General features: G+C 44.2%; 3 protein-coding genes and 1 pseudogene across 3 annotated transcripts; 2 read left to right on the top strand and 2 right to left on the bottom strand.

Moving 5' to 3' along the window:
- Nucleotides 1-50,512: 50,512 nt before the first annotated feature.
- On the bottom strand, nt 50,513-51,487 carry LOC120041997 (keratin-associated protein 4-5-like). The gene has a single exon (XM_038986869.1). The coding sequence runs from the start codon at nt 51,485-51,487 to the stop codon at nt 50,513-50,515; it is 975 nt and encodes a 324-aa protein (XP_038842797.1).
- A 482-nt stretch (nt 51,488-51,969) lies between these two features.
- Nucleotides 51,970-107,090, top strand: LOC120041996 (FYVE, RhoGEF and PH domain-containing protein 4-like). The gene is made up of 6 exons (XM_038986867.1): nt 51,970-51,981; nt 66,582-66,665; nt 87,146-87,301; nt 92,961-93,150; nt 103,751-104,447; nt 106,944-107,090. The coding sequence occupies exons 4-6, from the start codon at nt 93,059-93,061 to the stop codon at nt 107,088-107,090; spliced, it is 936 nt and encodes a 311-aa protein (XP_038842795.1). The 5' UTR covers nt 51,970-51,981; nt 66,582-66,665; nt 87,146-87,301; nt 92,961-93,058.
- Nucleotides 106,949-114,674, top strand: LOC120041998 (FYVE, RhoGEF and PH domain-containing protein 4-like). The gene is made up of 14 exons (XM_038986870.1): nt 106,949-107,033; nt 107,287-107,432; nt 107,750-107,906; nt 108,305-108,443; nt 108,714-108,772; nt 109,014-109,160; nt 109,268-109,440; nt 110,603-110,633; nt 111,296-111,367; nt 111,477-111,602; nt 111,774-111,911; nt 111,985-112,125; nt 112,437-114,116; nt 114,430-114,674. The coding sequence occupies exons 2-13, from the start codon at nt 107,305-107,307 to the stop codon at nt 112,698-112,700; spliced, it is 1,575 nt and encodes a 524-aa protein (XP_038842798.1). The 5' UTR covers nt 106,949-107,033; nt 107,287-107,304; the 3' UTR covers nt 112,701-114,116; nt 114,430-114,674.
- Nucleotides 114,675-118,168: 3,494 nt separating this feature from the next.
- LOC120041995 lies at nt 118,169-127,683 on the bottom strand (annotated as a pseudogene).
- Between the last annotated feature and the right edge of the window lie 2,018 nt (nt 127,684-129,701).

Raw genomic sequence — 129,701 nt, 5'->3', positions numbered from 1 at the left:
GTAATTTGGTTTATTCTGATTGATTGGATGTTCTGGTCCTGAGGCTTCAGTGTGTTAGTAGAACAGGTTTGTGAACTCAGCCCCAGGACCAGCTGGATGAGGGGACTCTTTTCTTTGCTCAGCTCTTGGTATTGCAGGGCTTGGTAATGATATGAGAGGGGGTCACTGTATTTGAGATGTTTCCAAAACTTAATTGCTCTTTTTTGAGTTTTTATTATTAGTGGATATTGGCCTAATTCTGCCATGCATGCATTGTTTGTAGTTTCTCTGGGCATGTAGGAGAATCTTACAGAACTCTGCATGCAGGGTTTCAATGGGGTGTTTGTCCCATTTGATGAAATCTTGTTTTGCAAGTGGACCCCACACCTCGCTGCCATAAAGTGCAATTGGTTCAATGACATATTCAATTAGTTTTAGCCAAATTTTAATAGGTATTTCAATTTGAATTTGCTTTTTAATGGCGTAGAATGCCCTGCGTGCTTTCTCTCTCAGTTCATTCACTGCCTCATTAAGGTGTCCAGTTGAGCTTATTTTTAAACCTAAGTAATTGTAGTGTGTGCAGTACTCTATATATTTTGTACCAATTGAGAACTTTGGTCTGTCTGTCTCTCTCTCGCTCTGTCTCTCTCTCGCTCTGTCTCTCGCTCTCGCTGACTCTCTCTTTCTCTCCTAGGTGTGATGAGTACGTGACTCAGCTGGATGAGATGCAGAGACAGCTGGCAGCGGCAGAGGATGAGAAGAAAACCCTGAACTCCCTGCTCCGCATGGCCATCCAGCAGAAGCTGGCCTTGACCCAACGCCTGGAGGACCTGGAGTTTGACCACGATCAGGCCAGGGACCGTGGCCGCGGCACAAAGGTGCCCAAGATCAAGAGTAGCCCGCCCAAAGTAAGTCGACGAGCCGCTCTCACCGCTCCCCCCAGCCCTACCATGATACACAGCCCTTCCTCCACCAGCTCCCACCCCTTCAACACCTCCCTGACCCTCTGCAGCCCTCCCTCCCTGGAGCTGCCCCTGTCCTCCAACCCCTGGTCGGCCTCAGACAGAGGCTCATCCCAGTTCTCTTCCTTGCCTCCCCTGGGTGACCCCCAATGGTCCCTAGGCACTCAGACCTTCATTATTGACCCAGAGTCGCTGAGTTTAGAGTTCTGTCGACTCGTTAACAGTCGAGACTCTGGTCTGCACTCTCCTAGCTCTGCCCCTGCGTCTCCCTACCGCTCACCCATTCCCAAGACTTGGCAACACTTGTCGCAGAGGTCGGTGAGAACTCGTACCCAAAAAGACGCACCTCGGCCCTCTGCTCTGGCCACATCTCCCAGCAACCCTGTCCCTCGCTCCTACAGTTCCCAGATGCCCCAGCCCTGAGTCCGGGGGGGGTGGGTTGGAAACAGAGAGGAGGACAGACTGGTTTCCTGTTTCCTGTGTCTGGCTTGACCTATGCCTATGCAGTACTGTGACACTCTTCTCAGGGATTGGCTATGAGAAGGAGCCCAACAGAGCTTGTTCCATCTGCAGACAATACTCAACAGTCTGTTTGTAGTTTTGGGCTCATAAGGCACAACAGTTGCTATTGTCCATTTCTGTAAATAAAGGGATTTAGAGAATAAATTAAATATACTGTATGTGAGAAATATACTAGGAAATGTGAAGTTCTAATGAAAAATAATGTTGAATTTTAGTGTATGAGGATGTGGTGTGTTTAATGAGCTAAGATAGTGTGAGGGGATACTTGTACATTTTGGAGATATTTGATGCGCTATAACACAATGTTGTATTTCCCACCCTTGGCACATACTTCTCATATCACACAACCTAATTATTTTCCCAATGGCTATTAACATTCTTAGGCAATTGATTTTCCCTGTTGTATTCAATGCATATGATCAAAGTCTCTTTGTAATCAATACATGCGTTGCTTTTTCCAACCATCTATAGACTGTGCGCAGAGCTACCATGTGTACTGTGAGCCTCATTGACCCATGGTGCCACTCAGTGGCTGATTTACACAGTTACAGCTGAAACACATTGATAGCCATTGGAATTCCTCAGTCTGTCCCAGTAGAGGCTGGTGGGAGGAGCTACAGGAGGACGGGCTCATTGTAATGTCTGGAATGGAACTGAGTCAAACATGTGGTTTCTATATGTTTGATGTGTTTGATACTGCTCCATTGATTCCATTCCAGCCATTACAATGAGCCTGTTCTCCTATAGCTCCTCCCACCAGCCTCCTCTGATCTATCCCTATGAATGTTTGCCACAGAAAATATTAAACCTTGTTTAAATCTCTGGGAATCTTCTTTTGTTAAGCAGAGATGGCAGCGATGCAAATTATACAAAGGAACCGTATCTATTTCTTCACGGTACATTACTATGTAGGCCACTTTACAGTACTTCTCTGGCTTCGTTTACACAGGCAGCCCAACTCTGATCTTTTTTTCACTCATTGGTCTTTTGACCAATCAGATCAGCTCTGAAAAATATCTGACGTCAAAAGATTTGATGTAATTGGTCAAAAGACTAATTAGTGGTGTAAACGCAGCCTCTGACACACAGTCTATCAATTAAACAATTTTGATAACACTGCTAATCATATTATTATTCATGTCATGAGAAAGATTTCAAGGAATCATTCTAGTTTGTATTCCTCATGATTGATTAACATTTTCAAGCCATTGTATAATATTAATCTTCAATTTTCCACATCTCTAGAGCAAAAAGCATTTGACAGAAGTCCCTTCCACGTGTCTACAGAGATACACTGACTGACCAAGCTCTACCTGATTTCAGAGCCCTATTCAGTGCCACAATCCATTGTCCCTTCTCTACATTATACTAAGTACACTATAGCTTGCCTTCCTTGTTCCTTGTGACCTTAGTCTATAATGAATATAGAAAACATAGCAAACACAGTGTGTGTGTGTGCGAGACAGAAACTGAGAGAATGATCTATCATGGTTTTTCTGTCAGTGTTGATAGATGTTTGTTGTGGCATGCATGTGACTTTGCTCAGTCCAATCTAAGAGAAAGTATATAAATGGTTTAAATGCAGATAAACCATTCAGAGCAGCATGGAAACCAGTGTGACCTCCTCTCTATGATACCCTAACCACACACCCAGCCCTACTACGCTCATCACCCTGAAAAGAACACGCCTTGAAAAGCACCCCAAATCAACCCTATGCCCATGCCATGTAGTGCCAGCAGATGGCAGTGTCTACCAGTTACTTCTCACACTGACCTATCTGTGGTTATTGGCTTATGGCTCCTACAGTGGTCAAATGTTTTTATTGACACAAAAAGAGGTGAAGAATGCCCATGTACATTCAGCTCCAATCCCTGTGACATAACATTGGTTGGACTTTGACTCTATAAAAATTAAACCCAAGGCTGCAGGGTCATTCGTTCATTCATGTCATATTTGTGTATGATATTATAACTCATCTGATCTAAATATGCTGATTTGTTTTTAGCCCATAGCTGTACATGAGCAGAAGTTGATTACTAAGTCTGACAGCCATCATGATGGTGGTTTGCTTTTTGTTTGTTTGTCTCCTTTTGGTGCAGCACAGAAAAATACATGACTGGATTTGAAACTGCATAAATGTTCTATGTGTGTCTGTGTGTTTCCTTGTGTGTGTCCTGTACGTTAATAGTGCTGTCCATCCTCCTCGGGGGATGGATAGAGGAATGCCTTGTCAGTTGGGTCAGATGAGGCTGGTTTTAAATAACGAGCAGTCATTCAGTGATGCACAAGCCCATTATTGGCCTTGCAAAATGAACAGAGAGCTCTCTCTCTCTCTCTCTCTCTCTCCCCCTCTCTCTCTCTCTCTCTCTCATCATCTCTCTCCTCTCTCTCTCTTTCTCTCTTTCTCTCTTTCTTTATCTTTGTCACTCTTATATAAACATAAATAACAATTCTCACACAAAATGAACTTCTGTTGTATGTCTGACTGTAGAAAGCATTATTCATTTACTTTCTAGACAAATAAATCATTAAAAAAACATAAGAATGCGTAAATTGTATTAACTCAAATGGACTGTATTACAGTTAGATGTTAACTTCCAAAATGTGATATTCCAATAAAATTAAAGTGATTACAAGAAAGATTGCTAAAAGCATAAACATTATAATGCCATATGCTCTCATGTTATACTCCAAAAGAGAGCAGAATGTTTCCCAACTGACGTCCTCTCCTCAGACATGTTGAGTTATTACATGACAAGGCCACTGTGTCTCTGTCCCTGACAAGTCTTTCCTCCTGTCTTTTCCACCCGTGTGTCTGTCTGTCCCACTAACCCTGACTGTCACCTCTCTGTATATCTGTCTAATGTATCAGTTTCTCATAGATTGTCAGCAGCCTGCTGCCTCTGCCTCAGTATCGTCACTCTCCCCACAACTAAGAGCCTCCATAGCCTGCAGGTAACGTCCCAGAGGCCTGAGCTCTACATCTCTTTCCACTTCTCTTACTCACACTACTTGTGCCTTGGGCCTGCAGGATATACACAGCTTGCCCCACATGGCTGGTTCTTAAAGGCCCAGTGCAGTCAAAAACATTATTTCCTGTGTTTTATATACAGTGCCCTCCACACTTATTGGGACAGTGAAGCATTTTTTTCTTATTTTGGCTCTATACTCCAAAAGTTTAGATTTGAAATCCAACAATGACTATGAGGTTAAAGTGCAGACTGTCAGCTTTAATGTGAGGGTATTGTCATCCATATCGGGTGAACCGTTTAGGAATTACATCACTTTTTGTACATTGTCCCCCCATTTTAGGGAACCAAAAGTATTGGGACAAATTCACTAATATATGTATTATGTGTATTATGTGTATGTGTATTAAAGTAATGTAAAGTTAAGTATTTGGTCCCATATTCAAAGCACACAGTGACTACATCAAGCTTGTGACTCTGCACATTTGTTGGATGCATTTGCTGTTTGTTTTGGTTGTGTTTCAGAATATTTTGTGCCCAATAGAAATGAATGGTAAATAATGTATTGTGTCATTTTGGAATCACTTTTATTGTAAATAAGAATTGAATATGTTTCTAAACACTTCTACGTTGTGAATGCTACCATGATTATGGATAAACCTGAATGAATCGTGAATAATGATGAGTGAGAAAGTTACAGACCGACAAATATCATACCCCCTCAAAAAAGGTGAGAGGTTAGCATGTCTTGGGGTATGATATTTGTGCGTCAGTAACTTTCTCACTCCTCATTATTCATGAGTCATTCAGAATTATCCGTAATCATGGTACTATCCACATTAATGTCGAAGTATTTAGAAAAATATTCTATTCTTATTTACAAAAAAAGTGACTCTAAAATGACACAATAGATTATTTACCATTCATTTATACTGGGCACAAAATAATCTGAAACAACCAAAATAAATAGCAAATGCATCCAACAAGTTTGTAAAGATACAAGCTTGATGTAGTCATTGCGTGCTAGGAATATGAGACCAAATACCAAACTTTTGACTAATTCAATACACATATTAGTGAATTTGTTCCAATATTTTTGGTCTCCTAAAATGGGGGGACTATGTACAAAAAGTAAGGCTGACAGTCTGCACTTTAACCTCATAGTCATTGTATCATTTCAAATCCAAAGTGCTGGAGTACAGAGCCAAAACAACATGTGTCACTGTCCCAATACTGTTGTAGCTCAATGTATATTTCCACACTATGAGGTTGGAATAATACTGTGAAATTGTGAAAATCATGAAATTCCCTTTTAGTGTAAGAGCTGTTTGAAAATACCACCTGGAATTTCAGCCTGTTTTGGTGGGATGGAGTTGTGGCCTGCCTGGTGACATCACCAGGCGGCAAATAAGTTAATACGTCGATAAGAAAAAGAGTTCCAAACATCTGCCAATAAAGCTAGTTTTCAGTTTTCCCTCCCCACTCAGACTACTCCCAGAGAAATGGTTTTTTTCTTGGTTCTTCCTGACCATTTGAATTGAAAACAATCACAGTAAGGTTATCCAGAAATGATTTGATATTGAGATAATAACGGCTTCATTGGACCTTTAAGACACAGATATGAATGAATGAACTATAGTTGTTTCATCAAACACATTTCATCACGGGTATCTGTATAATAGTTCACGCACACACAAAATATTAACTAACTCATTAAGACGTGAAGACTTGTGTATTTATACTCACAGCACATGGAGTAAAAGGGTGAGGCGTTGGTTTTTATAACTTAACCACATTAAACTGTTTTGTACTATTGAGCAGGATAATGGCTATATTACTGTTGGCAAATGCATTGGTTTTGCATGACACTTTTGCCACCAGTAATACTCTGCTTATTCTACTAATGCAGTCCTAGATCCGAGTCATACAGAACTAACTAGTTCATCTCACTACAGTCCCCAACCTCAGCCCTCTATAACCCACCCATACAGTAGGTATCTCATTGCCTCTGAATCTTCACTACAGGCAAATACGTAACTGCTGACAAATCTAATGTCCTGTCTATTTCTTTTCTTATTCATAGTGTTGTTTGACCAAGTCGGTTCTCCCAAAATATTTTAAATGTGCTTCACCTTTCCTGAAATTTTAACAATTTCTATCGCTGTTGTTTCTGGGAACAGTTTTGGTCCCTCCCATTTTTTGGTTTGTTGATTTCTGAGCACTTTATAGCACCATTGGGATACATGTCCTTTTTACTATATTCCCTGCTATCATGTCCTCTTTCGCTCTACTCTCTTCTCCCTCCCGTCCTCCTCGCAGTCCGAGTCCGAACATTGTGACAGCGCTCCAGGAGGACCAGACACCACCCCTCTCCAGCAGCAGCAGAGGCCCCCTGGACCCCCTCAACAGCCTGGTCCAGCAGCATCACCCCCCAGGTCCCTGGGCATCTAGCCAGCGCGCCCCTACCCATGGGCCCAGGCCTCCTGGAGACACACAGCACCAGGGACTCCTGTCTCCCATCTCACTCAACCTGGCATCCCACTTCTGTGTTCCCTCAGCAAGCCCCGCCTCCACAGGCCACACTTTCTCCTGGTTGGTCGAGTTACAGAGAAGATGATGTATAACTTTAGTGTGGTGCTCCTCACTGGTTGGGCTGGAATGATGTCAGATCCTGTCCAGAAAAGATAGACTGGAGGACCGGACTGCAGTGCACACGCCAGACTAACAAATATTATTGACTTAAACGATGTATTGTATCTATATGATTATTTATTATCTATTTAACTGACTTGGTTATTTATTGATTTGTGTTTTGTTCATTTATTTATTACTTCTAATTTGCGTGTGATATCATTTGATTGTTGTTGGTCATTCTTTAAAATGGAATTCAAAATGAGTATTATTGCTGTGGTGTTTAGACTTAAGTCATGAGGATTGATTCACTAAACTATGGCTGTTATGTTCTCATTGATATCGTCAAAAAATAAAAACATTTGAACTCTTTTCCAATTGAATATGGGATGGTCTATATCCTACAAGTTTAGCATCACATTTTCTGTCAATAACAAGGTTTCCTTTTGGTGATGTGAGATGCTTACAAACTTGCCTAACAGACTAGACAGAATATTAGCCATGTAAAAGCATCAGTTTGTAAGGATCATCTCTACATGTGTAATAGCTTCTGTCTTTACATGGTAGTGTTGAAGTACACATTGAATTTGATATCATTGTGGAGAGACTAATTGAATGGAAGTGATATTGCATTACAATGGTAATGTTTGATGAGGTGGGTTGTCTTGATTTTAACTACCAATCTAACATCACTACACTTGAGATGCATTTTTATACAACTTTTTTGCAAGACAAAGATTATATTTTTGACATCCGTTTTTTTTTTTTTATCACAGCTACTACTGAGGTGATTGATTATGTTTGTCATGTAGGTGAAATCTTATTTGACATAGACACTCTGATACTAAAGGTAGGAGATGAGGAGGTGACGTATGGGTTAGTAAGCCTGGATGTGGCCTTTAGAATTGCACAAGTTGACTCGACCCTGATCTGTGTGACAAGACTCCCCTCCTCAGTTTAGTTTTAACACAATCCCCCAATGCTGTGGCCCCCTAGTATCATGTTTCTGTCTAAATAAGGCATTTGAATTCGCTCTTCTTAAACATGGCGTTGTTTGTGTCAGAGATTGCTTGTTTAATGTCTAACCCAAAGGTAATTACGGTAATCAAATATCATTCTGGGGCATGAATGAAATACTGTAGATTCAAACGAAAGGTATACTACCTTCTCCTCCAAACATTGTTCTTTACAAGCACAATAAGGACTTTGCAATGAAGAAATAACAGTGGACATGACTTAGATTAGTTGTCTGGATGCTCTGTGGAATCCAATGACTGTGATGGTATCTCGATCCAGGCATCTCTCTTCCGGTTATCAGAGCCATGTATAGATCTATATGGCTTTGTCGGATATGATATCATGACACTAACCAGCAGGCTGAGAACAGGGATGAATACCAAAGTCTTCCAGGATATTGGAAGGATTTTGTGAGTCACACGCTTACACCTTCAGATCAATTTGTATAAAGCTTTGATGATCTGGCTAACCTAGTTGAAACATTAATGCAAGAAGAGCCCAGAACAAACCGTGTGTTTGAGTTGATGAGGTAGCTAATGTTTGAGTTGCCTGATTCACGTCCACTGTATCTCTTTCTCTTTCCTTTGAGTCGATAGTAATGATTATGTCTTATGTTTGACTAGTCGGCTTAATTGAAGGGGAATCTGAACACCTAGTTCCTTATGGATTGGAGCCAGACGCATTGTGATAGATTTTTCTTACAGTTCTGTATTCATTCATTCACAAATGTGGGTGGATTTATTGAACTTAATTGGGTTTATTCTGGTGAGACATGTGTATACTGTGACCACAAAGGACAATCACCCTTAGAATCCACACAGTTAGTGCTGGTGAAAGCATGTTTGCATGCTGTATTATGAAACCTTGGGTGGAACAGAAGAAGATGAAGAAGAGGAGTGAGGTCCAAAGCTAGTCTAGTGACTGGTGTCTGGAGAACATTTTGTCAACTCCCTTGGTTGTTGCACAAGTTCCTTCATCATTGGAAGATGGCGATACAGTACAGTGCCCTGACGTCAGAGACACTAATCAATAAAGAAAAAAGGAATTAAAAGGCAGCAATATACTGTATTGGGTTTCTTGTTAATAATTTTTACTCCATTTAAAGTGTAACATCGGCTTCAATATCAAATAAAAACAACTGTCTTGGAGTAATATGGACTGTATTGGCTGAGTATTTTTTCTCAAGTATGATGGTCCTAATAACCTTATGTATGTCATCCATTTCATAACAGTTTCCATTTATTTGGAAATGTTACGTTATCATTATGGATGTTTATTACAATCAGTACCACAGGCACAGCACAACCTGTCATTATTTTACATTAGATTGTATGCAAAACACCTTTCAGCTATTCAAGGAAGTGGTACGTTCTCTCTGTAATCTATTGTTTTCCTACAACCAACACGATATTCATATCGTAATAATAGCCTATTGATCACTATCTTGTTCCATATCGAACGGGGATGGGGGGGTTCCTCCTCCAATCAGAGCAACGGATAAAGTCTGCAACAGTGAAACAGGGCGGGGTTTGGAATAGTCTGCTTCAAAGTGATTGTACAGAGATAAACGGATCATGATGATTTAGGGGAGCGCAGAGCGGACGCACCAGCGCATTGACTTTGGACTTAGTCATCAACGTTTATTGTGGCTATCTGGGAAAATATATGTGTACTTGCCAGTAACACCTTCAACACGTTTGTTTCGTTTTGCTGTCGATGATTAGTTGGAATATTGTTTGACATGGAATGAAATTAACTGTAGCCTAATATGTTGAATGCTAATTGTGCATTTTAGTGCTCGAGTATGCTCGACTACCCGATTGAGCTACTCACACTATAAATCGTTTTCGATGTTGGAACGGTCAGCAGAGGATAAGGACATGGACGACTTCAGACGGGTCGCCTTCCGGAGGAAACCCCGAACTTTTGTCGAATCCGACATGGAGCATGAGGAATATTCAGGTGAGTGACTGCCGGACCGATGGCGGTGCGTAGCTGGTAGTGACGTGTTTCGCTCAAACGGCCAAAAAACATAAAACTCAGATCCTCAACATTGGGTACAGTGAGTGTAATATTTTGTGTAACATGTCTAATAACGTGTGTAGTAGTGCCTTGATACTGTGAAATGGTAGGGTTTGCTTTTGGCTATTCCATCACAGTGATCATTTTTTACTTTTGTGCATGTGCACATAGAAACTAAAAGAGATTCTGTTGCCTGGCTTCACTGTCCACACTATTACTTTAACAATCTTATCGTGTTACTGTAGTTGTATGTACTGTTTCACATACCTTGCACATCATCAATCAATCAAATGTATTTATAAAGCCCTTTTTACATCAGTCGATGTCACAAAGTGCTGTACAGAAACCCAACCTAAAACCCCAAACAGCAAGCAATGCAGATGTAGAAGCTCAGTGGCTAGGAAAAACTCCCTAGAAAGGCAGGAACCTAGGAAGAAACCAGGCTCTGAGGGGTGGCCAGTCCTCTTCTGGCTGTGCCGGGTGGAGATTATAACAGTACATGGCCAAGATGTTCAAACGTTCATAGATGACCAGTGTAACAGTAAAAATTTTGTCCGTACCCTCGCCCCGACCCGGGCGCGAACCAGGGACCCTCTGCACACATCAACAACAGTCACCCACGAAGCATCGTTACCCATCGCTCCACAAAAGCCGCGGCCCTTGCAGAGCAAGGGGAACCACTACTTCAAGGTCTCAAAGCGAGTGACGTCACCGATTGAAACGCTATTAGCGCGTACCACCGCTAACTAGCTAGCCATTTCACATCGGTTACACCAGCAGGGTCAAATAATAATAATCACAGTGGTTGTAGAGGATGCAACAGGTCAGCACCTCAGGAGTAAATGTCAGTTGGCTTTTCATAGCCGATCATTCAGAGTTAGAGACAGCAGGTGCGGTAGAGAGAGAGAAAACAGCAGGTCCATGACAAGATAGCATGTCCGGTGAACAGGTCAGGGTTCCATAGCCGTAGGCAGAAATGTTGAAACTGGAGCAGGAGCACGGCCAGGTGGACTGGGGACAGCAAGGAGTCATCAGGCCAGGTAGTCCTGAGGCATGGTCCTAGGGCTCAGGTTCTCAGAGAGAGAGAGAGAATTAGAGGGAGCATACTTAACTTCACACAGGACACCGGATAACACAGGAGAAATACTCCAGATATAGCAGTCTGAACCTAGCCCCCCGACACATAAACTATTGCAGCATAATTACTGGAGGCTGAGACAGGAGCCTCCAGTCATTGGGTGAACATAACCTAGTCATTGGGTGAACATAAATTGTTGCCATAATCTTGGGCTAGGCTATTGAGCTATTGTGAAAGTATGGAATGGCCAACACACCTGTATTATGTGTTTGTACAGAGAGGGGATTGCATTGCACTAGACTGCTGACTGCTGAACAGTCAGATATGTACGAGGTGGAAGGTTGCAGACATGCCTTAACCTGTTATGTAATTTCCTTAATGCCTCAAATATTTTTCTATTTCAACCCCTTGACTAGTGTTCCTTCTTTCTGTTGTTACTGAGAGTCTGTCCAGCCTGTGCCTAGGCATGCTACAGAGAGAGAGGGGTGGAACACTTACATGGCCCAGTCTTGTCTCTCCCCGTCCTGGGGAGATTAAATGTGGTTGTGCAAACAACATGGAGCATTGCAAATATTTTATTGAAAGCAGAGCCAACTATAGCCTACGTACCTGCTGTTTGGTGAAAACTTTGCCTTTGGGCAATGTCACCTCCAGGATAGATTGGTGAGGTGACCCTTTAAGGCTGAGTTCGTACTAACGGAAATAGACATATTAGATGTCACTTAATTAAATCAAGTGGGGTGAGCCAGCAGCAGACTCTATAAGAGGTGAGGTAATACTGTAGAGTTCAGAGACACCATGTGATCAGTCATGAGTCATCCTCAAGCGTCTTCTCCTCTGACCTGCAGTCACCTGCTGCTCTATAGGTATAGGGCGATTCCACGCCAGAGCAAGCTGAACAAATATTTTGGGTATCTCAGATTATTATGGCAATTCTCACATAGACACTTCATTGAGAGGAAGGATGTTTTTTTTTATTAAAAAAAATAAATAAATTACCCCCTTTTCTCCCCAATTTTCGTGGTATCCAATCGCTAGTAATTACTATCTTGTCTCATCGCTACAACTCCCGTACGGGCTCGGGAGAGACGAAGGTCGAAAGTCATGCGTCCTCCGAAGCACAACCCAACCAAGCCGCACTGCTTCTTAACACAGCGCGCCTCCAACCCGGAAGCCAGCCGCACCAATGTGTCGGAGGAAACACTGTGCACCCGCCCCCCTTGGCTAGCGCGCACTGCGCCCAGCCCGCCACAGGAGTCGCTGGAGCGCGATTAGACAAGGATATCCCTACCGGCCAAACCCTCCCTAACCCGGACGACGCTAGGCCAATTGTGCGTCGCCCCACGGACCCCCCGGTCGCGGCCGGCTGCGACAGAGCCTGGGCGCGAACCCAGAGACTCTGGTGGCACAGCTAGCGCTGCGATGCAGTGCCCTAGACCACTGCGCCACCCGGGAGGCGGAAGGATGTTTGATATGATTTTTACATTTATATTAAAAAAAATTGTGTGAAAATCATGATGAAAGTGGCCCTTTTTAGAACTATACATGCCACCTGTCAGACCATATGATCCGTGAACCGTACAGACAACATCTTGGTGTCATTATAGTCTTTATAGTGTGCTCTAAAATAAGGACTATGTCTATATTCTGGAGATTTTTTTTCTTCATATGAATTTATAAAAAATTACAAATATTATTATTAATCCAGCACAGTACAAATACCTTATTACACTTATATGACTAATTTATTACACAATCACTGCCTAAAAGATTCTTCCAAAAATAAGAACAATTGGGCATATTTGTGGTGTTATAAGCAATTTGACATTACTTTTCACAATGCACATCGTTTATAATTATATGCTAAGCTACAGGACTGTTTTCCTAGCACAGACTGGAATATGTTCCGGCATTCTTCCGATGGCATTATGGAGTACACCACATCAGTCACTGGCTACATCAATAAGTGCATCGATGACGTCGTCCCCACAGTGACTGTACGTACATACCCCAACCAGAAGCCATGGATTACAGGCAACATTTGCACCGAGCTAAAAGGTAGAGCTGCCGCTTTCAAGGAGCGGGACTCTAACCCCGAAGCTTATAAGAAATCCCGCTATGCCAGCCGACAAACCATCAAACAGGCAAAGTGTTAATACAGGACTAAGATTGAATCGTACTACACCGGCTCCGATACTCGTTGGATGTGGTAGGGCTTGCAAACTATTACAGACTACAAAGGGAAGCACAGCCGCGAGCTGCCCAGTGACACAAGCCTATCAGACGAGCTAAATGACTTCTATGCTTGCTTCGAGGCAAGCAACACTGAAGCATGAATGAGAGCATCAGCTGTTCCGGACGACAGTGTGATCACGCGCTCTGTAGCTGGTTTGAGTAAGACCTTTAAACAGGTCAACATTCACAAGGCCACAGGGCCAGACGGATTACCAGGACGTGTACTCCGAGCATGTGCTGACCAACTGGCAAGTGTCTTCACTGACAATTTCAACCTGTCCCTGACTGAGTCTGTAATACTAACATGTTTCAAGCAGACCACCATAGATTTTGTGAAAATCACCATGCCCAGGAACACTAAGGTAACCTGCCTAAATTACTTCTGACCCGTAGCACTCACGTCTGTAGCCAGGAAGTGCTTTGAAAGACTGGTCATGGCTCACATCAACACAATTATCCCAGAAACTACAAACCCACTACCGCCCCCACAGATCCACAGATGATGCAATCTCTATTGCATATCACACTGCCCTTTCCCACCTGGACAAAAGGAACATCTATGTGAGAATGCTATTCACTGACTACAGCTCAGCGTTCAACACCATAGTGCCCTCAAAGCTCATCACTAATCTAAGGACCCTGGGACTAAACACCTCCCTCTGCAACTGGATCCTGGAATTCCTGACAGGCCACCCCCAGGTGGTAAGGGTAGGTAAACAACACATCTGCCACGCTGATCCTCAACACAGGGGCCCCTCAGGGGTACGTGCTCAGTCCCCTCCTGTATTCCCTGTTCACTCATGACTGCATGGCCAGGCACGACTCCAACACCATCATTAAATATGCCAACGACACAACAGTGGTAGGCCTAATCACCGACAACGATAAGACACCCTATAGGAAGGAGGTCAGAGACCTGGCCATGTGGTGCCAGGATAACAACCTCTCCCTCAAAATGATCAAGACAAAGGAGATGATTGTGGACTACAGGAAAAGAGTGACCGAGCACACCCCCATTCTCATTGACGGGGCTGTAGTGGAACAGGTTGAGAGCTTCAAGGTCCTTGGCGTCCACATCACCAACAAACCATCATGGTCCAAACACACCAAGACAGTCGTGAAGAGAGCACAACATTGCCTGTTCCCCCTCAGGAGACTGAAAAGATTTGGCATGGGTCCTCAGATCCTCAAAAAGTTTGACAGCTGCACCATCGAGAGCATCCTGACTGGTTGCATTACTCCCTGGTATGGCAACTGCTTGGCTGTCCGACCACAAGGCACTACAGAGGGTAGTGCATACGGCCCAGTACATCACTGGGGCCAAGCTTCCTGCCGTCCAGGACCTCTATACCAGGCGGTGTCAGATGAGGGCCCTAAAAATGGTCAAAGATTACAGCCATCCTAGTCATAGACTGTTCTCTCTGCTACCGCATGGCAAACGGTACTGGAGCGCCAAGTCTAAGTCCAAAAGGCTTCTTAACGGCTTCTACCCCCAAGCCATAAGACTCCTGCACATCTAATCAAATTGCTACCCAGACTATTTGCATTGTCGTCGTCCCCTTTACGCTGCTGCTACTGTCTGTTTATTATCTATGCATAGTCACTTTAACTCTACCTACATGTACATATTACCTCAATTACCTTGACTAACCTGTGCCCCCACACATTGACTCTGTACCGGTACTCCCTGTATTAGAGGTCGACCGATTATGATTTTTCAACGCCGATACCGATACCAATTATTGGAGGACCAAAACAAGCCAATACCGATTAATCAGCCGATTAAAAAAAAAAAATATATGTATTTGTAATAATGACAATTACAACAATACTGAATGAACACTTATTTTAACTTAATATAATACATCAATAAAATCAATTTAGCCTCAAATAAATAATGAAACATGTTCAATTTGGTTTAAATAATGCAAAAACAAAGTGTTGGAGAAGAAAGTAAACTCGCTACTGTTATTTTACTGCTGCTCTTTAATTGTTATTTTTTACTTATCTATTTTTTACTTAACACCTTTCTTAAAACTGCATTGTTGGTTAAAGGCTTGTAAGTAAGCATTCCACTGTAAGGTTTACACCTGTTGTATTTGGTGCATGTGACCAATAACATTTGATTTGATTCACCATATGACTCTGTGATGTGCTGGATCCCCCTGCAGTTTAACTCCTCTGAGATATGCATCCCCGTGGTTCCTGTAAACACACTCTTCCCCATACGGTCCAAAGACTGATTTTGTGTGTATGTCCAACATCTCCAGCCATCACGCTATAACGTGTCAGTTTAACACCTGCACCGCACTTTTGTTTGTTGGCATCTTAGGAATTGTTCTGCTTGCTGAGTGAAATTTCCCTCATTAACCACAGACAGCAAGTAGCTGGATCTAAAAGTGTTGTCTGGTCGCCTGGTCTTAGTATGAGGCCATCCTCTGGGGCCTTAACAAAGGTTCTGTTTGTGTTCCCTTTGCCCTGGGAAGGAGCAGGGCACCCTGGGATAGCATAGCTGGGCTGGATGCATCAATGGCTCTGTGGTGTATTGTTATTGTGGTGGTTGTTGCGCTGAGCTGAGCCCTCTGTCTCTCTCAACTAGCTTTAACTCACTCTCAACCCCTTGTGTTGCACAACTCACTCAGTTCATTATAAATATAAGAGCTTTATTATAGTCTGTTAAATTGGCATGCCATAAACATGGGTTATTACCACCTCATTCATTGTTAGCCATGAATTACAGTGACAGCCTTCCTGCAGCTGAATCTTTCTGCATAGACTAATGTATGCATTGGTTTGTCAGAATGAGGAACCAGAGGTTTTCAGGTTTCCCCACGGAGGCCCTATTGAACATGCTATAGTATTGGTTACTATGCTAATGCTCTCGGTGCTTTCTGTGCTTTTTGTTTTTGTGTTTTCTCTCTGCGCTCCTGCTTTGGTATGAGCATGTGACTGTGTATAAACCCCTGATAGCCCATATCATGAGGTTAGAGTCAAAGCCAGACTACATTGATCTTCATCACATGCTTTAAGTTCAAGATATTCACCCAAGGTCAAATGTTTTTTTTTTGTTGCCACAAAGTCAATGAATGTTTATTGGAGTGTTCTCTTAATAATAATTGAATGTTTATTGGAGTGTTCTCTTAATAATAATTGAATGTTTATTGGAGTGTTCTCTTAATAATAAATGAATGTTTATTGGAGTGTTCTCTTAATAATAATTGAATGTTTATTGGAGTGTTCTCTTAATAATAAATTAATGTTTATTGGAGTGTTCTCTTAATAATAATGAATGTTTATTGGAGTGTTCTCTTAATAATAATGAATGTTTATTGGAGTGTTCTCTTAATAATAATGAATGTTTATTGGAGTGTTCTCTTAATAATAATTGAATGTTTATTGGAGTGTTCTCTTAATAATAATGAATGTTTATTGAAGTGTTCTCTTAATAATAATTGAATGTTTATTGGAGTGTTCTCTTAATAATAAATTAATGTTTATTGGAGTGTTCTCTTAATAATAATGAATGTTTATTGGAGTGTTCTCTTAATAATAATGAATGTTTATTGGAGTGTTCTCTTAATAATAATGAATGTTTATTGGAGTGTTCGCTTAATAATAATTGAATGTTTATTGGAGTGTTCTCTTAATAATAAATTAATGTTTATTGGAGTGTTCTCTTAATAATAATGAATGTTTATTGGAGTGTTCTCTTAATAATAATGAATGTTTATTGGAGTGTTCTCTTAATAATAATGAATGTTTATTGGAGTGTTCTCTTAATAATAATTGAATGTTTATTGGAGTGTTCTCTTAATAATAATGAATGTTTATTGGAGTGTTCTCTTAATAATAATTGAATGTTTATTGGAGTGTTCTCTTAATAATAATGAATGTTTATTGGAGTGTTCTCTTAATAATAATTGAATGTTTATTGGAGTGTTCTCTTAATAATAATTGAATGTTTATTGGAGTGTTCGCTTAATAATAATTGAATGTTTATTGGAGTGTTCTCTTAATAATAATGAATGTTTATTGGAGTGTTCTCTTAATAATAATGAATGTTTATTGGAGTGTTCTCTTAATAATAATGAATGTTTATTGGAGTGTTCTCTTAATAATAATTGAATGTTTATTGGAGTGTTCTCTTAATAATAAATTAATGTTTATTGGAGTGTTCTCTTAATAATAATGAATGTTTATTGGAGTGTTCTCTTAATAATAATGAATGTTTATTGGAGTGTTCTCTTAATAATAATGAATGTTTATTGGAGTGTTCTCTTAATAATAATTGAATGTTTATTGGAGTGTTCTCTTAATAATAATGAATGTTTATTGGAGTGTTCTCTTAATAATAATTGAATGTTTATTGGAGTGTTCTCTTAATAATAATGAATGTTTATTGGAGTGTTCTCTTAATAATAATTGAATGTTTATTGGAGTGTTCTCTTAATAATAATTGAATGTTTATTGGAGTGTTCGCTTAATAATAATTGAATGTTTATTGGAGTGTTCTCTTAATAATAATGAATGTTTATTGGAGTGTTCTCTTAATAATAATGAATGTTTATTGGAGTGTTCTCTTAATAATAATGAATGTTTATTGGAGTGTTCTCTTAATAATAATGAATGTTTATTGGAGTGTTCTCTTAATAATAATGAATGTTTATTGGAGTGTTCTCTTAATAATAATTGAATGTTTATTGGAGTGTTCTCTTAATAATAATGAATGTTTATTGGAGTGTTTTCTTAATAATAATGAATGTTTATTGGAGTGTTCTCCTAATAATAATGAATGTTTATTGGAGTGTTCTCCTAATAATAATGAATGTTTATTGGAGTGTTCTCCTAATAATAATGAATGTTTATTGGAGTGTTCTCTTAATAATAATGAATGTTTATTGGAGTGTTCTCTTAATAATAATGAATGTTTAGTGGAGTGTTCTCTTAATAATAATGAATGTTTATTGGAGTGTTCTCTTAATAATAATGAATGTTTAGTGGAGTGTTTTCTTAATAATAATGAATGTTTATTGGAGTGTTCTCCTAATAATAATGAATGTTTATTGGAGTGTTCTCCTAATAATAATGAATGTTTATTGGAGTGTTCTCCTAATAATAATGAATGTTTATTGGAGTGTTCTCTTAATAATAATTAATGTTTATTGGAGTGTTCTCTTAATAATAATGAATGTTTAGTGGAGTGTTCTCTTAATAATAATGAATGTTTATTGGAGTGTTCTCTTAATAATAATGAATGTTTAGTGGAGTGTTCTCTTAATAATAATGAATGTTTATTGGAGTGTTCTCCTAATAATAATGAATGTTTATTGGAGTGTTCTCTTAATAATAATGAATGTTTATTGGAGTGTTCTCCTAATAATAATGAATGTTTATTGGAGTGTTCTCTTAATAATAATGAATGTTTATTGGAGTGTTCTCTTAATAATAATGAATGTTTAGTGGAGTGTTCTCTTAATAATAATGAATGTTTATTGGAGTGTTCTCTTAATAATAATGAATGTTTATTGGAGTGTTCTCTTAATAATAATTGAATGCATTAATTTCATCCATCCAAGTCTCAATGTGATTTCGATTTTATATGCGATTCAAGTTTTGGCATGAAGCTATGACTATCAATATTGTAACTCTTGGAATGTAACAGTGCATCTCTATGGAAGATACAGGTACAGTGGGTATCAGTATTCACCCCACTTGGATTTTTTTCACATTTTGTTACGCTACAAAGTGGGGTTGAAATGAATTTAATTGTGATTTTATTTTGTCATTGATCTACACAAAATACACAAAATGTCAAAGTGGAAGAAAAAACTCCTACCTCCTGAGTGGCGCAGTGGTCTAAGGCACTGCATCGCAGTTGCTAGCTGTGCCACTAGAGATCCTGGTTCGAGTCCAGGCTGTGTCGCAGCCGGCCATGACCGGGAGACCCATGGGGCAGCAAACAATTGGCCCAGCATCGTCCGGGTTAGGGAAGGGTTTGGCTGTAGGGACGTCCTTGTCCCATCGCGCTCTAGCGACTCCTGTGGCGGGCCGGGTGCAGTGCATGCTGATGCGGTTCCTCCGACACATTGGTGTGGCTGGCTTCCAGGTTAAGTGGGGATTGTGTCAAGAAGCAGTGTGGCTTGGTGGGTTGTTTATCGGAGGACGCATGGCTGTCGACCTTCGCCTCTCCCGAGACCGTACGGGAGTTGCAGCGTTGAGACACTACTGTAACTACTAATTGGATACCACGAAAAAGGGGTAAAAACATTTATTTTTTTTAAACAAATTAAAAAGTGGAAGAAAAAACCCTGTCTTTGCCCAATGTCAAGCATTCATTTTCCAGCATGGTGGTGGATGCATCATGGATGCATCATGGCATCCACTTTTTTATTTGTTTAAAAAAAAAAAATGTTTTTACCCCTTTTTCGTGGTATCCAATTAGTAGTTACAGTAGTGTCTCAACGCTGCAACTCCCGTACGGTCTCGGGAGAGGCGAAGGTCGACAGCCATGCGTCCTCCGACACCATGATGCATCCACCACCATGCTGGAAAATGAAGAGGCAGTTACTCAGTGAAGTGTTGTGTTCAGTGGAGGCTGCTGAGGGGAGGACGGCTCATAATAATAGCTGGAACGGAGCAAATGGAATGGCATAAAACACCTGGAAACCATGTATTTGATGTATTTGATACCAGTCCACTAATTCTGCTCCAGCCATTACCATGAGCCCATCATCCACAGTGAAGGTGCCACCAACCTCCTGTAGTTGTGTTGGATTTGCACCAAACATAAGGCTTTATTTAGGCCAAAAAGTGTTTTAATTTGCCGTGTCTTAGATTGCTCTGGTAATTCCCACTCAGCCTAGGAGAAAGGGTTAAATATCAGTGCTTGTGTGAAATGTTTTTTGTCTGAATTACAGCTGTATCGACCCTTTGGGAAGAATTCAACTTGGTTAAACTTCTCTAGTGTCCGTGAGTTATTTACATAAAATTAGAACCTAACAGATTGTACAGTACATTCAGCAAATCACCAACAGAGGGAGTTCCCTTTGAATCCATTTTCCCATTCACTGTGTTGGTGGTGCTCATGTATCATAGCTTAAAAAGTAGCAGAGAGCCCACTCTGGAAATGTGATGTACTGTAGTTGTAGAGTATATTGTTGGCAGAACAATCTGAGATAGCAAAAATATTTTTTTGTGTGGTTTAATACATCATCCACAGCATAATTATTAACTTGACAATGCTGATTTGTTATTGTTACCCATCTACCAATCACAGTCCTTCTTTGTGAGGCTTTCGAAAAGCTCCCTGGCCTTTGTAGTTGAATCTGTGCTTGAAACGCAATACTTGACTGAGGGACTTTACAGATTTTGTATGTATGGGGGACAGAGGATGTCATCGAAAAATCATGTCAACCCCGATTATTTCACATTATTGGTATGCCGAGAAGCCCTCCCTCCTTCCCTCTGGGAATATATAATCACAGTGAAGTAGGTGGGTGTGTTCCTCACATAGCAGGAACTGGGTAATATAGCTCGTTCAATATTCCTCAGAGGGTTTTAGTCTACACACCCGTACCCCTATTTTGAACTGTGGTGTAATTAATAATTCCAGTTCCCAACAACTCCACTAGATAGCAGTGAATGCTCACTAAAATGTCTCTGATAAAATGCTTTTGATTAATACCAGTGGTAGGGATTGGTGAGTCTGCAACCACTAGGTCAGGGGTAGGCAACTAGATTCAGCCGAGGGATGATTTTTGTCGGAGCGGATGGTCGGGGGGCCGGAACATAATTCTAATAATTTGTACACAGCAAATTGACCACAACTAAGCTCAAAAATAGATTGTATTTCAAAATAACAATAATTTAATACCTTGATTACATTGAGACACGATCACATATTTTAATTTTATTTTACCTTTATTTAACTAGGCAAGTCAGTTAAGAACACATTCTTATTTGTCTATTTTTTGTCTTTTTTTATTTGTGGGAATACTTGAACATATTTCTTAAATGAAACTAATTTGTAGCTGAATTCCTGGTGATTTTACAGTCTCTTGACCAAAAACAATTTTTATTTTATTTTTGTTTATGAAAAACTGTGGGGGGCCCAAAAAAATCCCTCTCCGGTTTTGATAACATACAATGATAACGTTGCCCCTGTTTGTTCTATTAGATGTTATGGAAAAAGATAGGTTCCCATGGTTTGGTTTACCTTATGTTCATATGAAATGATCCTCTGTTATTGCATTATACCCCTCCTATCTGGCCAATGACTGGTTTTCTACAGATAAAGAGAAGTTGACAGTGCAGCCTCAGCCGTGTGTTTCTTTACCCAGGATGTGAATGGTCAATTTGATAGGAGGACTCAACTATTATCAGACGTGTTTGCCTGGAAGTGTTTTTCTCCAGCATAGTGGGCAATAGGTTTAGTGGTGGGAAAAGTAGGAGTCAAGGCCACTCACCCTTTCCCCAGGTGTGAAGGAGTACCCCACCACACACACACACACACACACATACACACACACCCTACCGTTCTCATTCTGGGAAGACGGGGCATTCCTTCCCCAGGCCCATGGGGAAAACAATGAGGAGGTGAAGGGAAGGGGATTATTTGAGTGTGTTTGTACAGAAATGTGTGTATGAGTTTGTCTGGGCTGGAGGGAGGGGAAGGGTCTGGTGACACACTTCCTGCAGTTGTCCCCCCACCACCTGCCCAAGGGGTTCTCTGTTTGTTTCAGTCAGCACACCCACGTGTTCAACGCCACTGAGTTTTCCAACACCGGTCCTATTTAATGTTGTTGTTTCTTTCAACCGGAAAGCTTCCTGACCCCTCATACAATTAGCTGTCAAAGCCACTCCCCTGGTTTGAAGCAAGGGAAACCCCAAATCCATCAGTCAGTGAGCCCATAGACCCAACAGAAAGGAGAGGGTACGATACTAAAGAGACTGTACACTCCTAAAGCCCACTGAAGCAACACCAGCCCAAACCCATTCTTGCCAAAAGGTAACTGGTTAGCTGGCTCAGTCACAGTTCCTGTTTTTCTTTCCATGCAACTGCCGGTGCTTCCTGACTGGTGTGTTGTTTCCCGCCTGGCTGACAGCGTGCTGCTCTGAGGCTCCTCTGAGCTGACTCAGCTCTCTGGTCCAGTCCACAGTCCTAGAGCTCGGCAGAGGAGCGTAGGGAGAGACACAGACACATCTCACTCTGGACATAGAGGAACTTACAGGGAAACGGAGAGCACCCCATCCTTCATATAGGCCTACTACTGCTTCCCCTCAACTCTCTCTCCAGCTCACCCCAGCACAGGGAGCTCCATAGCCCCATCCATTGTTCAGCTGGTGGAGAAAGAGGGAGAGGGCGAGGTAGAGAGGAAGGTGTATTTTGGGCAACCATTCACATGCAGGAAGTGGGGCCTCAGTCCCAGTGTCAGATGCACTTTCCTTGCCTCTCTGGTTTTCTGGCTCTGTATTCCTCATTCTGTCCTTCTCTGCCTGACTGCGCCCAGCGACCTGCTCCAGTTGTAAGCCCTACCGACCGGACAGGGAGACAGGATGGACTGCCTGGCCAGTGGCTACCGCAGGTCCCGAACGCTGCGCCGCCGCATCTCCTCGGGTAGGTGACCTTTAGGAGGGGACCTGGGAGTTACAGGAGTAGGACACACCATGTTGGACACAGTGACACTCATCAAAGGATGCAGGGGACCCCCAAGGCCATGTGATGTCACCCTAGTATAGAGCCTACAGGGTATGAAAATGAAAGATTTTGAAAGGTGTTCTCTAAAGATAAGGCGTTGACTTTGGATACTGAAAATGAACCGACGCCAAAAATATTGGTTTTGGAGAAGAAAAGGTAAAGCTGTTTCTGTTGTTAAGATGTGGAGACTTACTGTGGTCCTGTTGGATTGAAGTCAATCGTTCCAGTTTTTGCACATTTCCACAGTGAGAGAGGGATGTACTCCCTGTGTACCTCTTTAAGCTGGCTCTAAACTGAAGTGTTGACTATATAAACTATATAGATTCAGACAGAGTACAGGTATGACGCAGGAGTAGACATAAGTCAAAGTGAGTGTCTGAGAGAACAAGGGATGGTGTGCAAATGGTGATTTGAATGTAACAACTTCATCCCACTTCATGTTCCAATCTAAACCTGGGATTTGTGTCCCTAGGCCCCTACACCATCCCTGCCACCCACACAGCCATCTTAGGAGCATGCTAACCCCTCTCCTCCAGCCCCGCTGGCCTCTATCCTGCCCCCCATTAACTGATATAACCTGCAACTAATCTGTATTCTCCACCAGTGAGGGCTCCATTTTATGAAGATTATCTTTGGCTGTGCTCCCAGACGTCAGCTGCCCATTCTAACATATTACAGCTCTATGACCATATGTTTTTAAAAGGGACATATTGTGTCACATAAACGGGAGCAAATCACACAAAGTTGTTGACACGAGAGACCGAGAGAATGATTAGGAAATTGATACTGCCCTGTCCCAGTGAACTAACTGCGTCTGTCTAATTTATTCTTATATCATTTGTTTATTATTATTTATGTAACTAACAAGTATTTCATCCAATATTACATAACATTTATTACACAGCAATAGGCAACAGCTATAAGACCCATGAGCTAAGCAGTATTCTGTTTGATACTCATTCAGTCTCATGGTTGAGTTACATGTTGTTGAGCATGAGCGCACTTATAGCTACCAGCCTGGGGGAAAATACTGTCTTGATCTCTGAGTCCTCGGAACCGTCCCCGCTCTCAAGTGAGTGTGTGTGTGTGTGTGTGTGTGTGTGAGAGAGCGGAGGGATAACTCTCCCTCCGTTCATTGTAGAGGAAAAGAAATGGAGGAAAGAGTGTGAAGTATGATTTCTTTCTGTGGGCCAGCACAGCCTGGTCTAATAGGCTAGACGTAACATAGTAAATGTAAATCGGGGACACTCAAATGCATGAGATATGTTACGTTTGGTATGGTTACATAAGACACAAGGTTACTTTAGGCAAAAACATCTAAAACCCAGAGGTTACGTGTTCGAATTACAAGGTTACGTGTTCAACTTTAACATTTTAGCTAATTAGCAACTTTGCAACTACTTACTACCTTTTACCTACTCTGCAACTACTTACCATGTTAGCTAACCCTAACCCAGGCGTTCCAAAACTTTTTTGGCCCACAACCCAATTTTGATATTTGAAAATTCTCGAAACCCCAATCATGTGAAAAAAATTATGTAATTAACAGCCAATGTTAACTTTTTAATATGGGGCTATGACAGTCGATTGCAAATTAGTCTGACATAACGTATCTTATCTCACCAACACTAATGAGATGGGAGTGCTTGATAAATGTCACGTCGGAGCTTCATCAAAGTCAGGGGGTATGGTCGACAGTGCGCACCTGATCTCTGCTGTCACATCCAGCCTGGATCGATATTTGGTTTTAATGCAGATGAGAGCACTGATAGTGCTTTCAAGACAACTGGGAACTCTGAAAAATACAAGGTAAAATCATAATGTCAGCGATCTTCAGGTCGCAAAGTCGGAGCTCTAGAAAGAGGCCCGAGTTCTCGAGTTGGAATTCGGAGTTGGATGGCCGTTCAAAACGAGTTTTCCCAGTCTGAGCTCGTTTTTTTTCAGAGTTCCCAGTTGTCTTGAACGTGCTGAAGTCAGAAGTCTGACATTTCCGATTTCAGAGTTCCCAGTTGTTTTGAACGCGGCATTAATGCTCAGAGGGAGACGGCAAGGTATTCCCTTTGAATCAGGAACCAGAAATCCTCCGTAGTGACCCGTGAATGCATTCGGTCATATGACAGCTCGATCAGCTGTCATGTGACCGAATGTCATGTGACGGCATGTCAACTGAGCCAGCATCACAGTCAAACGGATTGGGAAGTAGGTCCCAAAGTACTTTTCCAAGCGTTGGAGGTGAGCAGTCATCACTTGTGTGGGACACTTACTGATGATGTTGTCTGTTAGAAACATGCACAGCCGAGGCAATGGAGCATGCTTCGCTTTTGAAATATTGTCTCTCCAATAAGAATTCTTTCCTCTAAATCCACTGATTTGGTCACTCATCTGTGTAACTTTTTGTATTTCCCCTGCATGGTTGGCCAGCTGGAAGGAGAACGCTGGGAGCAGCAGGTATGCTCCTTTCAGCACACTCATTGTTACAATGTGGGGAGGGTCACATGAGAGAGGAAACACTAAACACAGCCTTATGGTTACTAGAGAAAATACTTAATTGACTGCTGCATCAGTTCAGTTGCATCATGTAGAATGAGTCGTCACAGTGGAATAAAATGTATATTTTTGATTGGGGGGGATGTTGTCAATTTAGAATTCCAGAATGGAGAGAATCTAAATAAACATTCATATTCTATTCATCTCTTTATGTATGTCCCTCTGGCCATCTGGTCATGGCCAGCTGTTCTCTGGCTGTGGTAGTGAGGATGGCTATGGGCCTGGGTTAATGAGCAGGGTTACTGAGTGGAAAGGGGGGAAGCTCCCACATGGAACAACCGACCATGTCTACAGCTTACTAGGAAAGGAATGGAATGAGAGGTGATTTGACCATTGGGATCTGTCAGCAGATATTTTTTGTTCAAGGTTATCAATTCGTTGTGTGCATAGATGTTGTTTTGAGGCACATGGAACATACATGTAACTGGAAAAATTAAGGAAACACTTGAGTAAATGAGGGATAGAAAGTATATTGAAAGCAGGTGCTTCCACACAGGTGTAGTTAATGAGTTAATTATTAAGCAATTAACATCCCATCATGCTTAGGGTCATGTATAAAAATCCCCACTTGCCCATTATTTTGGCTAGCATGGCTAGAAGAAGAGAGCTCAGTGACTTTGAAAGAGGGGTCTTAAAGGATCATAGGGAATTTAAAGGGTGTGTCACCAGATCTCAACCCAATTGAACAAATGCCTGAGAAAAAGTTTTCCACCACCATCAATAAAACACCAAATAATGGAATTTCTCATGGAAGATGGTGTCGCATCCCTCCAATAGAGTTCCAGACACTTGTAGAATCTATGCCAAGGTGCATTAAAGCTGTTCTGGCTCGTGGCCCAACGCCCTATTAAGACACTTTATGTTGGTGTTTCTTTTATTTTGGCAGTTACAGTACCTGTAGCTAATTAAAAAATTCAGCTTGTATGTACAGATGATTGATTCTATCACCAACAGGACTGATCTGTGTTGCGATGTTTTAGTGGAAGAACAATTCTGGTGAGATACCTTAGCGTTACCAATAAAGGGCTATGTTTAGCATTGTAACAGTCTCTGTGTGAGGTTATTATATCTCTGTACTTCCCGGTGTGAGTTCCTCTCTCTCTTTCTCTCTCTCTCTCAACATCCTCTGTTGATCACATCAATGAGCACACTGACAGGAGCTGCATGCTCTCACAAACAATCCATATCACACACTACATTATGGAAATACACACATTCCTTCAAACACACAAGGCTATAGAGGTGTCACTGCTGTGTGTAATGTGTGTGTGCATGTATTTGTGCGTGCGTGTGTGGAGTGGTGTCGGTCAGAAGATGTGACTGAGAAGGGGGGAGGGTCTCGTCTTCCTGCAGCAAAGTGTGATTTGACTGTGATGAGGTCTCATCTCCCTGCAGCAAGGTGTAATTTATTGACTGGATGTGATCTGTGATGTGGTCTCATGAAAGAGTTGAAAGACCAATAAGCTTATGTGTTTTCTGCTTAGAATAGCGTTACAACTGTCAATAACACAAACGCCAAAGCAAATCAGGGGGGGAAATAGGTTTATTCAAAGAGGACAAATCATACAGGGAAGTAGATGGTCATTCTCCCCTGTCCTCAGTGATGCTCTCCAGTGATTCTCTCCTGTGAATATCTCCACAGAACAAAGGGACATGATCTAGTTTTATCACCCAGCCCTAGCCTGTGGTTGACCAGTTAGAAGTCCTTGCAGTACAACTAGGCCAATGGCCAAATAACAAGTATCCTATGTCGTGTCTTTGGCATCATTAATTTGAACTTTAACGTCCTTGCTATGGGTGTTTATTCCTGCGGACCTGGTGTCCGGTAATTCCCTGTCTAGTCCTTTTACCCTTTTCTCAAATTGTTCTCGCTTTTGTTCATCATGGAACTTCTGGAGAACATTGGTCTACGTTTTGATCATCCTTTTACCCTTTGTAACCCTTGTGCTCTGACACTTTTTGTGGGTTGGGTGCAGGAACGTATCGAACAGGTCGATTGTAGCGGTAGTCGTTTTGATGGCGACGTACGTTACAGTTATTTTGACCGCGGAGGTTATTGGAATCATGGTTTCGTGGTAGAAACCGTTGTTGTGCATCATCTCTCAATGCTCCAATACCTGATAATGCACCCTCTAACTGGAGTGAGTGCTCCTGGTCAAACTTCAAAACCGAGTGATCAGGGCTCTTAGCGTTGTGAACTTTTGATGCCTGCACGGCCCAAGTAGGTAATGAAGGTGAGATACATGTTCGACAGAAACATTTGTTTGAATGGTAACAGCTCTTCCATTCCTGTTTCAGTGAGCAGGCCAAAGTAAGCTGAACGAAGCCTATGATAGTAAGCTTGTGGGTGTTCGTTCCAAGCTTGTTTGACGGTGTTAGCCAGTGAGCTATCGTGTTTGCGAGTTTACTGAATTCTAATTTCAAAGCTGTGGCAAGTTTAACGTAGTCATTTAGCACGTGTTGCTGTTGTAGACGAATGAACCTCGTCACGTGTCTATTCGACATTCGCTTCAACAGGTAAACCCTGTCAGAACCTGTAGCGTTCAGGTAGCCATCCAACGCATCCTCTATGTCAGCTAGAAACGTCTCAGTATTGTTTGGCTGACCTGGAATGGGGTCAAAGGTGGGGAAATTCTTGACGAGTTTGTCAAGGTATTCCGCGCCAAGCGGGCGGAGAGGGTTGGCTTCATCCTGTGGGGAGATTGGGACCGAAAGGCCAAGAGGAGAAGCCAAGCCTTGTTGTTGTTGGCCAAGAGGCGCCATATTACTCAGTGCCGAATGGCCAAGAGGAGAAGACTGAGGGACACATGAGGGAGGCAAAGTCTGAAACCTATCGTCTTTACTCCTGTGAGTACAGGGCTCCGGTTGCTTGGATGGGTTGTCACGCTGTAGAGCGTGACCAATCTGGACTTCCTCCAGATGGTACCTAAAGATGGTATTCTGCTGCATTGCAGAGTCCACTTGAGCGCTTAGAGTACTGATTCTGGACACGTGAGTGTCGCACTTGCTCTTTTCGGTCTCAAACTTATCTGTCATGGTTTGCAGATAGAGGTCTTGAGTACGGAGCGAGAGATTCAGTGATGAGATTTCTTCCGCTTGCTTAGAAATCAATATTTCCATCTTCATCACCTGAGTTTTCTCATCATTCATTTGGTCAGCGACTTCAATGAGTTCTGCTGATTTGTCATCCAACTTTGTCATTGTGTTCATTAACTGATTGTCTTTGGTCTGCAGCGTTTTGAGTAGAGCCGTGTTACTTTGAGTAACGTTCAACAAAACTGCATGCATGTTATCAAGTTGAGCGCGCCTGTTTGTAGATAACTTTTCAGATTTATCTAGTTTGGTGTGGACATCATCGTATTTGGTTTCTAAATCGAGTTGTTCCTGTAGAAGACTATTTTGTTGAAGATTTTGTGCTTGTTCATCGTCATAAGTTTTTGCAATTACATTTAATTGTTCAGTTTTCAAGCGCAGTTCCATAGCTAGCAGAATTTTTCCCTTTTCTGCATCATTGGTTTCCCGGTTCTCTCCACCTGTCCCTTTATGTCTTCCATTACCTGCTTTTGCTTCCATTGTGCACTGTGGTTTTGGACCGATGCCAATCTCGGATGGCAAGACATCAGGGCTAGACTGGAAAGAACCTTTACGAGGCCTGCGCCCGATGGTTGATTTAGGAAAGCGTTGTTGTCTGCTGTTTTTCCGCTAATGGCATAATTAGGGTTGGTATCGCTGCTGAGATCAATCCATTTATGGGTGAAGGTTCACTAATTAGCGGGCGAGTGGGGACTACCCCCTCTGATATCTTGCACATTATTAGAACATTTAAAAGGAAAAATATTTTTCCTGGTCTGGTTTTGGAATATGTTGGGAGCTGCAAAGGCGATTTTAATATATTTATAGACGTTAATGAACCATCAGTACTGTACCAGTACTGTGGGAGTTGGACGTGAATGAATTTGCAAAAGCAAATTGAATTAATCAATGATAATGATTAATCATACCTGGATAGGCTATCTGGGAATTCAACTTTAAATTAACCTGGGAAGTTGGTTCATCTAGGTTACTATTGCAAAGTTTAAGATGTCTCATTTAATTGGAAGAACCTATGTTCGACCATTTAAATAATTAAATTGAATGAGTCTCCTCCAGGAATTTACAACCTGAGAGCAGCCTGGGTGCAGGCGAGAGAGAGAGGGGGAAGGCACGCTATACCCAAAGAGGGCCACGTCATGACACCTATTTCAGACTCACTGTATAGACAAATTCCTCCCATGTCTCTGACCCATTGATCAATAATTCCCTATTACAGAAAGACCGCTATTTCCATTGATCGTTAATTCTATTGACTTCTCGTCCTCTTGACCTCTCGTACTCTGTCTCTGCGTTGTATTTAGACTGAAAAGATTTGGCATGGGCCCCCAGATCCTCAAAAGGTTATACAGCTGCACAATCAAGAGCATCCTGACCGGTTACATCACCGCCTGGTATGGCAACTGCTCTGCATCTGATCGTAAGGCGCTACAGAGGGTAGTACGAAGGGCCCAGTACATCACTGGGGCCAAGCTTCCTGCCATCCAGGACCTATATAATAGGCAGTGTCAGAGGAAAGCACATAAAATTGTCAGAGACTCCAGTCACCCAGGTTATAGACTGTTTTCTCTGCTACTACATGGCAAGCGGTACCGGAGCACCAAGTCTAGGACCAAAAGTCTCCTCAACAGCTTCTACCCCCAAGCCATTAGTGTCACGTTCTGACCTTAGTTCCTTTTTTATGTCTTTATTTTAGTTTGGTCAGGGCGTGAGTTGGGGTGGGCATTCTATGTTGTTATTCTATGTTTTGTTCTGTGTGTTATATTTCTATGTGTTTGGCCTAGTATGGTTCTCAATCAGAGGCAGGGGTCGATCGTTGTCTCTGATTGAGAATCATACTTAGGTAGCCCGTTTTCCCACTATGGGTTGTGGGTAGGTAATTTCTGTGTCTCATCATACAGAACTGTTTCGGTTGTTTGTTCGTGGTTTTTGTTATTTTGTTCTGTGTTCATTTGATTTATTAAAAATCGAATTATGGACACTTACAACGCTGCACATTGGTCCGATATTTCCTACTCCTCCTCAGATGAAGAGGAGTACCGTTACATCCAGAGCGCTCAGGACCTCGATGGCGCGTGCCCGGTCTAGTCAGCATGTAAGTATGTCTTGTCTGTTTAATGAACAAAATAACTTGATTTAATTTGCATGGCACAGCCATGTAGCCTATAGGCTGCACAGACCAGTAACATAATTAAACAAAAAATATGCCATTGTATTCTTATGAAAAGTGTATTGCCCAAAACAAATTAATAATGGATTTCTTTGTGATGGTATATATTCATCGCCCACGTTTACTCTCACTCCTAAACTTGCCGGCATGTGCACGGGAGATATAAAAGCCTTATCCCGGCAAGAATGTGGTACAGGCAACATACTATAAAGTCTGTCTGAATGGTATAAGTGACCCAACTGGCTGGGTCAGAATAACCCAATATGTGTTGTGGCCACTATTTACCCAGCACTGGGTTGTTTTTTAACCCAGCATTTGTAAGAGTGCACACCCAAAAACCAACTCACGTTTGAATTCAGTCATGCCCGCTAGCATTTCTTAATGAACCAAATCTAAAACAAGGCCATATCAGGAAGTGCAGTGCCCCTTTAATGAGAGATATGTCTCTCTCTGCCAGGCAGAGACACACTATGTATCACACATTCCCTTTGACACACACACACATAGGGGGATAATTAAAGCATCCAAGCGTCTACAGTGATTTCAAATGCACTCAGTTACTTAACTTGTTTAATCAATTGTGTTTTGTAGATGAGTGCTGTTGCCTGGCAGATTATTATCTTGCAGTTCTACGGGGGCCTGCCGTTCTCTGTTCAGTGTGACTGTATTCAGTTTGATTGGCCCAGATCTGCCCTCAGAGCAGAAACCCATTTTTTTTCACAGCAGGTCATGCCAGCCTGACTATGTAAGATTAGAACAGCCAATTAATGTGGCCGGGTGTTGTGACGTGTGGCAGATTCCATCCATGCAATGCCCCAGTCCAGTGACAGATGTGCCCTTATGTGTCCATTATGGGGACAGCAACCCATCAGCCATGCAGGCCACCCTCTGGGGGTGTGGGTGTATGCATGTGCATGTTCGACTGTGCGCATATGTGTGTGTGCATGTGTCTGCATTCTGCAACGTTCTAGTTCTTTCCCACTGTGACCTTCATTATGTGGGAGGCAGAGGGAGAGCTAAAGATTAGGTGAGAGACGGCCAGGCTCAGATGAGAGAGTGGGAATATGCAGCCAGGGTGTGTGTTTAATGCAGTAAGTGATGTGTGTTTAATTATGATGTGTGTGTGTGTCTCTTAGAGACTGGGTAATGGCTTTGTGCCAGGCTAGGTTCTGAGAGGTGCTACACAGCTGCAGGAGAGCCCAGGGGCTGGGATGAGACTGAGGGAGGAAGGGAGATATTCTTACTGAAACAGCCTAACTACTAATTATAAGTAACCACTTGGAGACTATTCAGAGACTTTCTCATTAACTATACTAACGTAAGGGGATCTCCTCAGTACCTGTTAATGAATGAATTTGACACCGGGCAGAATAATTATCCTACGGTATAGGGTCCTCTTCTTGCATATTGCTTAGTCTGCTGCTCCATCGTTGTGGACATGACAGGTAAACTTGCATGCATGATATCATGCAGGCTATGATTTTTTTGACATACTGTAGCTAAATAAGCTATTTTTCTGACTGTTTAAGAATGATTGATAGCCAGAATAGTAGTGTTTCACTGTGAAGCTAATATTGTACTAGAGCTGCTGTTTTTTGCATTGTGATTAATTCATACAAATATCACACCTCTGCATATTTTTTAATGACACTGATGTTCTACATAGTTTTATATTCTTTGATAACTAATATTGAAAGGTGATATGATGCAGTCTAACTAGGCCTAGGCTACTTCATCCTATTGTAAGCTAAATGCATTGGATACAAAACAAATACTGGCATGTGATAAAGGATAACATGTCCAATGTAATTATATACTGTAAATGCATATCAAACAGGAATATATATTCAATTAAATGAATACAGCATTGTAATATTATTGATGCTTTTCTCTCTCCTTACACAGATGAGCTCTGCGTCACCTGATGCCCTAGCCTCAAAACCAGAAACATGTGTAGACATCAACACTACTACTTTTTTTTTTTTTTTAAATACACCTTTTGGTTTTCCTGTATCTGTGCATGAGTCCTTAAAACATAGTCCATTGTACAAAATAAGTTATTCCCAAGTGTGGAACATCTCAAGGAAATGAACCTCCAACGTTCGTAAGCTTGTTCAGTACATGATGGCAAATTTTCATGACAGCCCCAGTTTTTTTTTTACACATAACAGGAGTTTACAGGATTTTGTTCCAGCCCTTCTCTAACACCTAATTCAACTAATTGTGGTCTAAATTAAAGACTTGCACACAGTGCAATCCCCTAGGACAGAAATTACGTCTGTATTTTAGAATGAGCTTCATAAATTACAATGTGTTGTTCCAAGATGGCGTAGCAGTCAGACGTCTTTGTCCTCCTCCCGTGTATATATAGTTTTTCTTCGCAGATCTTTTTAATATTTTTCTAAACCTCAACTTCAAAATACTCTCCTGTTACCTGCCTCACCCAATGTGGTATGGATCTACTATTTTCTAAAGTATTTTTCTTTACTTTCGAACCGGAATCCCCCAACAGAAGCTAGCCAGCTAACTAGCTACTAGTTAGTAGTCAGCTAACCACTGCTAGCGGTCATCAGCTAACCTCTAGCTCGGAAATCTCTCACCAGTTTGCACAACACGACTCAAACCAGAGCATACGAGACTTATTTTCTCTCCATATCCCCGGATTCCTACCGCAAGTTCTGAACCTTTTCACCCGGATCATCGCAGCTAGCTAGCTGCAATCCGAGTGGCTACTCCTGGCTAACCTCTCTGTCCCGAAGCAAGCACCAATTAGCCTGGAGCTAGCCCATGCTAGGCCCATCTCCCGGCTAGCTGAAGAGGTCCATCAGCCACTCCTTGGGCTACAATATCTATTTTGCCAATTGGCCTGGACCCCTTTTACTACACAAAGCCCTGCTAATCCATCACGACTGGACTACCGACGTAATCTGCCCGAGGGTTCTTTTTCCAACGGGCCCCTCCGTCGCGACGTCCCCCTGAAAGCCCATCTACTAGCCTGCTATCCGCGGCCCGCTAGCTGTCTAGAGCATATCGGACTGTTAGCTGAATAGGTCCATCGGCCAATTTCTTGGGCCACTATACCTATTTTGCCAATTGGACTGGGCCCCTTTACTAATCCATCACGGCTGGTCTGCCAACGGAACCGCACGAGGAGGCTCTGCACGAGGAGGCTACAACAGACTTCTTCCGTCACGACGTCCTTCTAAGGCCCTTCTGCTAGCTTGCTAGCTCCGGCCCGCTAGCTGTCTGAATCGCCGTGTCTCCAGCCAGCTTAACTAATCACTGGACCCCTATGACCACTCGGCTACGCATGTCTCTCCCTAATGTCAATATGCCTTGTCCATTGCTGTTCTGGTTAGTGATTATTGTCTTATTTCACTGTAGAGCCTCTAGTCCTGCTCAATATGCCTTAGATAACCCTTCAGTTCCACCTCCCAGACATGCGGTGATATCACCTAGTTTAAATTGTTTCTAGAGACAATAGCTCTCTCATCGTCACTCTATGCCTAGGTTTAGCTCCACTGTATTCACATCCTACCATACCTTTGTCTGTACATTATGCCTTGAATATATTTTATCACGCCCAGAAACCTGCTCCTTTTACTCTCTGTTCTGAACGTAGTAGACGACCAGTTCTTATAGCCTTTAGCCGTACCCTTATCCTACTCCTCTGTTCCTCTGGTGATGTAGAGGTTAATCCAGGCCCTGCAGTTCCTAGCTCCACTCCCATTCCCCAGGTGCTCACATTTGTTGACTTCTGTAACCGTAAAAGCCTTGGTTTCATGCATGTTAACATTAGAAGCCTCCTCCCCAAGTTTGTTTTATTCACTGCTTTAGCACACACTGCCAACCCGGATGTCCTAGCCGTGCCTGAATCCTGGCCACCAAAAACCCTGACATTTCCATCCCTAACTATAACATTTTCCGACAAGATAGAACTGCCAAAGGGGGCAGAGTGGCAATCTACTGCAGAGAGAGCCTGCAGAGTTCTGTCTTACTATCCAGGTCTGTGCCCAAACAACAATTCGAGCTTCTACTTGTAAAAATCCACTTTTCCAGAAACAAGTCTCTCACCGTTGCCGCTCGCTAAAGACCACCCTCTGCCCCCAGCTGTGCACTGGACACCTTATGTGAATTGATTGCCCACCATCTATCTTCAGAGCTCGTGCTGCTAGGTGACCTAAACTGAGAAATGCTTAACACCCCGGCCATCCTACAATCTAAGCTTGATGCCCTCAATCTCACACCTCATAGATATCATCCTAACCAACTTGCCCTCCAAATACACCTCTGCTGTCTTCAACCAAGATCTCAGTGATCACTGCCTGCATCCGTAAAGGGTCTGCGGTCAAACGACCACCCCTCATCACTGTCAAACGCTCCCTAAAACACTTCAGCGAGCAGGCCTTTCTAATCGAACTGGCCCGGGTATCCTGGAAGGATATTGACCTCATCCCGTCAGTAGAGGATGCCTGGTTATTCTTTAAAAGTGCCTTCCTCACCATCTTAAATAAGCATGCCCCATTCAAAAAATGTATAACCAGGAACAGATATAGCCCTTGGTTCACTCCAGACCTGACTGTCCTGGACCAGCAATAGCCCCCGTGATATGCAACTTTTCAGGGAAGTTAGGAACCAATATACACAGGCAGTTAGGAAAGCTAAAGCTAGCTTTTTCAAACAGAAATTTGCATCCTGTAGCACAAACTCAAAAAAGTTCTGGGACACTGTAAAGTCCATGGAGGATAAGAGCAGGACCTCCCAGCTGCCCACTGCACTGAGGCTAGGAAACACTGTCACCACCGATAAATCCACTATAATTGAGAATTTCAATAAGCAATTTTCTACGGCTGGCCATGCTTTCCACCTGGCTACCCCTACCCCGGTCAACTGCCCTGCACCCCCCACAGCAACACGTCCAAGCCTCCCCCATTTCTCCTTCACCCAAATCCAGATAGCTGATGTTCTGAAAGAGCTGCAAAATCTGTACCCCTACAAATCAGCCGGGCTAGACAATCTGGACCCTCTTTCTAAAATTATCTGCCGACATTGTTGCAACCCCTCTTACTAGCCTGTTAAATCTCTCTTTCGTATCGTCTGAGATCCCCAAAGATTGGAAAGCTGCCGCGGTCATCCCCCTCTTCAAAGGGGGAGACACTCTAGACCCAAACTGCTAGAGACCAAAATCTATCCTACACTGCCTTTCTAAGTTCTTCAAAAGCAAAGTTAACAGATAGATCACCGACCATTTCGAATCCCACCGTACCTTCTCCGCTATGCAATCTGGTCATATGTGCACCTCAGCCACGCTCAAGATCCTAAACGATATCATAACTGCCATCGAAGAGAGACAATACTGTGCAGCCGTATTCATCGACCTGGCCAAGGCTTTCGACTCTGTCAATCACCACATTCTTATCGGCAGACACAACAGCCTTGGTTTCTCAAATGACTGCCTCGCCTGCTTCACCAACTACTTCTCTGATAGAGTTCAGTGTGTCAAATTGGAGGGCCTGTTGTCTGGACCTCTGGCAGTCTCTATGGGGGTGCCACAGGGTTCAATTCTCGGGCCTACTCTCTTCTCTGTATACATCAATGATGTCACTCTTGCTGCTGGTGATTCTCTGATCCACCTTTACGCAGACAACACCATTCTGTATACTTCTGGCCCTTTGGACACTGTGCTAACTAACCTCCAGATGAGCTTCAATGCCATACAAATCAAATTTTATTTGTCACATACACATGGTTAGCAGATGTTAATGCGAGTGTAGCGAAATGCTTGTGCTTCTAGTTCCGACAATGCAGTAATATCCAACGAGTAATCTAACCTAACAATTCCACAACGATTACCTTACACTTGTGTGTATAAAGGAATGAATAAGAATATGTACATTAAAAAATATATGAATGAGTGATGGTATAGAATGGCATAGGCAAGATGCAGTAGGTGGTATAGAGTAAAGTATATACATATGAGATGAGTAATGTATGTTAACATTATATGAAGTGGCATTGTTTAAAGTGGCTAGTGATACATTTATTACATCAATTTTTCCATTATTAAAGTGGCTGGAGTTGAGTCAGTATGTTTGCAGCAGCCACTCAATGTTAGTGATGGCTGTTTAACAGTCTGATGGCCTTGAGATAGAAGCTGTTTTTGTGGCTCAGGTGGTTGTTGTCCTTGATGATCTTTATGGCCTTCCTGTGACATCGGGTGGTGTAGGTGTCCTGGAGGGCAGGTAGTTTGCCCCCGGTGATGCGTTGTGCAGACCTCACTACCCTCTGGAGAGCCTTACGGTTATGGGCGGAGCAGTTGCCGTACCAGGTGGTGATACAGCCCGACAGGATGCTCTCGATTGTGCATCTGTAAAGGTTTGTGAGTGTTCAGGGTGACAAGCTGAATTTCTTCAGCCTCCTGAGGTTGAAGAGACGCTGCTGCGCCTTCTTCACCACGCTGTCTGTGTGGTTGGACCGTTTCAGTTTGTCCGTGATGTGTACGCCGAGGAACTTAACTTTCTATCCTCTCCACTACTTTCCCGTCGATGTGGATAGGGGGGTGCTCCCTCTGCTGTTTCCTGAAGTCCACGATCATCTCCTTTGTTTTGTTTACGTTGAGTGTGAGGTTGTTTTCCTGACACCACACTCCGAGGGCCCTCACCTCCTCCCTGTAGGCCGTCTCGTCGTTGTTGGTAATCAAGCCTACCACTGTAGTGTCGTCTGCAAACTTGATGATTGAGTTGGAGGCGTGCATGGCCACGCAGTCGTGGGTGAACAGGGAGTACAGGAGAGGGCTGAGAACGCACCCTTGTGGGGCCCCAGTGTTGAGGATCAGCGGGGTGGAGATGTTGTTTCCTACCCTCACCACCTGGGGGTGGCCCGTCAGGATGTCCAGGACCCAGTTGCACAGGGCGGGGTCGAGACCCAGGGTCTCGAGCTTGATGACGAGTTTGGAGGGTACTATGGTGTTAAATGCTGAGCTGTAGTCGATGAACAACATTCTCACATAGGTATTCCTCTTGTCCAGATGGGTTAGGGCAGTGCGATTGTGTCGTCTGTGGACCTATTGGGGCGGTAAGAAAATTGGAGTGGGTCTAGGGTGTCAGGTAGGGTGGAGGTGATATGGTCCTTGACTAGTCTCTCAAAGCACTTCATGATGACGGAAGTGAGTGCTACGGGGCGGTATTCATTTAGCTCAGTTACCTTAACTTTCTAAGGTAACTCTCCTGCCGAGGCCTCCAACTGCTCTTAAATGCAAGTAAAACTAAATGCATGCTCTTCAACCGATTGCTGCCAGCACATGCCCGCCAGTCCATTATCACTGCTCTGGATGGTTCTGACTTAGAATATGTGGACAACTACAAATACCTAGGTGTCTGGTTAGACTGTAAACTCTCCTTCCAGACCCACATTAAGCGTCTCCAATCCAAAATTAAATCTAGAATCGGCTTCCTATTAAGCAACAAAGCATCCTTCACTCATGCTGCCAAACATACCCTCGTAAAACTGACTATCCTACCGATCCTCGACTTCGGCGATGTCATTTACAAAATAGCCTCCAACACTCTACTCAACAAATTGGATGCAGTCTATCAGTGCCATCCGTTTTATCACCAGAGCCCCATATACTACCCAACACTGCGACCTGTACGCTCTCGTTGGCTGGCCCTCGCTTCATACTCGTCGCCAAACACACTGGCTCCAGGTCATCTACAAGTCTTTCCTAAGTAAAGCCCCACTTTATCTCAGTTCACTGGTCACCATAGCAGCACCCAGCCGCAGCATGCGCTCCAATAGGTATATTTCACTGGTCACCCCCAAAGCCAATTCCTCCTTTGGCCGCCTTTCCTTCCAGTTCTCTGCTGCCTATGACTGGAACGAACTGCAAAAATCACTGAAGCTGGAGACTCATATCTCCCTCACTAGCTTCAAGCGCCAGTTGTCAGAGCAGATCACAGATCATTGCACCTGTACGTAGCCCATCTGTAAATAGCCCATCCAACTACCTCATCCCCTTACTGTATTTATTTATTTTGCTCCTTTGCACCCCAGTATCTCTACTTGCACATTCATCTTATGCACATCTATCACTCCAGTATTTAATTGCTAAATTGTAATTACCTCGCCTTTATTGCCTTACCGCCCTTATCTTACCTCATTTGCACACACTTGTATATAGACTTTTTTTCTACTGTATTATTGACTGTATATATTTTTTTTCCATGTGTAACTCTGTATTGTTGTATGTGTCGAACTGCCATGCTTTATCTTGGCCAGGTCGCAGTTGTAAATGAGAACTTATTCTCAACTCGCCTTCCTGATAAATAAAGGTGAAATTAAATAACTAAAAATGTCCTGACAAATAAATCTGCATGATAAACAGTGACATGGGTGAGTCTATTTCTGTCTATCATTGTGATGTTGCATACTCCTGAATAATATCCTGGGAAGTTCTTCATATCTGCAGGGTGTCAGGGTGGGATGTCCTGCGACCCGGAACAAGCAGAGACAATGGGGGAGAAATTAACCTCACTGCTCAAATTTCAGTGCTGGTTCAAGTTACTAAAGCCACAACTCCCTTTATTAACCTCTCTAGGGTATGTGGGACGGTAGCGTCTCACCTCATCAACAACCAGTGAAACTGCAAGGCGCCAAATTCAAAACAACAGAAATCCCATAATTAAAATTCCTCAAACATACATGTATTTTACACCATTGTAAAGCTACACTTGTTGTAAATCCAGTTAGTGTCCAATTTCAAAAAGGCTTTACGACGAAAGCAAACCAAACGATTATGTTAGGTCAGAGCCAAGTCACAGAAACACAGCCATTTTTCCAGCCAGAGAGGAGTCACAAAAAGCAGAAATATAGATAAAATTAATCACTAACCTTTGATCTTCATCAGATGACACTCAAAGGACTTCATGTTACACAATACATGTATGTTTTGTTCGGTAAAGTTCATATTTATATCCAAAAATCGGAGTTTACATTGGCGCGTTATGTTCAGTAGTTCCAAAACATCTGGTGATTTTGCAGAGAGCCACATCAATTTACAGAAATAGTCATCATAAATGTTGATGAAAATACAAGTGTTATACATGGAATTTTAGATCCACTTCTCCTTAATGCAACCGCTGTGTCAGATTCTTTTTTTTAATTACGGAAAAAGCAAACCATGCAATAATCTGAGTACGGCACTCAGACGACAAATCAACCCAAAGAGATATCCGCCATGTTGGAGTCAACAGAAGTCAGAAATAGCATTATAAATATTCACTTACCTTTGATCTTCATCAGAATGCACTCCCAGGAATCCCAGTTCCACAATAAATGTTTGTTTTGTTCGATAATGTCCATCATTTATGTCCAAATTCCTCCTTGTTGTTCGTGCGTTCAGTACACAATCTAAACGTCCAGCGGAAAGTACGGACGAAAAGTCCAAAAGGTTATATTACAGTCCGTAGAAACATGTCAAACGAAGTATAGAATCAATCTTTAGGATGTTTTTAACATACATCTTCAATAATGGTCCAACCGGAAAATTCCTTTGTCTTCAGAAATGAAATGGAACTCACGCTAACTCTCACATGAATGCGCATGGTCAGCTCGTGGCACTCTGGGAGAGACCTTACTCAATCCCTTCTCATTCACCCCCACTTCACAGTAGAAGCATCAAACAAGGTTCTAAAGACTGTTGACATCTAGTGGAAGCCTTAGGAAGTGCAACATGACCCCATTTCCACTGTATCTTGGATAAGCAAAGAGTTGAAAACCTACAAACCTCAGATTTCCCACTTCCTGGTTGGATTTTTTCTCAGGTTTTTCCCTGTCATATGAGTTCTGTTATACTCACAGACATCATTCAAACAGTTTTAGAAACTTCAGAGTGTTTTCTATCCAAATCTACAAATAGTATGCATATCCTAGGATCTGGGCCTGAGTAGCAGGCAGTTTACTCTGGGCACGCTTTTCATCCGGACGTGAAAATACTGCCCCCTACCCAAGAGGTTAATGTGCAATCGTTTTGCATATTTTTTTTGCATATTTTTTTACTTGGTCAAGTTGTTTACAGTGAGAGAAGAATTGCGTAGCCTCTAATTTTAATTAGTTACACCAACCCCAATGGTGCAACACAATAAGGGAATGGAAAGTGGCAAGAGAATGTTAGCTAACGTTAGCTGCATGCAGCTAGTTAGCAAAACAAATTCATCAACATAATGCACAAATAACTTGGCTGGCTAAGAAGCCAAGATTGAACAGAACACAGCTCTCTGCATTTCCTACGTTTTTCATCAGATGTTAAAATGTCTAACCTCCAAACGAGTCGGGCAGGACTGTTTTCTCCTGCCAAGCCAGTACAATGGAGTGAAACGCCATCAGGTGCCCACTGTAGTCCCTGAAAATAAATGGGATAAGACTATTTGCCGTGTGTCTTTAGCTGGCTACAAGTTCACCAATTCATGATTTTAAAAACTGTCCGGGTCACATTGCTGAATCTACGATTAGGTTTAGTTGTTCATCTCTGAACAGCTGATAAATAGGATGAGATTGCCTGCTAGCTAGCTATAGCATCCGACGCGGGCTAATAAACAACAGTTACTCAACATTTGAATTCACAATTCATATGAAAGTAATGTATTGGAAATGTTAACAATTTGGTGAATAAATAAATGTTTTACTTACATTTCGCAAAGTTATTCCTTATTCTTCTGGAAAATGCTATCCCAAGCGGAGACTTCTGTCCGCCATTAATTAATTTTTTTGTTATGTCTCGTTAAATTATCAATACGCTCTAAATTTACCCGCACAGCTGATCTCAATTGCAATCATTATTGGGCACCTCATTACTGCTTCCTAAAAGATGCTTGCAACCAAAGGTTTTCAAGATTTGTTCGCCATCTGGTTGGTATTGTCATCATAACAACTTAGTCCTTTTTGAACAGACGATGTATGTATTTGACAAGCATTCCGTACAATAGAAATAAAGTATTTCCTCATTTACCACGGCAAATCTACTATATACCCAACACTTTATATGAATGGAAAGTAATGTTTTTGTAGCCAACTGTTATTATTTTATTTGTTTCATATTGATGTTATCCAAAAGTGTCTGGTTTGGTCATTTTTTATCAAGATTGGGTGTAAAACAACTCTGAACTGTCCATATTTGAAATGTGTGGCTACATCAAGTCAATCGGGAGATTTAGTTATTTGTGCCAGAAGGTAGGCCTATATGTGCACGCTGAAGGCCATGGCTCTAACCGCTAGACCAGGCCACACTTGAACTACATTTTTAGTTCATTCGTGACCTTAGGATACACTAGACACTTGTCTGTCGTAGCCTAGTGGAGACCAGTATCTATCTTGTGTTATTAAGCTATATAAAACGACAGTTGTTGATGTGTATGGCTACATTTCAGATGCATTTTGTACGTTTGAATGTTGCAGTAATATGACCTAGGCCTAGCATTTTAGCAAGCGAGAGCGAACATCATTTTGATAGCAAGCCTGATCGCAAGGACTCGACTGCCCCCGCATGGAGAGAAATAAATGCACATGTTCTGCTACTCACGAGGCTCATTTAAATTTCCTGATTCATCAAGTTAAGATCCGACATCTGTATCTACAAGCAAGCAGTGAGTGAGTGTGTGTGTGTGTGTGTTTGCGTGTCTGTGTGTGTGTGCCTGTGTGTGCGTCTGCGTGTGTTTTGTATTTCATTTCATGCCTATACAGTACAGTGTGTGTCTGTGTGTGTGTGCCTGTGCGTGCGTCTGCGTGTGTTTTGTATTTCATTTCATGCCTATACAGTACAGTGTGTGTCTGTGTGTGTGTGCCTGTGCGTGCGTCTGCGTGTGTTTTGTATTTCATTTCATGCCTATACAGTACAGTGTGTGTATGTGCACTGCAGGTCAAAACAGGTATGGAGATGGAATGGTTCTCTGAGTCTACATTTTCATTGATTATTGTCAAGGCGACCCTTAGTTGCCACGGTGACATTTAACAGCACTGTTAAGACAGTGAGTGATAGGCCTGCTTTAGTATTCCATTTTTTGACATAATATTCAAATGAGGAAGCCAGATCTCAGTCATTTTCATGTGAAATTATGAACTCTCTACAGGCACTTCCAGAGTCTGCTGCTCCATCCACTATCTGTCTTCATTGAAATGCCAGACTCAATGTTTTATTACTGCGTATCTTCATCAAGACTCAATGTTTTATTACTGCGTATCTTCATCAAGACTCAATGTTTTATTACTGCGTATCTTCATCAAGACTCAATGTTTTATTACTGCGTATCTTCATCAAGACTCAATGTTTTATTACTGCGTATCTTCATCAAGACTCAATGTTTTATTACTGCGTATCTTCATCAAGACTCAATGTTTTATTACTGCGTATCTTCATCAAGACTCAATGTTTTATTACTGCGTATCTTCATCAAGACTCAATGTTTTATTACTGCGTATCTTCATCAAGACTCAATGTTTTATTACTGCGTATCTTCATCAAGACTCAATGTTTTATTACTGCGTATCTTCATCAAGACTCAATATTTATTACTGATAAACTTCATCAAGTTGATATTTCAGCCACACTGAAATTAAGGCTGGGAATTGCCAAGAATCTCACATTACAATATTATCACGATACTGTCGTGTCTTTGGCTATGCCAGATTAATTGCTATGACATACTATTCTATAAAATAATTTCTCCGTAATTAATATTACCTGATTGAACTAATCATGTAAATGTAATTAACTAGAGAGGGACACCACAAAATAATATTTATAGAGCTGTTATCTTCCGAATAAACTCTTAAAGATTTAGTAATATTTTACATCCATAGCAGTCACATTAATCGTCATTTTATTCAGTCTCATCTGAAAGTTGTAAATCCTTGGTTATCTGCAAGAATCCTGGCTAACAAGTTGAATCAGCAATACAAAATTGGGTTTAATTATTTATTTACTAAATACCTAACTAATCACACAGAATCACACATACACAATTAAATCATAACTTGATTACAAATTGCCGTCATAAAGTAAAACGTCCCTAGCGGGCGGAATAGATATGACAGCTTGTTACACAAAGGGAAGGGGCTGAGTTTTAGTGAAAGAGCGGGAGACTGGAACAGGGGCGAAGCTGTGCTATCGTAAATACAGTATCTTATGCATTCTAAATTACCGCCCATTTGGGAAAGGAAAATGCAATAAATATTTACTCTGAGCTGCGCTTCAGTAGGTTGGTGGTAGATGGAAGACCGTATCGCCAACCCGAGTCCTCTGTCCTTTGAAGAATGTCTCTGGTGGTCACTGGATATGTGGTAACGTCGTTGTGGAGTAGACGGGATACTCTGACTGTCCTTCCTAACCTGCGTTTGTAGCAGCTGTTGCTAACTCAACGGCTAGGAGGTATCACTTCTGTAGTGAATACGAGTTCAAAGTTCATACCATTTACAACCAAAGTCCATGCTGATGTTGGCTTAGTTCTGTAGTTATTATCTGAACCATTCTGACATCGGATCGTCATCCTAATGTACCCGGAACAGGAAGTTATATTTTTGTCAATGGCTTATATGGTGGAGGGAGAGGGGTGTGTCTGAAAAGTTTATAACCCATGCCTCTTCACAGGGGCGGGCCACTGTTTGAGCAGAGGCCCAAACTTATGAAAACCCAAATCTCTCATTTGGAAGCTAAAATTACATTTCATCTCTTCACAAATAATTTCATATTCAAACATTTGAATTAAACAACAATTCCATGTGAATCCGATACCTCTGAGGTTTAGACTTTCCACAGTAGAGTTTATGTCATTCTATCATTGATGAGACTGTGTCAGAGGGCAACCGAACTGACATAATATACCTTAAGTACCACCGCATATGTACAGTTGGTCGAATTACCAGAATATAGTTCATTTCCCCCCAACTTCTGATGTTCCCAGAATCTCTATGTTAACCAAGGGGTTTTCTTATGTCACATCAGTAGGGAAGAGGAACGGGGGAGGGGGGAAAGAGGTATTTATGACTGTCATAAACCTACCCCCAGGCCAACGTCATGACAATACTTATTTGCCAATATATGTATTGTGATATTTTATTACTATGTAACTTCATCAAAACATTGTTTTATTACTGCGTAACTTCAAGACTCAATGTTTATTACTATGTAACTTCATCAAGACTCAGTGGTTTATTACAATGTAACGTAACTTCATCAAGTTGATGTTTCATTCACACTGAAATTAGCGCTCGGAATTGTCAGGGATCTCACAATACGATATTATCACGATACTTAGGTGCCGATACGATATGTATTACAATTGAATATGTATTGCGATTCGATACTGTGGTTTTATTGCGATTCGATGTTCCAAACATATTGCTCACCATATGTCTGCTGCAGAGAGACGAGAGAGCTTGAGAAAACGAGTTTTGATCAGTCATGGAAATTAAGTGCTGAAAACAAATTGGCTCCCTTTTTAAAAAGAAGATGGAGAACAAGCTATGAAAGAACGATACTGGAGTTTTGGTGTAGGTACAACCAACGAGGGGGGAAATTATTTTGTGATATTGTCCAAAATAATATCCCGATATGTAACTGTAGAGATTTTTTTCCTCCATCACTAACTGAAATGATATAGACTGAAAATGGCAGTAACATAACTGAACTGAAATTGGCTCCTTGGTCATTTTTATGTGCATTGCTAACATACTGAAGTATCATGATGTCCAGTAACATAGAATGGCGCCGGAGGGGATGGCTGCTGTTTTACGGGCTCCTAACCAACTGTGCTATTTTGTTTTATATACTGCTTTGTCAAGACAAGGCCCAAATCCCTCCATCAGTGTGAAGAAAAGACAGAGGAAAAGGGGGAGGAAGGCGGGGTGCTTTGTAAAAATTTGCAGACTAGTAGGTAAACCACCACTTTTCTCTGTATTATTGGCCAACGTGCAATCATTGGAAAACAAACTGGACGATTTACGATTAAGACTATGGACATTAAAAACTGTAATATTTTATGTTTCACCGAGACGTGGCTGAACGACGACACGGATAATATAGAGCTGGCTGGCTTCTCCGTGCATCGGCAGGACAGAGCAGCTATGTCTGGTAAGACGAGGAGCGGGGGTATGTGTCTATTTGTCAATAACTGCTGGTGCTCGATGTCTAATATTAAAGAAGTCTCGAGGTATTGCTCGCCTGAGGTAGAGTGCCTTATGATTAACTGTAGACCACACTATCTACCAAGAGAGTTCTCATCTATATTATTCGTAGCCGTCTATTTAACACCACAAACCAATGCTTGCACTAAGACCGCACTCAGCGATCTGTAAAAGGCCATAAGCAAACAAGAAAATGCTCATCCAGAAGCGGCGCTCCTAGTGGCCGGGGACTTTAATGTAGGCAAACTTAAATCTGTTTTACCTCATTTCTACCAGCATGTCACATGTGCAAACAGAGGAGGAAAAAAACTCTAGACCACCTTTACTCCGCACACAGAGACGCATACAAAGCTCTCCCCCGCCCTCCATTTGGCAAATCTGACCATAATTCAATCCTCCTGATTCCTGCTTACAAGCAAAAACGAAAGCTGGAAGTACCAGTGACTTGCTCAATACGGAAGTGGTCAGATGACGCGGATGCTACGCTACAGGACTGTTTTGCTAGCACAGACTGGAATATGCTCCGGGATTCATCCAATGGCATTCAGGAGTATATCACCTCAGTCACCGGCTTCATCAATAAGTGCATCGACTGGGGGGACAAAATGGCGCCGTAGAGAGAACACTGTGTTTCAGCGAGCTCCCGTGGCAGTCGTAAATTTATATTTTTTCATTAATCTCCTAGCTTGAAAAAGTGGTATAATTGGCTAAATAAGTTATCCTACAATGAGTCTTGACGGCTATTTCTCAAAAATCTCCGACAACATGCCCAACAGAACTACTAAGAACTCGACCAAAATCACCATCCCTGTAGATGTGCAGGAGAAGCTAGATAACGTTAGCGAAGCTAACACCATTGCGGATTCAGGCACAATGGACCTGGTGATTCAAAAGATGACGGATAACATTACTAAAGTGATCGATGTTAAGATAAGAACGGTCTTGGAAGCAATAGCAGGCCATTCAGCTGAACTACAGAGGGTTGTCAAACGTGTTGATGAGGCGGAAGGAAGAATTGCTACAGTGGAAGCTTCAACTACATCTATGGACACTAAGATAAAAGTACTTGAGAAACAGGTGCGCGAAATGGTGGAGCACATTGATGACTTGGATAATCGAGGACGCAGATGCAATATTCGTGTTGTGGGACTCCCGGAAAATTCTGAAGGGACACGTTCAGTAAAAATTTTTGAGGAATGGATCCCTGACTACCTACAAATGGACACTAAGGCTGGTCGTGTGAAGCTGGACAGAGCCCATCGCTCTCAAGCACCGATACCTGGTCCCAACCAGCGCCCACGGCCAGTGGTTATAAAGTTCCACAACTTCACCGACAAGCAGCGCGTCATGGATGCGGCTAGAAACATCGGTTCTGACGGTAGTCAGCGTAAAGGTCCAAAGGTCTCATTCTTCAATGATTATTCCACAGCGGTTGTACAAAGACGCAAAGGGTTTGATGAGGCGAAGGCTCGACTCAAGAGAATGAAGATGGACTACGCACTGCTGTACCCAGCCACATTGAAGATTATGGTCAACGGATCGCCTAAGAAACTCTACACACCTGAAGAGGCTGCTGCGCTTATTGACTCTCTCGGGTAAATAACTTTAAGCTGCACCTCCGCAGCATTGGATAACTTTTTTATTTTATTTGAATCTGATCATGAAACAGTGGTGTGTTCTCACGTGCTCCGGTTCAGTAATATTCATATTTTTATTATTTTTATTGCTAAAGTAACTGCCGATACTGCTGATATGGGTGAATCTATATTGGTGCCCAGGCTTGGTTTTATTTGGAAGAGCCTCAATCTCCTATTGATTTTCATTTCCATATATATAAAGGATGAGGCTATTGAGTGGCAATGCAGACAGAGTCTACATTGGAAAGTTGAAATCCCCTGCATGTTAGCTAGTGGGAAAACCCCCTTTTGGATCTTTACATGTTTCATTTTTGGGTTTAGTATAGTTCAAGTTCAGGGTTCATATCGTTTGTTTATGCTCGGTGAGATAGAAGAGAGTTCAACACATGGAAAAAAGGTACCACCCCACTTTTACAGTAGGATTCAGTCTGGATATTGAATGGTCAAAGTGCAATGGCAGGTAACAGACTGCGTGTATGTACATGGAACATTAGAGGGAGCCATAACCCCATTAAAAGGAAGAAGGTACTGTCTTATATTGATATTGCCCTGTTGCAAGAAACTCATTTGGATGATAAGGAGCATCTGAAATTACAACAAGGGGGGTTTGGTCAAGTGTTTTTCTCATCATTTACATCCAGAAGTAGAGGTGTAGCAATTCTTGTGAAAAAGAACTTACCACTTAAGGTCTTGAATTGTGTGAAAGATAAATTTGGTCGCTTTGTTATAATTAATGGTACTTTACAAGGGCAGAACATCCCCATAATGAATATTTACTTCCCCCCTGCCCACCCCCCTGATTTCCTCACTAAGGTATTTCTAGACTTTTCAGAATTAAACTCAGACACTGCAGTGGTTGGAGGAGATTTGAATTGTTTGTTGAACCCCCTTATTGATAAGTTTCCCAGCGGTGTTGCTCCACTCTCTCCTCGAGCTAAGTCACTTAAAGCTATTTGTGGTGATCTGGGGTATGCTGATGTTTGGAGAACTTTTCACCCCTCCAACAGAGAGTTCACTTTTTTTCTCTGCACCTCATGGATGTCAGACTAGAATAGATTACTTTTTTATGCCCAGGACGTCTTTGCAGTCTGTTTTATCCACTAGGATAGGAAGCATATCTGATCATGCAGAGGTGATCCTGGACATAAAACTCAACGGGGCATTCAATCTGTCAAGACATTGGAGGTTGAATACAACCATCCTTAACTTCTTATGACTGCAGGGGCAGTATTGATTCCTATGTGATCTGACTTGTTAATTCAGAGTCCATTGAGCCGTGAGGCAGCAGGAGCAGAAAGAAAATGATATTCATATATAATTATATAGAAAGGCTACCCCAGCCTACCCCAGTCTCTCTAATGACTCTCATCTCTGTTAGACACACTCCTAATGTCTGTAATAGAGGGGTGTTTTATGGCCTCCACAAACACACACACACACACACACACACACACACACACACACACACACACACACACACACACACACACACACACACACACACACACACACACACACACACACACACACACACATTGAGCCAGGCACATGGTCCCTCTTGTCTCCATGACTGCAGGCCTGTGATCCCCTCAGAGCAGTGAGGGCTGACCTGAAGGCAGTAATGGCTCTCTAGTAAAACACAAGTAAGGCTGTAAGAGAGTGGCTCCATTCTCCCAGCGTCTGGGCTCTCAGGTCTGGCATATGTATACACACACACATACACACACATATATTCACACAAATGGGCATTTCTTTGTATGAGGCAGTGGGATAGAGGATGTTAGAGTCTTGACGTGGTTACTGTTCTCTGGGTTTGATTGGGCCCCTTCCTGTCACTAGTGGCACTGTGCCTTAAAGAGGTGTGCTGCCAGGTTGGGGGAGAGGGTTGGTGGCCCTGGGGCCTCTGGATTGTGACTGCTCTGTTGTGTGGTTCTCTGTCATTCAGGAAACAGCGTGACCAGACTAATGGGTAGAGAGAGAGGTTAACAATAGAAGGTCTATGAGAAGAGAGGACTACCAGCCCCAGGCTCAGTGTCTGACTGGGGAAGTAGATGAGAGCAGAGAGAGAGATGAGATGAAAGAGAGGAGTGCAGGAATAAGGAGGTCAGGTCAGGAGTGTCGAGCCTGCCAGGCTGAATGATGACCCTAAAGGGCAGACAGGTGTGTGTGTGTGTGTGTGTGTGTGTGTGTGTGTGTGTGTGTGTGTGTGTGTGTGTGTGTGTGTGTGTGTGTGTGTGTGTGTGTGTGTGTGTGTGTGTGTGTGTGTGTGTGTGTGTGTGTGTGTGGCGAAACTGTAGTAGTAACACTTGGCCGACCCATAGGTCATGTTCTCAGGCAGTGTGGGTTCACAACAGAGCACACATGACAACACTTTTCCCCCTTACTCACCATATCATAACAGTGGCCCTTTGGCCAACAATGGTGTTTTCACCTTGTTCAGTCTATGGTTGTGAGTGACGTCGTAGCATTTGTTTCTAATTCCATGGGACTGGAGTCGGGGGAATTAAATCTCTTCATCGCTCAATCCCCCACACTACTCTGACTCATCTGCATTCAGAGAGGGGGGTGGTGCTAGAGTTAATGACCCCCCCCGCTGTAGCAGCAGCAGTGGTAGCAGCAGTGGTAGCAGCAGCGGTAGCAGTGGTAGCAGTGGTAGCGGCAGCAGTGGTAGCAGTGGTAGCGGCAGCAGTGGTAGCAGTGGTAGTAGCAGTGGTAGCAGCGGTAGCCTCAGCGGTAGTAGCGGTAGCGGCAGCAGTGGTAGCAGCAGCGGTAGCAGCGGTATCAGCAGTAGCAGTGGCAGCAGTGGTAGCAGCAGCAGTGGTAGCAGTGGTAGCAGCAGCAGTGGTAGCAGCGGTAGCAGTGGTAGCAGCAGCAGTGGTAGCAGCGGTAGTAGCGGTAGCGGCAGCAGTGGTATCGGCAGCAGCGGCAGCAGCGGTAGCAGTGGTAGCAGCAGCAGTGGTAGCAGCAGCAGCGGTAGTAGCGGTAGCGGCAGCAGTGGTATCGGCAGCAGCGGTAGCAGTGGTAGCGGCAGCAGCGGTAGCAGTGGTAGCGGTAGCAGTGGTAGCGGCAGCAGTGGTAGCTGCAGCAGCGGTAGCAGTGGTAGCGGCAGCAGCGGTAGCAGTGGGAGCAGCAGTGGCAGAGGGAGCAGCAGTGGTAGCAGCGGTAGCGGCGGCAGCAGAGGTAGCGGTGGCAGCAGCGGTAGCAGTGGTAGCGGCGGCAGCAGCGGTAGCAGTGGAAGCGGCGGCAGCAGCGGTAGCAGTGGCAGCGGGAGCAGCGGTAGCAGTGGCAGCGGCAGCAGTGGTAGCGGCGGTGGCGGTGGTAGCGGCGGTGGCGGTAGCAGTGGTAGCGGCAGCAGCGGTAGCAGTGGTAGCGGCGGCAGCAGCGGTAGCAGTGGTAGCGGCGGCAGCAGCGGTAGCAGTGGAAGCGGCGGCAGCAGCGGTAGCAGTGGCAGCGGGAGCAGCGGTAGCAGTGGCAGCGGCAGCAGTGGTAGCGGCGGTGGCGGTGGTAGCGGCGGTGGCGGTGGTAGCGGCGGTGGCGGTAGCAGTGGCAGCGGGAGCAGCGGTAGCAGTGGCAGCGGTAGCAGTGGCAGCGGCAGCAGTGGTAGCGGCGGTGGCGGTGGTAGCGGCGGTGGCGGTAGCAGTGGCAGCAGCAGCAGCGGTGGCAGCGGAAGCAGTGGCAGCGGTAGCAGTTGCGGTAGCAGCAGCAGCAGCAGTAGCAGCAGCGGTAGCAGCAACAGGAACAGCAGATGAGAGCCATTGGCTTTCTGGCCCTCCCCTCCTCCCACACAATAGAGCTGATTGTCCGCGCAAGACAGACAGACAGAGAGACAGACAGAGGGGGCTTTACTGTGGGTAGCGTTCCCCCGCCATATGCCCTGTCTCCGCTGGAATGTGATTATCTTCACGCACTACGGACTGGAAACACAGAGAAGAGAGGAAGGAAAGAAAGGAGGAAGTGGAGAGAGAGAGAGAGAGAGAGAGAGAGAGAGAGAGAGAGAGAGAGAGAATGAGGCGAAAGCAGCTTAGCGCAAGCCTGAACCTGCCTATGTGTGTCTGGGAGAGATAGAGGAACGGAGGGAATGAGAGAGGGAGGAGAAAGAGGAACGGCGGGAATGAGAGAGGGAGAGGTCGCTTTTCTCTTCATTCTGGCTGTTGTGTAACAAGGAGAAGGATATCCGATCATCTATGTGAACGGTAGCTGTCGACTCTGACACACAGACCCAGTCTTGACTAGCGGAAGCCTGGTCTCAGGTCAGTGGATTTTTCTCTTTTAGAAGGACTGAAGCTCTGTAGTACTGTAGCCATCTAGAGCCACAACGCTGTGTTCACAGCTGTAGTAGACAGACAGGTGTTTATCACCAGTCCCAGAGCAGAGAGAGGACTAGTGTACTGCTACCGAATAATGAGGTAAACTGTGGGGTTGTTGTTAGTCTGGTGACACACAGAGCATGTTTGTGTGTGTGTGTGTTGTGGCTGTACTGGGGGTAGGAGGGTTATTGAGGCACTCGCAGGCTTTGTTGGGTGAACACCCCACAGCTGCAGCCTCTCTCAGTAGAACACAACTGCAGTACACATGCAAAACACACACATGTGATTCGCATACATGCATACTAACACACACATGGAGGATGACTGCAGTTATCTTTCTTGGCCATCCTTGGCTGAAGCCCTTATCTGTCCCTGTGGTGTGCTGTAGCAGAGGTGTTAGCCTCACCGGCTGCATGTAGCCTGCTGTAGCTGAAGCTTCTAGCTCACCCTGCTGTTTGTGCTGTATCACAGGCTGTCAGACTCAACATGTTTAGCTTCAACTATTACCTTTTCCCTTGTGTTTGTGAAGCCATCAACTCTTTCTGCTGTGTAGGCTGAACTCCAGCTCTACCTGATAGCGATAGATACGCTAACAGCTGAAACCATTACTTGGTAAAATACAGCTGTAGCTGTGGACTTATAACTTCCATGCTGAGACTGAACTCTTAGTGGTCCCTGTTGTGTAGTTGCGACAGGCATGCAGGGAGTCTCAGGGGCGACTCTGGGGCTCCGCTTTGGCCCTGTCCCAGACTCCCATGACTCAGGGCTGAAGGCTGGGAGTTCAGACTAGGAGGGGTTGGGGTGAGTGGGGGCAGGGAGGCTGCTGGGGCGGGAGGGAGGCTGCTGGGGCGGGAGGGAGGGAGGGAGGGAGGGAGGGAGGCTGCTGGGGCAGGAGGGAGGCTGCTAGGGAGGGAGGGAGGCTGCTGGGGAGGGAGGGAGGCTGCTGGGGAGGGAGGGAGGCCCACTGTGACCAGAAATGAGATTAAACTGAGGGAGCAGCACATCTAAAGAGGAGCAGAGAGGGGAGGGGTGTTAAGACCTTTATCAGACAACACAATGAATGCAGCACTGTGTGTGTGTGTGTGTGTGTGTTGTCAGGGGTTCAGCAGTGGTTGTCAGGGTTGTCAGGGGTTCAGCAGTGGTTGTCAGGGTTGTCTGGGGTTCAGCAGTGGTTGTCAGGGGTTTAGCAGTGGTTGTCAGGGGTTCGGCAGTGGTTGTCAGGGGTTCGGCAGTGGTTGTCAGGGGTTCGGCAGTGATTGTCAGGGGTTCAGCAGTGGTTGTCAGGGGTTCGGCAGTGGTTGTCAGGGGTTCGGCAGTGGTTGTCAGGGGTTCGGCAGTGGTTGTCAGGGGTTCGGCAGTGATTGTCAGGGGTTCGGCAGTGGTTGTCAGGGGTTCGGCAGTGGTTGTCAGGGGTTCGGCAGTGGTTGTCAGGGGTTCGGCAGTGGTTGTCAGGGGTTCGGCAGTGGTTGTCAGGGGTTCGGCAGTGATTGTCAGGGGTTCAGCAGTGTTTGGTTTGATCTCCACCTCTTCTCTCTTCCTCATGTTCATGAGGATGCTTATGATACTGACTGACACTATGGCACTCTCCTATGAAGTGCCCAATCAAACAAATAGTTAGCTGAGTGGGTTGGATCAATGAGGATGTCCTTCTGTAAAGTTTTAGAATAGACCTAAGTTGACTTAGGGGAACAAGACAGCAAATAAGTAAGTATGAAAGAGGAACTTCAGATGTGGTGGGAAATGTCAAACATAATGAAACCATGTTTTAGTGTTCAACTCATCCTTTTGTGACACTGAGCAGCACAGAATATGGATCTGACTCTCTCACTCTCTTTCACACTCACTCACGCACACACACACACACACACACACACACACACACACACACACACACACACACACACACACACACACACACACACACACACACACGCACACACACGCACACACACACACACACACACACACACACACACACACACACACACACACATATTAACACCCTAGCCTCCAGGCCTGCTTCCAGGCTGCATGTAGATATCTGGAACATTCTGTGCATGCTCTCCTCTTCCACTGTGAGGATTGCTGAAGGGTTCACTGCCTCCAGTCATTCATGTTGAACTCAATCATTTCCCTAGTCCTTCATGCTTTCACACATGCTGTTTCATTGATATTTTATTGGATTCTTTTCATCGTGTGTGTGTGTGTGTGTGTGTCAGAGAGAGAGAGAGTAAAGAGGAGGGAAAGAGAGAGAGGATAGAGAGACACCCTATGGCATTGTGACCAGACATTCTCACTGAACTGAACACAATGTGAGACTTCAGCTGTGTGTGTATACTGTAGACCCAAAATAGGCAGACCAGCATTTGTTGTTGTAGCCATTTGTTATTATTAAGCAATACAGCCAAAGGGGTTGTGGTATATGGCCAATATACCACAGCTAAGGACTGTTCTTAAGCACGACGCAACACGGAGTGCCTGGATACAGCCCTTAGCCGTGGAATATTGGCCATATACCACAAACCCCCAAGGTGCCTTATTGCTATTATAAACTGGTTATCAATGTAATTACAGCAGTAAAAATACATGTTTTTTCATACCCATGGTATACGGTTTGATATACCACGGCTGTCAGCCAATCAGCATTCAGGGCTCGAACCACTCAGTTTATAACATGCAATATACAATAAGTCTCTATTATTGAAGTGTATCACATAACCAGCAATAAATGGAGTCTGTGTAATATATCTGGGTTATTTATGACCAGAGAGCCAGACTGGTCTACTAGCCCATTGGGAATCAATCAGATGTGAAGACTGTGAATGGCTGGTAATATTGATTGACACATTTCAGAGCCTCCATCCCACAGCTGTTGCATGTTTCCTACAGGCCTGACAGATTGATTAGAGAAGAGTCCAACACCCACTGTCTGTCTGGGATTGGAGAGAGGGGAGGGAGGGTGAGAGGGGAAGAGAGAGAAAGAGAGAGTGTGATGTGAAGTGTGGGATTCTGGGCAGCGGCGACAAAGCACGAGAGAGAGAAAGAGATGATGCCTGCCTGTCAATGTTATCACCTAATCAGAGTTCCTATACTGATCTCTTCCCCCAGTGTTCAGATCCTATACTGATCTCTTCCCCCAGTGTTCAGATCCTATATTGATCTCTTCCCCCAGTGTTCAGATCCTATATTGATCTCTTCCCCCAGTGTTCAGATCCTATACTGATCTCTTCCCCCAGTGTTCAGATCCTATACTGATCTCTTCCCCCAGTGTTCAGATCCTATACTGATCTCTTCCCCCAGTGTTCAGATCCTATATTGATCTCTTCCCCCAGTGTTCAGATCCTATACTGATCTCTTCCCCCAGTGTTCAGATCCTATATTGATCTCTTCCCCCAGTGTTCAGATCCTATACTGATCTCTTCCCCCAGTGTTCAGATCCTATACTGATCTCTTCCCCCAGTGTTCAGATCCTATACTGATCTCTTCCCCCAGTGTTCAGATCCTATACTGATCTCTTCCCCCAGTGTTCAGATCCTATATTGATCTCTTCCCCCAGTGTTCAGATCCTATATTGATCTCTTCCCCCAGTGTTCAGAGTTCATCCACTCCTGTGTCTGGTTAGATCTTCATTATTGTCTCTCCGTCAGGTACGAAGTTAATTTCACACCTGCATAGATAATAGCCTGGAGATCTCTCTGATATGGACTCCTTCTGTGTTCTCCGCCTTGTTATAACTCCTTCATTCCCTCCTGCTTTTTCTCTCTCTCACTTTCTCTTTCTCTCTGTCTCGTCTTTCTCTACCTCTCGCTCTCTCTACCTCAATCACTCACTCACTCTCTCTCTACCTCTCTCACTCTCTCTCTGTCTGTGATTGTAATCCCTGTAATGTTATACCAGACACATCCCTCTAATGTTATGACATGAAGTGTTTAGCAGGGGGGGCGTTCAGGTTCACCTCTTCAGGTCACTGTGTTCCTCATTAGAGCTGTGTTCGACATCCTGCAGAGACCATGTTTGTTGTTGTACCAGACTGGTTCATTGAACACCCTGTAATGTTAATGTGGATGTGACTGGGCCTATGACCTCTCTCTCTCTCTGTGTGTGTGTGTGTGTGTGTGTGTGTGTGTGTGTGTGTGTGTGTGTGTGTGTGTGTGTGTGTGTGTGTGTGTGTGTGTGTGTGTGTGTGTGTGTGTGTGTGTGTGTGTGTGTGTGTGTGTGTGTGTGTGTGTGTGTGTGCAAAACTCTATAATTGTTCGTTTTTATTTTGGAGAGACGAGAGAGGGGCTCATCTGGTCCCTATCTTCCCCAAACAGCAGACACACTCTGATTGGAGGGATGTGACTGGGCATATTAGCGATCTCTATTATGAAAAATCACTTCCTGGTTTATGCAGAGAAGTGATGCAAACGAGGTCTAAGTTACTTACTGTCTACTAATGATCATGTCCTTACTGTGGAGGGATATGGTATTCTCTGTCTTCTGGTGGCATTTTATCAGGATAGAAACGGTTTTAACGAAATTCATGTTTTATTTTAATGGAGTAGAACAACGCAAATCAAATGTTATTGGTCACATACACATGGTTAGCAGATGGTATCGGTCACATACACATGGTTAGCAGATGGTATCGGTCACATACACATGGTTAGCAGATGGTATCGGTCACATACACATGGTTAGCAGATGGTATCGGTCACATACACATGGTTAGCAGATGGTATCGGTCACATACACATGGTTAGCAGATGGTATCGGTCACATACACATGGTTAGCAGATGGTATCGGTCACATACACATGGTTAGCAGATGGTATCGGTCACATACACATGGTTAGCAGATGGTATCGGTCACATACACATGGTTAGCAGATGGTATCGGTTACATACACATGGTTAGCAGATGGTATCGGTCACATACACATGGTTAGCAGATGGTATCGGTCACATACACATGGTTAGCAGATGGTATCGGTCACATACACATGGTTAGCAGATGGTACAGCGAGTGTAGCGACATGCTTGTGCATCTAGATCCGACAGTGCAGCAGTATCTAACAGAAAATATCAACAATTCCACAACAAAACCTAATACACACAAGTAAAGTAATGGGATAAGAATATACAGTATAATATAAAATATATGGATGAGCAGTGACAGAGAGGCTAAGATGCAATAGATGGTATAGATTAGACAGTGTAGTACACAGTATACAGTATATACATATGGGATAAGTAATGCGAGATATGTAACATTCTTAAAGTGGCGTTATTAAAGTGACTACTGTTCCATTTATTAAAGTGGCCCATGATATCAAGTCTGTAAGTAGGCAGCTGCCTCTCTGTGCTATTGATGGCTGTTTAACAATCTGATGGCCTTGAGATTGAAGCTGGTTTTGTGACTTCTTCACCACACTATCTGTGTGGGTGGACCATTTCAGTTTGTCGGTGATATGTACACGTAGGAACTTAAAACTTTCCACTTTCTCCACTGCTGTCCCACGATCATCTCTTTTGTTTTGCTGACATTGAGTGAGAGGTTATTTTACACATTCTGAGAGCCCTCACCTCCTCCCTGTAGGCTGTCTCGTCATTGTTGGTAATCAAGCCTACCACTGTTGTGTCGTCTGCAAACTTGATGATCGAGTTGGAGGCATGCATGGCCACGCAGTTGTGGGTGAACAGGGAGTACAGGAGGGGGCTGAGAACGCACCCTTGTGGGGCCCCAGTGTTGAGGGTCAGCGGAGGTACCTTCACCACCTGGGGGCGGCCCGTCAGGAAGTCCAGGACCCAATTGCACAGGGTGGGGTCGAGACTCAGGATCTCCAGCTTGATGAGCTTGGAGGGTACTATAGTGTTGAATGCTGAGCTGTAGTCAATGAACAGCATTCTTACATAGGTATTCCTCTTGTCCAGATGGGATAGGGCAGTGTGCAGTGTCATGGCGATTGTATCGTCTGTGAACCTATTGGGGCGGTAAGCAAATTGAAGTGGGTCTAGGGTGACAGGTAGAGTGGAGGTGATCCTTGACTAGTCTCTCAAAACACTTCATAATGACAGAAGTGAGTGCTACGGGGCGATAGTCATTTAGTTCAGTTACCTTTGCTTTCTTGGAACAGGAACAATGGTGGCCAACTTGAAGCATGTGGGGACAGCAGATTGGGATAGGGATTGATTGAATATGTCCATAAACACACCAACTCGCTGGTCTGCACATGCTCTGAGGATGCAGCTAGGGATGCCGTCTGGGCTGGCAGCCTTGCGAGGGTTAACACGTTTAAATGTTTTACTCAAGAAGGTGTTTAGTTTGTCTGGAAGCAAGACGTCGATGTCCGCGACATAGCTGGTTTTCTGTTTGTAATCCGTGATTGTCTGTAGACCCTGCCACACACATTCTCGTGTTTGAGCTGTTGAATTGCGACTCCACTTTGTCTCTATACTGACGTTTTGTTTGAGTGCCATACGTAGGGAATAACTACACTGTTTGTGTTCGACCATATTCCCAGTTGCCTTGCCATGATTAAATGCGGTGAAACGTGCTTTCAGGTTAACACGAATGCTGTCATCAATCCACGGTTTCTGGTTAGGGAAGGTTTTAACCTGTTTGGGCTGCAGCCCGACACCGGTACACTTATGACAACATCCAGCTCAAGTGCAGGGCGCGAAATTCAAAAGATATTTTTTTTAAATATTTAACTTTCACACATTAACAAGTCCAATACAGCATATGAAAGGTACACATCTTGTGAATCCAGCCAACATGTCCGATTTTTAAAATGTTTTACAGGGAAGACACAATATGTAAATCTATTAGCTAACCACGTTAGCAAAAGACACCACTTTTTTTTACTCCACCAGTTTTTACTCCATCAGTAGCTATCACAAATTCGTCCAAATAAAGATATAAATAGCCACTAACCAAGAAACAACTTCATCAGATGACAGTCTGATAACACATTTATTGTATAGCATATGTTTTGTTCGAAAAATGTGCATATTTCAGGTATAAATCATAGTTTACATTTCAGCTACAATCAGAAATTGCACCGAAAGCAGCCATAATATTTACAGACACCAACGTCAAATACCTAATTACTCATCATAAAACATTTCTGAAAAATACATAGTGTACAGCAATTGAAAGACAGGCATCTTGTGATTCCAGACAATATTTCCGATTTATTAAATGTTTTACAGCGAAAACAAAATGTAGCGTTATATTAGCGTAGCCACAATAGCCAGAAACACTTGGGCGCCGACGACCAGTTTACATGCACGACAGATATTAGAAATAGCATCATAAAATGTTTCTTACTTTTGGTGATCTTCCGTCAGAATGTTGGACAAGGTGTCCTTTGTCCAGAACAGTCGTTGTTTGGATCTGGAACGGCAAATTTCCCTCATCATTTAGCATGGGCACTTGCCAAGTGGCACGGATCTCTCCAACGTCAACAAAGTCAGAGAACGGAACACGGCAAAACTCCCGAAAAAATTTCAATAATCTGATTAAACTATATTGAAAAAACATACTTTACGATGATATGGTCACATGTATCAAATAAAATCTAAACCGGAGATGTTAGTCGTCCATAACGACAGCTAAACAGAAGGCAAATCCATGTCCCCTTTCGCGCGCTCCAGAAACAGGAAATGGACGGTCACGTCATACAAAGAGCTGTTATTCCACCTCAGACCAAGATAAACACGAAATTTCTTCTCTCACCGCCTCTTGACAACCAGGGGAAGGTGTATGAAGTGTACGTAGACTCTTACGTATCATGCCCATGTATAGGCAGGAAGTTGAACAGAGCATCGATTTCTGACATTCCACTTCCTGGTCAGGAAATGTGCTGCAGAATGAGTTCTGTTTCACTCAGAGAAATAATTCAAACGGTTTTAGAAACTAGAGAGTGTTTTCTATCCAATAGTAATAATAATATGCATATTGTACGAGCAAGAATTGAGTACGAGGCCGTTTGAAATGGGCACATTTTATCTGGCTACTCAATACGCCCCCTGCAGCCCAAACAGGTTAATAGTCACAGTAGGTACAACATCTCCTGTACACTTCCTTATAAACTCACTCACTGAGTCAGCGTATACGTCAATGTTATTCTCTGAAGCTACCCGGAACATATCCCAGTCCACGTGATCAAAACAATCTTAAAGCGTCGAACCCGATTGGTCAGACCAGCGTTGGAAAGACCTAAGCACGGGCGCTTCCTGTTTTAGTTTCTGCCTATAGGAAGGGAGTAACAAGATGGAGTCATGGTCAGATTTACCAAAAGGAGGGCGGGGGAGGGCCTTGTATGCATCGCGGAATTTAGAGTAGCAATGGTCGAGTGTGTTACTCGCTGGTGTACTGTATTCGAATACCTGATAGAGTTTAGGTAGCCTTGTTCTCAGCCTTGTTCTTTGCTTTGTTAAAATCCCTACTACAATAAATGCAGCCTCAGGATACATGGTTTCCAGTTTGCATAAAGTCCAGTGAAGTTCCTTGAGCGCCGTCTTTGTATCAGCTTGAGGGGGATAGACACGGCTGTGACTAACCAAGAAGAGTTCTCTTGGGAGATAATACGGTCGGCATTTGATTGTGAAGAATTCTAGGTCAGGTGAACAAAAGAACTTGAGTTCCTGTATGTTGTTACGATTACACCATGAGTCATTAATCATGAAACATACACCCCCGCCCTTCTTCTTATTGGAGAGATGTTTATTACTGTCGGCACGATGCACTGAAAATCCCATTGGCTGTACTGACTCCGATAGCATATCCCAAGCTAGCCATGTTTCCGTGAAACAGTGTGTTACAATCTGCAAGTTCCCCTCTGCGTAGTTGAGTTTGTCATGTTTCTAATGCAGTGGTCAGGTCAGCTATTAGATTTGTGCCTGATTGAGAAAATACCAGATCTCGTGCCTCTGATGACCTGATGTGAGAGCGAGAGAGAGAGAGAGTGACACATTATCTCAAACACACACAACTCCAGTCTGTCCCTGGCCCCTCCCACACCTGATTACACCTGCAAATCAAATCAAATGTATGTATATAGCCCTTCTTACATCAGCTGATATCTCAAAGTGCTGTACAGAAACCCAGCCTAAAACCCCAAACAGCAAGCAATGCAGGTGTAGAAGCACGGTGGCTAGGAAAAACTCCCTAGAAAGGCCAAGACCTTGGAAGAAACCTAGAGAGGAACCAGTCTATGAGGGGTGGCCAGTCCTCTTCTGGCTGTGCCGGGTGGAGATTATAACAGAACATGGCCAAGATGTTCAAATGTTCATAAATGACCAGCATGGTCAAATAATAATAATCACAGTAGTTGTCGAGGGTGCAGCAAGTCAGCACCTCAGGAGTAAATGTCAGTTGGCTTTTCATAGCCGATCATTAAGAGTATCTCTACCGCTCCTGCTGTCTCTAGAGAGTCGAAAACAGCAGATCTGGGACAGGTAGCACGTCCGGTGAACAGGTCAGGGTTCCATAACCTGCAGCATCCTGGGAACCGGTTGTACAATGACAGACAGGGAGGGAGGGCAGAGCCTTGAGGTTAAACAACACAAACACAGCAATGCAGCAACCACCACTAGATGAGGAAACCTGCAGCGTAGGACAGGACCAAACTAACTAACTTCCTGTGATCTGCTTTTCTGGTCAAACTGGGACATGGAGAGGCAGTGTAGTACAGAGATGCAGCAGGGGAAACACAGCCACATTGGAGAAGAGATTACTCAGGAACTGTCCAGATAGTTTTGTTGAGTATTGTTTACTTTTAATAACTGCAAACACCCACACACCCTGTCGGATATATCCCGAAATACATTGCTTCCTGCTGAGGAAAAGTAACTTTATGTAAATATGTAGAACAGCAACTGTACATAATGATGTACATGTTATCTTTCTGTAGGTTATGTCCTATTGTGTGAGAGAATAATAATTAAAAATAATTTGCTGTGTTTATGACTGAGAGCAGTGCAGTTGGGGTCAGGAGTGCAGTTGTACAGTTAGGCCTGTGTATAGTTTAGGCCCGATGACAAGTGATCTGTTTATCATGTGTATCTGGTGTAGAATCAGTTGAAGAGATTAATGTTGGTTAGTTTTTTCTCAGAGTGTATCAGGGCAGTAGTTATTGTCAGGACTGACGTATGTGTGTGTGTGTGTGTGTTATAGCACCGCTTGGTTATATGGTGAAGGGATGTCAGAGGAGAGGAGAGATGTTCAGATGCTGTCAATAATGCTTGTCAATGACACAGTAACTCTGCTCAGCCACAGTATTTGCTGTCACTGCACGTATTGCTGTATTGCTGTGTGTATTACTGTATTGCTGCTTGTATTGCTGTATTGCTGCATGTATTACTATATTGCTTCATGTATTACTGTACTGCTGCATGTATTAACTTTATTGTTGCATGTATTACTGTACTGCTGCATGTATTACTGTATTGCTGCATGTATTAACCGTATTGTTGCATGTATTAACCGTATTGTTGCATGTATTAACCATATTGTTGCATGTATTAACCGTATTGATGCATGTATTAACTGTATTGATGCATGTATTAACCGTATTGTTGCATGTATTAACCGTATTGTTGCATGTATTAACCGTATTGTTGCATGTATTAACCGTATTGTTGCATGTATTAACCGTATTGATGCATGTATTAACTGTATTGATGCATGTATTAACCGTATTGTTGCATGTATTAACCGTATTGTTGCATGTATTAATCGTATTGTTGCATGCATTAACCGTATTGATGCATGTATTAACCGTATTGTTGCATGTATTAACTGTATTGTTGCATGTATTAACCGTATTGATGCATGTATTAACCGTATTGTTGCATGTATTAACCGTATTGATGCATTTATTAACTGTATTGTTGCATGTATTAACCGTATTGTTGCATGTATTAACTGTATTGTTGCATGTATTAACCGTATTGATGCATGTATTAACTGTATTGATGCATGTATTAACCGTATTGTTGCATGTATTAACCGTATTGATGCATTTATTAACTGTATTGTTGCATGTATTAACCGTATTGTTGCATGTATTAACTGTATTGTTGCATGTATTAACCGTATTGATGCATGTATTAACTGTATTGGTGCATGTATTAACCGTATTGTTGCATGTATTAACCGTATTGATGCATGTATTAACTGTACTGTTGCATGTATTAACCGTATTGCTGCATGTATTAACTGTATTGTTGCATGTATTAACTGTATTGCTGCATGTATTAACTGTACTGTTGCATGTATTAACCGTATTGATGCATGTATTAACTGTATTGATGCATGTATTAACCGTATTGTTGCATGTATTAACCGTATTGATGCATTTATTAACTGTATTGTTGCATGTATTAACCGTATTGATGCATGTATTAACTGTACTGCTACATGTGTTACTGTATTGCTGCATGTGTTACTGTATTGCTGCATGTATTATTGTACTGCTACATGTGTTACTGTATTGCTGCATGTGTTACTGTATTGATGCATGTATTATTGTACTGCTGCATGTGTTACTGTACTGCTACATGTATTATTGTATTGCTGCATGTATTACTGTATTGCTGCATGTGTTACTGTATTGCTACATGTGTTACTGTATTGCTGCATGTGTTACTGTATTGCTGCATGTGTTACTGTATTGCTGCATGTATTATTGTATTGCTGCATGTGTTACTGTATTGCTGCATGTGTTACTGTATTGCTACATGTATTACTGTATTGCTGCATGTGTTACTGTATTGCTACATGTATTACTGTATTGCTGCATGTGTTACTGTACTGCTGCATTCATTTCTGTATTGCTGCATGTGTTACTGTATTGCTGCATGTATTATTAACTGCATGTATTAAATGTTTTGAAATGGGTATATGGAATCAGGACCAGTGTCCTCTCACTGCAGGGACATGATGAGTGTACGGCACTAGAAATTAATGGAGTGTGCGCGCACACACAATAACACACAGGGCGGTAGATGGCGGCAGGTTTGCCTAGCGGTTAGAGAGGCGAGCCAGCAACCGGAAGGTCGCCAGTTCTGGTATCAAATCCTAGATGCCATTGCCTGCCGTTGTGCCCTAGAGCAAGTCTCGTATTATTATTATTGTCCTTTTGTAGTGGTTTCTTTGCAGCAGTCTCCTCTGAACAGTTGATGTTGAGATGTGTCTGTTACTTGAACCCTGTGAAGCATTTATTTGGGCTTCAATTTCTGAGGCTGGTAACTCTAATGAACTTATCCTCTGTAGCAGAGGTAACTCTGGGTCTTCCTTTCCTGTGGCGGTCGACATGAGCGCCAGTTTCATCATAGCGCTTGATGATTTTTGCGACTGTACTTGAAGAAACGTTCAAAGTTTGTGAAATTTTCCGTATTGACTGACCTTCATGTCTTAAAGTGATGATGGACTGTCGTTTCTCTTTGCTTATTTGAGCTGTTCTTGCCATAATATGGACTTGGTCTTTTACTAAATAGGGCTATCTTCTGTATACCACCCCTACCTTGTCACAACACGACTGATTGGCTCAAACTCATTAAGAAGGAAAGAAATTCCACAAATTAACTTTTAACAAGGCACACCTGTTAATTGAAATGCATTCCAGGTGACTACCTCATGAAGCTGGTTGAGAGAATGCCAAGAGTGTACAAAGCTGTAATTAAGGGTGGCTACTTTGAAGAATCTGAAATATAAAATATATTTTGACTTGTTCATCACTTTTTTGGTTACTACATGATTCCATTTGTGTTATTTCATAGTTTTGATGTCTTCACTATTATTCTAGAATGTAGAAAATAGTCAAAATAAAGAAAAACCCTTGAATGAGTAGGTGTGTCCAAACTTTTGACTGGTACTGTATGTATGTGTGTCTTTCGGAGGGGTTGGGTTAAAAGCGGAAGTCAGATTTCGGTTGGACCTTGTGAGCTATTTGACAATGAATTGCAAACAATGAATCTTAATCGTAAACACCACAGCTCATTAGCTCTCAGGTGATGTGCAGGTCATCTGCCCTGAAGGCCTGGATTATATGGGCATTTTTCCTTATAAAAACAAAGACATTTTTGATTCATACCTCCACACTGTGGAAGACACTGACTGTGACCGTATCACTTCCCTATGTCTTCATCAGAGCTTTGTATAGTCACTAGTTTTTCTTTCATAACATCTCAGCCTCATCACTCTTGATCTACAAGGAAAATCCCTGTCATCTCTGACTCTGTATCACCTCAGATGTCTAACTGAATACTTCTTCCTCTTTCCTCACAAGTGAACAGTACCTTATTGATTCAGTACTGTAACCTCTCAGTGACCTCTGGCTCCCATCACTCCTCATGCCTGTCCAATCCCTTGGCTGCACTGGGCTGAGTTCCCCAGTCACAGCTCTGTTGTCCTGTGTTAGGACCTAATGTTTAAAGAGAGGGGTGTGGGGGGGGGGGGGGTCAGGAACAAGGAACTGAAAAACAGGAAGTGCAGTGACAGGAAGAGGAAGTTTGGGGTTAGAGCCGTTGCCGGACATTGCCCCCACAATGAAGCATCATTGGACATGTTGAGTTGCCTGTCTTTGTCCTCCTCACCCTGTGGTAGGTGTGTTTTCATGGCTGCTTTGGTAACACAGCCCCCTCTTAGGGAAACAATAAGTGTGTGTGTGTGTGTGTGTGTGTGTGTGTGTGTGTGTGTGTGTGTGTGTGTGTGTGTGTGTGTGTGTGTGTGTGTGTGTGTGTGTGTGTGTGTGTGTGTGTGTGTGTGTGTGTGTGTGTGTGTGTGTGTGTGTGTGTGTGTGTGAGAGAGAGAGAACAGCAGGCAAGCATGTCATGAGGAGTCCAGATGGTGGGTGGAAAAGAAAGCCCTCTGCTTTAATCCCTGCACCAGGATATCATAGCCCCCCCCCCCCATGGCCCCACACTAAGCATGTCCACTCTTCCCCTAAACACCCATCCTGACTGTCACTGTTGTAACAGCAAACTTTGGGAAGTGGGTGCTGCTTGTGGTTAAAATGAAGACAGATCAGAACATTTTGCATGTGTGCTCTTACTCTTCCGTGTGTGTGTGTGTGTGTGTGCCTATAATTAGTTTACTAGGTAGTGTGTCTGTTTTTCTCTTTAATATTTGATGTGCATATGAAATGGCTCTGGTGAGTGTATTAGCTGGCCCTAGTGAGGATGCCCTACATATCACAGTATAACTCATTACAATTCAATCTCAGAGGAAAATATCACATTAACTCTCTTGCCTCATGTGAACCAGTGGATCAGAATTGGCACAAATACTGTATGCATATCTCTGGCCTAATGCTTGGTCAGAGCACTGTCTCATTGTAGCTGCTGCCCAGAATCCCTCAAAACTACACAAGAGATTCCAGACTTCACACAAGCTTTCTCTTTCTCTCTCTCTCTCTCTCTCTCTCTCGCTCTCTCGCTCTCGCACTGCTTCTGTCTCTTCCCCCCCCCCCCTCTCTCTCTGTCTCGCTTTATGTGTCCTTACGTTATAGTAAACTATATAGGAACGATTGGTAAATGTGGTCCTGTCATTGCAGAGAAGAAAGGCAAGGCCAGCTGTTTCCAGTCCAAGAACACTGATGAGGAGGCCTGTGTCACAGTAAAGATCGAACACACTAAAGGTAGACTTGACCACAATCTATCCATCTCTCATCTCTTACTTCCTCCATCTACCTATAGTATCTCATTCTTCTCTCATCCACTTTCTCACTCTTAATAGTCAATTCAATTCAATGGGCTTCATAGGCATGGGAAACATATGTTAACATTGCCAAAGCAAGTGAAATAGATAATTAACAAAAGTTAAATAAACTATAAAAAATGAACAGTAAACATTACACTCACAAATGTCATATTATGGCTATATACAGTGTTGTAACTATGTGCAAATAGTTATCACTGTCTCTTCTTTGAATCACTATCTCCTTTTTTAATCTCTCTTATCACATACCGTAGCGCCAAGTCTAGGACCAAAAGGTTCCTTAACAGCTTCTACCCCCAAGCCATAAGACTGCTGAACAACTAATCAAATGTCCCCCCTTTGTTTTTACACTGCTGCTACTCGCTGTTTATCTATGTATAGTCACTTTACAAATGACCTTGACTAACCTGTACCCCTGCACATTGACTTGGTACCGGTACCCCCTGTATATAGCCTTTTTTACTTTAGTTTATTTAGTAAATATTTTCTTAACTCTATTTCTTGAACTGCATTGTTGGTTAAGGGCTTGTAAGTAAGCGTTTCTTGTATTCAGCACATGTGACAAATAAAATTGTATTTTATTTGATCTCCACTCTCCTTCTATCCTAATCTGTTCATTAACTACTGTTGTCTACTGTACTAAAATATAAGTATTTAACCTTTGTGAAGTGACAGGCCCTATAGTGCTGTGTAGATGTGACCATGGTGTACTTACTGTACTGTGTAGATGTGACCATGGTGTACTTACTGTACTGTGTAGATGTGACCATGGTGTACTTACTGTACTGTGTAGATGTGACCATGGTGTACTTACTGTACTGTGTAGATGTGACCATGGTGTACTTACTGTACTGTGTAGATGTGACCATGGTGTACTTACTGTACTGTGGTTTGGTTTACTAAAAGCTCTCCTTCCTCCGTCCAGCCCTAGGTGATAACACTGTCAGTGTTTCTTAGTTTAACCAAGTTCTGGTGTTAGGTCAATATGAGCATGGGAGTGTGGCGTTAGAGGTGTCACCACACACATTCTAACGTTGCTACACTATGTTGGCCGCTCGCAGTCTTTTGTGGTCTCAGTTATCAGAAAGTGTCCTACAGCATGTTCACAGCTCAGGTATATTTTTTATATTTAGGTTCGTGTCAATTTAGGGCAGAGAGAAAGTGAAAGTACAATGAAAAGATGAACATGGTCCCATCCAGATGAGATGCAGAGGGCAGTGCATTCTGGGCTGGAGAAACGCTCCCCTCAGCAGCACACAGGTTCACAGGCAGGGTCTGTCTCTCTCTGCTGTTCTATTTTCATATCTGTGTGTGTCGCTTAGAGCAGTAATGATGAATGAGTCTCTCCTTTCTGTGCCACACTTTCTCAATCTTTATCCGTCTACCCTCCTCCCTCTTCTCATCCACCAGTCTGCTTCCTCACTTTCTCTCTCTTTATCCGTCTACCCTCCTCCCTCTTCTCATCCACCAGTCTGCTTCCTCACTTTCTCTCTCTTTATCCGTCTACCCTCCTCCCTCTTCTCATCCACCAGTCTGCTTCCTCACTTTCTCTCTCTTTATCCGTCTACCCTCCTCCCTCTTCTCATCCACCAGTCTGCTTCCTCCCTTTCTCTCTCTTTATCCGTCTACCCTCCTCCCTCTTCTCATCCACCAGTCTGCTTCCTCCCTTTCTCTCTCTTTATCCGTCTACCCTCCTCCCTCTTCTCATCCACCAGTCTGCTTCCTCACTTTCTCTCTCTTTATCCGTCTACCCTCCTCCCTCTTCTCATCCACCAGTCTGCTTCCTCCCTTTCTCTCTCTTTATCCGTCTACCCTCCTCCCTCTTCTCATCCACCAGTCTGCTTCCTCACTTTCTCTCTCTTTATCCGTCTACCCTCCTCCCTCTTCTCATCCACCAGTCTGCTTCCTCCCTTTCTCTCTCTTTATCTGTCTACCCTCCTCCCTCTTCTCATCCACCAGTCTGCTTCCTCCCTTTCTCTCTCTTTATCCGTCTACCCTCCTCCCTCTTCTCATCCACCAGTCTGCTTCCTCCCTTTCTCTCTCTTTATCCATCTACCCTCCTCCCTCTTCTCATCCACCAGTCTGCTTCCTCACTTTCTCTCTCTTTATCCGTCTACCCTCCTCCCTCTTCTCATCCACCAGTCTGCTTCCTCACTTTCTCTCTCTTTATCCGTCTACCCTCCTCCCTCTTCTCATCCACCAGTCTGCTTCCTCCCTTTCTCTCTCCGTTCATCTGTCCTTTTCCTCTTTCAACTGTATTTCTCCTTTTGCTCGGTGCTTATTCCCCCCCTCTCTCCCTTTCTCTCTCCCTCCCTCTCTCCCAGTTTTCCCAAGTGCCCAGCCTCAGAGGGGGTAGCCTATAATCTAAAATGGTGCTGTGGATGAGGGGAGGGTTAATCTAAAGAAAGTCTGGGTGGTTCAACACAACCGTTTAATCCCAGGCTTTACTGTAAATCCTCCTGTCTGTCTCTCTGTGTTGTTGTGGATCCTCTGGCCTCAGTGTCTCAGGGAATTCAGTCTGTAACTGCATTACTGGAATACTGGGTTTAACTCTCCTTTTTACTACAGCAGATCTACTACGTCTCCATTTCTCTAGAGAAGCTGAGACAAGTAGCTACATTTATTAGGACTGTCAAGTTAACTTTTTGTAATTTTAATGCTGTCTTTTTTATTTATATTTTATTGTCTGAAAGTGTTCAAACTACATTGAAAACATCAAGATACATAATCTATACAGATAAAAACAACGATGCGATGTCCAAACAAGTTGACATTTAGGTTAAAGAAAGTGTGCTTTATCAATTTACCTGATTTTGTTAACCTGTTTGGGGTGCAGCCCGACACCGGTACACTTATGACAACATCCAGCTCAAGTGCAGGGCGCGAAATTCAAAATATATATTTTTTAAATATTTAACTTTCACACATTAACAAGTCCAATACAGCATATGAAAGGTACACATCTTGTGAATCAAGCCAACATGTCCGATTTTTTAAATGTTTTACAGGGAAGACACAATATGTAAATCTATTAGCTAACCACGTTAGCAAAAGACACCACTTTTCTTACTCCATCAGTTTTTTACTCCATCAGTAGCTATCACAAATTCGACCAAATAAAGATATAAATAGCCACTAACCAAGAAACAACTTCATCAGATGACAGTCTGATAACATATTTATTGTATAGCATATGTTTTGTTAGAAAAATGTGCATATTTCAGGTATAAATCATAGTTTACATTGCAGCTACAGTCAGAAATTGCACCGAAAGCAGACAGAAAAATTACAGACACCAACGCCAAATAACTAAATACTCATCATAAAACATTTCTGAAAAATACATAGTGTACAGCAATTGAAAGACAGGCATCTTGTGATTCCAGACAATATTTCCGATTTATCAAGTGTTTTACAGCGAAAACACAATATAGCGTTATATTAGCGTAGCCACAATAGCCAGAAACACTTGGGCGCCGACGTCCAGTTCACATGCACGACAGATATTAGAAATAGCATCATAAAATGTTTCTTACTTTTGGTGATCTTCCGTCAGAATGTTGGACAAGGTGTCCTTTGTCCAGAACAGTCGTTGTTTGGATCTGGAACGGCAAATTTCCCTCTTGATTTAGCATGGGCACTTGCCAAGTGGCACGGATCTCTCCAACGTCAACAAAGTCAGAGAACGGAACACGGCAAAACTCCCGAAAAAATTTCAATAATCTGATTAAACTATATTGAAAAAACATACTTTACGATGATATGGTCACATGTATCAAATAAAATCTAAACCGGAGATGTTAGTCGTCCATAACGACAGCTAAACAGAAGGCAAATCCATGTCCCCTTTCGCGCGCTCCAGAAACAGGAAATGGACGGTCACGTCATACAAAGAGCTGTTATTCCACCTCAGACCAAGATAAACACGAAATTTCTTCTCTCACCGCCTCTTGACAACCAGGGGAAGGTGTATGAAGTGTACGTAGACTCTTACGTATCATGCCCATGTATAGGCAGGAAGTTGAACAGAGCATCGATTTCTGACATTCCACTTCCTGGTCAGGAAATGTGCTGCAGAATGAGTTCTGTTTCACTCAGAGAAATAATTCAAACGGTTTTAGAAACTAGAGAGTGTTTTCTATCCAATAGTAATAATAATATGCATATTGTACGAGCAAGAATTGAGTACGAGGCCGTTTGAAATGGGCACGATTTAACTGGCTACTCAATACTGCCCCTTGCAGCCATAAGAAGTTAACTGTTACTTTGGACAAAATCAAGCAGTTATTCTTTTTGTTATTCTTTTTGTAAAAAAAACATCTTAAATTACTTCTCAATTTGAGCAAATTCAGAATTTGCAATTAATTGCGATTAATGACAGCAAATCGTGCAATTAACTCATAATTGTTTTTTAATTGTTTGACAGCCCTAACATTTATGCATGCATTGCAATCTCAGTAAGAAGTACAACAAGTCAGACAACTGTTGGTGAAGTTGCTTTAGGGATGGATCAAAATGTACAGAATAGGTACCTAGAGGTCATTCATAAGCTGAATTAGTTTATTTGACATTCAGAAGCTGAGCTACAACCTTCTATAGCCGAGGAGACCAAACATTTACTTTGCTTGGTAAGTCATTTAATTCTGTCACTATAAATTGATAAAGCTATTCACTTTCTGTAATTTTATTAATGTTAATGTTTATTTAACCAGGCAAGTTCGTTAAGAACACATTCTTATTTACAATGACGGCCTACCCTGGCCAAACCTTAACTCGGATAATGCTGGGCCAATTGTGCGCCGCCCTATGGGACTCCCAATCACGACCGGTTGTGATACAGCCTGGAATTGACGCCTCTAGCACTGAGATGCAGTGCTTTGACCGCTGCGCCACTCGGGAGCCCCCCGTACAATAGAAGATGTTTAAACCTAGACAGATTTTAGGGAAACACTTGTGACTTTCTCTCAATGGGTTAAGCCACGGAAGAAGAGTAGCCAGCAGTTAAAGCTTCTGCGTCGGTAGGCCTACTGTCTGGGGTATAACGGTAGGCCTACTGTCTGGGGTATAACTGTTGGCCTACTGTCTGTTGTATAACGGTAGACCTACTGTCTAGGGTATAACTGTAGACCTACTGTCTGGGGTATAACTGTAGGCCTACTGTCTGGGGTATAACGGTAGGCCTACTGTCTGGGGTATAACGGTATGCCTACTGTCTGGGGTATAACTGTTGGCTTACTGTCTGTTGTATAACGGTAGACCTACTGTCTGGGGTATAACGGTATGCCTACTGTCTGTTGTATAACGGTAGGCCTACTGTCTGGGGTATAACTGTTGGCCTACTGTCTGTTGTATAACGGTATGCCTACTGTCTGGGGTATAACTGTTGGCCTACTGTCTGTTGTATAACGGTAGACCTACTGTCTGGGGTATAACGGTAGGCCTACTGTCTGGGGTATAACTGTTGGCCTACTGTCTGTTGTATAACGGTAGGCCTACTGTCTGGGGTATAACTGTAGGCCTACTATCTGGGGTATAACTGTAGACCTACTGTCTGGGGTATAACTGTAGGCCTACTGTCTGGGGTATAACGGTAGACCTACTGTCTGGGGTATAACGGTATGCCTACTGTCTGGGGTATAACGGTATGCCTACCGTCTGGGGTATAACTGTAGGCCTACCGTCTGGGGTATAACTGTAGGCCTACCGTCTGGGGTATAGCAGTAGGCCAACTGTTTAAAGTACCAGGCTCAGATTCCTACTGACATCTCAGATTTAATTATTTGCAAACAGGGACAGTTACATTGCAAACAAGACACACTGATTTGGCATTGGAGAAATATGATGAGATGAACTCATAGGCCTATCTCTCTGTCCATTCTCAGCCTGTAATTTCGGTAATTTGTGTGGTATTAAAAAATATTGTGCAAATATGTCAAATAGAATTGTAGAACGTAGAATTGCATGACATTTTCATAAAAGGATATTTGTTCTCGGACATGCAAATACGATGATAGATTCATGCAATGATTTTACTAAACAGGAGATCTTTCCACCACTATTCTTGTCTACGGTGGTCTGTGAACCCACAACCTTCTGGCCCGCAGCCCTGTGCCATGTAATGCTTACAGGAGGAAGAACGATTTCTAAAACGGCATATCTAAGGCTCTGGTCTGTCCAAAAAATGAGGGTAAACAGTGAGGATGTTCTCTGCTGTCCGCTTCATGTTTTAATGATTCATTTGGGTATAGGAAAGAGTCACTTGTTTTCTTTTTCAGGCGTTCAGGGAGGGTTTAGGTAAAATGTATTTTGCTGAAGTGAGGGCCATCCATTTACATTTCAGAGAGGTCTGATTTCCTCCATGTAATCCTTATTATACATAATGTTTACTCTCTTAAGAGAATATGGCCCGTCACTGGTTGAGTTCAAAAGTCATCTCTCCAGTCAGCCACACACTGGTGACTCATGCAGATACTGACACCTTGAAAAGGCTGTCAGCAAGCCTGCCAAGGACTTACTGGCTTTGACTTCACTGCACCACATTTCTGGGCTGAGATTTGATAAACATTACACAATGTTTCAGGTTTTTATGCAATGTTTTTGTTGAATGTCTTGAGGTCAAAAACATTATTAACTTGGAATGTCTCCTTGGTAATAATGTAGCAGGCACCATAGAATTACAGTTTTTCTCAGTCGTGTACAAACAATTGTGTTCACTGTTTCCGGCAATGAGTAAATGCCCCATCAGTGTTATACCACGTGCACATGTACTGTATAGAGAAAGATCTAGGCAATGGGGACTGTCTAATTGTTCAGATTTTTTACAGTATTGCAGACATCTGGAGATGCACAGAATGACGTTGGATTCCTTCTAAATAACTCTGTGTTACTCCTAAGTCATCATCTTCCACATTGTGACTGACCATTAAAGAGCTTTGCTTTGGTGTAGATTGAAACCTATACATTCATATCAGTTGTGTTCCTCCATTAGGGTTTCTGTTCACCAATGGGGAGTGTTCAAAACAATGAGCAAACCAGCCTTTATATTGAATGCATGGAATTGGATTGTGATGATAGCAACGAATGAATCCTGCACACAATGTGCTTATTTGTTTTCATATTTTTTTATCAGAAACAATATTTGATGTGTATGAATTGTTAGGTGAACTATGCATAAAATTAGAATATTTTTCCTTTGGGTAGTTGTATTCCCAATTTCGATCATCATGAGTTAGTGAATGCAAAGAAATGTGTTGATCTACTTGGGATTTTTAAAAGACAGACTAACTTTCTGTTTTGTCTGCTTGGACTCAAGAGATAAGTATGTTTGCGTTCGTCTTTTTGCAAGCAGTAGTGTTCTTTTGATGAATGTGTTTGCAATTTTGACTGTACAATATATTTTTGATGAATCTATTTATATTTTGAGAAGGCAACTACATTTTGAAAACACATTTGCTGTTTTGCAAAAGGACACAGAGTTCTGTTTCTTGTGAACTCTGTTTTGAAAATCAACATTGTTCCCAAAAATGCTTTTTGAGAAAAACTGTCAAGTCTTGCATTAAGAAAGCATGCGAAGAGACACCTGCAGAGTTGAATCCCTACTGACAGACTGGTTAAGTTACAGAAGGAAATGCCTCCCATACCCTCCTGTGTGTGTGTGTGTGTGTGTGTGTGTGTGTGTGTGTGTGTGTGTGTGTGTGTGTGTGTGTGTGTGTGTGTGTGTGTGTGTGTGTGTGTGTGTGTGTGTGTGTGTGTGTGTGCGTGTGTGCGTGTGTGTGCACGCACGCACGGTCATTTAAAATGTATATTCATACACACAGAACAGTAGATGGGTTAGACCCTCCATGTACATATGTGTTAGAATAGAAGGCTGGTTTCCTGTGCTATAGGTTCTGACTTTCAGCAGGTGAAACCTGACATACTGTACCACCGCTGTGTTACACTGCTTTAAGAAACTCTTTAAACAGCACTATCAGACAGGGACACAGACAGACTGACAGACTGCCATGCAGAAGCTCCACTCACTGTTCTCTGTGAAGGTATGAAGGATAGTTTAGACCGCTCTCAGCCAATATCTCTTTACTTCTGTTGATACTTTCCATTGGCTTGGTTGTGCTTGGTGAGTATCCTTGGATGACATTGTAACGTTTACTTTGGATTTCATACTGCTGGGGAGAACTGCTGTAGTAGCTAAGGGCTATGTGTGTAAATGTTTGTATGGGGAGGTTAAAGAGTGGGACCCAGCTGTGACATAAGGAGTGTTCAGGAGAGTAGCAGTCTCGTCTCTCACCGTCTCTGTCCTTGTGCTGTGTGTATAGACCGCCTCAGAAAGAGACTGAAAAGGGGATTTTTACTTTCATAACAAGATTAAAACAAATGAGATCAGCAAAAGGAGGGTGAGGAATTTTGTAAACACTTTAATGAGGTTTATGTGGAAGGTGTGTGTGCATAGTTTTATGGGAGGTTGTTTTAGTGTATGACTCAAGAAGGTATACTTTCTTTATTTGTGGCTCACTCCTGTAATCCTTGCTATATTTCAGGAGTGGGCAACGCCCCACCTTTAGTAGGCCCACGGATCAATTTCTCCCCCCCCCCCCCCCCCCAAGAAAATATATAATATATAGTCAGTCGGGGTCTCAACCACCGGAGGTTGATAATACCTTAATTAGGGAGAACAGGCTCGTGGTAATGGTTTCCGTGTGTTTGATGCCATCCCATTTGCTCCGTTCCGGCCATTATTATAAGCCGTCCTCCCCTCAGCAGCCTCCACTGGTCTCAACTATCTGTTGAGAGTTAGAATAGTAGAATACTCAAGGTGCAATTTCGCATTTGGGGGCAGCGTAGCCTAGTGGTTAGAGCTGTTGGACTAGTAACCGAAAGGTTGCAAGATCAAATCCCCGAGCCGACAAGGTACAAATCTGTCATTCTGCCCCTGAACAAGGCAGTTAACCCACTGTTCCTAGGCCGTCATTGAAAATAAGAATGTGTTCTTAACTGACTTGCCTAGTTAAATAAAGGTAAAAACATTTTTTTTTTTTTTTTAAATGTGTGGGTACACAGACCCGCTAGCCACTGCGCTCCCTCAAAATGAGTACATTTTCAGTGTGGCCCCCACCCCCATCAAAGTTGCCCATCCCTGCTATATTTGATAAGAATCAAGATATGACCACTTAAATCCTGATCGAATTGGATTGGACCCTGGTTCTATAAATCTAAATTACACGTCCCTCCATGTAGTCTAGTTATTAAGGCTGAGTGTGGTATGTCAGTAAAGGTGTTTCTGAAGTTGATTAGTTCTTATTATAAAGGGCTTTGGGCTGCTGAATGTTCATCAACTCTCTCTCATCTCATTCTAATTCAGCACATTCTATTACATGTAATTGAATTACACATCCTTTCAGAGCCAATTCACCCTTGGTTCCCTCGGATCACCGCAAGGATAGTGCTAAGGTGAAGTGTGTGACGTGTGCCTTTGTGCGTGTGTGTGTTTGCACTTGTGTGTTGGTGTGCTATGTACTGTCTCTGTGTGTTGTCCCTCTGGTTGTTCTGAGAGGGAGAAGGGGGATGGAGGGAGTCAGGGAGGAGTCTTCCCATTGGTGAGTCTCTCCACTGAGCTGAGTCACTTAGCTCTTAGGTGCAGTGCCTGTCTGCCTACCTGGGAAGACTGTGTGTTACTTTCCCTATTACTTCTGCTTGAGCTGCCTTGTCAGTCCTGTAAGGATTTCCTACTACTCTGTAGAAGAGACTTTGGGTGAGTTTATTCTCTTGTTATGTCAGTGCTTCAGCTCTTCCCCTCCTCTCTCACATTATCCCTATTTTCTTAGATGAATGTGGTATTGTGGTTGATATACAGTGTGGTTAGGTCTGTTTTTAGATGCAGATGTAGAGACTAGAGCAATATATCATGAATACCGCTATCCCGGTATGGATATTTACGGTATGGATATTTACGGTATGGATATTTACAATACCGTCCATAACAATATTTTGATACAGAGCTAAATTAAATAAAACATTCTATAAATTGGACTGCTTCCCTTTCAGATTTGTCCTAGTTTAGGTTGAGCATAAAACCATCAGAATGATGAAAGACCATAAAAAACACTTAGAATTGATTTGTTGCCATTCTAGGGTCATGCACGAATCATAAAACATATTTAAAACTATATTCTAAAATAAAGTCTAAAATTGAAACATGTAGGATATGATATTATGAAGTATCGTCCAGCCCTAGGAACCTAGCAGAGACTAGACCACTCCAACAACGTTCTAAGAGATGCTCTCACCTACTCCTATGTTCCCTCAGACTGCACAGCACGGTCATTCATTTTGTGTAGCTCTCACGTTTGCCTTTGTCACTGAGACACAACCCACTGGGCACAGACGTCAGTTAAACGTCTATTCTCTATTTACATTTGGTTGAGTTGTCAACTAACGTGAATTCAACATGAAATCAACAACAACAATAAAAATCAAAGTTGGGCGAAAAAAATACAAAATCCTCTTACGTTGATGACTTTTTGCAAATCGAATCCGTTTTCACATTGATTAAACGTCATCATGTTTTGTATTATTTTATTTTGTTAATGATGTGGAAACCACGTTGATTCAACATTTTTCGCCCATATAATCATCTTTTCACAGGGGGTTCAGATAGTGTTGATTCTGTTGAAGAGTTAGCAACATATTGTCATGTTGTTTTGAGGTTTCCTGGAGTTGGACAATTCCCACAGCTGTTGGCATTTGCACTGAAAGTATCAGATAATGATATCAAGTAATGTTATGGTCACAGTATTTCGTAATTGCAGGTCCAAGGACCAGTTTTGAATTGTGGATATATTTACTCATATGTTGTGGATGTATTCACTTTCACATCTAAATCCCTTTGATTTTTCTTGTATATTACATCATACATCCGTGCTTCTAACTGGAAATCACCATGAGAAATCCCCATACCAGCCATTTTGAATCCCAGGCAGAGTTTGTTATACATTGTGGGATATTCTGTGTGAGGAGAGTAATGTGAACCCCTGGGCACAGTTCTCTGGGATATTTTGGTTAGAAGTAAAAGCTGTAGATCCTAGTTTGAAGATATAGTTTGAAGATATAGTTTGAAGATATAGTCCAAGCTCAGTCTCGGAGTTGTTCTCAGACACTCCCTCTCTTAGTCTCAGGGTGCTAGGTGGCTGACTGGGTGGAGACATACAGGTGTGCCTATTGTTTTTACTCACAGTTCTCGCTTGAGAATCGTGACACATGTTGTCTCAGGATTAGTGAGTGAGTGAGATAGATAGATAGATGATCAATGGTTTATGTAACAGGTCAGGTACTCTGTGTGATGTCATAACCCTTAAGGGGGTGTGAAGGCGGTACTTGTCACACAGACTCACCCCAGGCTGAATGCCTTTAATGAATAGTTGAGGAACATGTTCTACAGGGCAATTTCACAGTAACAGAGTGACACTGAGACTCAAGAGTTTTCACTTGAAAATACATGTCAAACAAAAACCAATGATTGCAAAGTTAAACAAACCATACAACTCTATGCACAATGACTACATTGAACAATTTCCACTGAAAATTGTACCATTTACACAGTAACAGATGCAAAGTTTTGTAACAGAATGACAGCACAAACTTTGCATTTGCACTGTTCTTCAAGTAAATGTGTTTTTGTAAAATATCTGTCACCGTAGAATTGCCCGAGAGCAACAAACAGTAAAGACTGTGGCATTCGTTACCTTTACATACAGTATATCTACTTAACTATGGTATGTATGCAGATCTATTGAACTATGTTCTATGTTCTACGGAAAGAAATGACTGGAAAGATAAAAGTATCATGTCACTTAGAAGTAGATACTGTTATACCACAAATTAGATACAGCCTTTTCAAGCATCCACTTATAAACAAGATACTGTATATTCCAAGAGGCATCGTGGTTGGTCTCTGCTGTTATTTTCCCTCTCTCTCTGTGAGGTAATGGATATGGATGCTCTGCTCTTCTCTCTGATTACGGAGAGAGGTGGTTTTGTTAAATTGATACATTCCTTTATCCTTCTCTCTGAGCCTGGTGGTATTGGTAAACATGCATTCTTGTGTGTCTTGGTGCGTTCAAGACAACGCGTAACTCTGAAATCTCAGACTTCAGTGCTTTCAAGACAACTGGGCTCAGACGGGGAAAACATGTTTTGAACGTTCATCCAACTCGGAATTACAAGTCGGACATTCTGACAGGGAGGACAGGGAGTGGTGTTCTAACACGGGGTGTTCTATAAGGAAGCGATATCTGTAGTAGCACCAGCAGTACACTGGGGGATTTAACACACAAACTGATCTGAGGTTATCTGATTTTTTTCCTAAACGGATCTTCCTCACTATTATCCTCCTCTTCTCGGTTGACATGTCATGAAAGATCAAGAGGACAGAGTATTTGGTCTATTTTCAGTTCTCTGCCTTGCAATGAAGTGATAGAGTTCAATACTGGGGAGAATGTTTTTATTGTGTCATATGAAACAATTTATATGCTATTATTTTGATAAATGCTAGATAAATGTCTGATCATATTCATTGGATAATTCTTGAGGATTTACTCTTGACTGTCTTGACTGGCTGAGAAACGAATGCCATGATTTCCACCACAGTCGGTCTAAAATTATTTTGAAACAAGTGAATGGCCTCAGGCTAGTTCTCCCTGCCTGCCCAATAGTAAAATATAATGTAGTCTTGGGAAGGTTCGGGCCAGTTGCCATGGTAGCAGGTCTCCCACAGTGTAAATCAAGGACAGAGCCTCAGGTGGGATTGTGTTCACCTGAGCTCTGCATTCACTATTGACTATTTGATTTAGCTGTGGATTCTCAATATTTGCTCACTTTCCAGTTTCCACAGAATCCTGTTATGCCCTGTACCCCAGGCTCAGAAGCCCATCTTGCAAACATGCAATTAGGATAACTGATGTAGGCTAATACAGTTTTCATTCTGCATCAGAAGACTGACATTAATATTAAAGAGAAGAGGAAAGGAGTTGATTCAATTTACTGTGGTAATAGTGTGATATAGAAATGGCAAAAATGTTGGCTTGGTCTGGTGTTTGGTACCTTCTCAGATAGAACATGACCATTCAGACCTGAGGCTGTTTTAATGGGCCCGTCTCCCACGAGGCTGTCACACAGAAGCCATGTTTACATCTGCCACAGCAACAGAACTAACCCCCCTTCTCCCCAGTGGAGCTCAAAGAGGAAGATAATGAAATATGTCTCTGAAATAACCCAGAAAGGGGCTCTTTGTGCTCCCTAACAACTTAATGTCCACATGCTTTGATTTAACAGGACGCTGGCTGCTAATTTGCATGAGGGTCTGTGGCGGGCCGCTTTTAACATGAGGAGGCCAGTGTGTGTGTGTATTTCCACCTCCGTAATGTTTACAGATGGAATCTGCAGTAGGGGAAACAAATCCACTGGTGGTATTGTTTTGTTGCAGAGCTGAGGAGCGTCTCAACATGGTCAATAAATTGCAGTACATATTGTATTCTTCTGTTGTCCAAAGGGAAAAAAATGGGTTTGTTTGCAGTAACTTCTTTGTTGTAATATCACAAACGGACGTGGCTGTTTCACAGTTAAGGATTCCAGCTTTAAAGAGGAGATCTGCAGTTCAAACAATAACAAAGTTGTCACCTTGCCACTGTTTGGGTAAACAGCTGAGGGATGGGTCTGGAAAAATGTAACCACTCTCAAATTCATAGACAGAGTTATGGATGCAAGAACTGTCCATCCATGATAACACAATTCTAGTTTTATTAACCAAGTTTGAAGGCCATACAGTGTTTATTTACAATTACATTGTTTACAAACAATGGAGTAAAACAAACATATTTTGGTTTCTGATGAGGTACGACAGTTGAACTAAGCTCATGAGGCATTTATGAATTATATTATTCAAGAATCAGTGGGTATATATCATTGATTTAAAATATTTAAAAAATGGATGTACCTGTCACAGATTGCCCCTTTAAAGTTAGATTTGGGGGTTAGGCAATCTGATCCTAGAGAGAAACTTCATCCTACTTCAACTCAGAGACAACAGAAACAGGTAGGGTCAGAGGTCCATACACTCCACAGGTGTTTACATCAGTGACATACTGTACACCTAGAGCCACACACTGGCTGCTCTGTCGTGGAGAGGGTCTGCATTTCACTGTGAGTGAAAACATGTAGGTGATTTACAGCAGAATGACAGGGTGGTTGACATGTTAATAACAATCTTTGGAGATTTACTATAGAGGGTGTCACTGACTCTCTACAATCACTAACATACATGTTCCGCTTGGCAACTTGATGCGAAACTTGATTTTGGTTATATGGACCAAAACATGTTCTAAATTTCCCCTTCAAAGTGATTGCAGATGATGTCAAGCATTTAATCAGCCGAGTTCTTGAGGCCAGCTCTAAAATTATCCACAAAACTTAGGCCATGTTTAGAAAGTCGCCCCAGCAGATCGTGAGACTTTCCTAGTCAGTCACTACTAGACCATTTCTTGTAAAAGCCTGTGTTGTCTGTAATTGAAGCGGAGCTGTAAAAATAGTTAGAGTGTACGAAACATTATGAACACCTGCTCTTTCCATGACATAGACTGACCAGGTGAATCCAGGTGAAGCTATTTACATTTACATTTAAGTCATTTAGCAGACGCTCTTATCCAGAGCGACTTACAAATTGGTGCATTCACCTTATGATATCCAGTGGAACAACCACTTTACAATAGTGCATCTAAATCTTTTAAGGGGGGGGGGGGGGGTTAGAAGGATTACTTTATCCTATCCTAGGTATTCCTTAAAGAGGTGGGGTTTCAGGTGTCTCTGGAAGGTGGTGATTGACTCCGCTGACCTGGCGTCGTGAGGGAGTTTGTTCCACCATTGGGGTGCCAGAGCAGCGAACAGTTTTGACTGGGCTGAGCAGGAACTGTACTTCCTCAGAGGTAGGGAGGCGAGCAGGCCAGAGGTGGATGAACGCAGTGCCCTTGTTTGGGTGTAGGGCCTGATCAGAGCCTGAAGGTACGGAGGTGCCGTTCCCCTCACAGCTCCGTAGGCAAGCACCATGGTCTTGTAGCGGATGCGAGCTTCAACTGGAAGCCAGTGGAGAGAGCGGAGGAGCGGGGTGACGTGAGAGAACTTGGGAAGGTTGAACACCAGACGGGCTGCGGCGTTCTGGATGAGTTGTAGGGGTTTAATGGCACAGGCAGGGAGCACAGCCAACAGCGAGTTGCAGTAATCCAGACGGGAGATGACAAGTGCCTGGATTAGGACCTGCGCCGCTTCCTGTGTGAGGCAGGGTCGTACTCTGCGAATGTTGTAGAGCATGAACCTACAGGAACGGGCCACCGCCTTGATGTTAGTTGAGAACGACAGGGTGTTGTCCAGGATCACGCCAAGGTTCTTAGCGCTCTGGGAGGAGGACACAATGGAGTTGTCAACCGTGATGGCGAGATCATGGAACGGGCAGTCCTTCCCCGGGAGGAAGAGCAGCTCCGTCTTGCCGAGGTTCAGCTTGAGGTGGTGATCCGTCATCCACACTGATATGTCTGCCAGACATGCAGAGATGCGATTCGCCACCTGGTTATCAGAAGGGGGAAAGGAGAAGATTAATTGTGTGTCGTCTGCATAGCAATGATAGGAGAGACCATGTGAGGATATGACAGAGCCAAGTGACTTGGTGTATAGCGAGAATAGGAGAGGGCCTAGAACAGAGCCCTGGGGGACACCAGTGGTGAGAGCACGTGGTGCGGAGACAGATTCTCGCCACGCCACCTGGTAGGAGCGACCTGTCAGGTAGGACGCAATCCAAGCGTGGGCCGCGCCGGAGATGCCCAACTCGGAGAGGGTGGAGAGGAGGATCTGATGGTTCACAGTATCAAAGGCAGCCGATAGGTCTAGAAGGATGAGAGCAGAGGAGAGAGAGTTAGCTTTAGCAGTGCGGAGCGCCTCCGTGACACAGAGAAGAGCAGTCTCAGTTGAATGACTAGTCTTGAAACCTGACTGATTTGGATCAAGAAGGTCATTCTGAGAGAGATAGCAGGAGAGCTGGCCAAGGACGGCACGTTCAAGAGTTTTGGAGAGAAAAGAAAGAAGGGATACTGGTCTGTAGTTGTTGACATCGGAGGGATCGAGTGTAGGTTTTTTCAGAACGGGTGCAACTCTCGCTCTCTTGAAGACGGAAGGGATGTAGCCAGCGGTCAAGGATGAGTTGATGAGCGAGGTGAGGTAAGGGAGAAGGTCTCCGGAAATGGTCTGGAGAAGAGAGGAGGGGATAGGGTCAAGCGGGCAGGTTGTTGGGCGGCCGGCCGTCACAAGACGTGAGATTTCATCTGGGGAGAGAGGGGAGAAAGAGGTCAAAGCACAGGGTAGGGCAGTGTGAGCAGAACCAGCGGTGTCGTTTGACTTAGCAAACGAGGATCGGATGTCGTCGACCTTCTTTTCAAAATGGTTGACGAAGTCATCCGCAGAGAGGGAGGAGGGGGGGGGGGGAGGGGGAGGAGGATTCAGGAGGGAGGAGAAGGTGGCAAAGAGCTTCCTAGGGTTAGAGGCAGATGCTTGGAATTTAGAGTGGTAGAAAGTGGCTTTAGCAGCAGAGACAGAAGAAGAAAATGTAGAGAGGAGGGAGTGAAAGGATGCCAGGTCCGCAGGGAGGCGAGTTCTCCTCCATTTCCGCTCGGCTGCCCGGAGCCCTGTTCTGTGAGCTCGCAATGAGTCGTCGAGCCACGGAGCAGGAGGGGAGGACCGAGCTGGCCTGGAGGATAGGGGACATAGAGAGTCAAAGGATGCAGAAAGGGAGGAGAGGAGGGTTGAGGAAGCAGAATCAGGAGATAGGTTGGAGAAGGTTTGAGCAGAGGGAAGAGATGATAGGATGGAAGAGGAGAGAGTAGCGGGGGAGAGAGAGCGAAGGTTGGGACGGCGCGATACCATCCGAGTAGGGGCAGAGTGGGAAGTGTTGGATGAGAGCGAGAGGGGAAAGGATACAAGGTAGTGGTCGGAGACTTGGAGGGGAGTTGCAATGAGATTAGTGGAAGAACAGCATCTAGTAAAGATGAGGTCAAGCGTATTGCCTGCCTTGTGAGTAGGGGGGGAAGGTGAGAGGGTGAGGTCAAAAGAGGAGAGGAGTGGAAAGAAGGAGGCAGAGAGGAATGAGTCAAAGGTAGACGTGGGGAGGTTAAAGTCACCCAGAACTGTGAGAGGTGAGCCATCCTCAGGAAAGGAACTTATCAAGGCGTCAAGCTCATTGATGAACTCTCCAAGGGAACCTGGAGGGCGATAAATGATAAGGATGTTAAGCTTGAAAGGGCTGGTAACTGTGACAGCATGGAATTCAAAGGAGGCGATAGACAGATGGGTCTGGGGAGAAAGAGAGAATGTCCACTTGGGAGAGATGAGGATCCCAGTGCCACCACCCCGCTGACCAGAAGCTCTCGGGGTGTGCGAGAACACGTGGGCAGACGAGGAGAGAGCAGTAGGAGTAGCAGTGTTATCTGTGGTAATCCATGTTTCCGTCAGTGCCAAGAAGTCGAGGGACTGGAGGGAAGCATAGGCTGAGATGAACTCTGCCTTGTTGGCCGCAGATCGGCAGTTCCAGAGGCTGCCGGAGACCTGGAACTCCACGTGGGTCGTGCGCGCTGGGACCACCAGGTTAGAGTGGCAGCGGCCACGCGGTGTGAAGCGTTTGTATGGTCTGTGCAGAGAGGAGAGAACAGGGATAGACAGACACATAGTTGACAGGCTACAGAAGAGGCTACGCTAATGCAAAGGAGATTGGAATGACAAGTGGACTACACGTCTCGAATGTTCAGAAAGTTAAGCTTACGTTGCAAAAATCTTATTGACTAAAATGATTAAAATGATACAGTACTGCTGGCTGGTGAAGTAGGCTAGCTAGCAGTGGCTGCGTTGTTGACTTTGTTTGAAAGTGTTGCTGGCTAGGTAGCCTCGATAACTGGCTAGGTAACCTCGATAACTGGCTAGATAATTACTCTAAACTACACAATTATCTTAGATACAAAGACAGCAAAGACAACTATGTAGCTAGCTAACACTACACTAATCAAATCGTTCCGTTGTAATGTTTCGGTAGAAGTTGGCTAGCTATGATCCCTTATTGATGTCACTTGTTAAATCCACTTCAATCAGTGTGGATGAAGGGGAGGAGACAGGTTAAAGAAGGATTTTTAAGCCTTGAGACAATTGAGACATGGATTGCGTATGTGTGCCATTCAAAGGGTGAATGGACAAGACAAAATATTTAAGTGCCTTTGAACGGGGTATGGTGGTAGGTGCCAGGCGCATCGGTTTGTGTCAAGAACTGCAACACTGCTGGGTTTTTCACGCAAAACAGTTTCCCGTGTGTATCAAGAATGGTCCACCACCCAAAGGACATCCAGCCAACTTGACCCAACTGTGGGAAGCATTGGATCAACATGGTTCTACCTGGAACCCAAAATAGTTCTACCCGGAACCAAAAAGTGTTCTACCTGGAACCAAAAGGGGTTCTCCTATGGAAACCTTTTTTCTAAGAGTGTAGAATGCCACTGGAGATTCTTCCTTGTTATGATGAGTGAGTCATACTTTTTTATAGCGGTATGGTGAGTTGAAGGTACGCTATAAAAAGTATGATACTTTTAGAGCAAAGAGGAACAGTTATCTATTTTTAAGATTGAAGAGATTGAGTTTATTAAAGGTATTTAGGTCACATTTCATTTATTCATTCTACTGGGATGGGACTTCATTGAACTCATCCTATCTTCTCTGTAGACTTACTGATCATGGAGCGAATAAGCAAATTAGCTTGTATCATCACATGCAGTAATGCAGGCTCTGCAGCGCTAGTGAATGGACAGCCTCTCAGGGCAAATGGACAATGTTACACATTGATTATGTCGTACACGGCGATCCAGAGCATCCCAAACATGCTCAATGGGTAACATGTCTGGTGAGTAAGCAGGCCATGGAATAACTGGTACATTTTCAGCTTCCAGGAATTGCGTACAGATCCTTGACATGGAACAGTGCACTATCATGCTGAAACATGAGGTGATGACGGCGAATGAATGGCACGACAATGGGACTCAGGATCTCGTCACGGAATATCTGTGTGACGCCGAACTGCAAGCAGGTCAAGACCCTGGTGAGGACAACGAGCATGCAGATGAGTTTCCCTGAGACGGTTTCTGACAGTTTGTGCGGAAATTCTTCAGTTGTGCAAACACCCAGTTTCATCAGCTGTCAGGATGGCTGGTCTCAGACGATCCCGCAAGTGAAGAAGCCAGATGTGGAGGTCCTGGGCTGGCGTAGTTACACGTGGTCTGTGGTTGTGAGGCCGTATGGACATACTGACAAATTCACTAAAACGACGTTGGAGGCAGCTTATGGTAGAGAAATGAACATTCAGCTCTGGTGGACATTCCTGCAGTCAGCGTGCCAATTGCACGCTCCCTCAAAACTTGAGACATCTGTAGCATTGTGTTGTGTGACAAAACTGCACACTTCAGAGTGGCCTTTTGTTGTCCCCAGCACAAGGTGCACCTGTATAATGATCATGCTGTTTAATCAGCTTCTTGATATGCCACACCTGTTAGGTGGATGGATTATCTTGGCAAATGAGAAATGCTCACTAACAGGGGAGTAAACAAATTAGTGTACAAAATGTGCAAGAAATAAGCTTTTTGTGTATATGGATCATTTCTGGGATCTTTTATTTCAGCTCATGAAACATGGGACCAACACTTTACATGTTGCGTTGATATTTTTGTTCAGTGTACATGACTGCTCTTAATGGAGACTACCCTGAGTGATAAAGCTCTTTGTGTCTCTATAATGTAACAATACCTCCTGCTTGGCCTCAGCGACATGGTGCCATGTATGGTGGTTTTACCTTAATAGGTATGGTTGTGCATAGTGTGTAGAGCAGACTATGGGGTGGTAGCCTTGCTGTCAACAGGTCCTTGCTGTCAACAGCCCTGTCATCCTATCTGTCTCTCTGTCAGTTAAACACACTGGAGTGAAGCTGGACCATCGGCCACCAGCTGGTTAGACTAGGCTCAGTGCTGCTGATAATGAACTAGATGGAGACTCCAATGTTTTGCTTCCGGCCATTTGTGTAATATGTGTTTTTGTACCTGCAGCCATGGGCCAAACGGCCAAATGAATTGTCAAATGATGGAGGAGAGTGGAGTGAAGTGGAATACAATCATTGCAAGCAAGGGGCAGTGAGGGATATTCTGTGAGGATTAGCTGGAGCAACACTTAATCTGCTCATACGCAACACTCTGTGGCCAAATTAGTGTTGTTGAGAGTTTGGAATATAACCATTCCTCTTTCACTCTCTCCTGCTCTCCTTCACACTCTCTCTCTCTGTTCCAGCTCTAAGCAGCAGGCCCAGTGAACGCGGCAGCGGCCCACGCAGTGCGAGAGTCAGTCGGACAGGTCTGTGTGGGAAGAGTCCCAGTGAGAAGAGCAGGAGGGGTGTCAATGGAAGAGGCTTGGCCAGCAGGCCCTTACTGCAGCCCAAACCACAAGGTACTGATAATAATGCTGTTTAATATGACATTTAGTAGACATTTTTATCGAAAGCGACTTACAATAGTGAGTTCATACACTTTAGAATATGTGGCCCCAGTTGTAATTGAACCGATGACCCTGGTGTTGTTAGTACCAACCAGGGTTGGGTCAATTCCACAAATTCAATTCTCTCTCCCTGTAAATTCCATTTAATTTCATTCAAATTCCAGGTCAGTCTTAGAATTCAAATATAAATCAATTCCTCTGAATTCCAATGTTAGCTAAATTCCAGCCTTTCAATTCCCATGTCATATCTTTAATCTGAGTCTAGAGGAAGGTGTTTGTTCTCAGACCTGGAGGGAAAGCGGTCTTTACTGGTTCTATCAGCATATCTGTCAGCTTGTTTCCAGCTCTTAGCCAACTGTTCGGAAAGAAATTTTTTGACCAAATACAAAATACAAATACTATTTCTCTGTAAACAAATTGACAACAGACTTTCAGCATGCTTGTAGAGAAGGGCACTCAACATGCACTGCACTGACACAAATTACTGATAATTGGTTGAAAGAAATTGATAAAAAGACGATTGTGGGAGCTATACTCTTAGATTTCAGTGCAGTCTTTGATATTATTAACCATAACCTGTCATTTAGAAAACTAATGTTTGTAAACTGTCATGGTCAAAACATAAATTCAATTGTTGTAAAGATGGGGAGAGGTCTGTCCATAATAAAGAGATGCTCTGCTTTTTTGACACTACACTCCATAGAGCCTGCATGGCCTGCAGTCTAGTTTTATCTTATCTTGATTAATGTCCAGTCTTCATATGGTAAAGTTCTGCAAAGAAAGACCTAGTTAAGCTGCAGCTGGCCCAGAACAGAGCGGCACAGCTTGCTCTTCATTGTAATCAGAGGGCTCATATAAATACTCTGTATACCTGTCTCTCTTGGCTAAGAGTTGAGGAAAGACTGACCTGCATCACTTCTTGAGTTATAAACATTAATGTGTTGGAAATTCCAAATTGTTTGCATAGTCAATTTACGCACAGCTCTGCCACACACACTATCCCACCAGACATGCCACCAGGGGTCTTTTCACAGTCCCCAAATCCAGAACAAATTCAAGAAAGCATATAGTATTATATAGAGCCATTATTGCATGGAACTGCCTTCCATCTCATATTGCTCAAATGAACAGCAAACCTGGTTTCAAAAAACAGATAAAGCAACACCTCACGGCTCAATGCCTCTCCCCTATTTGGCCTAGATATTTTATGTGTACAGTCATGGCCAAAAGTTTTGAGAATGACACAAATATGAATTTCCACAAAGTTTGCCGCTTCAGTGTCTTTAGATATTTTTGTCAGATGTTACTATGGAATACTGAAGTATAATTACAAGCATTTCATACATGTCAATGGCTTTTATTGACTATTCTGCCTGCGGCTATGGAACCCTGACCTGTTCACCGGACGTGCTACCTGTCCCAGACCTGCTGTTTTCAACTCTCTAGAGACCGCAGGAGCGGTAGAGATACTCTTAATGATCGGCTATGAAAAGCCAATTGACATTTACTCCTGAGGTGCTGACTTGCTGCACCCTCGACAACTACTGTGATTATTATTATTTGACCATGCTGGTCATTTATGAACATTTGAACATCTTGGCCATGTTCTGTTATAATCTCCACCCGGCACAGCCAGAAGAGGACTGGCCACCCCTCATAGCCTGGTTCCTCTCTATGTTTCTTCCTAGATTTTGGCCTTTCTAGGGAGTTTTTCCTAGCCACCGTGCTTCTACACCTGCATTGCTTGCTGTTTGGGGTTTTAGGCTGGGTTTCTGTACAGCACTTTGAGATATCAGCTGATGTACGAAGGGCTATATAAATAAATTTGATTTGAAATTTGATTTGATTGACAATTACATGAAGTTGATGCAAAGAGTCAATATTTGCAGTGTTGACCCTTCTTTTTCAAGACCTCTGCAATCCGCCCTGACATGCTGTCAATTAACTTCTGGGCCACATCCTGACTGATGGCAGCCCATTCTTGCATAATCAATGCTTGGAGTTTGTCAGGGTTTTTGTTTGTCCACCCGCCTCTTGACCACAAGTTCTCAATGGGATTAAGGTCTGGGGAGTTTCCTGGCCATGGACCCAAAATATCGATGTTTTGTTCCCCGAGCCACTTAGTTATCACCTTGTCTTCTCCGGACAAGCTTTTTTCTGGATGCCCCAAACAGTTGGAAAGGGGATTCATCAGAGAAAATGACTTTACCCCAGTCCTCAGCAGTCCAATCCCTGTACCTTTTGCAGAATATCAGTCTGTCCCTGATGTTTTTCCTGGAGAGAAGTGGTTTCTTTGCTGCCCTTCTTGACACCAGGCCATCCTCCAAAAGTCTTCGCCTCACTGTGCGTGCAGATGCACTCACACCTGCCTGCTGCCATTCCTGAGCAAGCTCTGTACTGGTGGTGCCCCGATCCCGCAGCTGAATCAACTTTAGGAGACAGTCCTGGCACTTGCTGGACTTTCTTGGGCACCCTGAAGCCTTCTTCACAACAATTGAACCGCTCCTTGAAGTTCTTGATGAGCCGATAAATGGTTGATTTAGGTGCAATCTTACTGGCAGCAATATCCTTGCCTGTGAAGCCCTTTTTGTGCAAAGCAATGATGACGGCACATGTTTCCTTGCAGGTAACGATGGCTGACAGAGGAAGAACAATGATTCCAAGCACCACACTCCTTTTGAAGCTTCCAGTCTGTTATTCGAACTCAATCAGCATGACAGAGTGATCTCCAGCCTTGTCCTCGTCAACACTCACACCTGTGTTAACGAGAGAATCACTGACATGATATCAGCTGGTCCTTTTGTGGCAAGGCTGAAATGCAGTGGAAATGTTTTTGGGGGATTCAGGTCATTTGCATGGCAAAGAGGGACTTTGCAATTAATTGCAATTCATCTGATCACTCTTCATAACATTCTGGAGTATATGCAAATTGCCATTATACAATCTGAGGCAGCAGACTGTGAAAATTAATATTTTTGTCATTCTCAACTTTTGGCCACGACTGTATGTATTGATTTGTAGGCTATGGGTGAGGTTGTTAAATGTATATAGTTCTGTCCTTGAGCTGTTCTTGTCTATTAATGTTCTGTAATATGTAATGTTTCATGTTTTGTGTGGAACCCAGGAAGAGTAGCAAATTCCAATTAGAATGTGAAACCCTCAGGCTTTCAGGCTGATCATGTTCAGACAGCCTAGCTATACTGGAAATATAGGAATACAGGTTGACATGATTCAAAACATATTGTGCAGTAAATGTTTTATACTATGTGCATTAATTCCATTAACTGGTCATTCCAATTCAATTCCAATGCAAAAAGTCAAAACAGTCTAATTCCAATTCCATAACTTGAAGATTGTTACATTTAATTTAATTCAACGTAAATTCTTCACTTCATGAGTGATTTCAAGAATTGAATTGGAATTTCAAATGAATTTGGAAATGATGCCAACCCTGCTGTCAGTCTTTTACCACACCCGTACCAACTGAGCCACACAGACAACAGAGCGCTGAGAGCACTGCTGTTCAGACATACTGACACTCGTTTACATCTAGATAAGTACTCACACGTGACTCAGAACATACATGACAAAACAGCTCTCGCCACACGGACGAGCGAGTAATGGAACCAGACACGGTGTGACACAGTGGTGAAACCTTGACTTTAGTGATGTTGCATCCCTCTTTTATTTGAACACAGTAAATCATTCTCTAGAGATAAGAAGGACAACTCTACCAGTGTTGGGGAAGCTACTCTGAAAATATACACTGAGTATACAAAACATTAGGAACAGCTTCCTAATATTGAGTTGCACCCCCTTTTGCCCTCGGAACATCCTCAATTCGTTGGGGACATGGCCTCTACAAGGTGTTGAAAGCGTTCCACAGGGATGATGGTCAATGTTGACTCCAATGCTTCCCACAGTTGTCAAGTTGGCTGGATGTCCTTTGGGTGGTGGAACATTTATTATTATATTTTCTCTCCCCAATTTCGTGGTATCCAATTGTTAGTAGTTACTGTCTTGTCTCATCGCTACAACTCCCGTACGTACGGGCTCGGGAGAGGCGAAGGTCGAGCCATGTGTCCTCCGAAACACAACCCAACCAAGCCACACTGCTTTTTAACACAGCGCGCATCTAACCCGGAAGCCAGCCGCACCAATGTGTCGGAGGAAACACCGTACACCGCACCTGGTCAGCGTGCACTGCGCCCGGCCCGCCACAGGAGTCGCTAGTGCGCGATGAGACAAGGATATCCCTGCCTGCCAAACCCTCCCCTAACCCGGACGACGCTAGGCCAATTGTGCGCGGGCCCATGGGCCTCCCGGTCGTGGCCAGCTGTGACAGAGCCTGGGCTCGAACCCAGAGCCTTAGACCACTGTGCTACCCGGGAGACAAGGGTGGTGGAACAATCTTGATACACACAGGAAACTGTTGAGGGTGAAAAACCCAGCAGCGTTGCAGTTCTTGACACAAACCGGTGTGCCTGGCACCTACTACCATACTCTGTTCAAAGGCACTTAAATGTTTTGTCTTGACCATTCACACTTTGAGTGGCACACACGCAATCCATGTCTCAATTGTCTCGAGGCTTAAAAATTCTTCTTTAACCTGTCTCCTCCCCTTTATCTACACTGATTTGAAGTGGATTTAACAAGTGACATAAGGGATCATAGCTTTCACCTGGTCAGTCTATGTCATGGAAAGAGATGGTGTTCTTAATGTTTTGTACACTCAGTGTAGTTTACCAAGCTACCAATTACTTCACACTGGAAGAGGTTTAGCTACACTAAAGCTCCCCTTTAAAACATACAGTTACTTTGAGAAAGTAGTTCACTACATCCAAACTACTTTCTGAAAAATTATCATGAGCTTAAATCTGAAATGTCATAGACGACAAATTGCAAGAAGAGATCACTTTGGGGTAATATTTGAACAGCATTTGTAATTTAGCTTATTAAACACACAAACGATTTTCAAGTGAGAATTAGGCAGGTCTGATGCCGAAAAAGAAAGGAAATTATTGCCCTTACCCATATTTTATTTATTTTATGCCAAAGTATGGTGTGTAGTTCCAGTAGTTAGCTACACCACTACATGGCAACACGTAATTAACAACTGAATACAGAAACTTTATTTGAATTTAGTTAAACTGCCACCAACCGCTTGCAAAACATAGTTAAATGACTAGTTGAGCTCTCCCCAACACTTTCCTCTACATGACACCTGTCCATTGACCAATCCCTCTATGGGTTATAGAATAGTTCATGCCATATAAAGATACTACTAGTCCATAGTAATGGCTTCATTTTAATCTCATTCTGGGTGTTAAATGTTATGCCGAGAAGTAGCCATGTTTTGCAGGCTTATAGACATACACTCTAGAACGAGACTAGCCTGTGCTGACACCTTGTGTTGGAAGTATACATTACAACACAAAACTCCACAAAACACAGTCCACATACCGTAAAATGCTGATGGGGGATGTGTATTGGTCTCCTATCCCATCTCTAGTACATTAATAGAGAGGCCCCTGAGTGACTAACCTAAAAACCAACTGACCTCTCTAGCCCTGACAGCTGACCTTTGACCTTCTCCCATCATCCCCCCCAGTGCCTCCGAAGCCAGCGCACCTCCAGAGCCAGGTGACGGTGCCTGCTGGCCCCCTGCTGGCGCTGGGGCGCGTGGAGAGAGGACTCTTCAGAGCCACCATGGAGGAGGGAGGAGGAGGGGCGGTGACGGGGAAGAGCCGGGAGAAACCCTCCAAAGTCTTGGACCTCATCAACCACTTTGAGGAGAACAGGTAGAGCACCAAGCAGGGAAAAAAGTGGAGTACAGAGTGGGTAGGGGAGAAAATGATCAATTAGACCCTAACCGAGATACAGACCTGACTCAAATATGTGTGAAATGATTACCTCTGTGTGTTCTTGCTCTTGTGAATGTGTAAAAGAGTATACTAACTGCTAAGAGAGAGTAATTCGACATGGATGCATCTATTTACATCACTTACTTCACCTTATCGTAATAAACAAAATACCTTATTCCGGCGGACATGAGTAGTAATCAGTGTGACGTCAAACCTTAATGCAAACGGAAAAGTTTATATTTCCTAATATCCCTTACTATTTAGAAGATTAACTAAAAAAACAGAAGTCACTTTCAGCCCTTTTTTGTTGATATTTCTTCAGAGGAAAGTTTTAGACAGAGAGAGCACTAGAGATCAGCTTGTGTTTCACAAGTCAAAGCGTTAGTGGAGGATGAAAAGAGATTTGTACAGAGCGGAAAATCAGCTCCCTCACTTGTGGGAGAGAGCTCACTGCTGTAGGATGAAGTCTAGAAGAAAGAGGTAGGATTTTAATACAAACTTTATATCATGTTTCGATTCCTGTCTCAGATTGTTAGATTGGCTCCTTGATCAAAAGCTTTGGCTATGTGAATCTGTCTATTGTCATTTGTCCCACAAGGGCAAGGATAAGTGTTTCCTCTACAGCAACACAGCCATTCTCAAAACGGCATTAGTTGTGATTTCAATAAACAAACACTTGTTGCTAATTTATTATAAGCATTGTAGCTATCTATTGTGTCATCTGTCTTCATCTATTTTCCTATGACTTTAATAAGTTTTTGATTTCATTCCTGCTTGGTTACAAGTCTGAGTGGTGATTTTAGCAGCATGTGAGGAGACCCATTAGTGAGCGCTTGAGAGGCAGAAACAATGGTGCCCTTGTGTGAAACGCTTATGCAGTGCAGTCCAACAGCATTGAGCCAGCATCATTACCCCACTCCATCCAGCACTGCCAACCGAGGCCTCTACAGGCCAACTAAGATCTCTGGAGCTACAAGCTCACCCTCAGAGTGAAATTTTTTCAGCAGAAGAAGGACAGCCTATAAGGAATAGAATTAGCGTAGTTATTCATAGGAGAGGAAACCTGGAAATCCAGCATGTGAAGCCATTAATGTAGCAATAAAGCCTCTCTGTTCATTTACATTTTAGTCTTTTAGCAGACACTCTAATCCAGAGCATTTTACAGTTAGTGCAATCATCTTAAGATAGCTAAGTGGGACAACCACATATCACATGCATAGAAAGTATATTTTTCCTCAATAAAGTAGCTATCAGTAGAGTCAGAGCTAGAAGGGGGGGGGGGGTACTGTTTGTAGAGGTAGGGTTTCAGATGTGTTCAGAAGATGGGCAGGGACTCTGCTGTCCTGACTTCAGGGGGAAGCTAGTTCCACCATTGGGGTGCCAGGACAGAGAAGTGCTTGGACTGGGCTGAGTGGGAGCTGCCCTCCTGTACGGGTGGGAGGGCCAAGAGACCTGAGGTGTCAGAACAGAGTGCTCGGGTTGGGGTGTAGGGTTTGAGCATAGCCTGGAGGTAGGGTGGGGAAGTTCCTCTTGCTGTTCCGTAGGTAAGTACCATGGTCTTGTAGGGGATGCGAGCTTCGACTGGAAGCCAGAGAGTGTGAGGAGGAGCGGCGTGACATGAGAGAACTTGGGAAGGTTGAAAACCAGGGGGGCTGCAGCGTTCTGGATAAGTTGCAGGGGTTTGATGGCACAAGCGGGGAGCTCAGCAAACAGCGAGTTTCAGTAGTCCTGACAGGAGAGGACAAGTGCCTGCGCCGCTTCCTGTGTGAGGTAGGGTCATACTCTATGGATGTTGTAGAGCATGAACCTGCAGGAGCTAGTCGCTGCTTTGATGCTTGCAGAAAATGACAGGGTGTTGTCCAGGGTCACGCCAAGGTTCTTTGCACTCTGGGAGGGCGGCACTGTTGAGTTGTCAACCGTGACGGAGAGGTCATTGAGCGCGCAGGCCTCCCCCGGGAGGAAGAGCAGCTCCATTTTTGTCAAGGTTGGGCTTGAAGTGGTGGGCTGACATCCAAGTTCAGATATCTGCCAGGCACACAGAGATGCATGCCGCCACCCGGGTGTCAGAAGTAGGGAAGGAGAAAAGTAGTGTCATCCACATAGCAATGATAGGAGAGACCATGTGACGATATGATGGAGCCGAGTGACTGTGTAGAGAGAAGAGGAGATGGTCTAGAACTGAGTCCTGGGGAACACCAGTAGTGAGAGTATGTGCAGACATAGATCCTCTCCACATCACCTGGTAGGAACAGCCCGCCAGATAGGATGCAATCCAAGAGTGTGCAGAGCCTAAGACGCTCAGCCCTGAGAAGGTGGAGAAGACGCTCTGATGGTTCACAGTGTCAAAGGCAATGGATAGATCTAGGAGGATGAGAACAGAGGAGAGAGAGAGGCCGCTTTGGCAGTGCGGAGAGCCTCCGTGACACAGAGAAGAGCAGTCTCGGTTGAGTGACCCGTCTTGAAGCCTGACTGGTTAGGGTCAAGAAGATTGTTCTGAGAGAGATAACGAGAATGTTGATCAGAGACAGCACACTCAAGTTAGAGAAGAGGGAGTGAAAGGATGATATGTCTTCCGGAAGTTTAGTTTTCTTCCATTTTCGCTCAGCTGCCCGCAGCCTCATTCTGTAAGCTCGCATTGAGTCACCCAGCCACGGAGCAGGAGGGGAGGGGAGGGGCGAGCCGGTGCAAGTCATAGGATTCAGAAAGGGAGGAGAGTAGGGTCGAGAGGCAGAATCAGGAGACAGGAGGGAGAAGGATTTAGCAGAAGGAAGAGATGATAGGATAGAAGAGGAGAGAGTAGTGGGAGAGAGAGAGAGCAAAGATTGCGACGACGCATAACCATCTGGGTAGGGGCTGAGAGGTTAGGGTTGAAGGAAAGGGAGACAGAAAAGGAAATCTGGAGGGGGGGTTGCAGTGAGGTTAGTAGGCGAGCAGTCTCTAGTAAAGATGAGGTCAAGCGTATTGCCTGTCTTGTGAGTTGGAAGGGATTGGGAAAGGGTAAAGTCAAAAGAGGCAAGGAGGGGAAAGAGAGAGTTGGACAGAAATGAATCGAAGGCAGACGTTGAGAGGTTGAAGTCGCCATGTACGGAGAGCGGTGAGCCATTGTCAGGAAATGAGCTTATCAAGGTGTCAAGCTGATTGAGGAACTCTCTAAGGGTTCCTGGTGTGCCATAGATGACAATAATGTTAAGCTTGAGTGGACAAGTGACAGTGACAGCATGGAATTCAAATGAGGAGATGGACAGGTAAGAGAGGGAGAAAAGAGAATCTCAATTTAGGAGAAATGAGTAGCCCTGTACCACCACCGTGATGACCAAATGCTCTCGGGCTATGAGAGAAAAACATAGTCAGATGAAGAGAGAGCAGCTGGAGTAGCAGTGTTTTCTGGAGTGATCCATGTCTCCATCAGGGCTAAAAAGTCAAGGGACTGAAGGGCAGCATAGGCTGAGATGAACTCTGCATTGTTGACCACAGATCGGCAGTTCCAAATGCTGCACTACACAGCTGATTCAAGTAATCAAAGCTTGATGATGAGTTGGTTATTTGAATGAGCTTTCTAGTGCTAGGGCAAAAACCAAATGTTCACCCAGGGGGTGGCCCCAGGACCAACTTTGGGAAACCCTGCTCTGGCTATAGAATGACGCACACTGAGATGGAGCCTGAGAAGCTGGTTATATAGACTCCGAAAAGAGGTGAAACAACTCCCCCTCCAATACAGCCACTGATTACCAAAACAAGTCACAAATTGCTCTGCCCCTTGATCCTGGTTGATGTGTCAACATTTATCTGCACGTTAAGAGCAGTCAGCAGTTCACACACCAAGTAGGCTACTGTACAATGTATAACACAGTATAATGTTATAATTATACTACTGTATACATACTGAGGTGCATTAAGGTGAATTGGTCTTCTGTACATCTTTTGGAAAGTTAACAGAATGATCTAAAGCCAAGTTTATTAGGAGAATATGTGAAACATATTGCCTCACTGAAGCGTTTCAATGGCCTTTCCCAATGTGCGTCTTTCTATAAATAATGGGGCCAATGTGTGACATTGGGATAAAAATGTCAAAATGGTTTGAAACAAAAATAAAAATGTTTTTCATGCAGTTCCACAGTGAATATATGCAAATTGGCCCATAACTCCACCTACACCACAACATAGGTCTGGGACTATACATCCTTTCAGCAGGGTTCATACAGACATTGGCAAGTCAAATTCAAGGACTTTCAGGGACTTTTTCAAGCATTCAATTGTAATTTTCAAGGACCTCAAAGTTATAAAATTGTATAATTTATATCATTGTACTTATAGAACCACCCTCCACCAAAAAGCATGCAACAACTGGAAAATAAAAAGTAGGCCATTATCACTTTAAGAATAAGAATTTTTTTAAGGCCTTGTAATTAGAATTATTATTACATTCTAAAATATGTGAGAATAATGTGGACATTGCCTGACTAAATAGTTTGGATGCATGCACGGCCATTTTTCTGTAGCCTATGTGGCTGATGCAGGCACACATAATAAAACATAGGCAAACATAATAAAGCCATGAATAGCGGTATCGTTAATCTCACCGTTGCTGTTTTATAATGAGAAAGTGACCAAAAACCAGGTTCCTTCTTTCCATACAAATGGAAGGATTTGTATGGAAAGCCAAGGTGAAGCCAACATTAGATGTTGTGGTCCTCATAATAACCACACATGGTTTTACCGCAAAATAGTAGCCAAACAAATGAAAGTGGCCAGCCACATCTCTCACAAACACGCATCAAAAATTAAATCACGGATAATTATAAGGGAGCAGGAGAACTTGTAAATTGGCTACAATAGATACAAGGACTTTTCAAGCACCAAATTGAGGAAATGTCTGATTTTCAAGGAAGGCTTATTCCAGTACTTGAATTTCTGAGCTTCAAGTTCAAGTAGGCTTCTTCAAGCCTCTTCTGTTGTTTTAAAATTACAGGTGTAACATGGAAAACAAAATGTATATGTCATGTTATTTCATTGCCAGAAAATATTGTGAATAAGCCCAATAGGCTTTGTCATTTTTTGTCATTATATCCAGAATAATTAATAGGAAGAGCGTTGGGTGTTGCACCCAATTGTGCACGGTAGACTCGGTGTTCAATCCAAGGCACAAAAACATATGAAAACATGAACTCATTACCTTGATGCTTTCTCTTTTAAATCTAACGAAACGCTGCTGTAAATCAAGCAGACACCAACAGATGATCAACATCAATTCGCTAGGGATACTAGATCCAATATGGATGCAGGCACAACTGTCTTAACCAACAAAATGAATGAGACACCAAAATATTCTGGATGCTGCAACCTCGTCTCAGAACATTTCTTATTATTCTGGATGTAAATCCGGGAAACTCCATTTAGTATTATATGTTCATTTGTGGATTTCGAATGATATGTTATGAATTACAAATCTTTTTCATTTTTTTTTACATTTTGGGGGGGGAAATTTGCCCTTTTTGTCCCCAATTGGTAGTTAGTCTTGTCCCACCACTGCAACTCCCGCACTGCTTCTTGACACACTGCTCGCTTAACCCAGAAGTCAGCCGCACCAATGTGTTGAAGAAACACTGTACAACTGGTGACCGAAGTCAGCGTGCATGCGCCCGGCCCGCTAGAGCGACTCCTAACCCGGAAGATGCTGGGCCAATTGTGCGCCGCCTCATGGGTCTCCCGGTCGCAGACCATATATAGACACATCCTATGTGTTTTAATCAAATCAACCATATCAAATGTATTTATTTACTGTATAAAACCCTACAGAAACCCAGCCTAAAACCCCAAACAGCAAGCAATGCCGATGTAGAAGCTCAGTGGCTAGGAAAAACTCCCTAGAAAGGCAGGAGCCTAGGGAAAAACCTAGAGAGGAACCGGGCTCTGAGGGGGTGGCCAGTCCTCTTCTGGTTGTGCCCGGTGGAGATTATAAGAGTACATGGCTTTGTTCTTGTTCTTCAAGATGTTCAAACGTTCATAGAGAGAGAGAGGGAGAGGGGGGGAGAGAGGGAGAGGGAGAGAGAGAGAGAGAGAGAGAAAAAAAGAGGTAGCACATCCGGTGAACAGGTCAGGGTTCCATAGCCGCAGGCAGAACAGTTGAAACTGGAGCAGCAGCACGACCAGGTGGACTGTGGGCAGCCAGGAGTCGTCAGGCCAGATAGTCTTGAGGCATGGTCCTGGTCCTCCGGGAAGGGAGGCAGAAAGGGAGAGGGAGCATACTTAAATTCACGTAGGACACCAGATAAGACAGGAGAATTACACCAGATATAACAGACTGAACCTAGCCCCCCGACACAAAACCGGACAGGAAGATTACGTCAATTAATAATTAAGACACACAAATAACTAGAGGGAGACCGATAGCAATTGATTTGATTGTGCCGGGCTGGCTCAGACTTGCTGTGTTAAAAAAAAAAAAAAAAGAACAGTGAGTGACTGTGACTAGCACCCGCTGTCTCTCTCTCCTCCCTGCTGCAGCGACCACCACACATCAACAGTATTTATCGCTCTGTCCGTGTTGCTGAAGCTGCAACATAATTACAGCCATTTCTGACTGAAAAGTTCTGTTACCGAAATCCCTCATTTGTTTAGGAAAAACATTCCCTGTTCCCTCAACCCTTGCTTTCTTTACGTGACACATGTCAAACTATTACAGACTACAAAGGGAAGCACAGCCGAGAGCTGCCCAATGACACAAACCTACCAGATAAGCTAAATAACTTCTATGCTCGCTTCGAGGCAAGTAACACTGAAACATGCATGAGAGCATCAACTGTTCCGGATGACTGTGTGATCACGCTCTCCGCAGCCGATGTGAGTAAGACCTTTAAACAGGTCAACATTCACAAGGCTGCTGTGCCAGATGGATTACCAGGACGTGTACTCCGAGCATGCGCTGACCAACTGGCAAGTGTCTTCACTGATATTTTCAACCTGTCCGAGTCTGAAATACCAACATGTTTCAAGCAGACCACCATAGTCCCTGTGCCCAAGAACACTAAGGTAACCTGCCTAAATGACTACCGACCCGTAGCACTCAAGTCTGTAGCCATGAAATGCTTTGAAAGGCTGGTCATGGCTCACATCGACACCATTATCCCAGAAACTCCAGACCCACTCCAATTTGCATACTGCACCAACAGATCCACAGATGATGCAATCTCTATTGCACTCCACACTGCCCTTTCCCACCTGGACAAAAGGAACACCGATGTGAGAATACTATTCATTGACTACAGCTCAGCGTTCAAATAGTGCCCCACCATAGGGCCCCTCAGGGGTGCGTGCTCAGTCCCCTCCTGTACTCCCTGTTCACTCATGACTGCACGGCCAGGCACAACTCCAACACCATCATTAAGTTTGCTGATGACACAACAGTGGTAGGCCTGATCGCTGACAACGAGGAGACAGCCTATAGGGAGGAGGTCATAGACCTGACCATGTGGTGAAAGGACCACAACCTCTTCCTCAACGTGATCAAGAGAAAGGAGATGATTATGGACTACAGGAAAAAGAGCACCGAGCACGGCCCCATTCTCATCGACGGGTAGTGGAGTAGGTTGAGAGCTTCAAGTTCCTTGGCGTCCACATCAACAACAAACTAGAATGGTCCAAGCACACCAAGACAGTCGTGAAGAGGGCACAACAAAACCTACTCCCCCTCAGGAGACTGAAAAGATTTGGCATGGGTCCTCAAAAGATTTTACAGCTGCACCATTGAGAGCATCCTGATGGGATGCATCACTGCCTGGTATAGCAACTCCTCGGTCTCCGACCTGCAAGACTCTACGGAGGGTAGTGCGTACGGCCCAGTACATCACCGGGGCCAAGCTTCCTGCCATCCAGGACCTATACCAGGCGTTGTCAGAGGAAGGCCCTAAAACTCATCAAAGACTCCAGCCACCCTAGTCATAGACTGTTCTCTCTGCTACCGCACTGCAAGCAGTACCGGAGCGCCAAGTCTAGGTCCAAGAGGCTTCTAAACAGCTTCTACCCCCAAGCCATAAGACTCCTGAACAGCTAATCAAATGGCTACCCAGACTATTTGCACCCCCTCACTGTAAGTTCTACACCTGTTGTATTCGGCGCATGTGACAAATAAAATTGAATTTGATGTATGCATCGTATGCACGTGACCAATAGGGCCTGACCTATAGCTTATCATAATCACATCAATAAACTGGTTATAACAAACTCCGAACACAGAAACAGCTAAATGAATGCAGAGGACTTGACAAATAAACTCAAAACGGGGGAATGTTTACTGGTTGCTCAGGGGGTAAAGGGGAAGTCAGGTGTGTGGAATAAATTTGACTAGTTGTGGAGTTCAAGAAAAATAAGGTAAGGAGCAAGCGCTGAGTGCATATTGTGTGCGCCAAACAGGTGCTGTTAGATTACCAAAATATTATTCTGACCATTTGGAACGATGTAAACAACACTAAATAAATTATCAGCGTACCAGAGAGTCTGTTGTAATGTTTTTTTGTTAAGCCTTTATTACAGAAAAGACTAAAAACAGTCGCATTCATTGGTGTTTAGGAAAAATATAGGCCTAAGTAAATGATGGTATTAAGAGTAAATAGGATGTGCTCTTAGGCCTACAGCTGTGCTGGATAGTGCTGGATAGTGCTGGACAGTGCTGGAAAGTAGCGGACAGTGCTGGATAGTGCTGGAAAGTAGCGGACAGTGCTGGATAGTGGTGGACAGTGCTGGACAGTGACGGACAGTGCTGGACAGTGGCGGACAGTGGCGGACAGTGCTGGATAGTGGTGGACAGTGGCGGACAGTGCTGGAAAGTAGCGAACAGTGCTGGATAGTGGTGGATAGCGCTGGCCAGTGCTGGATAGTGCTGGAAAGTAGCGGACAGTGCTGGATAGTGGCGGACAGTGCTGGACAGTGGCGGACAGTCCTGGAAAGTAGCGAACAGTGCTGGATAGTGGCGGACAGTGGTGGATAGCGCTGGAAAGTAGCGGATAGTGCTGGATAGTGGCGGACAGTGCTGGACAGTGCTGGATAGTGGCGGACAGTGCTGGACAGTGCTGGATAGTGCTGGAAAGTAGCGGACCGTGCTGGATAGTGGCGGACAGTGCTGGATAGTGGCGGACAGCGCTGGATAGTGGCGGACAGCGCTGGATAGTGGCAGACAGCGCTGGATAGTGGCGGACAGTGCTGGACAGTGCTGGACAGTGCTGGACAGTGGCGGACAGTGGCGGACAGTGCTGGACAGTGCTGGACAGTGGCGGACAGTGCTGGACAGTGCTGGACAGTGGCATACAGTGCTGGAAAGTAGCGGATAGTGCTGGAAAGTAGCGGACAGTGCTGGATAGTGGCGGACAGTGCTGGATAGTGCTGGAAAGTAGCGGACAGTGCTGGATAGTGGTGGATAGTGCTGGAAAGTAAAGGACAGTGCTGGATAGTGGCGGACAGTGCTGGACAGTGCTGGACAGTGGTGAACAGTGCTGGACAGTGCTGGACAGTGGCGGACAGTCGTGGATAGTGCTGGGCAGTCGAGCGCTGGAAAGTAAAGGACGGTGCTGGATAGTGGCGGCAGTGGTGGACAGTGGCGGACAGTGCTGGACAGTGGCGGACAGTCGTGGATAGTGCTGGGCAGTCGAGGATAGTGCTGGGCAGTCGAGGATAGTGCTGGGCAGTCGTGGATAGTGCTGGGCAGTCGTGGGTAGTGCTGGGCAGTCGTGGGTAGTGCTGGGCAGTCGTGGATAGTGGCGGACAGTGGTGGATAGTGGAGGGCAGCCGTGGATAGTGGAGGGCAGCCGTGGATAGTGGAGGGCAGCCGTGGATAGTGCTGGCCAGTCGTGGATAGTGCTGGCCAGTCGTGGATAGTGCTGGGCAGCCGTGGATAGTGCTGGGCAGCCGTTGATAGTGCTGGGCAGCCGTGGATAGTGCTGGCCAGTCGTGGATAGTGCTGGGCAGCCGTGGATAGTGCTGGGCAGTCGTGGATAGTGCTGGACAGTGGTGGATAGTGGTGGGCAGTGGCGGATAGTGGTGGATAGTGCTGGACATTGCAGGCTGAGGGGACTGGAAGGGAAGTGTCATCTGAGGGCAGGTGGGTCACAGACAGGGAAACAGCTAGACGAGCTGTATGATATGGTAATGCCAGATGGAGGGTTGTGTGTGTTTGTGTATGTGTGCGCACGCACATGTGCATTCAGAAGTAGGGCAGCAGGTTATCTCTGGGGACTGGTGCTCTACCTTTCCAGTCTTCCTCTTCTCCTCCACTCTTTTCCTCCACTCCTCCCCTGCCCTAAGCATTCACACCTCCTCTGCACAGCTCACCGCAGCCCCGTGTTTTATTTTTAACCTGCGGACATACTTCAATGCTGCCGCACAGTCTCTGTCTTTCTCACTCTTTTATGCCACTCACTAGTCACTACACTTAACAGCAACTGAACTTGCTCTCTCTTCTCCTTTCCTGTCATCTTTGGCTTTACCTGTTTATCAGCGGTTGTCTCTGACTTCTTCCTGTTCTATCCCTCTTCCTCTCCTCTCACAGCCAGTCGGAAACCAAGAGGGAGGGCTCGCCACTGAAGCAGCTTAGCAAGTCGCCCCTCTGCAGTCCGGCTCACCGGTGCTACCAGAGACAGTCTGAGCCCAAGCAGCAGGACAACAACTCGGTGGATTTAGGCTCTGTCCCAGGAACGCCACAGGATGCCCACAAACCAGCGGCTAACGGGGTGCTAGCCCAGATGGACAGAGACAGGGACAGGGAGAGTGGATCCCCCCTGAGGACAGACACTGCCCTGGTGAATGGGGACATGGGGAACAGGAGCACAGAGCAGAGTAGGGATAACTCCCCTACAAACACAGAGACAGAGACCCATACCGAGACAGAGACCCATACCGAGACAGAGACCCATACCGAGACAGAGACCCATACCGAGACAGAGACCCATACCGAGACAGAGACCCATACCGAGACAGAGACCCATACCGAGACAGAGACCCATACCGAGACAGAGACCCATATCGAGACAGAGACCCATCCCGAGACAGAGACCCATCCCGAGACAAAGACCCATCCCGAGACAGAGACCCATACCGAGACAGAGACCCATACCGAGACAGAGACCCATACCGAGACAGAGACCCATACCGAGACAGAGACCCATACCGGGGAGGACAGTGAACCTACAGGAGAGCCCCAATCGGAACAAAGGAAGGAGGAGGCCATTGTAGAGCAGAAGGTACCGGTAAGTGTCTGTGGGGGGGGTGGTGTGTTACTATAAAGCTGTTACACTGAGTGGCCAGAGTTCATGTCAGTACTGTGTTGGTGTTTATGCATGTGTTTTCCCTAGCACATTTATGTATATCCCCATGTCAGATGTTTCAGGATCTTTGCCCATTAGAGCTATGTGCTGTCTCATTTAACTGACTTCACAGTCTACTGTAACATCACAGCCCCTTTACTACAGTACACACAAGGGTTCTGCAGCTGTCCTCATAGTAGAACCCTTTTTGGTTACAGATAGAACCCGTTTTGGTTCCAGGTAGAACCCTTTGTGGAAAGGGTTCTAAATGGAACCCAAAATGGTTCTACCTGGAACCAAAAGGGGTTCTTCAAAGGGTTCACCTATGGGGACAGACAAAGAATGCTTTTTGGTTCTTGATAGCACCTTTTTTTCTAAGAGTGTAGCCTTTGTCTCTGCAGTGTGTCTGGTTCTTACTGACGGAGTCTGCTACTGCTGGGTGTTATTTACAGGACTGAACTGAACAGATGTCAAGTGCTTCAGCGGCTGAAGAGTTTACACCACAGTAACCCTGTGGGAGGCCTTGCTGCTGCCTGGCTGAACGCCTCGTGATTATAAATATCTGTCTCTCAGATTAGTGTGTTCACTCAGCAGTGAATGGTAGTGTATGAGACGTGGGCTTTAGCTGGAGTTAAAGTGGATCCTATGCTTCATGGCTTATCAGTCTATACTGTATCTCTGTTTGTTACTTGACATACTAAGCTAGCAGAGAGAGAATAAGACCATGGGTGGTAGAAATGTGGTGTCTGTTTGATAAAAGCAGTACAGAACATACAGTAGAGCTGGGGGTGTGTTTTTGTCAGTTTTAGCAGGACAGTGTAACTACAGTAGACCACTATACCTATAACATATGCACGCACGCATGACCGTAAGTCACTTTGGATAAAAGCGTCTGCTAAATGGCATTTATTATTATTAGCAAGCTGAGACAGAGAACCCTTGCAAGTGGTTTCTCAATGTGTGAAACATTCAGCTTGCTTGGATATTCTTCCAGGAAACAAGTTATACTTGCCTAGTAACCAAATTACAGTCAGTCTATTCGTGTGAATTTTGAGTTCAAGGAAGGACTGCTTTGAGGTAGAATAATTTGTAATACTCTGGGCATCAAATACAGTAAAGGGTTTGAATGTTAATGAACTATTTTGTATATTGTGATAGAGAAGAATAATACATTCAAAGTAATAAATATGAGAATAAATAGTTCTACAGAGCACAGAGCAAGACAACATTCCTCTTGAACAATACATGTGGGATACACACAAAGAATCCATCTATATCAATGAATAGAGGAAGTGAGCATTCATTTTCTGTTCAGCCCTAACAATCAGAATCCTGCAGAATTTTGATATCGATTTTTTTATTATTTTCCTCGCCAATTTCGTGATATTCAATTGGTAGTTATAGTCTTGCCCATTGATGAAACTCCCGTACGGATTGGGGAGAGGCGAAGGTCGAGAGCACCATCCGTCTTACGAAACACGACCCTGCCAAGCCACACTGTTTCTTAACACACTGCTCGCTTAACCCGGAAGCCAGCCGCACCAATGTGTCAGAGGAAACACCGTACAACTGGCGACCGTGTCAGCGTGCATGCACCCGGCCCACCACAGGAGTCGCTAGAGCGCGATGGGACAAGGACATCCCGGCCAGCCAAACCCTCCCCTAACCCAGACGACGCTGGGCCAATTGTGCATTGCCTCATGGGTCTCCCGGGCGCGGCCGGCTGCGACACAGCCCGGGATCGAACCCGGATCTGTAGTGACGCCTCAAGCACTGCGGTGCCTTAGGCCACAGCGCCACTCGGGGGGCCCAGAATCTTGATTTCTTAAGTATGTGGGAGACACTCGTTGGTCTGTGTTTTACATACTGTTCTGTTACAGTAACACAGTGAGAGGTTCCCCTGCACACAAAGCATTCTGACACTGTGAACAGAACTCTGTCCTCATTTCCCCTTTCCAGCCTTTAGCGCAATAGCCCAATACACACAGAAACACATACTATAGTATGCCCAAGCAGCACTCCTATTTAGAAGGAATTGTGGAACCATCAATTAAAACGAACAGAAAATATAGATTGAACTGAAACCCTTTGTTGTCTTAATGTTAACATTGCTGTGTTGAAGCACAAGTTTTTTTTAAAGTGATGCTGTTGTAGATATCTCTGGGGAAGTGTGTTTGTGTCCGCTATAACAAAACGGGATCCTAGCGCAGCATGAGGACAATGTGGGAGTGAGCATGACCTTCAGGCTCAGAGTTCAACGGCTCCTTTACTCCCAATTGTCTAACCTGACTTGAACACGACATATATTATTTGTCAAGGGGCCCTTTTCACCCCCTCTAGCTATAGGAACATGGCCATGTCTATGAACTGTACATGCAGTATGCATCTCCCCAACTTGTCCCACAGCCAACTGACATACCTCTCTCTTCTGTGTTTCAGGAGACCAATGAACAGAAGCTGCACAAGATTGCCATTGAGCTCCTGAAGACGGAGAGAGCCTACGTCACACGGCTCAACCTGCTGGACCAGGTGAGTGTGTCCCACTGTCCGTCCAGGGTTCTGTCATTTCAGGGTCCTGTTCAGTAGGTAGAAAACGTTTTGATACTGTGAGAAACAGGGAGGTTTTACCTGAACTTATCACACCGACATTCTGTTGTTGGACATGGTGTGTCCTACTGAACACTGACCCAGGTCTACCTCAGCATGAAAAGAAGGCAGTGTTCATTATTATGATCAATTCAATGTGGTTTACCTCGCCTGGCCATGTTGTGCCACCATGCAGGTGTTCTGTGCCAAGCTGATGGAGGAGGCTCTGAAGGGCACGTTCCCTGTGGACGTGGTGAAGAACATCTTCTCCAACATCTCCTCCATCAACACTTTCCACAACCAGTTCCTGCTGCCTGACCTAGAGAAACGCATGGGAGAATGGTAAGCTCCTCATGACTGACTGGCCACACAGTTATAGACTCCAAACACAGACCCATTCAATTGCATGCGCTCACAGATTTCACCCCTGAGAATGCATGAAAATACGATACAAAATAATATTGCTAAGATGAGTAACAATTCAGACTCTGTGACTCATTCAGATTCACTCAGACACAGATGTAATAAAGGGAAGTTGTGGTTTTGAAATGATGGTCTGTCCATTGAAAAATCATGGTTGAGTCATCATCCACTTGGAGTTTCAGGGTTAAGGGATGGTTACCTTGAGGTCCCTATCTAACGGTCACCCCTCCCTACAGGGAGTCCACCCCTCGCTTGGGGGACATCCTGCAGAAGCTCACGCCCTTCCTGAAGATGTACGCAGAGTATGTGAAGAACTTTGACAAGGCCATGGAGCTGCTGAAACAGTGGACGGACCGCTCTCCACAGTTTAAAGCCATCATCCAGGACATCCAGGTACGAGTGTAGATTCTAAACACAAGGCCTGATTCAAAAGTGCACAGGTCTGCTGTTGTGGATTAACAAATTGTTTGTATAGGAATTATATAACTCCATAGCAATTCTAGGAATTATATGATCTGAGTTTGGTACTACAGCACTGCGATAATTTACCTGTGGATATACAGATTTCTGCTGCAAGGGGTCTCATTTGGTTTGCAAGGAGAAAGAAATCTATTGATATCTCACTATTGATTTGTACTATGAATAGTCATCATGGAATGGAACAATTGAATTATTTATGGTTGTGTCAACTGGTCCTGTTGAATGGATATTCATCTAACAATTTGTGTGGTTTTACTTTTAAGCCTTGAACCTTGAAGTGACAGTGGACTGTTTTATTTTGTGTGTTTCAGAGTCAGGAGGCATGTGGTTGTTTGACGTTGCAGCACCACATGTTGGAGCCGGTACAGAGAGTTCCCCGTTACGAGATGCTGCTCAAAGACTACCTGAAGAAACTGCCTCAGGACGACCCCGACCACCGAGACGCAGAGAGTGAGTACACTGGAGTGCTTTTACTAGTCATAATCTGTACACTATAGAGCAGGAGTACATGGAATTTGACAGACTTTCTTGTGATTATAATCATGTAATTACTTCACATTTTTTTAAATTATGTGAAACCTCCAGTGCCAAGTAGAAACATTTGCCTTACATTGAAAACACACAAAACTGTTGTTTACAGTTATAGAAATTTTTTATTACACCATTCATTTCATTTTCATAAGGTCAAAGTTCATCATTCCTTCTTTCCATGTTCCTCAGAGTCATTGAACATCATCGCCATGGCAGCCACACACTCCAACAGTGCCATACGAAAATCTGTGAGTATCTGCAGCACACCACTCTTAAAATCTGAAATAAAATCTGGACCTGTATTCAAAAAGCTTCTCAGAGTAGGAGTGCTGATCTAGGATCAATTATGCCTCTATGATTTTTACGAATAAGACTATATGGGCAAGGGGGACCTGATCCTAGATCAGCATTTCTACTCATATGCTTTTTGGCTAGTGCTTGAACCCAACCAAGATTTTTGAATCCAACTAAAACCCCTTCCCTGCTCAGGAGAATCTGAAGAAGCTGCTGGAGATCTATGAGATGTTGGGGGAGGAGGAGGATATCGTCAATGCCTCCAATGAGTTCATCAAGGAGGGACACATCCTGAAGCTGGCTGCCAGGAACACCTCGGCTATGGAGAGATACCTCTTCCTGGTGAGAAATGCACACACACATTTCACTTTCTCTGTACTCAACCAAGTCTGGAGCAATATATTAGCAAAACAAGCATTAATCATAGGTGTTTCTTTGTTCCCCGTCAGTTCAACAACATGCTGTTGTACTGCGTGCCCAAGTTCAGCCTGGGAGGGCCCAAGTACACAGTACGCACCCGCATCGGCATCGAGGGCATGAAGGTTCTAGGGACCACCAACGAGGACTACCCCCACACCTTCCAGGTGTCTGGCAAGGAGAGGACCCTGGAGCTGCAGGCCAGGTAAGCTGTTACATCCACCCTTAATAAAGGAAACACCAACATAACAAGCGTCTTAATAGGGCCACAGCAAGCCACCAGAACAGCTTCACTGCACCTTAGTATAGATTCTACAAGTGTCTGGAACTCTATTGGAGGGATGCGACACAATTTTTCCACAATAAATTCTATAATTGGTGTTTTGTTGATGGAAAACGCTGTTTAAGGCGCCGCTCCAGAATCTCCCAGAAGTGTTCAATTGTGTTGAGATCTGGTGACTGAGACACACACGGTATTTTGAAACCCCTCTTTCAAAGTCACTGATCTCTTCTTCTGTCCATAGTAGGCGACTGGGCGTTTTTATACACGACCCAAGCATGTTCATTGCTTAATTAACTCAGGGACTACACCTGTGTGGAAGCACATGCTTTTAATATACTTTGTATCCCTCATTTACTCAAGTGTTATTTTGCTAGTTAGCTGTAGATAACAGCCCTAGTTCTACTCCATCCTATAGCCAATGTATAAAAAAAATTAAAAAACATTTACTGCCATGATTCTCAAAAGAACGGTTAACTGTATACTACAATCCCACACCCTATTGCTAACTATTTCCACCTTGCACAGCCAGAACAGGACGGCCACCCCTCCTGCATTGCTTGCTCTCTGGGGTTTTAGGCTGGACTTCTGTATAAGCATTTTGTAACAATTGCTGTTGTAAAAAGGGCTTTCTAAATACATTTGATTGACTATGGATAACCAACCAAATTCTTATGATAATTTGACCATATCCTTCTGCTAACCCTATGGGGGTTTAGTGTATGATAAGTACACTACTACAGCTCATCATAGTCCCGTGTGACTCAGTTGGTAGAGCATGGTGCTTGTGGGTTCGATTCCTATGGGGGACCAGTACAAAAAAGTATGAAAATGAATGCACCCACTGCTGTAGTTTGCTCTGGATAAGAGCGTCTGCTAAATTACGTAAACGTAAATGATAAACAGTAGTGTAACATTCCATTCCATACAGATATAGGATCTTCATTTGCACCGCAGGAACTGCAGATGAGCTTTGTGATGTACATACATTTCCTGAAAACCCACACGGTTATATTAACAGTGTTACACTTTTCATGTAGCCTACTTTTGGCCAGCTAATAGCCTAACCATGTTTTTCATTTTTCAGCTCTGAACAAGACAAGGACAATTGGATAAAGGTATATAATCACGTTCTTATTGATTTACTTATTTTATTTCCTGTATGTTCAGCAGATTTGGGTGTGTATTGCTGACCATGTTTCTGTCTGTGTATGTGTTTCTGTCTGTGTTTGTGTTTCTGTCTGTGTTTCTGTCTGTGTTTGTGTTCGTCTGTGTTTCTGTCTGTGTCTGTGTTTGTGTTTCTGTCTGTGTATGTGTTTGTCTGTGTTTGTGTTTCTGTATGTGTATGTGTTTTTGTCTGTGTTTGTGTTTCTGTTTGTGTTTCTGTCTGTGTATGTGTTTTTGTCTGTGTATGTGTTTGTGTTTCTGTCTGTGTTTGTGTTTCTGTCTGTGTTTGTGTTTCTGTCTGTGTTTGTGTTTCTGTCTGTGTATGTGTTTCTGTCTGTGCATGTGTTTCTGTCTGTGTTTGTGTATGTGTTTTTGTCTGTGTTTGTGTTTTTGTCTGTGTTTGTGTTTCTGTCTGTGTTTGTGTTTCTGTCTGTGTATGTGTTTCTGTCTGTGCATGTGTTTCTGTCTGTGCATGTGTTTCTGTCTGTGCATGTGTTTCTGTCTGTGTATGTGTTTCTGTCTGTGTATGTGTTTCTGTCTGTGTATGTGTTTCTGTCTGTGTATGTCTTTCTGTCTGTGTATGTGTTTCTGTCTGTGTATGTGTGGCCTGCAGGCGTTTCGGAAGACCATTGAGATCTTCCATCAGAAGAATGAGACGTTCAAGTCAGCCTCCAAAGACGTGTTGGTGAGTGTCATCACAATGAACATGACCTCTGACTCTTCTTGTGCACTGTATGTGTGTCAAAGACCCTCCTGTGTCTGAGCTACGTGTGTCGGTGTGTATTTTTCTCTAGACGGCAGAGCTGGGGAAACGTGCCCCTCGCTGGATACGGGACAACGAGGTGACAATGTGTATGAAGTGTAAAGAGTCATTCAATGCTCTGACACGACGGAGACACCACTGTCGAGCATGTGGCTATGTGAGTGAAGCGTCTGCTCGACACCATGCTCTCCCTCCCTTTAACCCAGCACCCATTATAACATGTTAATACTATTTGTGATGCTCAACCCATTTGACTGTTGGTTGTTTGGCTAGTTTACACTGTGTTGTTCGTTCAGTGTTAGACTGATGTCTTCTGTTCCTGTATCAGGTTGTGTGTTGGAAGTGCTCAGACAACAAGGTGGCCCTGGAGTACGACAGCAACAAGATTAACAAGGTCTGTAAGGACTGCTACTCCATCCTGACTGGAGAGGAGAAGGCCGAGGGCAAGAAGAAGGGCATTCTGGAGGTGAGGGACACACACACACACACACCTGCATCGGCATGTCTTCTGTGTCTAAACAGCACTCCTCTGTCCCCAGATTGAGGCGGCCCAGTTCTCCGGCAGCAGCATCATGTGTGGCTTCCTGCAGTACTGTGAGAAGAACAAGCCCTGGGGGAAGGTGTGGTGCCTCATCCCAGAGAAGGAGGCATTAGTTCTCTACCTCTACGGAGCGCCACAGGTCAGTCAAACACCATGTGGACGGCTCATAATAGTGGCTGGAACGGCATCACACCATGTTGTTTGATACCATTCCACTCATTACGCGCCAGCCATTACCACGAGCCTGTCCTCCCCAATTAAGGTGCTACCAACCTCCTGTGATGTGGACATTGTCAATCATAAACATCCACATTCTCTACAACCACATTTGTTATGAATGGGGGCAAGACTTCCTTCACCCTGTGACCTGATTAGCTGAATAGGAGAAACTCCTCTCCCGAGTTCCGATATAAATTATCTCTCTACCTTTGCATCTCCCCCTCCTCTCAGGATGTGAAGGCCCAGTCCACTATCCCTCTGCTGGGTTACTCCGTGGAAGACAGCCCCCGGCCTGCCGACCTTCCAGCCAGCTTCCGTTTGTCACAGTCCAAATCAGTCCACAGCTTCGCCGCCGAGAGCGACGAGCTGAAACAGCGCTGGCTCAAGGTGATCCGGGTGGCCGTGACTGGGGAGGTGCCCGAGTGCCCCCCTCCCAACGATGCCACGGGCACCATGGCCATGGATGGCGCCCAGGAGACGAGCTCAGACAGCTAAAGATTGCCAGAGACCTATGTGCATTTATGCACACACCACTCCCATGCTATCCTCATGGACACACACAGTGTGGAAACTCAGTGCTAGATAAGCTGCCTCCCCTTGCCAATCCACACCTCTCCTCGTTCCCTGAGTGGATTCTACCAATCATAAGCGAGGCCATGATTGGACCTCACAGCTCCACCAATAGAGCTGTGCATTCCAATCATCATTAGAGTGGAGCAGGGAGGAGGGGACCTCAGGACGGTCTCTGCTTCACTCAGACAGACAGGCACTATTCAGAACAACCTGCCTGGGGCATCTTGTACACTGAGGACACTAAGGTCCTCAGGCTTTACTGGGGATGCCTGCAGGCCCAACAGATCTCCTCCAGCTTCATAGACATGAATCTAATGATGTGAATCAAGAGGACTGGCTGTCTGGACCAGGGTTGGGGTCAATTCCAGAAGTACACTGAAATTCCAATTCGGAATATTTGGAATTGGACGAACCCTGGTCGGTACATTGCATCAGCCCTGTGTACCTATACATATGTGTTACTCAGTTTTCCCTGACAGGAACAAATGCATTTTTATGTACAGAGAAGTAATGCTCTCCGTATGTTTTGATATCTGTACAATCCTGTACAATGTGTACATCAAAGTATTTGTGTTTATGCCTTTTTTTTTTTTTACTTAGACATGGATGAACAGTGTTTCAAACTAAAAGGGTCCTAGGACAGTATCACTAGGAAAGTTATCAGTCCTCACTTCTCCAATCATGTAGTTTCACATCACAGTAGCCAGGAGCCATGTTCTACTGGCAAGAATAGAATGAGTTCCTCTAGAGCCTGGGTCAATGTCCCAGAAAGACTTTAGCAATTAGCCAGAATAGCAATCGAGAGGATCACTCTACACTTTAATTGCTGTAAGTAACCCCATAAGCAAACAGGAAATGATGCAGAAGTGCTCACCCATCCAGAACAGGCTTCAATCCAAACAGGCTGAGGGATGGCCTCTCCAGCCAGGCTAGGCATTCGGGGTACTCTGCTGCACTCGTTCTAAGCTGGATCAACCTTCCTCGCCTTGGAATCCAAGAGAGTCACAAAGTGACCTCTTAAGCAACCACATCCTGGTCACAGTAATGTGTTGAAAAGTGTACTACTGCTGTGATCATTAGAGGAGCCTTTCTACTGTATGAATGAAGACAGACACATCCATAGGGCAGTATTGAGGATGAGAATAAATGGTTGTACAGCTGTAGTTACCTAGCCCCACAGCCCTTTTGTAGACATGTATATATCGGAAATATAGAATATACATACAAAGCATTTATATATGGTGGGGTTTTCTATGTAACTGACCACTGACCCAGATCCTGTCTTTTACATAGGAACATCACCCCTCGAAGCGGCACAGAGGTAAACATTATGGCCAGGTGGGGAAAGAAATGTAAATGTTTTAAATACTGTATCTAATTTTATTTAAAAAGTAATTTATAAAATATGCGCATGATGATTTAAAATAATTAGCACAAAAGTAATATCCCTCAAATTTCCATGTGTTCTGTCTGACTCAGCCAAGCCAGGTAGACTAACAGATTCACTGAGGTTTTTTGTCTTGTCCCTCAATGCAAACCATAGATAGCTGTCCCTCAATCTCTAGTAAGGTGTCACTCACTCCATCCTGTGATTGCAGAATCCTTTGTGTTGAATGGAAGGGGGTAATGTGCCTATAACCTCTGTTCATAGGTTCTACTGTTCCAATCCTCTATTCATGGTCTGAGTGTGACATGGCCTCACTGCATCTCTCCAATCGCAGTTCTGATACAGACAATGCAGAAGAGCACAACAATCCTGTCTTATGAGATCTGAATGTAAAATCAGATTTTGGACGTTTGTTCACTCTCCCGATCCCCCTCCCCAAGGTTTGAGAATCTACGCACTTTACGGTCTTAATATAAAGTGTACCTTGTAAGAAAATAAAGTAAGTTTAAGTATTATGGAAGTGTGTCACTGGTTGCTTTGTGAACCAATTCTACTTTCACTACTGGGCATGTTGACCTTTGCAGAAAGTGCAGAGGCCTGTTTTGGTTACCTTTCCTGCTTCCTCTGACCATAAGTCACTCAAATGAGTCCTGTTACAAAAGATGAGACAAACCCTTCGACCTCAAAGCCAGTACCACTTTTTTATCGTTCCCCTCTAATCACGGACTGATTTACACCAGGTGGGTGCAATTAAGTATCAGGGAGAACAACAACAAAAAACAGGCGCCAGACCTCGTAGGGTAAGAGTTGAATAGCCCTGCAATAAAACCAATAAATCATTGGAAAATCATTACATTATAGAAAAAAATCCATTATACCAAAAGGTGTGTTTTGTGAAGAAAATAAAACATTTCTTGGGCAAGCTACATCAGTCAGACTAACATTGCACAGCGCCCGTCTTAGGAGAGACGGAGGACAGTAGAGGCCAGTAGAATAGACTGGAGTGAATAGGGGAAGTCGAGTCTGGTTTAAATAGAATCCTCAAGATCAGGTGTGTCTGGTTCTGCAATGTCCATATCCTTGGCCTGGTGTACTCTTTAGGTGAACATTGTTCCACAGGTTTTAGGTCATGTTCGTTGTATTGGTCATTGAGTGTTTCAGCCCTTGGGCTGGTGGAGCAGGCCTTGTATCCTGCGTACCAGGGCCTGGATGAAGGTGGAATGGGAGCGGACCTGGCTGTTCAGTCCCTCCACCTCCTGCAGCTTCCTCTGTAGAGCCTGCTCCCATGTCACTCTGCAGCTTCCTCTGTAGAGCCTGCCCCCATGTCACTCTGCAGCTTCCTCTGTAGAGCCTGCCCCCATGTCACTCTGCAGCTTCCTCTGTAGAGCCTGCCCCCATGTCACTCTGCAGCTTCCTCTGTAGAGCCTGCCCCCATGTCACTCTGCAGCTTCCTCTGTAGAGCCTGCCCCCATGTCACTCTGCAGCTTCCTCTGTAGAGCCTGCCACCATGTCACTGCAGCTTCCTCTGTAGAGTCTGCCCCCATGTCACTCTGTGCTTCCTCTGTAGAGCCTGCCACCATGTCACTCTGCAGCTTCCTCTGTAGAGCCTGCCCCCATGTCACTCTGCAGCTTCCTCTGTAGAGCCTGGCCCCATGTCACTCTGCAGCTTCCTCTGTAGAGCCTGCCCCCATGTCACTCTGCGCTTCCTCTGTAGAGCCTGTCCCCATGTCACTCTGCAGCTTCCTCTGTAGAGCCTCCCCAAATCCTGCCCCCCATGTCACTCTGCAGATGGAGACACAGGGGAGAGAGGAGTCAGTCTTACTGAAAACTAACTCACACATATACAACAATTAAACGGTTTGCCACTGAAGCTAACACAAATCCTACCCTTGTAAACTCATCCGTGCAGATTTTCAAAGAACTGTCTTTCTCCCCACTGTTAGTGTAATCTAAATCAAATCAAATGTATTTATATAGCCCTTCGTAAATCAGCTGATATCTCAAAGTGCTGTACAGAAACCCAGCCTAAAACCCCAAACAGCAAGCAATGCAGGTGTAGAAGCACGGTGGCTAGGAAAAACTCCCTAGAAAGGCCAAAACCTAGGAAGAAACCTAGAGAGGAACCAGGCTATGAGGGGTGGCCAGTCCTCTTCTGGCTGTGCCGGTTGGAGATTATAACAGAACATGGCCAAGATGTTCAAATGTTCATAAATGACCAGCATGGTCAAATAATAATAATCACAGTAGTTGTCGAGGGTGCAGCACCTCAGGAGTAAATGTCAGTTGGCTTTTCATAGCCGATCATTAAGAGTATCTCTACCGCTCCTGCGATCTCTAGAGAGTTGAAAACAGCAGGTCTGGGACAGGTAGCACGTCCGGTGAACAGGTCAGGGTTCCATAGCCGCAGGCAGAACAGTTGAAACTGGAGCAGCAGCACGGCCAGGTGGATTGGGGACAGCAAGGAGTCATCATGTCAGGTCGTCCTGAGGCATGGTCCTAGGGCTCAGGTCCTCTGAGAGAGAGAAAGAAAGAGAGAAAGAGAGAATTAGAGAGAGCATACTTAAATTCACACAGGACACCGGATAAGACAGGAGAAGTACTCCAGATATAACAAACTGACCCTAGCCCCCCGACACATAAACTAATGCAGCATAAATACTAGAAGCTGAGACAGAAGGGGTCAGGAGACACTGTGGCCCCATCCGATGATACCCCCGGACAGGGCCAAACAGGAAGGATATAACCCCACCCACTTTGCCAAGGCACAGCCCCCACACCACTAGAGGGATAACTTCAACCACCAACTTACCATCCTGAGACAAGGCCGAGTATAGCCCACAAAGATCTCCGCCACGGCACAACCCAAGGGGGGGGGGGGGGGGGGGGGGGCGCCAACCCAAACAGGAAGATCACGTCAGTGACTCAACCCACTCAAGTGACGCACCCCTCCTAGGGACGGCATGAAAGAGCACCAGTAAGCCAGTGACTCAGCCCCTGTAATAGGGTTAGAGGCAGAGAATCCCAGTGGAGAGAGGGGAACCGGCCAGGCAGAGACAGCAAGGGCGGTTCGTTGCTCCAGAGCCTTTCCGTTCACCTTCACACTCCTGGGCCAGACTACACTCAATCATAGGACCTACTGAAGAGATGAGTCTTCGATAAAGACTTAAAGGTTGAGACCGAGTCTGCGTCTCTCACATGGGTAGGCAGACCATTCCATAAAAATGGAGATCTATAGGAGAAAGCCCTGCCTCCAGCTGTTTGCTTAGAAATTCTAGGGACAATTAGGAGGCCTGCGTCTTGTGACCGTAGCGTACATGTAGGTATGTACGGCAGGACCAACTCGGAAAGATAGGTAGGAGCAAGCCCATGTAACGCTTTGTAGGTTAACAGTAAAACCTTGAATCAGCCCTTGCCTTAACAGGAAGCCAGTGTAGGGAGGCTAGCACTGGAGTAATATGATCATTTTTTGGGGTTCTAGTCAGGATTCTAGCAGCCGTATTTAGCACTAACTGAAGTTTATTTAGTGCTTTATCCGGGTAGCCGGAAGGTAGAGCATTGCAGTAGTCTAACCTAGAAGTAACAAAAGCATGGATTAATTTTTCTGCATCATTTTTGGACAGAAAATTTCTGATTTTTGCAATGTTACGTAGATGGAAAAAAGCTGTCCTTGAAACAGTCTTGATATGTTCGTCAAAAGAGAGATCAGGGTCCAGAGTAACACCGAGGTCCTTCACAGTTTTATTTGAGACGACTTTACAACCATCAAGATTAATTGTCAGATTTAACAGAAGATCTCTTTGTTTCTTGGGACCTAGAACAAGTCTCTTACCTGCTCTTGCTGGCTGACTGGCCAGACCCAGGGCACGTCCAAACGAGTCTGGGGAATTTGAGAAACACCACTAACATCACATTTCCTGCAGTCATCTGGAGTTGGATGATGCCCACTGAAACAGGGTCAGATTTTTCATTCCACTCATGATCAAGGTTAGGCTAGAGGGTAGCGTTATCGCATTCTAGATCTGTGATCTCCAGACAGGGTTAGCCTGGGGAGAGCCTCGCTGGCTCCAGGCATCAGGGAGTCCTTGGGATCGGTGGGGGTGCAGTACAACAGGTAGTACTCCAGGTGACGCCAAAGTACAAACAGGCAGGTCTCAATCACATCTGAGGTGTGGTTAGGTCAAGGTATTTCTCATTCTCACATGAACTAGCTACAGCTCAGGGCATGCCATCAATCATACATACCCAAGAGCACATCATCATCCTACAACGATCCCTAAAATCAAAACCACCCTAAACCTTTAGATCAGTCCCTTTACCTAACCCCTGCACAGAAGTCTGGTGTGACTTAGTGTGATTTCATCTGGTTTATTTTAATATGGTAGGATAAAGGAACAGAGGGCCAGCAGCTTGGCCCTGTTGTTGATAAGCTGGACCACAAGGCTCCTCTGGACCAAAGAGATTCTCTACTCCAGTACCAGACACGCACACAGCTACACACCAAACAGAGAGACAGGGATAGAGAGGAGGGTTAGGGCTGAGGCACTATCACCTTGTCAATAGGTTGAATGTGTGTTTCCTCTTTGAGCTCCTCAGGAGGTAGCTGCTCCAGGCACTGCAGCTTTCCCAGAGCTTGTCTGTGGCTATGGTGGAAGAGGTCTGCAGCGCTGTTCTTCAGTAGAAACAGCACCAGGCCCAGGCTGGGCACACGGGAGTACGGGCCCGAGGGCAGGTACCAGGTCTTGAGTCAGGGCAGGAGAGGGATTTAGTCATGCAGGCAGGGGAGATGAGAGGAGCATGTGAATTAACCCAAAGACTGATGGGTGTGTGAAATGTGTAAATAAAGGCTCTCCAACCCTGTTCCTGGAGAGCTACCCTCCTGTAGGTTTTAACTCCAGCCCTGTTCCTGGAGAGGTACCCTCCTGTAGGTTTTCACTCTAACCCTGTTCCTGGAGAGCTACCCTCAACCAGCAGCTCCACGGCTCCCTGGCCTGTCTTGGCCACCCGGGTCAACAGGGCCTAAAACATACAGAGCATTGGGTTAGATTCAGGGTACGTGTGTGCTCCCGCACCAGAGGGGGAGTGTACAATCCCACACCATCTACGCTCTTTTAGATGTAGAAGTATTTTAGCAGTAACGCCTGCGTTGTTTAGTGTGTGTGTATATATACACACAGTTGAAGTCGGAAGTTTACATACACCTTAGCCAAATACATTTAAACTCAGTTTTTCACAATTCCTGACATTTAATCCTAGTACAAATTCCCTGTCTTAAGTCAGTTAGGATCACCACTTTATTTTAAGAATGTGAAATGTCAGAATAATAGTAGAGAATGATTTATTTCAGCTTTTATTTCTTTCATCACATTCCCAGTGGGTCAGAAGTGTACATGCACTCAATTAGTATTAGTACTTGCCTTTAAATTGTTTAACTTGGGTCAAACGTCTTGTGTAGCCTTCCACAAGCTTCCCACAATAAGTTGGGTGAATTTTGGCCCATTCCTCCTGACAGAGCTGATGTAACTGAGTCAGGTTTGTAGGCCTCCTTGCTCGCACATGCTTTTTCAGTTCTGGTCACAAATTTTCTATAGGCTTGAGGTCGGGGCTTTGTGATGGCCTCTCCAATACCTTGACTTTGTTTTCTTTAAGCCATTGTGCCACAACTTTGGAAGCGTGCTTGGGGTCATTGTCCATTTGGAAGACCCATTTGTGACCAAACTTCCTGACTGATGTATTGAGATGTTGCTTCAATATATCCACATAATTTTCCGTCCTCATGATGCCATCTATTTTGTGAAGTGCATGGTAGACGGCCTACAAACCTGACTCAGTTACATCAGCTCTGTCAGGAGGAATGGGCCAAAATTCACCCAACTTATTGTGGGAAGCTTGTGGAAGGCTACCTGAAATGTTTGACCCAAGTTAAACAATTGAAAGGCAATGCTACCAAATACTAATTGAGTGTATGTAAACTTCTGACCCACTGGGAATGTGATGAAAGAAATAAAAGCTGAAATAAATCATTCTCTCTACTATTATTCTGACATTTTACATTCTTAAAATAAAGTGGTGATCCTAACTGACCTAAGACAGGGACTTTTTACTAGAATTAAATGTCAAGAATTGTGAAAAAATTTGGCTAAGGTGCATGTAAACTTCTGACTTCAACTGTATGTGTGTGAGATCCCTCCCTCACCATCTTGCTTTCATAGATTTAGAGCAGTTTGAGCAGAGGGGGCTGGGGACTGAGCAGGGTCTGTAGGGCTGCATCGTCCTGTCTCAGGCTCTCCACCAGCACATGCAGGTAACCACCGTTACACACAAACAGCAGCCACTGGCTCTGGCAGTCTATGGACAGGATCCGGTCCAGCACGGACAGGGCTAGCATCTAACAGAGAGAGAAAGGATGTTAGTACATTGGGGTAGCTGAGTTCAACATATTTTCATATCACATTGATAGCATGTGTGTGTCAACACAGACAGAAAGAGATGGAGGGATATGGTCAGACAGAAACAAGGAGAGACTGTCAGCGAGTTAAAGGATTGTGAGAGACGAGACATATAGACAGACTGGTCTGAAAGCTACACTGGGGTGTAGGTGAGCTGTTGTGTGTATCTGCTGTGTTCCTACCCTGCAGATCTCGTGGCCGTCACAGGCGTCTCTACACACCACCTCCATGACGGCGGTGCCGTAGCACTCAATAATGGTCAGGTTCTCCCTCTGCAGCTTGGAGAAACCATCCTCAGGAGCAGTCAGACGCTCCCACATAGACTTCCCCGCTGGACAGAGGGAGGGAGAGAAAGACGTGAAAAAGATAAGAGGTTAGGGTTTGCAAACAATGACCGGAACAAATGCACACTACTACAGAGGGTCCCAAAATGGATGATTCTCCAAGTGTTCTGCGTCTGCCCGGGCAATACTGTAGCTCAACTGTACCTTGCTGTAGTGTATCTGGCTCCTCATGTTTCTGAGCGATCTTTAGGTAGTAGAGCAGAGACCCATACAGGTGCACGCAGACGCTGGAATCCACCACCAGTACAGAGGATGAAGTCTAGCAGCTTCCTCAGGATCAGGTGCAGAGCAGAGTTGGTGATGGAGGCAAAGCCCGACGACGAACCTCCCTCCAGCCCCGCCCCCTGCTGCTGCTCTGACAGCACCGATTGGCTGAGGTGGGCTGTGAGGGCGAACACTGTCCCGGCTACGATGGGCATGAGCTCCCCGGCTGCGTCCTCTGACAACACCTGGGGAGAGACAGGAGAACAACTGGTTACCCAACCCTAAAAACATTGACTGACTGCATACATTTTTAGAAAGTTACCACACACACACCTTGTCGTGCAGGTCCAGCAGCAGGTCTCTGATGATGAGCGGTCTCTCGTCAGCAGGGATGAATGAGGACGACAGGGCAGGCGGTAAGCAGGGTCTCCACCAAGCCTCTCCACGACTGCAGCATGTGATGCTTGGCACTCAGGCTCCGACGTACACAGTTCCGCTCTACCACCTGCTGCAGGATGGAGTTCACCTCCTGGGAAGCACACACACACACACCAGGGGTGTATTCCATTCCACGGTTCAAACGTTGCAGACATGATTGCCAATTTTACGCGACAGAATATCATTTGTTTTACAAAACCCTTTTCTATAACATTTCACCCGTCTGAGGGCATTGACCTCTGCTACTAGGACTCTATGGAGCAACTGTGGAGATAACGACAACATCGTCATAAAACTTTACATTGATTCTAGATAAAACACAGAAAACCACTGACATAGTAGAAAATGCTTGAAAACAAGGTTGAGTTAAATATGCAAACTGGAAGCCAGGTCCACCTTGACGTCGCAGACCGTGTGTCTGTGCTTATTGACGTGCTTGCAGTTGGCGATGACCTGCTCGATTTGAATGCGCTCAAAGAAGTCCAGGCATGTCCTGGCTGAAGTGGATGGCGTCCAGCACACCGAGGAGCTTCCTGCACACTGATGATGTGGGACAGGGTATGAGTACATGAGAAAACTAAATGGTACGGTACAATCAGCTAAACGCCACAAGCTCTTAGCTTTTGCAACTGCTAATACAGAGGCTCTGTAGCCCTCAAACTCAACTCTGGACCTTGAAGCCAGTTCCACTGCATTTTTTCATTATTCCCCTCTAAAATCAGAGACTGATTTATACCTGGGACCCCAGGTGTGTGCAACTAATGATCAGGTAGAAGAGAAAACAAGCAGGCTCCTGACCTCGAAGGGTCAGAGTTGAGTACCCCTGCTCTATTGTCACAGAATGCATATGATTCATACCAGGATTATTACAGACAGAATGACAGAATGCATTATGATTCACAAATATGTGAAGACTGAAGAACTAGACCTAACCTTTGGAGACGGTGTCAAAGTGCAGGAATCCGCTGACAGATTTGGACTCCTCCTCCATGCCCGTCTCCTCATCAGCAAATTAAAGAAACAGACTAACTGTAAAGGATTTTGCTTTTTGCACATTTGCTCGTATCACATTTACATCAGTGCATGACAATACATCCAATGCATATAACTTTCATAGTCTGTGGGTGCATAGCAAGTGAGTGAGTGAGTGAGTAGTAGGTCTTATCTGCGTGCCGAGTGTGAGGCTGGTCGTCCAGCAGAAGGTTGAGGAGGCGCTGGGTGTGTGAGTGCTGGCGGTTGAGTGATGTCACTCTGAGCTCGATGGCCGTTGTCTTCATAAGCGAGAATATCTGGGACAGGGTGGAGATCTCATCACATGAGAGCGTAGGGGGAGAGACACGGTTTAGAGAGAAGATTGACACCCGGAGTAGTTTCCTTTCTCTCTGGCAGCTCGGTTAAAAAAGACGACTGGGTCTTTGTAGGAGTATAAATGCTCTGGTTGGCATCTGCCATATTTCTCCCACCTATCCTGTGTTTTCAGATCAGTGCAGATGAAGGAGAGAAGACCAGGATAGGAGCACACTGTATTGAGATGACAGTGAAGAGCTCACTTGGTAGAATGAAGGGCAGGTGCTACAGATGAGAGAACAGGAAGTATTGGCTGGTCCTCAGGTAGCGCATGGTGGGGCCTGACGTGTCCGAGCACGCACACAGCTGGTAGATCACCTGGTAACAGAGCTCAGCCAGGTGTGGTGCCGGGATGGTGAGCACGGGACCCAAGTGTCTCTCACTGCCTCTCTGCAGCAGACTCAGGATGGCATGCAGGCAGCTTCGTGGGCACCTCAGCACACCTGACACAGAGAGAGAAGACAGCCAAATATCAATTAAAAATTCAGTTTCACAAGGGCAAGTTGAAGGAGTCATGAAAGCCACCAAACAGAAGAAAATTAACTGAAACAGGGAGGGACTACCTGAACCTGTCCAAAAACTAACGCTTGTTTTCATTTTCCATTGCAAAAAGTTTTGCCCAGGGCCAGTCCTGGCTGTTCTGCCGCCCTAGGCAAGACAATAATAGAATAGTCCCAGTAAGCAAAATGACGTTGAAAAGACATCTTAAATACGTATTTTCCAGATGTTGAAGTTCAATTTAGGTTCTGAATGAAAAGTGAAGAGACGCCTTTTCGGCCACCAGGCTGTGTCATTACCAGCCGTGACCGGGAGTCCCATAGGGCGGCGCACAATTGGCCCAGCATCGTCCGGGTTAGGGGAGGGTTTGGCCAGTGGGGCTTTACTTGGCTCATCGCGCTCTTGTGACTCCTTGTGGCGGGCCGGGTGCCTGCAGGCTGACTTCGGTTGTCAGTTGAACGGTGTGTCCTCCGACACATTGGTGCAACTGCCTTCCGGGTTAAGCGAGCAGGTGTTAAGAAGCGCGGTTAGGCGCGTCATGTTTCTGAGGACGCATGACTTGACCCTAGCCCCTCCCGAGCCTGTTGGTGAGTTACAGCGATAAGAAAAGTTAGTAATCACAAAATTGGGGTCGAAAAAGGGGGTAAAAAAAAGAAAAGAAAATACGTATTTTCCGATTATTGAAATTAAGTTCATTTTTCCTGTTCTGAATGAAAGTTTAAAATATGTATTTTATGTACGGTGAAATCAGGTTAATTTTCGGTTCTGAATGAAAGTTGAAAAGACTTCATTTATATGTTTGGACTAAATCAAGGCCGGTATCGACTGGACAAAATCTGAACCAAACATAGACGTCTAGGATTGGTTCAGATTATTTGTAAAACATAAAAAAAAGATGGCAGGTCCGGAAAAAGCCAAAAATAAGACGGCAGCGTCAGTCTGTGCTTACTGGGGTGTAGCCTACCATACCAATTTTATGAATGCCCATACATGTGGTAGGCCCACCATTTGTAAAACAGACCTTTGCAGGCCAGAGTCCTGTGACTAATCAATTTGGTAATTTAAGCTCTGAATATCAGCCAATCAACATTGTCAGGAGTTATCCTGAACCTATTTGCAATGGGAAATCATAAGTATTATATTTTTTGCCATGATCAGATTGTCAATATTTTACAGCTACAAACTTGAAACTGCTAATCATGACAATTTACCGCATGGGGTGAAACTCCTGGACAGCAGTTGTGAGTAGCCTGATGTCCATTCCATATTGTCCATTTTACTTTTACCTGTCCTGTTTTTAGGATATGTCAGCGCATTTTTTATTTGATTGGGAGCCATTTAGGTTTGGCTATTGGAGCCGAGAAACCTGCATGATGTAAAATATAATACTTCTGATTTCCCCTGTTTTTGCTACTGTGAATGCCCTAATGAATACAACCCAGCATGTAAGACAAGGAGCAGCTGGTGCGGACCTGCAGGTTGGTGGAGGAGATGGGCTTCTTGACCTCGTAGCCCAGCAGGTAGAGGGCCAGGTTGGGGGCCTTTAGCTCCAGGGAAGTGATCAGAACGTTCAGGATCTGGGTCTCGTGGCGATCCTCGCCTCCTTCTTAGCCAGCTGAAAGTCTGGCGGGCAGCGAATGAAAGGAGTGTTGGTGAGTTGGAGTGACTAAACGGGCAGGTTTGAGTCCGTGACTAAACGGGCAGGTTTGAGTCAGTGACTAAATGGGCAGATTGGACATCCACACTCAGCTAAGATAGACATGGTTGATGTAGATAGAATGAGAGTGTGACTTACCGTCTCCTTTCTCCAAGCCCTCAGCCCCCTCGCTGTCCAGACACTCCACAAAGCCAGCCATTAGCTTGTCACTCACAGCCTGGTCATGTGTGAAGTCTCCCATCAGCCGGTTGTGGATGTTGGGGTAGCGGGCGATGCGTCAGAGGATTTTAGCGCTCTGGAAGGCCGCATCCGGATTGGTGCTGATGTGATACAGGTACCTGCCAGGGACAAACACAACCAGGGAATAGGAAGTGGAGGTTTAGGAGGTGTATGGCCTGAATTTAAGCTATGGGCCTAAGACAAAGAATTGGGCTATGGGCTTTTTTGGGCTTGAGAGGGAATTTTACTGTATTGTGTTAATTTGACAGAGACAACGTACTTCAACGCAAGTCAGCATTTCGGAGTAAGTCCCAGATTTAGCTAAAAGTCTCTTTCTCATGTGTAGTCCCTGGTCAGGTGAGGCCGAGGTGAGTGTTCCAGTACCTGGCAATGTTGACGATGTGGTCAGCCCAGCGGCTCTGGGCACTGACCCCCTGTAGGAGCTGCTCCAGGGAGGAGACAATGAGGGAGGCCTGGCTCTCTCTCAGCAGGTCCATGAACACCACTTCCTTATGCAGGGCCAGGTCCAGCAAACACAGGCAGTGCAGCACTGCAGACACCAACTGCTTCTTACCTGCAAGTCAAACAGGAATAGAACCAAGAGGGATGAGTGGATGTAAAGAAATGTCATCTTGAGATACCGGAAATGTGAGCCATCCAATTACCCGACCTAAGAAGATACAAAAGATTTGATCAACTCTCAACTCAAATCCAACTCTAGTGAATGCTCCCCTCCTCACACAATGCTAACAGCGAAGCAAACAGGGCACAAACAAGATTTTGCAATGAAAGACACCACTGCAGACAAAGCAGTTAACTATAGCAGGTGTGTGTGTGTGTACTGACCAGGGAAGGGGTGTAGGTGTCTAGCTGACGCACACCCTCCTCTAGCAGGCTGAGGCAGAGTCAGGATGTGCGAGGATGTGTGAGCAGGTGGAACATGAGGCTGTGGCCAGGGAGCTTGTGGGCCGGTACCTGCTCCCCTTGCAGCTCCACCGTCTCCTGGATAAAGTCAGCCACCTGGGGCTCGTAGTCCTGCAGTAGCTTGTGGAACACCTCCAGAACAGCATCCGCTACCTCCCATTGGTAAAGGGCAAGGGTGGTGGAGAGGGAACGGAAGAGGGGGGGTGGGGAGTGAAACAAAACTGAAATAGGCAGTAGTAGCTAAACACATTACTATGGCATCAGAGCAAGTACTGACATGGGTTGCAGTGAATTTCACTAGCTAAGTGTGATCAACAACAGAAACCAGTCTTATCCAGTTCCAATCTAATATCACCAAATAGGGACTTCAACTATGGAGCGAGACCCCCATACTTTCTCAGCAGCACGACGATAGGCTCTGGTGGGGAAGGGAAGGAAAACGGCGTCACGCAGGAAGGTCAGGTAGGGCTGGAATCCTGGCGCACGGAGCCCCTCCCCCAGGTTGACGGGCAGGACGCTCTCGACCAATGTGCTGATGAGCTGACAGAAGGCTCTGGTCAGAGAATATTCCTCGCAGCTCGATTCAATCTCATTCAGCTCCACCTGAGTGGCAAGGAGGATTACATACAGATACAGGTGTACAAGCACAGAACGTACGCGACATCCCACACACACACACCGTATGCAGGAAAAATCTCACCTCAATCCCAGCAGCTTGTTTCTGTCCTGGGGCACACACTGTCTGAAGAATCTGGAACAAATAACAACATGAGCTTAAGCACACAGTAAGAGTCTAATATGTCAGACAGGGTTCTGACTGGAGCCCACCAACACTTAAGCAGAACCATCTATACTTTTGTGTCACAGCTTTTGTTTGTTTTAAACCATCTTCCTGACCTACCTGAGTGTACTCCAGTGACTGCCAGAGGGAGTCAGCAATCTCCGGGGACTTCCCAAAGGCAGCAAGGCACATTAGGAGCTCTCCCTTGAGGACAGGCTGCACACTGCACTGTAGCAGCCCCAGCATCACCACAGCAGGGGTCCACTGGGGGTGCTCACACAAGGCCAGGCGGGCATTCTCAGTCTAAAACACACACACACACACAGTGTCAAATGAGAAACATCAGATCACCTTGGCAAACGCAGATCCATCACTGCTTTTGACTGTGTGAACCAATTTTTGTTTTAAAAACATGCTTTATGTGCTCATTGTCAGTCCAGACCAGTCTTCCGCAAAACCAATTCCTACCCAGGTGATGGAACAGAGCAGCTGCAGGAAAGAGGTCAGGCCGTCCAGCTCCCTCTGTGTGATGCCCCTTATTGGCGGGATGTGGTAGTGCGTGACATCTGTATTCGGCAGGTCTCAGCGCAGGTTCTCATGGTACAGCATGAGGGAGTGGAAGAAGTGCTCCAAGAACACTGGGCTGCTTGTCACCTGCATGTTCTGTCCTAAGCAAACAACACACAAATACTGTCAGCGATTGGATCTGATAATTATAGCATTTAAGGAAGTCCAATGTATTATCTGATGTCCTTAAATCAGTGAATGAATGCTGCATTTATCTTTAGCTAGAGAACAAGAGAGGACCTTGTACTGAGCCCTGGAGAACACCATTAGTGAGAACATGAGAAAATTCCTTTGTATATTTACAGATTCCTACAGGGCCTTGCAGGTGAGAGTATGTATAGTAACCGTCCGTGTGAGGACCCGTTGGTCTTTAGCAGGCTGACGTAGTAGTGGGTACTGTTGATAAAACGTTTACTGGAGACAGGAGATCAAGTGGAGACATAGGACGAGGTGGATATTTGTATAATAAGGCCGTTTTATTCAAGTGTAAAGATATCAGGCAAAGCATGCAGCACGGCCCCTTCTGTCTGATTCGTATGGAATCGTCGGAAAAGAGACGCTCTAAACAGTTCATACAGATTATATAGGCAACAAGCAAAGTAGGTTGATCTTGTAGTCTGGCCTTCTGATTGGTCGATCTGGGTCGTGGGTAGTCCTGATCAGGCCTGGTGTCAACGTTCCATTGGTTCTTGAGATAGTTCTTTGTCTTGTGCTCCAACCTTGAGTTGTGTGTGTCTGTGGTTGTCATGGGGGAGGGGAGTTGTGTGTGTCTGTGGTTGTCATGGGGGAGGGGAGTTGTGTGTGTCTGTGGTTGTTGTCTAATGAGACCAGCATATGTCCAAGGGAAAACGGGGGTGTGTGTATTTTGTATAAAAGATAGCTTATGTTGAGAAGTTGTTATTACAAGTTTCCAGTATCTATTACAATTTCTTACAAATCCCCCTCTTCACGTCTTATAGACGTGAATAAACTAGTTAAAATTTGTCAGAAGACAAATTTTGATCCCCCCCTCTTCACGTCTCACAAGAGACGTGACATAAAAGTAAAAAAGACAAAGCTATGGGATAAAATTTGTCAGAAGACAAATTTTGATTCCCCCTCTTCACGTCTCACAAGAGACGTGACATAAAAGTTTCTTAGTCCTCAAATAGATAGACAAGTCCAGCTTCCCCATCATCAAGCAATGGGAACATTTGGGCCCTTTCCTGATTAGGGTCTATGGCGGCAGTGATAACACGGCTAACAAGCGTCCGCGCACATGGAATGCAACAGCATCCACAAAGTACAAGAATGCCTGCAAAAACGGAAATAGATACTAGGATAGAGGAAACCAGCGTCTTATATTTACCAAAAGCATCCATCCATGAGTCCCACATAGAAGTGTCCACTCCAGAATGCTGTTTCATCTTACCATTAAGGGTACGAAGTCCCTCCAATGCTACAGTCAGACTCCCATCCGTAGCTGTGTTATTGGGAATGAAAGTACTACACTGCTCACCAAACATTGCACAGACCCCCCCGCGTTCAGCCAATAACATATCAACCGCGATTCTATTTTGAAATGCCATCAGGGACGTAGCTGCCAATTGTCCATGGACCGCCTCGAAGCCTTGTTGAGTCCAATTGCCCAGTTTCTGGACAATAAAATGAATGTAATTAATTCGGTCCACATTTTTATTAACTGTGCACCACCAACAGACAGAAGATTCAAACCCAGCTGCCACTTGGTCCCCCAGTTTATATTCATCTGGCACCCCCTAGGGACACCAATAGCATCAATGTAAGTTGAGTCGTAAATGAGCAAGGACCAAAAAGGAGACCACTCCAATAACTACACCTGGAGTGGCCAATCACACATTAGTAACCAAAAAACGGGAATATGTTAAACCCTTAGGTCCATCCCTCTATGCAACCTGTACCAGGTGGGCTCGCGCCACCCGGGAACTTCACACCTTCACAACAGGGAGGACAAACATCACTTTTTTATTCATTCGACAACATCAACTACAGCAAACCAAGGGTCCTCCTCTGTCAGGCCCACTCTCCTGCGGAAGCTTGTTTTCGTATCAGCCTCTCCAACTGGATCATCAACCAACGGCATCATACCAGAG

Source organism: Salvelinus namaycush, unplaced genomic scaffold (genome assembly GCF_016432855.1).
Source record: "Salvelinus namaycush isolate Seneca unplaced genomic scaffold, SaNama_1.0 Scaffold6, whole genome shotgun sequence".
Classification (NCBI taxonomy): Eukaryota; Metazoa; Chordata; class Actinopteri; order Salmoniformes; family Salmonidae; genus Salvelinus; species Salvelinus namaycush.
This window is presented reverse-complemented; position numbering and strand designations above follow the sequence as displayed.

Excerpts from the sequence above, each read along its gene's own strand:
- LOC120041997 (XM_038986869.1), bottom strand. The coding sequence starts at position 51,487 with ATGGCTCTCATCTGCTGTTCCTGTTGCTGCTACCGCTGCTGCTACTGC.
- LOC120041996 (XM_038986867.1), top strand. The coding sequence starts at position 93,059 with ATGGAGGAGGGAGGAGGAGGGGCGGTGACGGGGAAGAGCCGGGAGAAA. Across the intron at positions 93,151-103,750 it reads AACCACTTTGAGGAGAACAG|CCAGTCGGAAACCAAGAGGG; the intron begins GTAGAGCACCAA and ends CTCCTCTCACAG. Across the intron at positions 104,448-106,943 it reads TTGTAGAGCAGAAGGTACCG|GAGACCAATGAACAGAAGCT; the intron begins GTAAGTGTCTGT and ends TCTGTGTTTCAG.
- LOC120041998 (XM_038986870.1), top strand. The coding sequence starts at position 107,305 with ATGGAGGAGGCTCTGAAGGGCACGTTCCCTGTGGACGTGGTGAAGAAC. Across the intron at positions 109,441-110,602 it reads ACCCTGGAGCTGCAGGCCAG|CTCTGAACAAGACAAGGACA; the intron begins GTAAGCTGTTAC and ends TTCATTTTTCAG. Across the intron at positions 111,603-111,773 it reads ACTGTCGAGCATGTGGCTAT|GTTGTGTGTTGGAAGTGCTC; the intron begins GTGAGTGAAGCG and ends TTCCTGTATCAG.